The sequence below is a fragment of the Dasypus novemcinctus genome, chromosome 18 (genome assembly GCF_030445035.2).
Source record: "Dasypus novemcinctus isolate mDasNov1 chromosome 18, mDasNov1.1.hap2, whole genome shotgun sequence".
NCBI classification, from domain to species: Eukaryota; Metazoa; Chordata; class Mammalia; order Cingulata; family Dasypodidae; genus Dasypus; species Dasypus novemcinctus.
In genome coordinates, this window is record NC_080690.1 from 72,925,322 (window position 1) to 73,069,500 (window position 144,179).

At 43.9% G+C, this 144,179-nt stretch overlaps 2 protein-coding genes and 2 pseudogenes across 2 annotated transcripts in view; all 4 read right to left on the reverse strand.

Annotated features, from left to right (window-relative positions):
* LOC101444102 (sialic acid-binding Ig-like lectin 13) overlaps positions 1-1,836 on the reverse strand; it is a 5,958-nt gene extending 4,122 nt beyond the window's left edge. Inside the window, exons 1-3 of the mRNA XM_058280722.1 lie at positions 1,416-1,836; positions 925-1,203; positions 678-725 (exon numbers count right to left, since the gene is read on the reverse strand). Coding sequence (XP_058136705.1) covers positions 678-725; positions 925-1,203; positions 1,416-1,827 — 739 coding nt within the window. The 5' untranslated portion in view covers positions 1,828-1,836. The remainder of the gene's footprint in view (positions 1-677; positions 726-924; positions 1,204-1,415) is intronic.
* A 21,725-nt stretch (positions 1,837-23,561) lies between these two features.
* On the reverse strand, positions 23,562-81,223 carry LOC101410936 (sialic acid-binding Ig-like lectin 6; annotated as a pseudogene).
* A 25,601-nt stretch (positions 81,224-106,824) lies between these two features.
* On the reverse strand, positions 106,825-121,024 carry LOC101431864 (sialic acid-binding Ig-like lectin 14). The gene is given in 9 exon segments (XM_012520999.2): positions 106,825-106,964; positions 107,071-107,328; positions 108,939-108,986; positions 109,153-109,431; positions 109,617-109,691; positions 109,694-109,996; positions 110,065-110,125; positions 119,591-119,794; positions 120,908-121,024. Coding segments are annotated over 9 exon segments (1,485 nt in total).
* Positions 121,025-121,236: 212 nt separating this feature from the next.
* LOC101431438 (sialic acid-binding Ig-like lectin 8) lies at positions 121,237-125,002 on the reverse strand (annotated as a pseudogene).
* Positions 125,003-144,179: the final 19,177 nt, after the last annotated feature.

Consider the following 144,179-nt stretch of genomic DNA (forward strand, 5'->3'; position numbering starts at 1 on the left):
TCCTGCTCAGGGACCTTGCGCCCAGACCAGCAGGGGGAAGCCTCTGCTCCTGCTGCGCTGAGGCCCAGGCAGCCCCGCGGCGCCCCCTGCTGGTGGACACGTGCGCAGCTCGCTGGGCCCAGCTTGGCCGCCGCCCTCACTGCAAGGACCTGACCCCTCCTCAGGCGGGACCCCACAGACCCGCGCGGGCAGGCCACGGGGACTCGGGGCGGCCTCTGTGCCGGCGGGAACGTGCTGCCTCGGCCCGAGCGGAGCTGGAGCCCGTGCGTGGCGGGGCCGAGCAGGCGCCCCCCGGCGGGTCCTCAGGGGACCCGGGGACCTCGGGGCTCCTGGGGGCGGGGCTGGAGCGAGACTCCGCGGAGCATCTGAGCTGTGACCCTGGGAGCATCCAGGTCTCCAAAAGCTCCTGAGTAAACGCTGTGGGGGAGGGTCACAGAGGAGGACGAGGGGTCCCGAGGCGGGTGATGAGGGGCCGCGGGAGCCAGCGCTGCCCTGTCCTCCTGGAGCCGAGGGAGGATCCACGGGGAGGCTCGAGGGGCAGGTTCCCAGCGCCGTGGGCTCTGCGGGTGGAGGGGCCCTGGGCTCCCCGACGAGGGGCCTGAGGTGAGGGCAGGCTGAGGAGGGGCCTGAGCCGGCAGAGCCCCACCCCGAGCCCCCAGAGGCGAGGCCTGTCCTACCTGTGCCGTTTTCCGGGACGACGGCCACGGTCAGGTTCTGGGGGGCGTCTGGGCAGAGCCGGGCAGACCCGCGTCAGTGGGAGGGCTGGGAGAGAGCGCCCCACCCCAGGGCCAGCGAGGGGAGCAGGGCGGGGGCAGGCGACCCCTCACCCTCCAGCCCAGATCCCAAGACCAGTGTCCAGTGTCCAGGCCCTGACCCTCCTCCCCCTCTGCCCACAGTGACCCGGCGTCCTGGCCCAGCACTCACAGGAGACGTTGATCCGGACAGTCCTCTCCACGGTCACCCCAGCTCCAGGGAAGGCCACCTGGCAGGTGAGGTTGGCGCCGTGGTCCTGGGGCCGAGGGGTGATGGTGAGCACGGAGGTGAGGAGGGTGCTGGGGCCCAGGGTGGTGAGGGCGACCCCAGTCCATGAGAAGGTGGGGGGCGTCCCCCGCTCACAGGCCCAGGGCGCAGAGCAGGTCAGGGTGCTGGGGAGGCCGGCCTCGAGGGTCCCTGGGATCTGGACGTCGGGCGTGTGGGTCAGGGCTGGTGAGTAGAGGGGGAGACGCAGGACCAGGAGGAGGGGGTGCCGAGGTGAGCCCCAGAGGAGTCTCAGGCTTGCTCCAGCTGCTCCCCTGAGCCCAGCCTCGCTTTCCCCCCAGCCCCTCCCCAGGACGAGGAGCAGGGGTCCAGGTCAGCCCTGCCCCGGGGCCACTCAGGATCTAGCCCCTGTGTCCTCTCCTGGACCCACTCCTTACCTGTCACACGCACCGACAGCTGGTTCTCTCTGTAACCATATTTCACGTTAGGTCCTCTCTCCACCCTAAAGAAGTACATCCCCGTGTCCCCCCTCCGTGCGTCTCTGATGTCCAGGGAGCAGTTGTAAGTCCTGGGGTCCCCAAGGAGAAGGAATCGGCCCTGGGTCTCCCCCTGAACTCCTCGATTTGGGTTGTTCGTGGCCACTGGTGCATCCTCGTGTACTTTCGCCCTGTCCCGGAACCAGTAGCCATGAGCTGGGTTGGAGTTGGTCCAGCTGTCCCGAGGGTAGGAGACTCTGCAGGGCACGAAGACGCACAGGCCCTCCTGCACCTCCACCATCCTCTGCAGTTGCAGCATGAAGCCCTGGCCCCCCGCCCTCCCCCAGAGCAGCAGCAGCAGCAGCAGCTGCATGATGGGCTGGGTCTGGGAAAGTCCGTGTCTCAGGGCTCTTGTCTTAGGGACTGAGAGCTGCACGATTTAGAGGAAGCCCCGACAGGAAGATGGGGTCAGCGAGAAGAGTTACTGTCAGAGGAGGAAGCTTGGGCCTGACGCCATCGCCAGCACCCACATCCACCCCTGGGGCCCAGATGCACACCCCTGCCTGCCCCCCGGGCTCTCCCCCTGCTCGCACCCTTCTGCTCTGGGACATTTACTGCAGAGTGAAAATGGGTCCCCCTGGGCAGATCCCCTGAGTCACAGGTTCTAGATGGTGAGGTCAGTCCTGCTGGGGAGAGGATGAGGGGTGGGAGGGGCCTGGTGGGGGTGAGGCGGCCCCCCTCCCTCCTTTACCTGCAGGACAAGAGCTGCCCCCTGCTCCATGTGGACAGCTCCATCACCCTCGCCAAGCGTGTCCAACCAGATGTTCCGATGCTGAGCTTGGTGGGTGAATTACTCCATCCCAACTCCATCCCTCAGTCCCATGGGCTGAGATGGACTCAGGACTAAATTTCTCTGAGTCCAGCACAGTTTGGGGACTGCGGTCAGCAGAAGACCAAGTGCAGAGGTCAGTCGTCTGGAGGGCATCAGGTGCCGTTTCTAGGCCTCTGGTTCTGGGGAAAGGCAGAGAGTGGGTTCCTGGATTCCAGAGGCACAGCTCTCCCTTCCCCACCCACAGACACAGAGTGCTCACGACCACATGGCAAGGCTGAGGGGTGGACAAATATGGGATGAAATGGCTAAATGACCTTGGGTCCAGGTCAGGCTTGGGCTTCAGGGAGGAAGGGGAAGCCAAGCTGGAACTAGAAGGATGAGGGGAGATGGAGCTATCAGCACATGATGGGAGGGCATCTCAGGTGGAGGGAATAGAGGTGGAAAGACAGTGAGGCAGCCAGGCAGGGGAGGAGAACTGCACCTGCTACTGGAGGGTGGCCAGGGAGGCATCAGCACTGGCCAGCTGTGGGGCTGGGCTTTGTCCTGGGTCAATGGGAGAGGCAGGATCCGCTCTGGGTGTCCGGAAGATTGGAGTATGTACCTAGAAGTGAGAATTGCTGGATCATATGGGATTTTTATACCCAACTTTCTGAGGAACTCACACATTGCTTTCCACAGTGTCTATCCCACTTTACATTCCCACAACAACTCTCTAGAATCAATTTCTTAGCATCCTCTCAAGTTCTCGCTATTTCCCATTTTTTAAATAATAGCATCGAGGGGATGTGAAATGTTTTCTCACTGTGGTTTTGATTTGCGTATCCCAAATGGTGAATGACATTGAGCATCTTTTCATAAGCTTATTTGCCACTTGTATGTCTATTTGGAAAGATGTCCTGGAGCATCTCGTGAATTGAAGGTGCTGTACCATACACTGGGGATGTTTGCTTCCCAGGGTCCTCAGGCTAAAGAAAAAATAGATGGGAAAACAAGTGGACTCTCCAACAGGCTACCAGTGGGAGTGGACAGGGAAGTCTATGGAAGTTCAGACCCACAGATCAACAGAGAGGTCCTTAGATTCTAGCCATTCCCTCTTCCCTCCCCTACAGAAAGACACAAGGAGCTCCAGAGAGGATAGTGACCTGCAGAAAGTCATTGCACACCCACACATCATTGTGGGATGTCTCTTGTCCTGATTTCATGTATCTTCCTTAGAAGAGTTCATGTCAGATTTCCTGCAATGTCCTGGTCAGGTTGTGGTATGAGGTTCATACTTGGCTTCACGAAATGGGTGTGTGTGTCCTCATCCACTGAGAATTCTTGAAAGGCGTGGTGTTGTTTCTTCCTTAGATGGGTCATAGACCTACATGCAATTGCGCCCTGAATTATGAAATACTCTCCTGTGGTTGAATGTGATGAAGAACCTCCAGAGCAAGTGCCTTGAGGACCAGCGGCTACTGCTGCTCGCTGCTGTGGTGACATCATTGACCACCAAGCCCAGGTGCTGGACGCTTTGCTTCTTGAAGCACTGGGAACCTGACGAGAAGCCAGCTCCCAGTCAGGGCTTATCTCTCAGGTCAAGTCATTGTGAAAAACAACAAACTTTCTCTTGTGGCCCCCAAACTATCCCATCCCATTTGGCAGTCTTGTGAAAAGTCAGAGCGAGGATTTAATTGTGTTGGTTGAAGAATTTCAATATAACTTGAAACCTTGATTTTCCTAGGTCCTTTCTATGATATTGAGGACAGTGATTGGAAAAAATCAAGAAGCTGAAACTTGGAAATGAAATGTATGGGTGGTTTTGAATGAAGCTTTGAATTTTGAACACACTACCTCCCTTCCCCACCCCCAAGTATTTTTTTAACTTTATTTTTTACATTTAATAATTAAAAATATAAACAATTGAAATATAAGACAAAACACAGTTGAATAACACATATTTCTCAATTAAATGTACTGGATACATATAAAAATTTTTTTGAATCATACAGTATGGTACACAATATATTTGGGTAATAGTTATGCAATCATACAATATTGTCCTTTTTATGTCTGGCTTGCTTCACTTAACATAATGTCCTTCAGGTTTATACTGTCATGCTTTATGACTTCATTTCTTCTTACAGCTGAATAATATTTCTTTATGTGAATATACCACAGTTTATTTATCCATTCATCATTAGATGGACACCTGGTTTGTTTCCAACTTTTGCAATTGTGAATGACGCCTCTCTAAACATCAGTGTACAGATGTCTGCTCGTGTCACTTCTCTCAGTTCTTCCAGGTATATACCCAGTAGTGATATTAGCAAGGTCACATGGCAAGTTCTTTAGGAACTGCCAAACAGTCCTCCACAGTGGCTGTACCATTCTGCATTCCCACAAACAGTGAATAAGCGTTCCTATGTCTCCACATCCTCTCCTACACATTTAATTCTCTGTCTTTTTAATAGTGGCCATTCTGATAGGTGTGAAATGATATCTCATTGTAGTTTTGATTTGCACTTCCCTAATCATTATTGATGTTGAGCATTATTTCATTTGTATTCTTTTGCCATTTCTATTTCTTCTTTGGCACTCCCAAGTATTTTTGAGCCCCTCTTGTCAGAGAAGCTAGCCTGCTTTCCAAAGTCTAAAGAGATAAGCCTTTCTTGCTTAAGGATCCTTTAATAATTCCACTTTGGACTATTGCCTAAGAGCAGGGTGTTTAGATCCCTCAAAGAAACCATCCCAATCACCCCTTATTCCCTCTAAACCAAGAAGCAAATGTCAGCCTCTTCTAACAGTGTGAATACAATATATGACCCCTGCAGTGATCTTAAACTGTAGAAGACTTGTAAGATTCTCTGATTGATATGGGCAGAAATCTGGAGAATATATTCCAAAATGAATTCTAAGGATGTGAAACCAAGGAAGATAAAATATCACACTGAACTGAGCCAAATTAATTAATTTGGGTTCTTACTGAATGATGATGAACATAATTGAGTTCATGAAGCTGTCAAATGAATCGGCATTCACTTGGGTGTTTGACTAGACAATGTTATACCCATGCATGCAGTGAACATGAACTCAATAATGACGTTGATGCCAGAACTTTCCTGGTATAACACACAGGAAGTCAATTGAAAGGTTTTGGGAGATAAAAATGTTGGAGTGGATCTATCGTGTGTAACCTGCACATCCACTCCCCCTGCTCCTTTCCCTGGAGTAATACATTAGTAAGGAGAGCACTAGTGTCCCTGTAAGCTCCATGGGGGCTGTCTTGTTTAGACTGGGGAAGACAGAGGGAATAGTGCAATTGACATGGAGCTCTGATTTCAGCAAGGACCATGGGATGCTAGAGTGGTAAAGGCAGAGTGGCAACACTGAAGCCTTAGAGACAAGCTGGACACATTGACTGTAAAGAGGTTTAGGGGTGAAGTGGCAATCACCCTATCCTACATAGAGGCCCATGTTTGCCAGGCATCTTTGTTGTTGTTTTTTTCTAATTTGTATTTATAAAACACTGCACCTAACAATTGTAAGGTACACATTTTTTTCAAGTACACGTGGAACATTCACCAAGACAGAACATATCCTGGGTCATGAAACGAATGATAACAAATTAAAAAGAGCTGAAACCATACAGAGTATGTTTTCTGACCATAATGGCATCAACCTGGGAACCCATCACCAAAGGACAACAGAAATACCTACAAACACTTGGAAATCAAACAAGACATTTTAAACAATTCATAAGTGAAAAGGGAAGTCTTAATGGCCTAAAAACATACATGGAACTAAATGAAAATGAAAATAGACCATATCAAAATTTAGGGAGTAAGCACATATTCTTTTGTAATAAAACACTGCTAATGGAAGAAAAATCATCCAAGTGCAAAATCTATTACAATGGCATTTTGAAAATGTCAAATTATTATTATTTTTCTAATATCAGTCACAGTCTGCTAGATTAACTCGATCGGGTCTTGTCTATGGGAACTTTTCCTGGAATCTGGCTTACCTTTTTCTTTGTGTTACTTACAATAGACAGGCTTATATCCTCTGGTGTATGGCATTATTTTTACTGCTGTTTTTTAAAAAAATTTATTTATTTTTTTAATTCATTTTTAAAATATTACATTAAAAAAATATGAGGTCCCCATGTATCCCCTACCCCCCTTACCTCACTACTCCCCCAAAGCAACATTCTCCTCCATCATCATGACACATTCATTGCATTTGGTGAATACATCTCTGAGCATCGCTGCACCTCATGGTCAATGGTCCACATCATAGCCCACACTCTCCCACGTTCCATCCAGTGGGCCATGGGAGGACCTACAATGTCTGGTAATTGTCCCTGCAGCACCACCCAGGACAACTCCAAGTCCCAAAATGCCTCCACATCTCATCTCTTCCTCACAGCCCCCATACCCAGCAGCCACCATGGCCACTACCTCCACACCAGTGCCACATTTTCTTCAATTACTAATCACAATAGTTCATGAATAGAATATCAGTAAGTCCACTCTAATCCATTTTCTATTCCTTCATCATGTGGACCTTGGATTGGTTGTGTCCATTCCATATCTATGTTAAGAGGGGGCTTAGATTCCACATGGATGCCGGATGCAATCCTCCTGCTTTCAGTTGTAGGCACTCTTGGCTCCATGGTGTGGTGGTTGACATTCTTCAACTCCATGTTAGCTGAGTGGGGTAAGTCCAATAAACCAGAGTGTCGGAGCTGCTATGAACATTGGTGTGCATATATCGGTTTGTGTCCTTGTTTTCCGTTCTGCTGGGTATATACCCAGCAGTGGTATTGCTGGGTCATATGGCAAATCTATGGTTAGTTTTTTTGCGAAACCGCCAAACTGTCCTCCAGAATGGTTGGATCCTTCTGCATTCCCACTGGCAGTGGATGAGTGTTTCCATTTCTCCACATCCTCTCCAGCATTTGTATTCTGTTTTTTTCATAGCTGCCAATCTAATGGGAGTAAGAGGGTATCTCATTGTAGTTTTGATTTGCATTTCCCTGATAGCTAGAGATTTGGAGCATTTTTTTCATGTGCTTTTTAGCCATTTGTATTTCTTCTTTGGAGAAGTGTCTATTTAAATCTTTTCCCCATATTTTAAATGGGTTGTTTATCTTTTTATTTTCAAGATATAGGAGTTCTTTGTATATGCAAGTTATAAGTCTCTTATACAATATATGGTTACCAAATATTTTCTCCCATTGTGTAGACTCCCTTTTTACTTTCTTGACAAACTCCTTTGAGGTGCAGAAGGCTTTAATTTTGAGGAAGTCCCATTTAACTATTTGTTCTTTTGCTGCTCGTGCTTTTGGTGTGAAGTTCATGAAGCCATTTCCTATTACAAGGTCTTGTAGATGTTTCCCTACACTGCTTTCCAAAGTCTTTATGGTCTTGGCTCTTATATTTAGGTCTTTGATCCATCTTGAGTTGATCTTTGTATAAGGTGTGAGATGGTAATCCTCTTTCATTCTTTTACATGTGGATATCCAGTTCTCCAGGCACCATTTGTTGAATAGGCCATTCTCTCCCAGTTGAGAGGGTTTGGTTGCTTAATCGAATATTATATGGCTATATACATGAGGATCTATATCAGAACTCTCAATTCGGTTCCATTGGTCAGTGTGTCTCTCCTTATGCCAATACCATGCTGTTTTCACTACTGTAGCTTTGTAGTATGTTTTGAAGTTAGGTAGTGTGATTTCTCCAATTTCATTTTTCTTTTTCAATATGTCTTTGGCTATTCAGGGTCTCTTTCCCTTCCAAATAAATTTCATAGTTAGTTTTTCTCATTCCTTAAACAATGCTGTGTTGATTTTTATTGGGATTGCATTGAATGTGTAGATCACTTTTGGTAGGATAGACATCTTGATAATATTTAGTCTTCCTATCCATGAACAGGGAATATTCTTTCATTTATTTAGGTCTTCTTTGATTTCCTTGAACAGTCTTGTGTAGTTTTCTGTGTATAGGTTCTTTACTTCTTTAGTTAAATTTATTCCTAAGTATTTAATTTTTAAATTTAGTATTGTAAATGGCATTTGTTTCTTGATTTCCTCCTGAGCTTGCTCATTATTAGTGTACAGAAATGCTACTGATTTTTGCGCATTGATCTCATAACCTATGACTTTACTAAACTCATTTATGAGTTCTAGAATCTTTGTTGTAGACCTCTCAGAGTTTTCTATGTATATGAGCATGTCATCTGCAAATAATGAAATTTTGACTTCTTCCTTTCCAATCTGAGTGCCTTTTATATCTGGTTCTTGCCTCAGTGCTCAAGCAAGTACTTCTAAGACAATGTTAAATAGAAGGGGAGAGAGTGGGCATCCTTGTCTTGTTCCTGATCATAGAGTGAAGGATTTCAGGATTTCACCATTGTAAATGATGTTGGCTGTGGGTTTTTCATATATACTCTTTGTCATGTTCAAAAAATTTACCTGTATTCCAATCTTTTGGAGTGTTTTTATCAAGAAAGGGTGCTGTATTTTGTCAAATGCTTTTTCTGCATCTATAGATATAATCATGTGATTTTTTTTTCTTCAATCTGTTTATATGGTGTATTACATTGATTGATTTTCTTATGTTGAACCATCCTTGCATACCTGGGATGAATCCCACTTGGTCGTGGTTTGTTTAATTTGTTTAATGTGTTTAATTTGTTTAATGTGTTGTTGAATACGATTAGCAAGTAGTTTGTTAAGTATTTTTGCGTCTAGGTTCATTAGAGAAATTGGTCTGTAATTTTCCTTTCTTGTGGTGTCTTTGTTTGGCTTTGGTACTAGGGTAATGTTGGCACCATAGAATGAGTTAGGCAATGTTCCTTCTGTTTCGATTTTTTGGAATACTTTCAGCAGGACTGGTGTGAGTTCTTTCCGGAATGTTTTGTAGAATTCACCTGTGAAGCCGTCTGGCCCTGGGCTCTTCTTAGTTGGGAGGTTTTTAATGACTGATTCTATCTCTTTACTTGTGATTGGTTTGTTGAGATCATCGATTTCTTCTTTGTCAATATTGGCTGCTTATGTGTTTCTAGGAATTTGTCCATTTCCTCTGAATTGTCATTTTTTTTGGAATATAGTTTTTCAAAGTATCCTCTTATCATAGTCTTTATTTCTGCGGGATCAGTGGTGCTATCTCCTTTCTCATTTCTTATTTTGTGTATTTGCATCTTCTGTCTTTTTTTCTTTGTTAGTCTTGCTAAGGGTTTGTCAATTTTATTGATCTTCTCAAAAAACCAGTTCTTGGTTTTGTTTATCTTTTTAAGTGCTTTCTTATTTTCTATTTCATTTAGTTCTGCTCTTATCTTTGTTCTTTCTTTCTTTTTTCTTCCTGTGGGGTTACTTTGTTGTTTTTTTTACTAATTCCTCCAAATGTGCAGTTAGTTCTTCAATTTTTGCTCTTTCTTTTTTTTTTGATGTATGAATTTATGGCTATAAATTTCCCTCTTGGTACTGCTTTTGCTGCATCCCATAATGTTTGGTATGTTGTGTTATCATTATCATTTGTTTCAAGGTAGTTATTGATTTCTTTTGAGATTTCCTCTTTGACCCACTGTTTTTCTAAGAGTGTGCTGTTTAATTTCCATATCTTGGTGTGAAATCTGGGCCTTTGGCCCTTGCAGATTTCCAGCTTCACTCCACTGGGGTCAGAGATATTATTTTGTATGATTTCGATCTTTCTGAATTCGTTAAGCCTTTCTTTGTGGCCTAGCATATGGTCTATCTTGGAGAATGATCCATGTGCACTTGAGAAGAATGTATATCCTGCTGTATTTGGGTGTAATGATCTGTATATGTCTATTAGATCCATCTCCTCTAATATACTGTTCAAATATTTTGTTTCTTTAGTGATTCTCTTTTGAGATGTACTGTCTAAAGTTGATAGTGGTGTATTAAAATCTCCCACTATAATTGTAGAGGCATCTATTCCTTCCCTTAGTTTTTACAATGTTTGCCTCATGTATTTGGAGGCACCCTTGTTAGGGGCATAAATATTTATGTTTGTTCATTCTTCTTGAGAGATTATCCCTTTCACTAATATGTAGTATCCTTCTTTATCTCTCACAATTGTTTCGCATTTAAAGTCTATTTTGCCTAATATTAATATAGCTACTCCTGCCTTTTTTTGGGTATTGTTTGCGTGTAAGATTGTTTTCCAACCATTCACTTTCAGCCTTCATGAATCTCTAGGTCTAAGATGTGTTTCTTGTAGACAGCATATAGATGAATCATATTGGACTTGTGTTTGTCACATTTTTTTTTCTTCTCTTTTTGTCTTTTTTGTTGTTCTTACACTCTCCTGCAACTCTGCCTCTCCTGTTTTTTCCTTTCTTCCTGCAGAACTCCCTTTAGTATTTCTTGAAGGGGAGGTTTCTTGTTGGCATACTCTGTCAATTTCTGTTTATCCATGAATATTTTGAACTCTCCATCATTTTTGAATGCTAGTTTAGCTGGGTAGAGTATTCTTTGCTGGACATTTTTTTCTTTTAGTACCTTGACTATATCATACCACTGCCTTTTTGCCTCCATGGTTTCAGATGAGAAATCAGCAATTAATCTTATGTAGCTTCCTTTGTATGTGATGGTTTTCTTTTCTCTTGCTGCTTTTAGAATTTTCCCTTTATCTTGAGCATTGATAATTTGACAAGTATATGTCTTGGGGTGGGCCTGTTGGGGTTTATGATGTTTGGGGTGTGTTTTGCTTCCTGGATATGTACATCTGTCTCTCTCAGTGTATATGGGAAGTTTTCAGCCATTATTTCCTGCAACACCCCTTCTGATCCCTTTCCCTTCTCTTCTCCTTCTGGGATGCCTGTAATATGTGTTTTTGTTCATTTTGCATTGTCATTCAGGTCCCTAAGTCCTAGCTGGATTTTTTCCTACCTTTGTATCGATCAATTCTACTATCTGTTTGATTTCCAATGTACTGTCTTCCACGTTGCTAATTCTCTCCTCTGCCTCTTCTAATCTGCTGTTATTTGCTGAGAGTGTATTTTTGATTTCTTGAGCTGTGGTGTTCATCACCATCATATCTGTTATCTTTTTGAGTATGTCTGCCATTTCCTCTCCACGTGTTTTCTTCATATTGTTAAACTCTTCCTTTACTTCATTATGTTGGTCTCTAATATATGTTTTGAGATCTTTAATTACTTGTCTGAAGTTCTGCTCCCCTTCCTGGTTTTTAGTTTGTTCATTGATTTCAGCCATGTTTTCCTGTTTACTGGTTTGGTTTGTAGTTTTTTGTTACTGTCTGGTCATCATTTTATCTTGACGGGTTTAATCAGTTCCTTAGCTTCTTTGTCTAGTCTTGGGGATTAATTAGCTGTTGTTCTTGTGCAAGTGTTATGTCTTCTCTTTATCACTTTGTTCTTCTTATTCTAATTTCTTGTTGCTTGCTGAGTTCACGTTGAAGGAATATATTAGGGCCAGGGAAAGGCAACTGTGTAAAAAAGGAAAATGTGTATAGTAGTACTGGTAATAAATGTTAACAGAGCAACAATATGAGATCTGGGAGAATGGATATTAGATTCATGTAAGTTGTGTAGGGTTATAGCAGTAAGCAGAGTATCTATAATGAGATAGTCAACTGAATATGGGGAGGAATATAGTACGAATTAAAAAGCCAGTGTTTTCATGAGAGAGGGAAAGAGCAAAGAAAGACAATAGTATCAAGAGTGGATAAAAGACAGAACACAAAACAAAGGTATTAGAAATTAAAAGTTAGACACTTTGGGGACCAAAGAAAGGGAGGTAGAATGTAGGAGAGACAGTAGATGATGGAGGATATCAAGATGTGGGGGAAAGGGGATAGAGTAGGTGGCTACAATCAATTCACACAGAAACGAGGAAATGGAGGATGAGGAAACCCAGCAAATGTAAGGCGTTCCCTGAAGCACCTTTTGTATAATTAAGATAAAATAAGATAAGAAGAATAAGAGAGAAAAGAAAAAAAGAGAAGATAAAAAAGGGGGGTGGGCAAAGAAAAGGGAGGGAAAGAAGCAAGAAAAAGAAAAGAAGAAAGAGAGAAAAAAAACCACCCTAAGTAAATGGAAAACGACCTTGGGGGATACAATGGGAGAAAAGACTAGGAGATAATACCATATTAGCAACCAAGACAATTAAAAGAAAAAAGAGAGAAAAAGGAAAGAAAAGAAAAAAAAAGAGAATAAAAACCCCACAAACGCCGAGGCTAGGACAATTGAGGACCTCAGATGGCCCTCAGGGCATGATGGATTCAGGGATGGGAAGTGTGTGATATTGTAGACTCAAGAGGTGTGAGTCTTGGGTGTGGGCCACCAGGGTTTAGGGGACACAGACCTGGGAACCACAAATTCAGTTAGTAGGGAGCCTGGGAGCACTGCAGTGCAACAAAGTCTTCAGGGATCCACGCAGCTGGGTGCCAGCCCTATGGCGGGGGGGGGGGGTCACATCCATAAAATCTGACCTCTGTGTCAGAAACCCAAAATTCCCCCTCTCACAAGAGACTCTTCTGTCACTATCTCACCAAGTCGACTACAGGACACCTCCCGCCCTGCAAGCCCCTGAAACAGCCTGCTGGGGTCGCCTCTATATTACAATCAATTGAAGGAGTGCCGCAGATCAGTCGCCAGGCCTAGGGGGCGGGACTCTAGCCAGAAGCTCTGATCTCCATGTCATAAACCCAAAATTCCACATCTCACAAAAATCTCCTCCTTCTCTGCGTCACCAAATTGGTTTCCAAACACCTCCTGCCCTGCAAGCCCCCGAATAGCCCACTCAGGGCTTAGGAATTCCCCAGCAGCAGCAGAGTCACCAGGAATCACCGCTGCCGTGCCGCTCGCCCCAGGGGGGAGCATCCTGCATGCAGTCCCGATCTCTGTGAAAGAGATCCTTAATTTTACCTTTTACATGAATCTTTTCTGCCACCGTCCCACCAAATCGATGTCCAGGTACCTCCTGCCCTGCAAAACCCTGAAACAGCCTGGTCCAGAAAAATTTCCAATGCTGCTCAGCCGCTTCTTTGCAGGAGAGACTATAAAGTGCACTCACTCAGACACCATCTTGCCCCACCCTCCATCCACATTTGGTTCTTAAATAATGCTGTGAGGGGGACAGTATTACTACATTCATCTTACAAATAGGAAAATGAGACTAAGAAAGGTTATGTATATTGTGTGAAGATGCACATCTATATAAAAGACCCTGGAGCCAGGACCCAGAGCCAGTTCTTCCTGACTTTGGAGCCTCCCTCTTACTAATGCCCAGGTGGAGTGCTGGGTCTGGATGCAGAGCAATGGAGTGGGTGGACACTGTCCCTCATGTCCTGCAGCTTATGACATTTCCCAAACAAATAGAAAATGCATCCTCTGAAAGTTCTAAATTCATGGAAGAAGATACTTTGAAATATAAAGGAGGGACAGGAGTGGCACAGCTGGTTCCTGGACAGGTGCTAGAAGACAGAGCAGAGCAAGGCCTCAGGAGATAAAGCAGCTAGACAAGCTTCTCCTCATGGCACCCCCACCTCATGGCACCTCATGGCACCCCCAGCTATAAAACATGGACTAGAAAGCCTCAAATCAGAGCTCAGAGCAATAACAAAGAGTTCCCAGATAGGAGGAAAGAGCAGATAGAAGACAGGGAGAAGGCTGGACATGTGAAGCCAATGCAAGATGAAAATAAATCAACGGTACAAATCTGCTGCAGCCAAACACAGATAAGAAGGAAAAGTACCAGTAATAATCATGAGCAAAGTGTTTGTCTATGGATGAACCTCACCAATCAAGCTAGAGATTTTATTCGACTGTGAGATCCATCAGTTAGGTTATTCACTTTTTCATTCCAGGAATATTTATTGAGTGCCTACTATGAGTTATGAGATTGGCATTCTTCTAAGCTCTGGAATACAATAGAAATTGAAACTACAGCAACAAGGAACTGTCCTTGTGACTTACTTCCTAGAGGGGGGAAGAATACTAATTAGGAATAACAACTTCTGTGCTCATGCATGCCAGGCACTGTTTTAAACACCCCGAGGTATGCCCATGATTAACATCCCATGATACAGGTCACAGCGAGTTCCTCCTTAGGCCAAGGTCTCAAAGCTTTTCAGAAGGGAAATGCAGGAGTGGAAAGCAACCATCTCCCTCCTGAGTAAATGCTTTACCATGATACTATACAGACTACAAGAGGTGTTCACAAAACACAACATGGGTGCTGAAAATCTGAAAGTAAAATAATGGAAAAATACATCATGATTGCTGACAAGGTAGGGTTTAGCTTACTCAAAGGCCACATTCCACTAGATCAATGAAGGGGAAGCCATATAAGGAATTATGGGACGAGGAAAATAAAATAAATAAATAAAAATATGTGAGAAATCTCTGGGGAATTGGAAGAGTGTTTTAAAGTGGTGTGTGTAGGTATTGAAAGGTGCAGTGGGGTCTGCAGCCTGGGACAGATGAGAAATGACTAAAGATAAAGAATGATATTTGGAAAGTGAGAGAAGAATATGAAATTATGATCTTTATATGAATGATATGATGCACAAAAAATAGTAATTCGTGAAATACAGAACATTATAGCTGGGGGAAATGGCAGAACGTAAAACTGAAAAAGAAATTGAAGAGCTGGAAGATCAACTTGAGGATCTCTATGTGAAATAAGCAGGGAAAGAAGCTTTAGGAAAATTTGAAAGTAGAAGGATGGGGAAAAGATACCTCAGGCTATTCTTACCCAAGAGCAAGTTGATGGAGCCACCGCAACACCCCACCAAATACACTTTAAGACAAATGGAAGCATTAGGGAGGGAGGGGATGAATACAGTGAAATTAGGAGAGCTGGGGGAAGAAATTGATAACGATGTCAACATGATAGAAGATTTCAGCCTTTATCTTTCAATTATACTTAGGTTAACTTGGCAAAAAGCAGCAAAGATGTGGAAGTTTTAAACTCTGCATTTCTGAGTTATGCAGGGGTAAGTGAAAAACATTCCTCTTAAGCTTCATGAAACAGTTACAAAAATTGATCATGTATTAGGCCAAAGAATGTCAAATAACAGGTATCGTATAATTTACTTCCTCTAGGAAATATTCAGTTCAGTTAACATTAATGACAAAAAGACAAAAAGACACCTCCGCTTGGAAATTTAAAGAAGTATGCCAAATAACTGATAAACTGAAGAAGAAGTAATACTATGAATTTTTAAATGTTAGAACAAAGTGATGATTAAAATGTACATTATACTTTGTGGACAGAGCTAACATTGTACTTTGAGGAAATATTATTGAAAAATTGTTGGCATGGCCAATCTGTGAAAGTATTAGGTTGCTGCAAAAGTAATAGCGATTTTGCATTCTTGAAATTTTCCATTTGATACTGGCATACATTCTTAAGTACCTGTGGTTATGTTATACATCATATTAGTGTGAACTTCTCGTGTTACGTTATTTTGCTAATGACTTAATACTTGCTGTAATTTTACATTTATTTCATACTATGGAAATGTTGTTAGACAAAGTGCAAATTTGAGTGATTGTCTTCCTTGAGTTCCAAATGGGTTGTAAAGCAGCGGAGACAATCCAAACATCAACTACGCATTTGGCCAGGAACTAATAATGAATGTATGGTGCAGTGGTGGTTCAAGAAGTTTTGCAAAAGGAAATGAAAGCCTTGAAGATGAGGAGCATATTGACCAGCCATCAGAAGTTGACAACAACCAAATGGGAGCAATCATCAAAGCTGATCCTCTTAAACTACATGAGAAGTTGCCAAAGAACTGGACGTTGACCATTCTATGGTCAATGAGCATTTGAAGCAAATTGAAAAGGTGAAAAAGCTCCATAAGAGGGTGTCCCATGAGTTGACTAAAAATTTAAAGAAAACATCATTGTGAAGTGTCAGCTTCTCTTATTCTATGCAAAAACGGACCATTTCTCGATCAGATTGTGATATGCAATGAAAAGTGGATGTTATATAACAACTGGTGATGAACTGCTCAGTGGCTGGACAAAAAAGAAGCTCCAAAGAACTTCTCAGACCAAACTTGCACCAAAGTAACTCATGGTGACTGGTGATCTGCAGCTGGTCTAATCCACTACAGGTTTCTGAAACTGGTGAAACCAGTGCATCTGATAATTATGCTCAGCAAAATGATGAGATGCACTGAAAACTGCAATACCTGCTGATGCCAATTCCCAACAGAGAGGGCCCAATTTTTCTCCATGACAACGCCTGACTGCACATCACACAACCAATGCTTCAAAAGTTGAATGAGGTGGACTATTAAGTTTTGCCTCATCCACATATTTATCTGATCTTTCACCAACCAGCCACCACTTCTTCAATCATCTCAACAATTTTTACAGGTGAAACAGCTCCACAACCAGCAGAAAGCAGAAAATGATTTCCAAGAGTTTGTCAAAACCCAAAGTATGAGATTTTGTGCTACAGGAATAAGCAAACTTATTATTTTTTTTGGCAAAAATGTGTTGATTGTAATGGTTCCTATTTTGCTTAATAGAGATGTGTTTGTGCCTCATTATAATGAGTAGAAAATCACGGTCTGAAATCATAATTCATTTCCCCTAACCTAATAAGAGGTATTATCCTGTAAAGGTGGAGGGAAAAACGTCCTTTTACACTCAGCTCTAGAATGATTAAGACCTAAATGACCTGCATGTCAAAAGCAAACATTTTAAGCTTTCTGTAGAAAATCTAGGTTTATATATTTCTGCTCTTGGAACAGGAAATATTTTCTTTGTTAAGGCAAAAAACCACTGTTTAAAAAAGTTTAATTAATGTGACTATATCAGCCCTTCCCCCAATTCCTTGGCCATCTGACCCATCCTCTCAACCCTAGCCTCCTCAAGCCTGCAAAGCCCCAACCAAAGCTATACCCCCATGTTGAACATGGGAGATTGTCAGGTATGTATTGAAACTATAATGTTGAGAAAACTCTTTAGAAAATATTATAAGAAAGGATTACCTGTTTAAGGTGCTAAAGGAGGGGCATATGTAACAGAGGAAGGCTTCTAGGGAGTGTGTATGTGCTCATCTTGTCATAATGTGTTATATCATTGGGTGGAGACCCATACAATGAGTGGGAAGGTATACCCACATCCAGGGGAGGCCTCATGATCTCAGACAGAGGAAACTGTGTCTCTCAAGAGAAGTGGTGGCTACCAATGGGGAAGGGCAGTCTAGTATGTTGACCCAAAGCATTGTTGTAAGTATCTGTGAATTTGGTCCTTCAAGTAGTGAAGAATGATTGTCACTGTGGGCCATGGGGGGGGGGAGAGGGATTAAAATAGATGGAAGTGGGGTAACTGGGGGGCACTGGAAGTATTCCACAAGATCCTGCAATGATGGATATAGGACATGTTAAATTACACCAAAAATGTATAAAAGTCTATAGGCTAAAATGTAAATCACAATGTAAAACATAAGGTAACTAGAAATTTAGAAAATTGTACAGTCTAAAATATAAACCATAATGTAAACCAAAATGGAAACATGTTTGATAGCTGTATTTCAATATCTGTACATCAGATGCAAGAAAATATCACATGAACATGTAAAAAGAACATTGCTGGGGAAGGGGGAAAGGCTTTGATGTTGGATATATGGGAGTGTCCCATATTTTATATGCGACTTTATTGTGATCTAAAAGTTTTTTGAAGACAAAATTAAAAATTAGGAAAAAAAAAGGATGTAGAAACTGAGGAAGAAATGAAAGAAATTGCCTTGCCACTGTAGGGCAACACCTAGTACAGTGGTGAAAGGCAAAAAGTCACCAACAATGTTTTAGGATATTTTTCATTTTGTAATACCCCAATTTATTTTTATTTTATTTTAGTTTTTCTAAATTAGTATGTATTCTATTTCTAGTCTTTAAACCTATGACTATTTCATTTTCCTATTAATTGTATTTGGCAATATATTAGGCTTCATTTTGAAGACGTTTTGGACGACAGAGGGGTTCAACTATGGGAGGGGAAGAACGCTGCTGTGGGGAATTATTTACGGGGTACACATGGTTGGGAGGGAGTTCTCCAGGGCATGTACATAGGGTACATAAAAATGTTCAGGTATATGTTGGGTATTTTCATAGTAGTTACAGGTACATATGACAACTGAGGGAATGCTGAATTCCTAGCCAGGGGAGCTCTGTCACATTCCCCAGTGGAACAATACCAATCCCCCATGAACACAGGCAAAGACCAGTGAAGAAGGAAACTTCAATGATGAGCCCTTTATACTGGTGACTATGCTTATCAGCCTGTGTGCCTGAAATTTGAACTAGGCCTAGAGCTGCAGGGTGCCTAAGAGTTACCTCCTGAGAGCCTCCATGTTGCTCAAATGTGGCCACTCTCAAAGCCAAACTCAGCATGTAAATGCATTACCTTTCCCCCAGCGTGGGACATGACTCCTAGTATGAGCCTCCCAGGTGCCAAAGGACTACTACCAATCACTAAGTGGTGATGCAACTAGACAGAGACCTTGAATAAAGGGGGAATTTGGAAAGATGGATGAGTTTATATGATTAAGAGTCTTCAAGAAAGAGTCAGGAGTTCATCAGGTGGGTTGCACTTATGCATGCCTCAGCAGGATCCTAGAGACAGACAAAGTAGATACAATGCTGGGTACTGGTGCTCCTAAGGGCTATGGAGACACAAAGGTTCTATGATCACAGAAGTTGGCTCTGGAGTTCAGTGTCACGTCAGTGGGCCCTACCTGGGAATTTTTGTTCCTGAGTATGATGGCGTTGGACTCAGATGTGAACTTTCTACACATCCTCTTCTATCACATTACTGAACCTGTGGTTGGTGCTGAGGTTGTTGTATGCCCAGAAGACTTCAATCTCTAGAAAGGCCATATACCAGCTGGGCCCAGAGTCTCAGCAGAGTTGCAGCTCCTACTCTCAAGTTTGCTGGACTTGCACAGGTCTGCTAACAGGGAGGTGAAGGTGGTCAACCACCACACCATGGAACCGAGAGTGTCTACAACTCCAAGCAGGAGAATCGCATCCATCAACCATGTGAGATCTAAGCCCCCTCTCGATATAGAGGTTGAGAGGACATCACCAACCCAAGGTGCACAGGATGGAGGAATGAAATATACATTAGAGTGAACTTACTGGTATTCTACTATAGAACTATTGTGACTAGTAATGGAAGGAAATGTAGCATTAGTCTGGAGAAAGTGGCCAAGGTAGTTGCTGAGGGCAGGGAGAAGGAAGTATACATGAGATGTGGGATCATTTTTGGGACTTGGAGTTGTCCTAAACGATATTGCAGGGACAGATGCTGGACACTATATATCCTGCCATAACCCACTGAATGTAAACTACAATGTAAACTATAATCCATGTGGTGCAGAAGTGCTGCAAAATGTATTCAGCAAATGCACTGATGATGAAAGAGGTTGTTGATGAGAGGGGAGTAGGAGGGTGGGGCATATGGGAAACTCATATAGTTTAATGTAATGTTTTTTTTTGTGATTTCTGAATCTTTAAAGAAAAGATAATTAAAAAAATATATACTTATGCTAAATATGATTTTGTCATCCCACATTCCTATAAACTATTGTGAAAGAGTGAAGTTTCTTAACCAATACCAATAAAGACATTAACCTTAAAAAGAAATATGACTATATCAAAATTAAACACTTCTGCTCAGCAAAAGTCTACTTAAGAAATGTGAAATGACCAACCAATCCAGTGTCCACATAGAAGAGGTGGCATTGGATTGGGAAAAGTGGACATAATGGACAAAGGGTATGGGGAAAGGCAGGAAGAGATGAGAGGTGGAGGCGTCTTCGGGACATGGAGCTGCCCTGGATGGTGCTTCAGAGGTAATCACCGGACATTGTAAATCCTCACAGGGCCTACATGATGGAATAGAGGAGAGTATGGGCCATGATGTGAACCAATGTATATGAGGTGCAGAGGTGCCCAAAGATGTACTTACCAAATCCAATGGATGTGTCATGATGATGGGAACGAGTGTTGTTGGGGGGGCGGAGAGGGGGGGTGGGGGGGTGGGGTTGAATGGGACCTCACATATATATTTTTAATGTAATATTATTACAAAGTCAATAAAAAAAAAAATTAAAAAAAAAAAAAAAGAAATGTGAAATGACAAGTTACACATCAAAAGAGATTATTTACAGTATATATAACTAACATAATTTGGTATTGAACATATATAATGACCTCCTACTCACCAGATAGGAAAGGACAAACTACCAATAAAAAAACTGGGCAATGAAGGGGACACGATTCATAGAAGACGGATGCATACAGTCAAAAACTGCATCAATGCATGCAGGGCAATTGGTAATCAAAAAAAGTAAATCAAAGCTGCAATGAGATACTGTGCTATCCTGATTCTAATGGTAAAAATTGAAAAGTGTTGAAAAGCCAAGTGCTGGAGAGGATGTGAATCATCGGAATCTCTGAGATAAGACTGGCAGGCAGGTACATTGGTAAGCCATATTGAAAATCCACTGGGCTTTACCTTCTGTGGTAGTTTGAACTGTGCACCCCAATTTAGACATGCTCTTAATCATACTGCACAGTCCTATGGGATGAATCCATTGCAAATGGACCCTTTGAAGGTCTTTTTAGTTAAGATGCGGACTATCTGGATGAGGTTGGGTCTTTTTCCAGCTGCCTGGGGTCCTTTAGAGGCAGAAGAAATTCAGACACAGTCAGAAAAAGCCAGGGGAAAAGCTGAAGCTGGAAATCAATGGAACCCAAGAAGGAAAGAGAGGATGTCGCCATGTACCATGAGGCAGGGACACAAGGTGAGGGCAAGCCAGCCTCAGAACGCCACAGACTTTTTGAAGAAAACATCGTCTTGTTGATGCCTCAGTTTTCTACTTCCCCTAGACTCAAAACCATGAGCCAGTAAATTCCTGTCATTTAAGCTGACCCATTCTGTGGTGTTTGTCAGCCTGGAAAACCAAGACACCTGTAAAGAGCTCACACACCGTGACTTGTAATTTAGTCTTAGGTATACGCCCAAGAGAAACCTCTGCATATGAACACAATGGGGGGTAAATAAGAATGCTCAGGATAGCTCACCTGGAGTCAATCTAAATGCACATCAACATGAAATACAAAGCAAGTGCGTTGTAATAAAAAACTGATATATTATTAAATGGCAGTAGAAATTAATGAACTACCACTACATTTAACAATAGGGATAAATCTCCAGGTGAGTTTCAGTAGAAACAAAAGACTCCTAAGAGTGTTTTGGCATAACACCCTTGTTAGAAAGTCACTGAATTGGCTAATGCAATCAATATATTGTTTAGGTAGAATGATATGAGTTACAGCACAAAAAACCAAGGAGTGATGAACAAAATTCAAATATGGAAGTTATTTGGGATGGACATAGAGAGATGAGAAATAAGCACAGCATTCATGGAAGTTATTGTTAGCATTCATAGTTTTATACTCTATTTTAATTAAACAAATGGAGAAATGAAAGAGAAGAGGGCCAAGAGGAGAGCAATCACTGGTGCATATTTAATGGACCTGAGGTGAATTAAATGGCCACACACTCTGAGGAGAGGACAGGAACAGGGGTGTTGAGTGAGGTGAGCGATTCTCTGTATCAACCTGGCATTGCTCTTGCAAGTCTTTAGTATGAGATCCAGGCCTGGATCTGCAGCTCTGACCTGGTGAACCCACAGGGGGGGAACACACACTGGCCTTATAGGGACACAGAGCGGGGAGTGACAACCTTCCCTTGGAGGAGTCACAGGGAATGGATAGCATTTACTCAGGATCTTAAAGGATGGGCATGGTTTTTGAGAGTGGATCTGGGTACTGAGTGGCAAATCCAGAAGAGAGTTACACAGAGCAGAGCCAGGTTTGTTGGGGACGAATGAGAACAAGGAGCCCCGACCAGATCCTGAAGACTTGGAGGGGAAGAATGCTTTGGAGAGGAGCAGGACTGTCACCCAGGACCTGACACACCTGCCAAAGATTTGGACTCAGCTCCAAGTGATTGGTTCAAGCAGAGCTGTCCATGTCACAGAGAAATGAGACAGTAACTATGTCTGAATGATGGAGCAAGAAAGTGAGGTGGGTCAGGCATCCAGGAGAGGGTCCAGGGGGGTCGGGCAGGACCAGGGAAGGAACCCAGTCTCAGAACTACTGTAAGTCCTCCAAATGTGGGACTCGTGGGTGCAGGATATGGAGTGCTGGGTGCAATCAGGGAAACCAATGGCCCATGGGAGTGACCATAATGAAGGTGAGGCATTCCCAACATTTACCAAGGAGCCAGAATCCCCATCTGGGTTTCCACCCTTCGTGCCTCCTGCCATCCGAGCTTCTCTCCTCCTGCAGGTCATCAGGCTGAGGCGACAAGGTTGACCAGTTGGCCTGAGTGTGGTTGGGTGAGTCCAGGCTCCAGGCCTCCCCCTACCCTCAGACCCCAAGCCTGACCCAGCTGGGGTTGATTGTGCCACTGTTGTAGAATTGGAGAGAGGTTCAATTATTTGCATATAGAAAGGCCAGGACTCAGGAATGATTTTGAGAAGAAAAAATGGTTTATTGATGGCCGGCCGGACTCGGGAGCTTTCTGTTCCAAACCGGAGCCCTGAACAAGATTTTTGAGTCCCTTTTATACAGAGAGGAAAGGCCAAATGGTCCTTTTGTTTCAGTTCTCAATAGGCTTGAATTAGCATATATCTTCCACATCGTAGGTAAGATTTTAGCATGGACTTCATAAATTATAGATAAGCTTTTAGCACATTTCTCCTGAATATTTAAAGTTTATAGAGTTTGCATTGATAAACTGTTTCCTGGGACTGGAGTCATTGCCATGGTAACCAAGGGCAGGACTCTCATCATCCCACACCCACAAGTCAGGACAGACAGCTTAGATTAAGGTTATCTCCGAAGAGACAAAGAGCCCCCCACCCATAGCCCACATCACCACTGCTGATCCTCCTTCCCTGCTTCTTTCCCAGGCTCTACAGGTTCCTCCAGCTCAGGGGCTCGGATATTCTGGAACCCGTGCCCCTCCCTGCCCCACGCCCTCCCTCCACCCTGGAGACCACCCTCCCCTCAACAGAAGGCAAAAGCAGAGAGAAAGCAGGGCCATCGCACCAGCACCCCAGACAGCATCCAGAGTGCCTGCTGTCCTGGGCTCTCATTCCCCTAGGGGTGGTGGGCATTCCAGTAAGGCCGAGTCCAAGTACACTGTCTCCTCCACCAGCCGCCCATTTCCCTCCTGCTTTGTGGGCCCAACCCCCTTCCGGGATTAGCTCACTTGGCTCCCATTTCCCTGTAGCCCTCGGCCTGACCAGCTCCAGCCCCAATCATGGGGCTGAAGATCTTATGCCTCAGCTGCTCTGGTTTGGGCCTGGGCCCCATCTCTGGGCTCCATCTCTCCAGGGTCCAAGCATCACTCCCAGCAGACTCCTGACCCACCTGGAACAGGACAGTGACTCTTTGAGCTTCATGGACATTTAGTCCTCAGAGAAGAGCCTGGGAACCTAGTGGAACCCTTCAACTCTTCTGGGCTGCAACACACTACATCCCTGAGGCTCAGGGGCTGTTGGCCCAGGGCCTGCTTGGGTGAACTCTAAAAACCATTTCCCCCCAGTGCAGGGAGGGGGCTGCTGAGCTGGGGCAGAGCAGCTGCAGTGCAAAACCCTCGGGCTTCTGGGAGCAGGAGGGTCTGTAGGAAGGTAAGAGAGGACTCAGCAAGGAGACTGTTGCTTCTCTAATGCCATGGAGTCCTGACGTCAGAGCTCCCCACTCACAGAGCACAAAGAGGGTGAGCAAGAACTACAAGGAGCTCAGCACGTGCTGAGCTAGGCAGGTGAGCTCTCCTTCTTCACCTCTCCCTACTCGAGGCAGCTCCAGGACCCCAAGTTGGAGATGGGGGAGGCGTGCAGGGCTAGGGTCCCCCGTAACCAATTTAGCTGTGCAGGGGGGTTGCTGTGAGCATCACAGAGCAGCTGGAGAGCCTGGCTCTCACGGACGGGAAGTAGCGAGGCATTTCTTGGGACCATGAGGGCTTTGGGAGAGAGAAGCAGAAACAAAAGGAGAGCGAGGTAGGGTGGGTGGTGGGAGGCTGAGCTCCTGCCCTCCTCCTGGCCAGGCTCTGGGCTGTGCCAGCCTGTGAGGGGGCCGCTGGGGTCCTGGGCCTTCAGGAGAGGTGCAGGCAGTTTACCTGGCTGAGGTGTGGTGAGTAAATGCAGGTAGAGGCCAAGGGGAAACCTAAGGGAGTTGGAGTGAGGGTGGAGCTTTGCTAAGTGGAGGGTAGTGAGGGCAGCACAGTACTGTGAGTGCACGGACAGCACTGAGTCACACACTTGAAGGGGCTCAGATGGGACCTTCAGGTTGTACAGATGTGACCATAATTTAAAATGAAACACTGCAGACCTGCACAAGAGTGAACCTAATTTAAACCTAGAGTTTAGTTAATAATATTACTGTACTAACATTGGTTCATCAGTTGTAACAAATGTTCCACACTAATGCGACATGATGTAAATAGGGAAAACCAGGGGAGAAGTAAAACGGGCATTTAGTATTTTCTGGGTAATTTTCCTGTAAACCTATATGTACTCTAAAAAATAGTCTATTACAGAAATAAAAACATCAAAAAGCAGGAGGAGGTAAAACATCAGAGAGAAGCACAAGGAGCTTCCTTTGGAGTTGGCAGAAGGACTCTGTGGTGAGTGAAGACTGACTGTGGGGGAAGAGGTTGTGGGCAACCCTGGTGGCCAAAGGAGCATCCCGGTCTTGATCAGTCCCTTCCCGCAACCAGTAGCCGAGAACTGGGTCAGAGTCAGCCCAGCCAACTGTGGATAAGAGCATTGGCAGGGCATGACGACACACAGGCCCTCCTGCACCACCACTGACCTCCACACTTGTAGCTGGAATCTTGAATCCTGAGCCAGGGACCCTGTGGAAACCAGGTCAGCTGCAGCTCCAGCCCAGCACCCCCTGCCTCTCTCCCCAGGGGCACTCACCTGCCCACAGCAGAGGCAGCAGCAGCAGCATCTCTGAAGGGGGACCTGGGGCTGCCTCTGTCTGAGATGAGCAGAGGAAGGCAAGTGAAAGGGGAGGGATGGCAGGGGACACCCCGGAAGTTGGTGAGGAGCACAAGACCACAGCATTCACAGAAGAGGAACTTCAGCTCACAGGCGACCAGAGCTTGGGCCCCTCTGCTTAGAGGGGATGGAAATCCCAAGACCAGAGACCCCAGAGACCTGCCCAAGGGGGATGGCAGGAAGGACATAGTCCTGCATCCACCTGCCAATCTCTGAGGCTTCCCAGTCTCCGAGGCTCCCCAGTCTCCAGTATCTGTGCACAGGGGCCTCCAGGACGTCCGAGATGTGGGAAGGGGGTGGGTGCTGCACGTGTCCTCCCGGTCGAGGGGCTCTTCTGTGCATCATTTTCCACCAGGGAGTTCGTCCACTCCTGTTCTGGCCCAGAGAGCCCCAGCCCATCTAGAGCCGTGGGGCAGACAGTCCTGCCAGGGGTGGGATTCTACAGGGTGTTGTGAGGGTCTGGGCCAAAACAAAATGAAAGAATTCTACGAAGGGAGGCCTCTGTTCTCACCACTTTTATACTTTGCTTCAGATGGACTTCAGAATGAAGCGTGACCTCGGTACAGTCAAAGGTTGATTTGATTACAGCTCAGTGTTGCTCCAACCTGGCCAAGGCTTTGTTGGAAGCAGCCCCGGAGGGGCGGGGGGCACAGCTTGGTGCTGCAGCTCCTGTGTCACTCTGGCCTGGGGGAGACGAGGCGCCCACAGGGCTTTGGTGCTGCACTAGATAAAGGTTCACTGTGTCCCTGGCTTGGGGGTGGAGCCTCAAGTTGCGATGCTGTGATTGGTTAATCGTTGGGTCTGAGTAAGAGCATTGTTTAGGGTTTGGAGGATAGATGATCATTTTATGTTAATGAGGTATACTACCTGGGAGGCATTGACTGGCTGATTATTAACTGGGGTAAGGGATCCTATTGTTTGAAATTCTCTTATGTTATTGTTGGCTTCCTCCCTCTGCCAAGGGGTCACACTTTGCTTACCAGCCTGCTCCTTCATTCCCCTTTTTCTTTTATGGGAGATGGGGTGCAGTTTGAGTCTAGCTACCTCTTGGAGTATGGCCGTATGGTTAAAAGGGGGGGGGGCGGTTGGAACCAAGGGTCAAGAAAGAGGCTGGCAGCCTGACCCCATTTCCCCTGGGCCGGCTGGTGAATAAATTGGAAGGGCCTGCAGTCCAGGGGAGATGAGTGGTGAGAGCACTGAGCATGGGTGGGGCAGGAAGAGCAGGAGCAAGATGACCATCAGAGAGTTACAAGTGGGCAAGGACAGGCAAGAGCCATCTCCGGAGGGAAGAATTTGGTTTGTCCTCCCACTTCCACGTTTCAGTATCTTTTTTCGCTTCTTGGATTATGATCTGGATTTTTCCTGACCTGTTAACCTAAAAACAGCATTCATTTCCATGAATGCACAGAGAACAGAAACAGGAGAAAATAACAGATTTTGGGTCCCAGGGAGAGAAGAAAGGGTGGGAAAGATATAAAGCAAACTGGTTTACAGACTACAATCTCCATCACAGATTACAGATGCCCAGGTTCACTTGCTTGCTAATCCAGGCAGGGGAAAAAGACAAGAACAGGGGCCATTTGGGTTTTACACTTGCTTTGTAAGCAACTAATTATTCTGTCCTAGAAGAATGGCAGGGGAGGGGTCCCAGTTATTTGCTGTTCTGATTGGTTATCCCACTCATCAATCCCCTGGGAGCACCCAATGGTAAGGCACCTGAAGAATATACAGGGCTTCCCCTTTATTCAGAGGAAATTCTGCTCCAAATGGGGATCTCCTGAGGTCCTTCCAGCACCATCTTGTGGGGTATCCATGGCCACGTGTTCACTGGAGGCAGTTTTTCTGCCAGATCGCAGATTCATTTCTTTCTTACCTACCTAGCCTGCCTTGACTGCCCCCTCAAAGAGTTTACACTCTTATTCTTATTCTTAAATGGGTGCTGAAGTGAGATGGTCATTCTACTGTAGCTACTTCCTGCTGATTAGAGGCAGTAAGCCCTACCTGACAAGGTGTAAAACCTTTTGCTATTCCACTGCAGTTGAGGGAAGATGAATCTGGAACCATAGGTGAAGCTGGATGAAGTCCCTGTATGGCTAACAAAATGTTAGTTCTCAAAGAAATAAACAATGAGAATTTGTAGGATACATGGTCCCATTGAAAGGATACTGGAGCACACAAGTAGAAAAGGCCAGGGGCTTTTCTGATGCTGCACCTTGCTGAAGTCAGTGGGCTTTATTTGCAGAGTTTGAGTGCTGTTTAGGATTATTTCAGAGTGGTTTCCATAAGGAGAAACTACAGGAATTGAAAGTCGACAAGGTTTCTTAAGGGCTTTCTGGTTTGCCCTCCCCATAGCAACAGGCCCCTGGGCTAGAGTTAGAGGAAACAGCTTGCTTTGATAAAGACACTATAGCTCCATTTCTTGACCTAGTTCAGTCCATCAGTGGCTGGTATGCGTGCATCCTGTCAGGTGCTTCTGGGGAGCTTGCACTAACTTGGACAGCTGGATACACTGGAGATAAGCACACAGAGTGCAATTCCTTTAACTTTGCAAGCTGTGGGAGTAATCACAGCTCAGAGGAAAGGGCCTTCAATTTTGGATCTAATTGAAAGTGAGATTGTTTGATTTTTGTTTTGTGTGTCTGTGAGTGTGTGTGTGTGTTTTGCCAGGTTTTGATCAGAACCTGGTTTCCAGGCCCTGGTGAGGAAAGGTTACCCATAAACAGTCTTGAAGGGGCTAAGCTGAAGTGGGTCCTGGCCACCTTGTTTGCTGTTTCCTTCCTGGTCAGAAATGCTTAGCCCTGGCAGAGGGCATACAGGTCTGCCAGTCGTCCCCAGGATATGCGTGGGACAGGTTCTGGAATAAGGGCTAGGAGGGAGACCTGGGTTAAGCATGCTCATTAACTAATTTTAAAACGAAGTTTACCAGGACTTTTAACATATTCAATATCCCTCTGCATATGATCTAGGAAAGATTTCACCATAATCATCAGGCATATATCTAGAATAGGAATGATAGGGGTACATAACTTAATACTAATCAATGCACTAACTAATGCCTAAGTTTCTTTTTAAGCTGAAGTTAATAGATCTGGCTACAGGTTTGCAATACCATACATGTAATCTCTCCATGGGATCAGGCCGTGATGCCAATTGCACTTAAACTCTACTGACATCACTCTGGTAATCACTGCTCCACATGATATATCCTTCACACAGCCAGCACGCTGCAGCACCGTTGACCCTAGAGAGAAGCTGGGAAACTGGGCTCCTATATTCCCCTGGCCTGGTGCATAGTACCCTTCAGCACTTGAAACAGAGCAAGTCTGGAGGCAATATGCACTGTACGTCTGGCCATTTTCAGCCACTGCTGGCTGCTGCAAGAGCCAGAAACTGTAATGTAGTCTCCTTCAACTTCTGGAGCACAACCAGAGATGTAGTAGACACCTTTATTGATTTAGGGGTCAGTGATGAACCTAGCCAATATATCAGATTGAGAGGCAAATGCAGATAATTAAGGCCTGTACAAGAGAGTTTGACAGTGCCACAGTCTATCATTTTGAACATTTGTACATTTTCTAAACACTTCCAATGCAATGTGGAACATATCAAATAAAGTTAACTTCTGAGTACTTTCTTTTGTCTTCATTACCTTTACCAGGGGCAGAGATGGAAGTGCCCAGAGGGGTTTGGGGCTGTACTAGATATAGCTTCACTGTGCTCCAGCCCTGGGGGTGGAGCCTGAAGTTGCAATGCTCTGAATAGTTAATCATTGGATCTGTGTGAGAACATTAGTTAGGGTTTGTAGGCTAGACTAGCGGGTGTGTTAACAAGGTATACTAACTGGGAGGCATTGCTTGGCTGATTATTAATTAGGGTATTGGATCCTATTGGTTGAAAATCTCTTATCCTATTGGTTGGCTCTTCCTCCTTCTGCCTAGGGGTCACACTTTCCTTACCAACCTGCTCCTTCAGCATCCTTCCATCCATCTATCCAACCATCCATCCATCCATCTATGCATCCCTCCATCCATCCATCCATCATTTCATCCATGTGAACATTTGTCTTTTGGTGGCTGGGGCCAAAAAGTGTTATGACCTACCTGGTCCATGACCTTGAGATTTTCTCTCTCCATCTACATCATGTCCTCAGCAAATGCACAGGACTGTCAGGCTTAAAGGCTGTATAATAGTACATTGTGGGTTTTAAAAAATGTGATGTTGGAATTTTTTCCCTGGCATCCAGGATGTTGATTTGCAAAGCTTCAAGGACATCTTCAGAATAAGAACCTTGCAGCATCTTTTCATGTAAAACAAAGGAGCATACAGTGGAAAATATGAATAAGATATGCATCAGTAGAGAAGGAATTTCTTCACCATAAGCTCTCTGCAGTTGAATGAGTGTGGGCTTGCATGATTTTCCTGACATCCTCATCATATAAGTCAGCACTGATATTTATGCAAAATACATGCTTATCAGAGGTAAATGAGATTCAAAAGACATCATATTCCCAGAAAACATGAATATATGGTAAAAATTAAAATTTTAGGCTCAGTTCACATGGTTTTCCCTCTTGATCTATATAGCACGTATTTAAGTCCTTGAGACTTATGACATAAGAATATACTCATTTATGTATTTGTACAATCTTTACCCCAAGTATCTAGGTATATTTTCATTCAACCTTATTAATGTAGGCAGATGTATGAGGAAATTAAATGCCTGGTCAGTAAAATATTACCTTGTTCTAGGTTTAAAAAGTAAGAATGTGTTTGGTGATATGTAATAGAAAAAGCAATACATTTAATTTAACTACAAAAAGATTGTACCATGTACATGAACAAGGCAAATATTATGAAGAGAGCTGTCATTGTGTTTTTTAATGAACTTTATGAGATAGAATTTAAATAAATCAAAATACTTGAAGTGAACATGTCTAAGAATATGGACAAATGTGTACAAGCCTGTTATACTTCCACAATCAAGATAGAAAATATTTTCACCAAGTGTTACCTCTTAATTCTATTCCCCTTTACATCTAATCACCACTCCTAACTGCTGCCCCATTTGCTGTGACCTACTTGCTACTGGGACTGCTTTTGCCTATTTGGGAATTTGCTATGCATGTACTCTTTGTGGTTGTCCTCTCTTACTCAACATAGTATTCTTGAAATCAATCCAAATTGTTTTATATACATGTGATTCAGATTGTTTAATTACTAAATAGTATTCCATCATATGGGTATAACACAATCTCCTTCCTCCCTCCCTCCCTCCCTCCCTCTCTCTCTCTCTCCCCCCTTTACCCCCCAACCCCGGTTGACTGTTTTCTGTGTCAATTTGCTGTGTCTTCTTTGTCCGCTTCTGTTGTCTGCGGCATGGAAATCTGTGTTTCTTTTTGCTGCGTCATCTTGTGTCATTTCTCCGTGTGGGTGGCACCATTCTTAGGCAGGTTGCACTTTCTTTCACGCTGAGCAGCTCTCTTTAAGGGGTGCACACCTTGCACGTGGGGCTCCCCTCCGCTGGAGACACCCCTGCGTGGCACGGAACTCCTTGAGCGCATCAGCACTGCACATGGGCCAGCTCCACACGGGTCAAGGAGGCCCGGGGTTTGAACTGCGGACCTCCCATATGGTATATGGAGACCCTAACCACTTGGCCAAGTCCGCTGCCTGCAACAATCTTTTATATGTAGATCTGTTGTTTGGCATTGACATTTTCAGTATTCAGCTCTGAAAAATTTTCACAAAGCTGCCATGGTATTGAGGTACATATACTTTAATGGACACATTTCCATAGATATGAGTGCATACCAATAAGTGGAATTGCTGGATAAAAGGAAAACTTCATGTTCATCTTTAAAGGAAATTGCTAATGTCTTGTCAAAAGGGCTTGTTGTCTTTACCAACCCCATCAGCTGAGTTCCACTTGCTCCACTCCCTCATCGAAAATTCAAAATTGTCAATCTCTTAAATTTCAGCAATACCACCAGAAGTAGAGTGGAATGACATTGTGTGTTTTCATTTTTACATTTATTTATATTTTTAGTGTTAACATCATATGTATTTCTCCATCCCTGTAATTTTACCCTATAAATCTGTATATTTAAAGTGAGTTCCTTGTAGAAAAGAGATATTTGGGTCTTGTTTTTTATCCAACATGACAATATCTGTCTTTTAATCCATGTATTTAGTCCATTCAAATTTAAAGTGATTATTGATACAGTTGGATTAATATTTACCATACTGTATCTGTTTTTATCTATTGCATTTACATTTTATTTTAACCCCTCTTCTCCCATGTTCTTTGATTGTTTTTTAAAAATTTATTTATTGAAATATATCACTGATACATAAACATACATAAGCAATAAGTGTATAATAATAGTTGTGAACTTACAAAACAAACATATATAACATCATGCAGGACTATCATAACTCACCTTACCACCAATAACTTGCATTGCTGTTAAACCTTTTTAACTAATGATTAAAGAGCATTGTCAAAATATTACTACTGACCAAAGTTTTTTTCCTCCAACCAACTCTATTATTATCTTTGTATCATTTATATATGCACATACATAAACAGTTAAGTGTATAGTAAAATTGTGAACTTACAAAAAAACATGCATGACTTAATACAGTGGTCCCATACGCCAATCCTCCTCCAACACCTTCATTGTCAGGAGATGTTTGTTACCAATTATGAAAGAATATTGCCAAATCTTAGGACTAATCATAGTCTTTATCTTATATGTGGTGTGTTTTTCCCCCAACCCGCTCTATTATTATTTTTAAAATATATTGTATATGACAGAGGTTGTAAACTTATGAAACAGTCATGCACATGTGCAGAGCTCCCAAACAACACCACTCCATCAACACGCCACACTGGGGTGGAACATTTGCTACATATAAGATAATATCATCTGAATGTCACCATGTCCATAGTGTACATTTGGCTCACCTTCTCCATACTGCCTCTTTATCAACACAGTAAATCTTTTGCATAGATGCAAGAATATTATATTATTACTACTAACCACAGTCCATAGGTCACTCCAGCTGTATGTTTTGCATGTTTCTCCATATTCCCAGCACCCTGCATTAATGATGTCCATTTGCTCAAACTCACAAAGGACACTCTTGCATCTGTGCCATCAACCAAAATTCTCATCCAACTCTTGGTTTACTGTACTATTTGGTTCCTAGATTATTCTCTAGCATTCTATCAATTGGCATTTACATACGGGAATAACATTTTCAGTCACATCCCCATTTATAAACTAGCTGTTACTCACTCTGTGTTACCATGCACTCTATACATTTCCACACTTTTACAGTAAAGCTAATTAAAACTTCTACATACCTTAAACATCAGTAGTCCATCTCAGTTCTCCTTTATCTCCCATAAGAAACCATGACCTACCACCAGGTCTTGAAGATATTTTCCTACAATTTCTTCTAGAAGTTTTATGGTTCTTGCTTTTATTTTTAGGTTTTTGATCCATTTTGAGTTAATTTTTGGAAAAGGTGTGAGAGGGGGTACTCTTTCCTTCTTTTGGCTGTGGACATTCAATTCTTTCAGCACCATTTTTTAATGGATTTTTCTGCCTCAACTGTGTGGGTTTGATAGGCTAGTCAAAAATCACATGACCAGGGTGGCGGACTTGGTCCAGTGGTTAGGGAATCCGCTTACCACATGGAGGTCCAGGTTCAAACCCCCGGCCTCCTTGACCCGTGTGCAGCTGGCCCATGCGCAGTGCTGATGTGCTCAAGGAGTGCCCTGCCTTGCAGGGGTGTCCCTTGCAAGGAGTGCACTCCGTAAGGAGAGCCACTCAGCGTGAAAGAAAGTGCAACCTGCCCAGGAATGGTGTCTCACACACGGAGAACTGAAACAACAAGATGATGCAACAAAAAGAAACACAGATTCCCCTGCCTCTGACAACAACAGAAGTGGACAAAGAAGAAGATGGAGCAAATACACAGAGAACAGACAATTGGGGTGGAGGGGTAGGGGAGATAAATAAATAAATAAATAAATCTTAAAAAAAAATCACTGGACCATAGATGTGAGAGTCTGTTTCTGAACCACCAATGTGGTTCCATTGTTCTATATGTCTCTCTTTATGCCAGTGCCATGCTGTTTTCAGCACTATAGCTAGGTAATATGATTTAAAGTCTGGAGATGATGGTTTGCTTTTCCTTTTTAGGAAGTTTCAGGCTCTCCAGGACCCCTTACTCTTCCAAATAAATTTGATGATAGTGTTTTCAATTTTTTTTTAATGCTGGTGGAATTTTTATTGGGATTACACTGAACCTGTGTATCAATTTGGGTAGAATTGATATCTTTTTTTTTTTGTCACTGGCCAATATTTTTTTCTCTCCTCATTTATTTATTTTTTAAATGTTACAATTAAAAAATATGAGATCCCCATATACTCCCCATCCCCACCTCACCCCACTCCTCCCACATCAACAACCACTTTCATCATCATGGAACATTTCATTGCATTTGGTGAATACATTTGAAGCACTGCTACACCACATGGATAATGGTTTACATTGTAGTTTGTACTCTCCCCCAGTCCACCCAGTGGGCTATGGCAGGACATGCAATGTCCAGCATCTTTACCTGCAGTACCACCCAGGACAACTCCAAGTCCTGAAAATGGCCCCCCCCCCTCCATTTTATCTCTTCTTCCACTTCCCTACCCTCAGCAACTACTGTGGCCACTTTCTCCACATCAATGCTACAATTTCTTCCCTTGCTAATCATAATATTTCCCCAGCAGAACACCAGTAAGTCCACTCTAATCCATACTCTATTCCTCCATCCTGTTGACCCTGGGATGGTTATGTCCAGTCCCCCTCTACATCAAGAGGGGGCTTATATTCCACATGGATGATGGATGCAATTCTCCTGCTTGCAGTTGTAGGCACTCTTGGCTCCCTGGTGTGGTTGTTGACCTTCTTCACCTCCCTGTTAGCTGGCCGGGATAAGTTCAATAAACCAGAGTGTAGGAATTGCAAATCTGCTTAGGCTCAGGGCCTGGCTGTCACATGGACAGTCCAGAGATTCAGGTCTCCTGAGTATACACCAACCCCAGCACTAACCTCAGGTCCGATAAAAGTAACAAAAGAGGCATGTGTAGAAAGGTCACATCTGAGTCCAACTCCATCACACTCAGCAACACAAACTCCAAAGTAGGGCAAACTGACATGGCACTGAACCTCAGTGCCACCTGCCATGACCATAGAACCTGTGGGGCTCTATGGCCCTCAGGAGGACCAGTACCTGGGCTTGTATCTACTTTGACTGTCTCTGGGACTCTGCTGAGGCATGCATAAGCGTGACCCCTCTGATGACCTCCTGAATCTTTTTTTGAGACTCATAGTCATATAAACTCATTTGTCCTTTCTATTTCCCCCTTTTATCCAAGGTCAAAAAGCAGTTTTTAACACCTGATATAGCTTGTAGGCTGAAATATACTGCTGGTCTGAGTTGATTCTTTTATTTAAGGTCTTTTTCTAGTTACAAGAATTGTTATCTTGATAATATTTACTCTGACAATCCATGAGCATGGAATGTTCTTCCAGTTACTTAGGACTTTTTTGATTTCTTTAACACTGAGTTGCAGTTTTCTGAATACAAGTGCTTTACCTCATTGGTTAAGTTGATTCTTGACTATTTGAGTTCTGTCTGTCATATTTTATTTTCACCACTCTTTTGACACTTTTAGTGACTTTTGTTGATATAATATTCATTTTTAGATTCTCTTCCCGGGCTTCCTCTCCTGTCTTTTCTTTTCAGGCTCTAGCACACCCTTTAGTATTTCCTGAAAGTCTGGTCTCTTGCTTAGAAATTCTCTCAGTTTCTGTTTACACATGAATATGCTAATCTCACCCTCATTTTTTGAAAGATAGTCTTGCTGGATATAAGATTTTTGGCTGGAATTTTTTCTCTTGTAGTATCTTAAAATATCAGACCACTGTCTTCTTGCCTCCACGAATCTGGTGAGCAATCACCACTTAGTCTTATTGGATCTCCCTTTTATATATATATATATATTTTTTTTCTTTCTCTGTTGTCCTCAGAATTCTCTCTCTGTGGTTGACATTTGACATTCTGATGAGTATGTGTCTTGGAGTTGGTCTATTCAGATTTTTTAGGATGGGTCTACGTTGTGCTTCTTGGACATGGATATCTATGTCCTTCTGTACGGCTGGGAAATCTTCTACCATTATTTCTTTAAATATTCCTTCTGCCCCTTTTCCCTTCTCTTCTCTTCTGGGATACCCATTACACATATATTTGCATGCCTTTTCCTGTCATTTAGTTTCCTTGTACAATTTTTTCCCATTCTTTTCTTTATCTGTTCTTTTGTATGTTCACTTTCAGAGCCCATTTCTTCAAGCTCACCAATCCTTTCTTAGTCCTCCTCAAATCTGCTATTATATGATTCAAAAGTTTTTCAAAAATTTCATTTCTTACACTGTTCATTCCCATAAGATGTGTTACATTTCTATGTATGCTTTTGAATTCTTCTTTGTGCTCATCCATTCTCTTCTTAATTCTCCCTAATCTCTTTAGCCATCTCATTGAATTTATTAAGGGGATTTGTTTGAACATCTCTGATTAGTTGTCTCAACTCCTTTATGTCATCTGGAGGCTTATCTTGTTCCTTTAACTGGGCCATAGCTTCCTGTTCCTTTGTGTGGATTGTAATTTTCTGTTGGAATTTTGGCATCTGGCTTACTAGAGTATTTATTCTAGGTGCAGTTTTTCTCTTTGGTTTAGGGCTTCCTGCACTTTCCCCCTCACTGGTTGTGAAGTAGAGCCAAGCATGTAGTTGGTGCTGTAAGTTGTGGATGCTCAAGCTGCCCTCATTGCACCAGGGACTGATGAAGCTTCTCCCAACTTTGTCCTTTGCCAGCTGTGTGCAATAATCCAGGTCATGCAGGCCTAGACTGTAGTTGCCCAGAGAGACTGATGAAGCTTCATGCCACTTTCTCTCCTGCCTGGGGAATGGATGGAGCTGCAAGTGTGGGCACAGTCTATGTAGTATGGGTCCAAGATGACTGCAGTTGCCCTGGTAGACTTCTGATTTTCAGTCTGTGCCAACCAAAGTTACCTGCAGTTACCTGGATAGGCTGGTGCAGGGTTCACCAGCCTCCTCCATGCCACATAGAAGGCTGAAGCCTAGGCTAGGCTGTGGACTAGCTTCCCCTCAGGCTGGGGGCAGAATCAAAATGGCAGCCACTGGCCTCTTTCCCACTTAGGCTGATTCACACCCCAGCTGTTCCCAGGGTTATATCTGAGCTAGTTGTGCCTACCAATCCATGACCAAAATGGGCAGCCAACCATCTCCTCCTTCCCTGTTTTTGGAAATGTAGATTCCAATTCCAGTCATAGAATAGCTCCTGGGGTGGCTCCTGCCACCAGAATAGGATAATCACCTACCTCTGGGGCATGGCTGGTAATTTCCCAGAGAAGGTGCCTCAGGTCCCAGCAGCCTTCTCCCTGCTGGAGGTGGCAATGGGGCCTAGGCTCCAGCTACCATCTGACCTGGATGGATAGAAGTCAGTCACCATCAGCACTGATTTTCAGTCCACCCCACTTCTCCTTGTGTCAGGTGAAGAGTTAAGATGGTGGCTCCAGGCCTCTTTCTGACTTGGGCAGGCTAAAACTTTAGCCATTCTCTGCATTACCCTTTAGCCCGAGAATTTACTCATCCTTAACTGAAATTGGTAGTGAACCATTTTTTCCTCCCGTTTTCAGGAAGTGGAACTTTCAAGTCCAGCCACCGAATAGCTCCTGAGGTGGCTTGTGCCTTCAGCAGATAGTGGGCACTGGCCTCTGGGGCATGGAGCTCTCTACTTATGAGTCTTCTCTGCAGATGGGCAGTTTCCTCCTTCCATTCCTTCAAGGATGTAGCAGGATGCTCTTCTGCCTCCTTGAGCCCCCAAACAGGTGCTTCAGCTAGCTCCAGAGAGCTCTGCATGTTTAATAACTGCTCAGTAGCAGGAGCTGGCTCTAGGAGCTCCTTATTCCATGGTCATCTTGTTGGTTCTCTCTTTCTACATTTATTTTTAAGTTTACCTACAGTAAAGATGCTTTTTGTTGTGTACAATTCTGGGAGTTTCGACAAGTGCATAAACTTGTACAGCTATAACCACCATCAAGATACTGAAGACTTCTGTCACTGAAAAGATTCCTTCCTGCTTTTTTCTGGAAATCAAAGCCTCTCCCTTATGAATTCCCAAAACACATTGATCTAATGTCCATCCCTATTGTTTTCCCTTTCACAAAATATTATAAAAAGAAAATTAGATAAAAATGCCACCTTTAAAGTTCAACTTCATCCACTTAGCACAATGCACTTGACATGCATCTACATAATTGGTTAATTCCTATTTTGAATTTAGCCCAGTAAGGCCCATTTCAGATTTCTGACCTCCAGAACTCTAAAAATGATAATTTGCATTAATTAAACCACAAAAGTTATTGTAATTTGTAACAGCTACAATAGAAATTGAATACAGGTGATAACTAATTTCATTGACTTCTCCAGATAATCCAAGTATAGATAATTATTATTTTCTTCATTTCATCGGGTTAGAAAATTAAGAATGAGAGAAGTCAGGCCATTTTTCCATGTAGTAATGATGGATTCAGGATCCAAACAGGGACTAAGAAATTGTGACATATGACCAAAGGCCTCCTAAGAAATCAAAAAGGGACTAAAAATTATGATATCTGAAAAAGGACCTCCTAATTATGATATCTTTGTGCACCTGGTGTCAGTGCACAAAGCAAACACAAATCCAGACTTTATCCAATTCACTTTCTGGTATAGAGTCAGACATCACACGAAAGAGTAAACCTGTGACTTTAAATTATTATGTGATGGACAGAAACCGAGTGCAAGGGAGAGAATATCAGGGTCCCCATCAGTCCCACCTCTGCCCTCTAGGAGGTGCAAGTTTACGGGGAACTGGGCACTGAGCCACAGCACAGAGACCCAACAGAATTAAGGGGAGAGCGAAGGTTTCACAGTTCATCACACCCCTTCAGAGCAAAACACATCCAAATGTGGTTTGCACTTCCTCTCCTCCAGTTCTCTGGTGTGGGGCATTATTGATGGGGGGGGCACATCGTTGGGAGGGAGTTCTCCAGGGCATGTGCACAGGGTACATAAAAATGTTTGGATATTTTCATAGTGGTTACAGTTAAACATGACACCTGAGGGAGTGCTGAGTTCCTAGCCTGGGGGGCTCTATCACATTCCCCAGTGGAACAGCCACAATCTTCTCTCTTTTGAACTTCCACCTCCTTTCCCATTAATGGTTTTCCTTTCAAACTACTGCTGTCTAAGGGGCAAAAGATTTTGACTTTTGGAGTAATGAGAATATTTAAAATTCATGGAGGTGATGACAGTACAACTCTGATGAAAATGAGAACCAACAAGTGCACACTTAGAATGGATTTTACACAGCATGGGACTGTATGAAACAGGGAATCCAGTATAAAAGGAAAATATGAGGATGTTTTCTCCCGAATGATAGCAAATATATAATACTAATAATAGTAATATTATTTGGGTGGTATGGGTGAAAAATACACCAAATTTAAGATATGAGCTATAGTTAGAAATATTTTGATGATGCTCTTTCATGTTTTAGAACAAGTGTTTCACAACAATGCTAGGTGTTGATGTTGGGGAGACATATGGATCCATATGGATGTTTGCCTTGTAAATTCACAAATTTTAATATATACTCTTTGTTTATGTATGTGCATGTATGAATGATAGGTTTCAGTAAAAACAAAAACGTGCTTCCAGGTTTAACTGTCCCTTTCTCAGGCCTCACCCAATAGACATCACATCCACAACATGGACTCACAGCTTGCTCTCCTGGAAGTGTCCTTTTCACTTGCCTCTGGGAGAACACACTGCTTCACCCTGTGCTCCTCACTGCTCCTACCTTGCCAACTTTTCCTCATTGGGCTGTCCTGGGGCTTGTCTCCGTGCCTTCTGCCCCCAGTCACCCCTATTTCACCTCCAGTCACCCCTATTTCACCTCGTCCACTGTCATCACTCTACTTCAGCTCCTCACTGTAACAACTCCAGTCTGGATGCCTCTTCTGCTTTTGAGACATTTAGACTCAACGTCTGCCTTGCATCCAGCCTGGAGATCAAGCAGCCCCTCCAATCAGTGCTTCTCCTCAAAGCCCTTTGATGTCCTCTGTGTTAGACAGCTCCATCCACCCACTCCTCTGGGAAACATGCTGCCCTCAACCTTGCCTTTGTCTTTCCCTCACTCCCCTTCACTGGAAAATCCTTTAGCTTGACTTTCAAAACCTATCTAACCTGCATCCTCACTGCCAGCACCACCTCCCTGTACAGTACTGTGGTCTCCTGCCTGGCATGGACAGCAATATTCTTCTCATTGTCCTTTTTCCTACTGTTTGGAATTTTTAAAAGAGAGAAGCCATGGTATCCTGTTCAAATAAGAATCCAGTCATCTCTCCCCTCTCCCCAAAAGTTTCCAGCATCTTGCACTGGAAGGCCATTCTCTGTCTCCACCATCAGGCAGCTGCTCCAAACTCCTTTGGCCTCCCTTTGCTCTCAGACATTGGCCTCCTTGTTGTTTCCACAACACACAGGACCCGCTTCTGTCTCAGCAACTGCACTCACTGTCCCCTCCATTCCCTCTTCCCAGGATGCTTCCTCTGAGGTCAACTCAGAGCCTACTTCTTCCCAGATTGATTCAAACACCACCTTCACATATGACAGGGTGGAGAAAACCATCCCCAATGTGTCTTCTGCTGCTTTCCCTGAAGTATTTTCCTCCAAACATGTATCAACAGCCAGCTCTAATTTTATTTATTGTTAATTTATCTTCATTCTTCTCCTTCCTATCTCTGGAATGTAGACTCATATATTAGTGCATTTGACAAGGAGTACAACTGAAATTGACCATGTCCATAGTGCAATTGGAGCTCTGATTTCAACAGGGACAATGGGATGCTAGAGTGGTGGAAGCAGAGTGGCAGTGCTGAAGCCCTAGAGACTAGGTGGGTACATTGACTGTAAAGAGGTGCAGAGGTGAATTGGCAATCACCCTATCCTACAAAAGAGGCCCTTTTTTGGTAGACGTATTTGTATTTTAAGGGCAAGGGATACTCTACTTGATTTGCTGCTCTAAACCATTTATCACGTATCCCTTAAGGCTTCCAGTTTGAGGTGGTTACGGAGCAAGGGAAGGTTCTACAGCAAGCTCAGGCTTTCAAGCTAGACAGTTTACAGCTTCAGGGATAGAATTCAGAAGATCAAATTGTACTTGAAGTATGTATGACATTAGGAATGCTGTGTGCATTCTCTGGAGAGTCCCATAGAGCAGGTTCTGGCATTTTTCTTGCAAAGATATGCTCTGTTTTTCAGAACATGGTGGGTCTTTTGAGAAAGAGCTTCTGACATATTACTGGGCCCTGGTAGAGACTGAATAACTGATTATAGGATATTAAATGAATATATGATAGGGACCGCCCATTAGGAATGAGTTGCCAGCATCGGGAATGTGGAGCAGCAGCCCATCACCAGTTGAAATGTCCATGACTTGGCTTCAGTGGTCCACAAAGCATCAATAAGGCACAGGAGCAGGTGGCGCAGACCCCTTCAATACCTACTCCTAGGCAGTGTCTTGTATTTTGTGAAATAACCCCCATCCCTCAGCGGAAGTTCTTTATAATCATTGTCAGAGGATCAGAGTGTTCCCTATTGTGGCTTATACTTTGTTTTGCAATATCCTGGATAGTCACAGTTTAGCAAAGCCAATCCCCATAAACCCTACAGTGCTGAAGGGCATTCTCCCTGCAGCAGAATTTCATGAATGTATCTGGTTGTTCATTTCATCTGGACTGAGAGAATGGTGAAAAGTACAGATCCACACTGAATCATGACTAAATTTGGGGGAATATTTTTTTCTAGGAAGTTTTCTATTTCCTATACAGTTTTGGCTTCATGGAAATAAAGCTTTTCATAGTGTTCATTACTTTCTGTATAATTTCTGCAGTATTCAGAGATGTCCTCTCCTTTATAATCCTGGATGCTAGTTATTTTTGCCTCCTATCTTTATTCAATTTTTTAAAGATTTATTTTATTCATTTCTCCCCACTGCCTCATGGTTTGCATTTGCGGTCTATGCTATTGTGTGCACGTCTTCTTTTCAGGAGGCACTGGAGAGCAAACACGGGACCTCCAATATGGGAGGGAGGCCCCTAATCACCTGAGCCACCTCCTCCTGTCTTTACGTATGGATGACTCTCAACTGCGATTTCTCAGTTCTATTTATTCACATCAAAGAACCAAGAGTTCATGATATTGATCCTCATTACTGAATATTTCCTAAGATATATGCTTTTTAAAAAAACTATACTTTTTTATTTTTTTAAAAGATACTTGGATTCCATAAATGTTACATTAAAAATTTGAAAAAAAAATCTAGGGGATTCCCACATGCCCCACTCCCAACCATTCTCACACTTTCCCACATCAACAACATCCCTCATCAGTGTGGAACATTTGTTACAATTGATGAACACATCTTGGAGCATTGCCGCTAAGTATGGATTATAGTCTATATTGTAGTTTATACTCTCTCCCATACAATATTGTAACTTACGAGAAGAAGTATAATAGCCTGTATCTGTCATTGAAATGTCATTCAGGACAACTTCCAATTCCCCAAAATGTCCCCATATTTCATTAGTTTTTCACTCTTCCTCCCATCAGAACCTCCAGTTGTCACTGGTTAACCACAACTGAGCCCAACACTGTCACACTGGTGAGCTTAAGTTTCCAAGTGGGGCCCACTGGCTGGGCATCAATCTCCTGTCATCTGTCCTGCCCATAGTATCTGGATGTCTCCAATATTTGAGGCAATAATTACTTTGGCAGTCAATGAGATACTGCTGAGATGTGCATAAGCATAACCAGTGGAATGACCTACTGACTCACTTTGAAGTTTCTTAGCAGTATAAACTCATTTATCTTTACCCTTTCTGCCTTTCAGCAAATGCATTTTTCCAGTTGCATTGCTAGTTCATGCTTGGCAGTAATCCCCTGGTCCCAGGGGGACTCATCCCCAGGAGTCATGTCCCATGCTGGGGGAAGCATGATGCATTTTCATGCTGAGTTTTGCTTAGAGAGCGTTCACATTTGAGCAACAAGTAGGCTCTCAGGATGTAATTCTTTTTTTTTTTTTTTTTTTAATTTTTAATTTTTTAATTTTTTATTGACTTTGTAATAATATTACATTAAAAATATATATGTGAGGTCCCATTCAACCCCACCCCCCCACCCCCCCTCTCCCCCCCCCCAACAACACTCGTTCCCATCATCATGACACATCCATTGGATTTGGTAAGTACATCTTTGGGCACCTCTGCACCTCATATACATTGGTTCACATCATGGCCCATACTCTCCTCTATTCCATCATGTAGGCCCTGTGAGGATTTACAATGTCCGGTGATTACCTCTGAAGCACCATCCAGGGCAGCTCCATGTCCCGAAGGGGATTTGAATCTCTGGACTGACAATGTGATAGCCAGATCCTGAGCCTCAACAGACTCCAGCACCTACAATCTGATTTATTGGACTTATCACACTCAGCTAAGATGGAGGTGAAGAAGGACAACCACCACACCATGGAGCCTAGAGTGATTACAACTGAAAATGGGAGGATTGCATCCAGCATCCAGGTGGAATCTGAGCCTCCTCTTGACATAAAGGTGCAATGGACACAACCAATCCAGTGTCCACATAGAAGAGGTGGCATTGGATTGGGAAAAGGATGTAATTCTTAATCACCCTATAATACTAGACTAAGTTTCAATTTAAAAAGGAAAGGTTCATAAGCATACTCATCAAAAGCAAGGGCCCATCAGTGGTCCTTCCTCCTTCAATAGTCATGGTCCCTGTACTCAGGGGATTCTTGCTGTCCTGTTGAAGAATGTGGCAGAGCTCTGCAAGATGGGAATTCAATATTCTTTTGGTTATTGTGTGAACCTACACCTACCATGGCAATGCCCTTGAACACTTGAACACATTTATATGTCTTATAGGTATGCCCCAGGTGAACCTCCTCCCATGCATCCCCTGTTGCTGTTGCCCTGGTAGACTTCCGATTTTCAGTCTGTGCCAGCCAAAGGTACCTGCAGTTACCTGGATAGGCTGCTGCAGGACCGGCCAGGCTCCTCCCTGCTAGACGTGGGGTTGGGGCCTAGGCTAGAGCTGCCAACTGGTCTGGATGGAAAGAAGCCGGTCCACCACCAGCCCTGTGATTTTCAGTCCACCCCAGTTCCCCTCATGCCAGGTGTAGAGCTAAGATGGCAGCTACTGCCCCTTTCTGACTTGGACAGCCTCAAACTTTAGCTGTTCTTAGGGTTATACTGTAGCTTGCTGAATTTACTCATCACCAGCTGAAGACGGTGCCCAACCGTCTCTTCCTTCCCCATTTTGGGGAAGTGGAGCTTCTAATTCCAGCCATGGAGCAGCTTCCAAGGCAGCTTGTGCCTCCCTTGGAGGATGGGCACTGGCTTCTGTGGCATGGCACACTGTACTGATGAGTCTTCTCTGCAGATGGGTAGTCTTCTCCTTCCAGTTCTTCGAGGATGTGTCACGGTGCTCTTCTGGCCTCCTGGAACCCCAAACAGGTGCTTCAGCTAGCTCTGGTGTCTACCAACTGCCATGTAGCAGGAGATGACTCCAGGAGCACCTTACCCTGCTGCCATTTTGCTACTTGTCCCTCTTCTTTGACTTTTATGCTTCCTCTCTGTGGGTGCCATGCTCAATTGTCCATTCCTTTCTTTTTTTTTTTAGGAGGTACTGGAGATTGAACCTGGGGCCTTGTACGTGGGAGGCAGGTGGTCAACCACTGAGCTACATCCTCTCCCAAAATGATTAATTTTTATACTCTGGTGTTTTTTTTTCTCCTTTTTTTTTTTTTTTTTTTTTTTTGAGGCACTGGGGATTGAACCTGGGACCCTGTACTGGGAGGCAGGTGCTCAGCCACTGAGCTACATTGGCCCGCTCTTCCTTCCTGAAATACTTCACAGTTTGCCTTGGGGGTGGCCTGTAGCTGCCACATTGCACAACTCAGCAGGCCCATGCACATATTCTCCTAGAAGGCAGGCAACATGAGGGAAGTCCACCCTTCTTGGCATTCTCACTACTTTTCTTGACACATTCTCCACCCTTAGTGGTTTCTCTTTCTATCCCTGTCTCCTAAATGTTGGTAAGGCTCAGGAGCACTCTCCCTGGATGTCTGCCTTCACTTATGGCTTTAAAAACACAAGATACTGATATATTCAGCCATATTGTCACCACAACAATCATGATCTAGTACTTTTCCATCACTCCAAAAATTTCATCAGTGCCTTCAGAAAGCACTCATCTGCTTTCTCACTGTGGTTTGCCTTTTTCCAGGCAGAAATGGAATCCTCCACTATGGAACCTTTTGAATCTGGCTTCTGACATCTAGTGTAATGCTTTTGAGATTGATTCTTGTCTGTATCAGTAGCTCCTTTCTTTGTACTGAGTAGTAGTCCAGTGTATGTAGACATCACAATTTGTTTATTCACTAACCAGCTGGTGAAAATTTGGCTTGTTTTCCATTTTTTGACTATTATAAAGCTGATATACGCATTCAAACTCAACAACAAAAACAAAACACATGCTACCAATGTCAACTCCTTGATTCTTTATTGATTGTACTGTCCCTGTGTATGCCGTTAACACTGGGGAGTCTGGGGAAGGGTACCTGGGACCTCCCTCTATATTTCTTTGCAACCTCTGTGAATCCATAACTATTTCAAAATAAAATTTAAGAAACAAGCAAAAATTATCACAGAAAAAAAACTGCTATGAAAAAACAGGTTGATGACTCATAAAATTATATTTCAACCCTGACAATTTCCCCTCATCTAGTCAGTAATATATGATGAGCATCTCAAATTTAGCTCCTGGCACAATTCTATTTCCCAGCCCAAACCTTCTCCTTCTCCAATAGTCTCAATCTCTGTATTATGTGGCACCAACATCTACCCACATCCTAGCAAGGTTCTGAGCTCTTCCTGTCCTTATCCCCATATCCAGCCTATCCACAGATCTATCAATTCAACTTTTTAAATATGTAAATAATCTGTGGTTAAAGGGGAAATTTTAGGTTGTATATATGTTAGTAGACTAAAAAAATTTTTTTAAATGTTTAAATTGCACAACCGACAAGGAACCCTAATGTAAACTATGGATTATAATTGGTGGTATCATTATAATATTGTCAGAAAAGTACCACAGGAATGCAAAGTGTTCATAATAGGGAAACCTCTGTGTGAGGTGGGATATATGGGAACACTGTACTTTCTGTATGATTTTTCCGTAAACGTACAACTTCTCTAAAATAAAAAAAAATTGGGAAGCAGATTTCACTCAAGCAATTAAGCCCCTGCCTACCACATGGGAGGTTCCAGTTCAGGTCCTGGTGCCTCCTAAAGAAGACCAGCAAGACAGTGAGCTGACATGATGGGCTGATGAGGCAAGCTGACAGAACGAGAGACACAAGGAGGAAAACACAATGAGAGACAGAACAAAGCAGGGAGTGGAGGGGGCTCAAGTGGTTAGACACTTCCCTTCCATGTGGCAGGTCCCAGGTTTGGTTCCCGGTGCCTCCAAAAAGGAAGACGAGTGCACCACAAACAGACACAGTGAGTTCAAACAACAAAAGGGTGGGGAGAAATACAATAAATCTTAAAAAACCTTTAAGCCTCTCCACTTATTCCTATTCTCACTGCCATTCCTAGTCCAGAATGTCTTAGCTGTAGCACTAGTGACAGTTTGAGCCAGATAATTCTTTACTGGAGAAGAGGACTGTGCACCGAGGGTGTTCAGCCAGGTCACGAGGCACCCTTCCAGACGTGACAACCAACAGTGTCTCCAGACATTGCCAGATGCCCCTGGATGCCAAAGCTCCCTCGACCGGGAATCACTGCCCTGGCCCCTGCTGCCAGCAGCACTCACCTGCGTGGCAGCAGTGGCTCCTTGATCATGTTCCCTGCTTCACCTTTTGCTTCCCTCACTGGGATTCCTCTCCACACAGCAGCCAGAACCATTGCAAACATATATATAAATCAGGCTAAGTCCTCTCACTTAAACATTTCGATGGCCTCTCATTTCATTGAGAAGAAAGTCCAACACCCTTACAGAGGAGCAACCGTTCCATGACGCTGCCCCCACTTACTGCTCCCACTCCAGGCTCTCGGCTCTGCCTCTGGATGCATCCGCCTTCCCCCGCCTCAGGACAGGGCGCTCGCGCTTCTCTCTTCCAGGAATGAGATTCCCGCCACGGGCTCCTCTTCCCTGTTTTCCTCTCAATGGCCACCTCTTCTGAAATGCCTCTCCTGTTCACACCAACGACAGTGTCCTCGTTCCCCACCCTGACACGTCTTTGTGGATTCTCCGACCCCCGCAGAGCGTTCTACCTTCTACCTTGAGGTGCCTGCTCTTCTAGGCTGCCCCAACCGCCCTTGGTGAGACAAGAGTCTAGAGCAGGAGTCCTTAACTTTTGTGTCCCATGGGCGCCTTTACCAGTCAGGTGAAAACCACAGCCCCCTTCTCAGAATGTAGCGGCAGAGTTTTATGACATTCAACACTGGAGGTCAGAGAAAATAAGACAATAAGCTGATTTTTTTTTTCAATTCAAGTTCTCGGGCCCCCTGAAATCTTTCCACCGACCCTTGGTTAAGAACTCTTGGTTTAGAGGCTACTCAAGACCATGGGAAACTTTTTTTTGCATCATACTCACATCTGGCCCTTCTGCGTGAGAATGTTCAGATTTTCCTCGCGCTTATTCCTTCAAGCACCGACTCTCCAAGCCTCCCGCCTCCTTCGTTCGTTCGACAGGCCTTGAGCGCCAGCTCTCCTGTCCCGGAGTTTCACGCTGAAGAACTCAGAAGGGGCAGGCGAGGTGCCCTGGGAGCAAAGGGAGAGAGAAGCAAAGTGGGAGCATGTGGAGGACGCGAGATGGCGGATGGGATGGGGAGGCCGTCGAGGGGAGAGGCAGGTGGGCAGGTGGGCAGCCCGGCACTCTTCCCTGGGAGGGGTGCAGGGCACGGGCCTGGGGCTTGGAATCAGTGGGGAGGATGGGGGCGGATGCATTGAAAAGCCTCAGTGGTGAGTGAAGAATGCAGCTGCAGCTGAGGCCTTGAAGGGGCTTAGGAGTCTTTGCTGAGGGAGGGGATGTCTTGGCCATCCCCGGCCAGCATCCCTGTGCGCTTTGGCCCAGGACGCCTTACCTGGCCGCGGTCCCGCCCACCGCTCCCCACGCAGCTGGCGGGATGCGGCCGCTACAGGGCGCCCCGCCCCACCGGCTCAGGGGACCCCAAGGAGTGCGAGGGCTGGGGCGCCCAGAACTGGTCCCCACAGGGAATTTATCTCAACCTCAGGACACATTTGCAAGCGCTGCTCTTCCGCCAAGGCTGTGCTCATTTCCATGGCACCTACACATTACGGCTGTGCTCTTTTCGCTGCACCTCTGTGCAACTCAGTCTCCACCAGGGCGAAACTGACCAGGTCACTGCTGCCCGTGATCCGTGCTCCCCCCAACTTAAAACTCTTCAATATCTTCCCAGCTCTACGGCGTCCTTACCTAACGACTTCCACCCAGGCACAGCTAAACATGTGATGCCCACATTAGGAGATGGCTTCCTGGAGGTTGTCCAGGTGTGTCCTTTTTTTTTTTTTTTGCCACACTGGGGTCATGTAATACTGCAGAAGCCTGCGCCCTCTGCCTGTCACGTCAATACGACGAATATCAAAGCAAGGTGAGTGAAATACTAGGATAGAATGGGAGTCACTCTAACTTAGAGCACAGGGACAGTTTTGCAAGTGCAGTATTTTATTGTCAGATTTAATGGCCCTGTTTTGACACCCAATATGAAGTTTAAGTTTTCCAAAATAAAATTACAACTTTTTGTGTCAAAATACAAAGCTGTCTGTGCTCTGACCTCTGTTGAAAACTCTAGCCTCCGCTCTTCTTACTTAGTTGGTACTGTGGCCAGGGAATTGAGCCTGGGTCCTTGTATGTGGAGGCCAGTGCTCAACCACTGAGCCACATCAGCTCCCCTCACTTGGTTTTATCGTTTGTTTTACTTGGTTGGTTTTTGTTTGTTTTTTTTCTTTTCAAGTGGACACCAGGAACGGAACCATGTGGGAAGCAGGCATTCAACTGCTTGAGCCACAGCTTCTCCCCACTTCATTACTTTTAAGTTTTCCTTTAAAAAAGAGAAAAGCAGTGCCTGGTGCCCAGAAGCTGGCCTGGTGCTGTCAGCTAGGATTTGCTATTCTAGTGAACATGGACAATTCCACAGGATGTCAACATCAGACAAGGCATTCTGTGACAGGGATGGAGCAAGAAAATAGACAGACCACTCCATAACCGTGTATGAACTCAGAAAGAACATGCGCATTGCTCAAGACAAAAGTGAGCAAATATCCCCGCGCTGCTTATTTACCAGTTGTAACTTCAGCCTTGGTCTAATATTCCCTTCTCTTTTAATTTAAAATTTTTTTCCCTTTATTTTCATAGTCCCTTCTTTTACTCAAGATTTATTAAGATACCTGTGATAGAATTACCCTGGTTTCCTTACGTAACCAACCCAGAGCAAGCCTTACTTTCTTAAAACCCTCCCCTAAAATTACATTCCACAAGTCTAAAGGCTACAAGTTCTTTCTAGCACCCTCTTCCTGATACAGTCTATGGTTCCCATAGCTGAACTGACTGCATTCCTGGTGGATATTTACACCTTTATTAACATGGCCAGTGCTGACATTTGCTTCCATCGAGGCATTCCATGATTTGGATTTACTTACCTTTGATTTGGGGCAGTGATAAGAGGTGAGTTTTCAATACCCAGCTTACTGCTGACAGAGGAAGTCACCCCATTCTTGTTTCTGAAGAACCAGCTCCCAGTATGCTCCCTCAGTTTCCTCAAATTCCACAGAGGCAGAGAAACAGAGAGACAGAGAGAACAGAGAAGAGAAGGATGCATGATTTGGTCTTTTCCGCCTCACTTTCTGCTAGAATTTTCCCCAAGGCCCGGATTTTCTGATTGGAAGCTGGAGAAGCAATCCTCTAACTCTTCCGAGTATGTTAGTTGGAAGCAAATTAATCCCACCTTACCTTGTGTAATGAAAAGTGGAGAGGTTTGGACAAGCTCTATATAAGTCACATGAGCCAAGCTCATGTGGATGATCAATTCAAAAGAAGGATGGTAGTAGCTGCAAGGAGGAGTAGACTTTGGTAGTTAGGGAAGGGTCTCTATGTCTACATTGGGTCTATTTTCCCTGTCAAGTAGGAATCGAGGTCTCTGCTGGGAGTAAGAGGGTGGAAAAATATTAGAGGATGGTTCCTGGGCTTCTGGGGGACACCTGTGGGAGCTCAGAGACGTAACCTCATCAAGGTGGCAATATACCCTGTAAGTGAGCCACTAATCAAGATGTGGAACGTTGCTATCATGCCAGGAAAACACTGCCATGCCTTCCATGTCGATCTCTGCCTTCACTGCCAACCTAAAAGACAACCAGTGTTCTGATTTATGTCACCATGGATTAGTTTTGCCTTTTCCAGAATTCCATGTAAATGGAATCATACAATAGGCACTTGCTTTCTGCCCGCCCACCCCATTCCCATTATCTTTTAAAAAAATTGTGGCAAAATTCACATAACAGTAAATTCACCATTTTAACCATTTTAAAGTGCACAGCTCAGTGGCAATTAGGGTATTCACAATGTTGTGCAGCAGTTACCACAATCCAGTTCCAGAGCTCACGGATCACCCCAGACAGAAGCCCGTGCCTTTTAAGCAGTGATCCCCACTCCCCTCTCCTGCCAGCCCCTGGGAATTACTAACGCTTTTTGTCTCTATAAATTGGACTATCCTGTGTATTTCGTATAAATGGAATACATGGCTTTTTGTGTCTGGCTTCTTTACTTAGCATAATATTTTCAAGGTTCATCCATATTGTAGCATGTACCAGTATTTCATTGATTTTTATGGCTGAATAATATTCCATTGTAGAATTCCATTGTAGATGGAATTGAAAATTCCATTGTAGAGATATACCACCTTCTATTTAGCCATTTATCACTTGATGAATATTTGGGTTGTTTCCATCTTTTGGCTATTGTGAATAGTGCTGCTATGAACATTTGTGTGCAAATGTTTGTTTGAACACCTGTTTTCAGTTCTTTTGGGTGTGTACCTAGAAGTGGAATTAGCGGGTCATAAGGAAGTTCTGTGTTTAACACTGCGGAACTGCTGTTGTTTTCCACAGAGTCTGTACCATTTTATATTCCCACCAGCAGGGCATAGAGTTCTGATTTCTCCGCACCCTTGTCAATGCTTGCTAATTTCCTTTATTTTTGTATTATACCCACCCTAGTGGGTGTGAAGTGGTATCTCATCGAAGTTTTGATTTGCATTTTCCTAATGACTAATAATGTTGAACATCTTTTAGCATGCTTATGCCAATTGTATATCTTTTTTGAAGTCTATTCAAGACCTTTGACAATGTTTTAATTGTTTGTCTTTTTGTTGTTTTGCTGTAAGAGTTCTTTATATATTCTGTATACTAGACCCTGATTGGCTATATGATTTGCAAATGTTTTTCCCATCTTGGATTGTCTTTTCACTTTCTTGATAGTGCTCTTTGATGCGTAGTTTTTTTTTTTAAATGAAATCCAATTTATTTTTTCTTTTGTTTCTTGTGATTTTGGTGTCATATCTAAGAAAATATTGTCAAATATAAGATATTCCTTTATTTTCTTTGAAGAAGTTTATAATTTTAGTGTTTATGTTTATGGCTTTGAGCCATTTTGAGGTAATTTTTGTATGTTCTTTGAGATAGTGGTCCAGCCTTACTCTTAGGCATATGGATATCCAGTTATTCTAGCACTGTTTGCTGAAGAAACTGTTCTTTTCCCATTGAATGGTATAGAAGTTGGATATTATTTATGAATTCCAAAAAAGATATTTGATAATGATTGTAAACTGGTCTGTTCCTTTGGATGTGGTATCCTTCGACTGTATTAAATCCAAAGGTTTGACATACTTGATTAAATCAAGATTAGGGCCTTGATTCAACCATGGCATTGAGTTCCCACCACATCTGTGGCTATGTAAATGGACAATCACTCAAGAAGAAAATACACAGGAGAACACAGAAGATATGGAAGAGGAGAGAACTTAGTTTTTTTTTTTAACATTTATTTTATTTATTTCTCTCCCCTCCACCCCTCCACTCCCCGTGTGTTCTTCTTTGTCTGCTTCTGTTGTTGTCAGCGGCACGGGAATCTGTGTTTCTTTTTTGTTGCGTCATCTTGTTGTGTCAGCTCTCCATGTGTGTGGCACCATTCCTGGGCAGGCTGAACTTTCTTTTGCACTGGGCAGCTCTCCTTATGGGGAGCACTCCTTGTGCGAGGGGCTCCCCTACACAGGCACACCCCTATGTGGCACGGCACTCCTTGTGCGCATCAGCACTGCATGTGGGCCAGCTCCACATGCGTCAGGGAGGCCTGGGGTTAGAACCGCAGACCTCCCATGTGGTAGATGGATGCCCTAACCACTGGGCCAAGTCCGCTTCCCGAGAGAACTTAGTTTTGATGCTGGAGCACAGGGGAGAGCTGAGCCATTCTCCTGACAGTTTATATCTGACCTTGTGAAGAGACCACAGCAGCTCAGCCTGAAAAGAAACCACCCTATTCCAGCCTGCAGCTGAGATGGGAAGAAGCTGGGCCCATGGAGCCTTAAGAGGAAAGAGGGAGACTGAAACCTTGCACACATCACCCGCCATCTGGCTTCAACACGTGGCAAATGACTTTGGTGAGGAAGTAACCTTGAATTGGATTCTTTATAGCATTGTACCTGTAAGAATTTTTTTTTTGAAGTATATCATTCATACATGAACACATATAATAAGTGTATAGTAAAGATTGAGAGCTTACAAAAATACACATACAGGGAAGTGGACTTGGCCCAATGGATAGGGTGTCTGTGTACCACATGGGAGGTCCGCGGTTCAAACCCCGGGCCTCCTTGACCTACGTGGAGCTGGCCAATGTGCAGTGCTGATGCATGCAAGTAGTGCTGTGCCATGCAGGGGTGTCCCCCTCATAGGGGAGGCCCATGTGCAAGGAGTGTGCCCCATAAGGAGAGCTGCCCAGTGGGAAAGAAAGTGCAGCCTGCCCAAGAATGGTACCACACACACGGAGAGCTGACACAGCAAGATGATGCAACAGAAAGAAAACACAGATTCACAGTGCCCCTGATAAGGATAGAAGCAGTCCCAGAAGAACACAGAGTGAATGAACAGAGAGAGCAGACACTGGGGAGGAGGTGGGAATGGGAGAGAAATAGATAAAAAATAAATCTTAAAAAAAAAAGCCAAATAAACATGTATAACATCACACAGGTGTCTCATACATCACCCCTTTACCAACTCTTTGCATTGGTGTGAACCATTTGTTACAAACTATGCAAGAGCATCATCGAAATATTACTACCAACTATATTCCTTATCTTACATTTGGGGTATTTCCCCCCCAACCCATTCTATTTTTTAAAAATGTATTTTTGTTACAGATATTGTGAACTTGCAAAACAATCATACAGATGTGTAGATTTCCCTTACAATTCCACACCCTGGTGAAACATTTATTACAGATTATGAGGTAACATCATCAGACTATCACCACCAATCATGGTCCATAGCATACATTTGGCACACTTTTTCCATACACCTCCATTATCAACACAGTACAGCTTGGCATTAATGCAAGAATAGTATAGTATTGCTGTTAACCACAGTCTATAGGTCACACCAGTTGTAGTTTTCCCATGTTTCTCCATATTCCCATCACCATGCAAAAGTGATGTACATCTGCTCTAGCTCACAGAAGGACTCTCTTGCATTTGTACCCTTAACCACAATTCTCAACCACCTCTGGGTTCACTGTGTTATTCAGTCCCTAGATTATTCTTTAACTTTCTTTCTGTTGATATTTACTTCCCCAGACTAACTTTCAGTCACAATCCCATTTATAAACCAGTTGTTACTCACTATAATGTGTTAGTATCAACTCTATCCATCTCCACACTTTTACAGACAAGCTAATTAAAACTTCTACGTACATTAAGTATCCATAGTTCCTGTCAACCTTCCTCTTACCTCCTTATAAACTATACTCTAGGTTTTAATTCCATGTGTTTATTATTTGTATTTAGTTCATATTAATGAGACCATGCAATATTTGTCCTTTACTGTCTGGCTTACTTCGCTTCTTATAATGTCTTCAAGATTCATCCATGTTATCACATATGTCTATGTCCCAATTTCATTTCTTCTTATTGCAGCATAGTATTCCATCTTATGTATATAGCACATTTTGTCAATTCATTCATTGGTGGGTGGACACTTGAGTTGTTTCCATCTTTTGGCATCTGTGAACAATGCCGCTATGAATATTGGTGTGTAGATGTCTGTTTGTGTCAAAGCTTTTAGTTCTTCTGGATATATTCCTAGTAGAGGAATTGCTGTATCATATGGCAGTTCTATATTTAGCTTTCTGAGGAACCACCAAACTGTCTTCCACAGGCTGCACGATTTTACACTCCCACCAACAGTGAAGGAGTGTTCCTATTTCTCCACATCCTCTCCAGCACTTATTGTTGTGTTTTTTAAAATAATGACCATTCTATGTGGTGTTAGATGATATCTCATTGCTGTATTAATTTGCGTTTCCCTAATAGCTAATGATATGGAACAATTTTTCAAGTGCATTTTCACCATTTGCATTTCTTCTTTGGAGAAATGTCTATTTAAATCTTTTGCCCACTTTTTAATTGGATTACTTGCTCTTTCATTGTTGAGTTGATTGATCTCTTTATACAGAATGAAAATCAAACCCTTATCAGATAAAAGGTTTCCAAATATTTTCTCCCATTGACTGGGCTGCCTTTTCACCTTCTTGATAATGTCCTTTGAGTCACAGAAATGTTTAAGTTTGAGGAGGTCCCATCTATCCATATTTTCTTTTGTTGCTCGCGCTTTTGGTGTAAGGTTTAAGAATCCACCTCCTGCCACCAGGTTTTTTTTTTTTTTAATTTTTTTTTATTGACTTTGTAATAATATTACATTAAAAATATATATATGAGGTCCCATTCAACCGCACCCCCCCACCCCATCTCTCCCCCCCCAGCAACACTCGTTCCCATCATCATGACACATCCTTTGCATTTGGTAAGTACATCTTTGGGCACCTCTGCACCTCATGGTCAATGGTCCACATCATGGCCCATACTCTCCCCCATTCCATCCAGTGGGCCCTGGGAGGATTTACAATGTCTGGTGATTGCCCCTGAAGCACCATCCAGGGCAGCTCCATGTCCCAAAGATGCCTCCACCTCTCATCTCTTCCTGTATTTCCCCATACCCATCAGCCACCATGTCCACTTTTCCCAATCCAATGCCACCTCTTCTATGTGGACATTGGATTGGTTGTGTCCATTGCACCTCTATGTCAAGAGGAGGCTCAGATTCCACATGGATGCTGGATGCAATCCTCCCACTTTCAGTTGTAATCACTCTAGGCTCTATGGTGTGGTGGTTGTCCTTCTTCAACTCCATCTTAGCTGAGTGTGGTAAGTCCAATAAATCAGATTGTAGGTGCTGGAGTCTGTTGAGGCTCAGGATCTGGCTATCACATTGTCAGTCCAGAGATTCAAATCCTCTAAATATATCTTAAACCCCAACACTAACTGCACCTCCAGCACATTAGCATGAAAATCTTATGAAGAGAGATCCCGTCTGAGTCCAGATTCATCACACATAAACACCATTTCCAAAGAGGGGCCATCTGACCTGGTAGTTAACCCCATGACCATAACTCCCATGGGTCTCTTTAGCCCTCAAAGGAACCAATATCTGGGGGTTGTATCTGCTTTATCTGTCTCTCAGACTCTGCTCAGTTGTGCATAAGGGCAATCCTTCTGCCAGCCTCCAGACTCTTTTAGAGACTCATAGCCATATAAACTCATTTTTCCTTTCCATTTCCCTCTTACTTTAGGTCAAACAGCATTTTAAAGTCATGGTATTTTATGTAGACATGGATATTCTGCTGATCCGCATTGAACCTTCCGTATAAGGTCATTTTCCAGTTGCATCATCAGTTGGTAGTTGATAGTGGTCCCTCGGTGCCAGGGAGGCTCATCCCTGGGTGTCATGTCCCACGCTGGGGGGAAGGCATTGCATTTACATGCTGAGTTTGGCTTCGAGACTGGCCACATTTGAGTAACATGAAGGCTGACAAGAGGAAATTCCCAGGCACAATGCTGCTCTAGACCTTGTTCTTATTTTAGGCTTATCAGCTCACAAGCATAGTCATTAGCATCAGGGGCTCACTGTTGAACCCTCACTCCCTCCCGGTCCCCGCCGCTGCACCTGGGAGACTGTCGCTGCTCCCCTAGGGACCACAACAGAGCACCACTGGCCAGGAACCCAGTACCCCCCCTGCTGTGGTTTTTAATTGTTGCCACTATGAGTATATCCAAACATTACCATGCACCCTGGACATATGTTCTGTACAGCTCCCTGTCAGCCATATATCACCTGTCAATGGTATCCCATACCAGTATCCCTCCATTGCCATTGTTGAAACACTCTGTGATCCAGAACTCCCTGAAATTTGAAGCCCAATATAATGTCAGGGTCCCTTACTAGGGAATGGCATATAGCGATGGGTTTAAAGGTTAGATAAAGAATACGTGTTGACTTGGAAAAAATTCTACATCCTATCTTTTTCTTTTTCTTTTTTTTTTTCCCCCTAATTATTGAGCTTCTCTTCACAGGAGCCCTAGACCACAGCAATACATATATATAATATACAGCACTCCCATACATCCACCACAAAACCTTTTCCCTTCCACAGCGATACCCTTACACCCTATTCACATCATATTTACTTAACGTGATGTACAGCGTCTAAGACAATAGCTTTCTAACAAGGTGACATCTGTGCTTACATTGTGGTGCATACTTTAGGATACACAGTTTTTTACATTCTTAGTTATCCTATGTTTTACATTATGGTTTACATTATCAGTCTGTCATCTCCTATATGTTATGGTGTAATATTACATGTTTTATATCCATCCTTGTGTACTCTCACGAAACTCCTCTCTTACCCCCATTTACCTTGGTTCCACACATTTAACGTCCATTTTCCCTTCCACCTTGGTGCCCACAGTGACAGCCAACCTCCATTTCCCAAGGAGCCACTTCCAGAGATAGATGGAATAGTGTTCAGGGCCTAACTTGCTCAACTGCCCCAATGCCCTGGGAGCCACCCTTTCTCTCGAGGGATACAGTTCCCTCTATTTGATGGCATTAGTCCTCCCCAGGATGTGGGCCCACCCCCACTCTCACTACTTGGGTTTCTACCCCATGGTGTCACCCACTCTGGCAGAGTGAGCATTTAGACATTGCCCAGGAGCCCGTCCTGCATCAGACCCTCCCCTCCGAGCGTTCTAAACAGGTAACCCTCTTTATTATATTTTGATATGATTTTCTTGGCATTTTACTCTCCACCAACACCTGACCCTCTCCTGTGTTCGTATGCTACCCCTCCCTCCCCCCACTTTTGGGCAATGTTACCCATCCGCCCATGCCACCAGGTTTTGAAAACGTTTCCCTACATTTTCTTCTAGGAGCTTTATTGTACTTCCTTTGATATTTAGGTCTTTGATCCATTTTGAGTTAATTTTTGCATAAGGTGTGAGGTAGAGATCCTCTTTCTTTCTTTTGGCTATGGATATCCAGTTCTCTCAACACCATTTGTTGAATAAATGGTTCTTCCCCAACTGGAGGGCTTGACAGACTTGTCAAAAATCACATAGCCATAGAAGTGGGGGTCTGTTTCTGAACCATCAGTTCGGTTCCATTGGTCTTTATGTCTATCTCTATGTCAATACCATGCTGTTTTTACCACTGTAGCTAGGTAATATGATTTAAAGTCTGGAAGTGAGAATCCTCTAAACTTCACTTTTTCCTTTTTAAGATGTTTCTGGCTATTTGGGACCTCTTACCCTTTCAGGTAAATTTATAATTGGTTTTCCATTTGCTTAAAAAAAGCTGGTGGAATTTTTATTGGGATTGCATTGAATCTGTACATCATTTTGGGTAGAATTGACATCTTAATGATATTTAGTCTTCCAATCCATGACTATGGAATGTTCTTCCAATTATTTAGATCCTTTTTGATTTCTTTTAGCAGTGCATTATAGTGTTCTGAATACAAGTGCTTCACATCCTTGGTTAAGTTTATTCCTAAATATTTTATTCTTTTAGTTGCTATTGTAAATAGAATTTTTCCCCTGACTTACTCCTCAGATTGTGCATTATTAGTGTATAGAAACACCACTGATTTTCGCATATTGATCTTGTATCCTGACACTCTACTGAAACCATTTATTAGCTCTAGCAGCTTTGTTGTGGATTTTTCAGGATTTGCTAGTTACACAATCATAACTCCTGCGAATAGTGAAAGTTTTAATTCTTCCTTTCCAAGTTGGGTGCCTTTTATTTATTTTTCTTGCCTGATTGTTCTAGCTAGACCCTCTAGTACTATATTGAACATCAGTGGTGACAGTGGGCATCCTTGTCCGTGATCTCAATGGGAGAGCTTTTAGTTTTTCACCATTGAGTACAATGTTAGCTGTGGGTTTTTCATATATGGCTTTTATCATGTTGAGAAAATTTCCTTCAATTTCTATTTTTTGTAGTAATTTATCTAGAAAGGATGCTGTATTTTGTCAAATGCTTGTTCTGTGTCAATTGACAAGATCGTGTGACTCTCCTTCTTTGATTTATTAATGTGGTGTATTATGCTGATTGATTTTCTTATGTTGAACCTGCCTTGCATGCCTGCTATAAAGCCTACTTGATCATGATGTGTTGTTGGATTTTATTAGCAAGTATTTTATTGAAGATTTTTGCATTTTTGTATTCATTAGAGAAATGGGTCTGTAATTTTCTTTTTTCTTTTTTTGTAATATCTTTATCTAGCTTTGGCATTAGGGTGATATTGTCTTCATAAAATGTGTTTGGTAGCATTCCTTCTTGTTGAATTTTTTGAAAGAGCTTGAGTAAGATTGGTATTAAATTTTCTTTTAAGGTGACGGACTTGGCCCAGTGTTTAGGGTGTCCATCTACCACATGGGAGGTCTGCACTTCAAACCCCTGGGCCTCCTTGACCCATGTGGAGCTGGCCCATACACAGTGCTGATGCGTGCAAATAGTGCCGAGCCACGCAAGTGTGTCCTCTGCATGGGGGAGCCCCAATGTGCAAGGAGTGTGCCCCATAAGGAGAGCTGCTCAGTGCAAAAGAAATTGCAGCCTGCCCAGGAGTGGTGCCGGAGACACGGAGAGCTGACACAACAAGATGACGTGAACAAAAGAGACACAGATTCCTGTGCTGCTGACAACAACAGAAGCAGACAAAGAAGATGCGGCAAATAGACACACAGAACAGTCAACCAGCGTGGGGGGCTGGGTGGTGGGGGGGAAGAGGAGGGAAATAAATAAATGAATAAATCTTTAAAAAATCTTCTTTTAATGCTTGGTGGAACTTACCTGTGAAACTGTCTGGTCCTAGGCTTTTCATTTAGGGAAGCTGTTTGATGACTGTTTCAATCTCTTTACTTGTGATTGTCTTGTTGAGGTCCTCTGTTTCTTCTAGTGTCACTGTAGATCATTTGTACATTCCTAGGAATTTTTCCATTTCATCTACATTGCCCAATTTTTCAGCATAAATTTGTTCATAGAATCCTCTTATGATCTCGCTTATTTCTGTGGGGTCAGTAGTAGGGTTCCCTTTCTCATTTTTTATTGCATTTATTTGCATCTTCTCTCTTTTTTCTTAGTCAATTTAGTTAAGGGTTGGTTGATTTTGTTAATCTTCTCAAAGAACCAACTTTTGGTTTTGTTTATTTTGTTGTTTTTCTTTTTTTTGTTCTCAATTTCATTTATTTCTGCTCTGATCTTTATTATTTTGTTCTTTCTACTTGCTTTAGGATTAGCTTGCTGTTCTTTTTCTAGTTCCTCCAGCTGTGTCATTAGGTCATTGATTTTAGCTCTTTCTTTTTTAATGTAAGCATGGAGAGCTATAAATTTTCCTCTCCACAAAATGCCTTCACAGCATCCCATAGGTTCTGATATGTTGTATCTTCATTGTCATTTGTCTCGAGATATTTATTGATTTCTCTTGAAATTTCTTCTTTGACCCTCTGATTATTTAAGAGTGTGTTGTTGAATCTCCACATATATGTGAATTTTCCTTTTATTTGCTGCTTGTTGATTTCCAGCTATACTCCATTATGATCAGAGAAAGTACTTTGTATACTTTCAATTTTGTTGCATTAATTGAGATCTGCTTTGTGTCCCACCATATAGTCTATCCTGGAGAGAGATCCATGATCACTTGAAAAGAATGTATATCCTGCTGTTTTGGCATGCAATGTTCTGTAGATATCTATTAGATTTAGTCCATTTATCATATAATTCAAACTCTCTGTTTCTTTACCGATCTTCTGCCCAGATGTTCTATCCAATGCTGAGAATGGTCTATTGAAATCTCCAACTATTATTGTAGAGATGTCTATTTCTCCTTTCAATTTTGCCAGTGTTTGCCTCATGTATCTTGGGGCATCCTGGTTAGGTCCATATGTGAGATGCTGTGGCCTTGGTTAAGGCACAGTAATTATCTGGATAAAGGACATGAAGAATGATGATCTGGAAAATAAAAGCGGGTGTACTTGAGATGAAGAGGAACTCAGCATTCTCCTAGTTCCTGTTCCATGTTCAAGAGCAGAAAGGAGGGGAGTGGGAATGACAATCATTGCCAGAGCCAGATAAGGAGACTTTATTAAGTAGGTCAGCAAAATATATAAGAGAACAGTTTAATAAAGAAAAATTTCCACATTTATTTTGAGATGATTGTCTCCTGAACTCCATTGTGTTGTGTCTTTCTTTTCACTTCCATGTTCATATAGGTTCCCCTACAACATGCATATGTATTTATGATTGTTATTTCTTACTGGTGAATCATCCCTTTTATTAATATGTGATGTCCTTCCTTGTCTCTAATAACAGTTTTGCTTTTAAATTCTGGATCATCTGATATAAGTACAGCTATCCCAGCTTTTTTTTTTTTGGTTACTGCATGCATGGAATATCTTTTTCCAACTTTTCTTTCAATTTATTGGTATCCTTGGGTCTAAGGTGACTCTCTTGCAAACAACATATAGATGGCTTATATTTTCTTATCCATTCTGCCAGTCTGTGTCTTTCGATGAAGGAGTTTAACCATTAACATTCAATGCTATTACTGTAAAGGCAGTTCTTATTTCATCCATTTTGATCTTTGCATTTTGTCTGTCATTTTATATTTGACACTTTTAGTTACTGTTACTGATACAGTTTTCATTTCTAGACTCTCTTCCAGGCTTCTCCTGTCTTTTATTTTCAGGTTGTAACACTCCCTTTAGTATTTCTTGCAAAGCTGGTCTTTTAGTTATAACCTCTCTCAGTTTCTGTTTATCTGTAAATATTCTAATCTCACCCTCATTTTTAAAAGATAGTCTTGCTGGGTATAAAATCCTTGGCTGGCAGTTTTTCTCCTGCAGTATCTTAAATATATCATGCCACTGCCTTCTTGCCTCCATGGTTTGTGATGAGAAATCCGCACATAATCTTATTGGGTATCTCTTATATGTTATGCATTGCTTTTTTCTTGCTGCTCTCAGAATTCTCTCTTTGTCTTTGGCATTTGACATTCTGATTAGTATGTGTCTTGGAGTTGGTCTATTTGGATTTATTCGGATGGAATATGTTGTGCTTCTCGGGCATGGATATCTATGTCCTTCAATAGTGTTGGCAAATTTTCCACCATTATTTCTTCAAATATTGTTTCTCCCCCTTTTCCCTTCTCTTCTCCTTCTGGGACACCCATGACATATATGTTTGCATGTCTTTTGCTGTCATTTAGTTCCCTGAGTCCATTTTCAATTTTTTCCATTCTCTTCTTCACCTGTTCTTTTGTTTGTTCCCTTTCAGAGGCCATGTCTTTGACCTTGCTGATCCTTTCTTCTGCTTCCTCAAATCTGCTGTTATATGCCTCCAGTGTATTTTAAATTTCATTTATTGCACCTTTCATTCCCATAAGATCTGCTCTTTTTTCTATGTATGCTTCCAAATTCTTCTTTGTGCTCATCCAATGTCTTTATAATATCCTTAATCTCTTTAGCCACCTCATTGAATTTATTAAGGCGATTTGTTTGAACATCTAAGGTTCATTGTCTCAACTCCTTTATGTCATTTGCAGGATTATCTTGTTCTTTAATTGGGCCATCTCTTCCTGTTTCTTGGTATGGATTGTAATTTTTTGTTGGTGTTTCCACATCTGCATGCAGTTTTTCCCTTTAGTTTAGGGATTTCTTATCTTTTCTCCCTTACTGGTTGTGTAGTAGGAGCCAAGGATGTAGCTGGTGCTGTAAGCTATGGAGGCTGAAGCTGCCCATGTTGCCCCAGGAATTGATGAAATTTCTCCCACCTTTCTCCTCTGTCAGGGGTAGGGACAGAGCTGTAGCCATGTATAATAATCCCAGTTGGGCACAAGACTGTCTGTTGTCACCCAGAGACACTGATGAAGCCTCACAATCCTTCCTCCCCTACCTTAGGCAGGGATGGAGCTATAGTTTTGGTCAGCTATCTATGCTGTGTGGGTCCAAAATGACCACAGTTGTTCAGGTAGACTGATCTATCACCAGACCCTCTCCCTACAGGGATTGGGAGTGGACCCTCTGGAGTGCCCAACAATCTAATCTCTGTGGGCCAAATATGCCTGCAGCTTCCCTGAAAGGTTTAGGGAGTACTGTCCCTTCTGCTCTTTAGGGGGTGGGAGCAGAACCACAATTGCTCAGTCCTTTAGGCTGAAAGTACCCACCATTGCCCAGAGAGGCTGAGAAAGCACCAGCTCCCTCCTACCCTATTGGGTGTTAGGGGTGGTTCTATGGGTGCTCAACAGTTCAGTCCCTTTAGACCGTGAATATTTGCTGTTGCCTGGAGAGGTTTAGGAAACACCAGCCCCCTTCTATCCTCTTAAAGTATGGCGTTGGATCCACAGGCACATGACAATTCAGTCACTTTTGGCTGAAAGTACCCGCCATTGTCCAGAGAGGCTGTGGAGACACAAAACCCCTCCTATCCTATTGGGGGTGGGGGTGGATTCATAGGCATCCAGTAGTGCAGTTCATGCAGGCTGATGGTCTGCTATTTCCCAAAAAGGCTGTGGAAAGACTAGCCCTCTTCTTTCCTGTTGAAAGGTGAGGGTGTATCCACAAGTACCCAATAGACCAGGCTGTGTGGGCAAAAAGCACCTGCAGTTACCCAAAGAGGGTGGACAAACATGGTCTGCCTCTTGTCCTATTGGGGATGGCAGTGGAGCCACAGGTGCCCAACAGGCAGATTTGTGTTACCCAAAGCTGTTTCCCTGAGAGGTTGAGGCAACACCCACCCCTTCCAATCCTGTGGGGGAACAGAAGTGAAGGTGGGCTCAAAGGCACTCAACAAATCTGTGTGGGCTGAAACCTCCTGCCATTGCCCAGAAGGCCAAGGATACCCAGCTCCTCTCCTATTCTTTTGGGGTCTGTGGATGCACCCCAGTGGTCTGGCTATTCAGCCTCTGCCAGTGGAGAGCAGTTCCGGTTCCCTGGAGAGCCTGGTGCAGGTCCCGCCAGCTACATCTCTGCTGGAGGTGGGCCTGGAGCCTAGGCTAGGGCTGCAGTCTGATCTTGGTGGAAAACAGCCCATCCCTAACTTCACTGGATTTCAGTCAGCCAGGCTAACCCTCATGCTGGGGGCAGAGTCAAGATGACAGCTACTGGAATCTTTCCCACTTGGACAGGCTCAGACCCTAGCTGGTTCTAGGATTGTGCGGCGGCTTGCTCGGTCGGTAGAGGTGGGGTCTGGCTGCGGACGAGGGGTCGGTCCAGCTCTGGACGAGGGGTCGGTCCCGCTTGGGACGAGGGGTCGGTCCCACTTGGGACGAGGGGTCGGTCCGGCAGCAGACGAGGGATCGGTCTCACAAGGGGTTGCGCGGTTCGGCTGACGGGGTCGCCCGGCGAAGCCGGCGACGAAGGGGTCGCCCGGAGAAGCAGGCGACGAAGGGGTCGCCCGGAGAAGCAGGCGACGAACTGGGGACAAGGGAGGCCAGGCCCTTGTCGGGGGCTCTCAGGACTGGAGGGCGCACGGCAGAAGAACTACCGCGGAGACAAGGTAAACACGCAAGTCCACTTTACTGAGGGAGAGGCAACAGTTTTATAGGGGCTGGGGAAGGCTGATTGGTCGAAGCCACGCCCTGTTCTGATTGGTTGCCGGCGAAAGGTCAGTGGGCGGTACTGGCGGGGGAGGGGTGGTGGTTAGGGATTGGCTGTCGCTGTTGCTGGGGGAAGGGGCAAGGTTTCAGGATTGGTGGCTGCTGTTGCTGGGGTGGAGGGCAGACTTGAGTTTCCCGCCCACGCCTGGCTGTTGCTGCTGTCGGGGGAAGGGAAAAGGGCGGGCTGGATTTTTCCGCCCACGCCTGGCTGTTGCTGCTGTCAGGGGAAGGGAAAAGGGCGGGCTGGATTTTTCCGCCCACACCTGGCTGTTGCTGCTGTCGGGGGAGGGGAAAAGGGCAGACTGGAATTTTCTGCCCTGCGCCTGCGCAGGGAGAAGGAAGAAGAAGGGTGCCGCCCCACAAGGCATCGGGTGGCGCCATCTGGGAGGAGGGGTGGCCGCGGAAGCATGGCTGCCGAGAAGGGGAGACCCGAGGGCACTCTGCGCCCATGCCGAGCTTCCTTCAGGGGTGGCGGTGGGCCCGACCAACCACCCTATTATGGGGGCAGCGGAATTAGGCCTACCGCGGCCGCTCCCCTGCCAGGCCAGCAAACCACGCTTCAGCCCGAGGGGTGACCGCATTTCCCCCTTCTTTTCAAATAAGGGCCAGGATGGCAGCAGCAACAAGTAGCCGAGGCCCAAGAGGCAGTAAGCAATGAGGGAAGCGGGGCTGAAGAGGGAGGTGAGTATGATGGGGATACAAATGTACAATTTGGGGGGCAGTATCTTGCCGTTGCAAGCAAGGGTGGCCAATGTCCAATTCTTGTTGATCTCGGTGGCTATAAGGTCCATCTGCTTGTTAAAAGTCCAGGATGACAGCGCGTTACAGGTAGTTGATCTCTTCTTGGCGGCGAAGAGCGGTAGAGGCAGACTGTGTGATGGTCTGGAGGATCGCAGCGGTGAGGACAAGTTGCGTCAGGGCACCAGCGATGGTGGTGGCGGCAGCGTCGGGAGTGGTGGAGACGTAGGCGAGGACAATAAGAAGGCCAAAGTCTTCACGGGCGCGAGAGAGGCCGATGTTAATGGGGCGGGCCAACATGGGGCGGCCCAATCTGCAACGCAGTAGGGGTTTAAGCGAAAAAAGGAGGGGGGCGGGGGACGAGAAAGGACGCTTTGGATGGCTGAGAAGAGGAGTGAGGTCGAGACAGGAGGAAGCTCCGCAAGCTGCGGGCCGGGGAAAGCGGGTTGCGGGCCGTTTAGCGGGGCTGGTGAGAGGGGTTAGCTTGGCCAGAGGTGGCGAGGGAGAGCATAAGGAGAAGGAGAGAGACTATGTTAATTGGCTCGGCAGCATGGCGAGGGTTGCGGCGTCTGCACTGACGGTAGAGTGCGAGCAGTGAACGGACTTCAGGGTTGGATGGTTGCCTCTCGGGGTGGAGGGTGAGCTGGCTCAGTTGGTGCTGGATCACTCGCATCTGGCGCCGTGCCCTGCGGGACATCCGCTGCTGAGGTGGCGGGTTTGACGTATCTCCCGGGGACCCAGATTGGCTGAGCGGCATCCTTGAGAGCGCGGCGATGGGAGCCGAGGTGCGCGGTGAGACGAGGGGTCGGAGCCGGTGGGGCTCCGATGGTGGTCGCGGGCCAAGAGAAGGCCCCGACGAGGGGAGGGCGGAACGACGAGCAGTGGAGCAAGGCAAAGGGGAGCAAGCGTGAAGGGGAGGAGGCAGAGGTGAAGGCAGGGGTGGAGGTGCTCAGGCACGTGCTCCTGAGAGTTTTATTGGCGCCTCTTAATCATAGCGGGTCGGTATAAGCCCCCGACATGGAAGGAGAAAGCCATCCAGCGATTCTCCCAGACCGCCGTGGATCATATGAGGTCGCCAAGGTTCAGGAGCAGCAATGCAGAGCGAAAAGATAGGGGTGAGAAGAGAGGAGAGCGTAGGGCTATGGTAGGGTTACTTCAGACATGCAAGCGCGTGCTCCCGAGAAATCCAAGGCTCCTCTTAATCATAGCGGGTCGGTATAAGCCCCCGACATGGAAGGAGAAAGCCATCCAGCGATTCTCCCAGACCGCCGTGGATCGTATGAGGTAGCCAAGGCTCAGGTAGCAGCAATGTTGCACGAGAGAAGTCCCAAGGTGAGAAGAGAGGAGGGCGTAGGGCTGTGGTAGGATTACTTCAGACGTGCAAGCGCGCGCTCCCGAGAAATCCAAGGCTCCTCTTAATCATAGCGGGTCGGTATAAGCCCCCGACATGGAAGGAGAAAGCCATCCAGCGATTCTCCCAGACCGCCGTGGACCGTATGAGGTAGCCAAGGCTCAGGTAGCAGCAATGTTGCACGAGAGAAGTCCCAAGGTGAGAAGAGAGGAGGGCGTAGGGCTGTGGTAGGATTACTTCAGACGTGCAAGCGCGTGCTCCCGAGAAATCCAAGGCTCCTCTTAATCATAGCGGGTCGGTATAAGCCCCCGACATGGAAGGAGAAAGCCATCCAGCGATTCTCCCAGACCGCCGTGGATCGTATGAGGTAGCCAAGGCTTAGGTAGCAGCAATGTTGCACGAGAGAAGTCCCAAGGTGAGAAGAGAGGAGGGCGTAGGGCTGTGGTAGGATTACTTCAGACGTGCAAGCGCGCGCTCCCGAGAAATCCAAGGCTCCTCTTAATCATAGCGGGTCGGTATAAGCCCCCGACATGGAAGGAGAAAGCCATCCAGCGATTCTCCCAGACCGCCGTGGACCGTATGAGGTAGCCAAGGCTCAGGTAGCAGCAATGTTGCACGAGAGAAGTCCCAAGGTGAGAAGAGAGTGGGGGGCGCCAGGTTATGGAGTGAGGCTGTGGTGGAGTTGCCTTGCCCCACGTTGTGCTGTGGTGGGGTTGCTTTGCCCCACGTTGGGCGCCAACTGCGGCGGCTTGCTCGGTCGGTAGAGGTGGGGTCTGGCTGCGGACGAGGGGTCGGTCCAGCTCTGGACGAGGGGTCGGTCCCGCTTGGGACGAGGGGTCGGTCCCACTTGGGACGAGGGGTCGGTCCGGCAGCAGACGAGGGATCGGTCTCACAAGGGGTTGCGCGGTTCGGCTGACGGGGTCGCCCGGCGAAGCCGGCGACGAAGGGGTCGCCCGGCGAAGCCGGCGACGAAGGGGTCGCCCGGAGAAGCAGGCGACGAAGGGGTCGCCCGGAGAAGCAGGCGACGAACTGGGGACAAGGGAGGCCAGGCCCTTGTCGGGGGCTCTCAGGACTGGAGGGCGCACGGCAGAAGAACTACCGCGGAGACAAGGTAAACACGCAAGTCCACTTTACTGAGGGAGAGGCAACAGTTTTATAGGGGCTGGGGAAGGCTGATTGGTCGAAGCCACGCCCTGTTCTGATTGGTTGCCAGCGAAAGGTCAGTGGGCGGTACTGGGTGGGGGAGGGGTGGTGGTTAGGGATTGGCTGTCGCTGTTGCTGGGGGAAGGGGCAAGGTTTCAGGATTGGTGGCTGCTGTTGCTGGGGTGGAGGGCAGACTTGAGTTTCCCGCCCACGCCTGGCTGTTGCTGCTGTCGGGGGAAGGGAAAAGGGCGGGCTGGATTTTTCCGCCCACGCCTGGCTGTTGCTGCTGTCGGGGGAAGGGAAAAGGGCGGGCTGGATTTTTCTGCCCTGCGCCTGCGCAGGGAGAAGGAAGAAGAAGGGTGCCGCCCCACAAGGCATCGGGTGGCGCCATCTGGGAGGAGGGGTGGCCGCGGAAGCATGGCTGCCGAGAAGGGGAGACCCGAGGGCACTCTGCGCCCATGCCGAGCTTCCTTCAGGGGTGGCGGTGGGCCCGACCAACCACCCTATTATGGGGGCAGCGGAATTAGGCCTACCGCGGCCGCTCCCCTGCCAGGCCAGCAAACCACGCTTCAGCCCGAGGGGTGACCGCAGATTGTACTTTAGCTAGCCAAGTCCACTAATCAGTATCTGAGGTCAGTGGACATCTGTCTCTTCCTCCATCATTTATGGGAAATGGAGCTTCTAACTCCAGCCATGGAATACCTCCTGAAGTGGCTTGCATCCCTAGAGTAGGATGGGCACCAGCCTCTGTGGCATGACTTGCACCTTCCCAGAGAGGTGGTGCAAGTCCCCCCAGCTTCCTTCCTGCCGGAGTTGGGACTGGGGTTTAGGCTAGACCTGCAATCTAACCTGGGTGGAAAGAAGCCGGTCCTTACAAACACTACAATTTTCAGTCAGCACCGCTTCCCCTTGGGCCTGGGGTGGAGTCAGAATGGCGGCCACCAACTTCCCTCTGACCTGGACAAGCTCAAAGTTTAGTTGTTCCGAGGATTCTACTTCAGCCTGCCAAATCCACTAATCAGTAGGTGAAGTTGGTGCCACACCCTGTTTCCCTCCCATTTTTATTGGGGGAAATGGAACTTCCAACTCCAACCTCGGAATAGCTCCCGAGGCGGCTTGCATACCACAGGCACTGACCTCTGTGGCGTGGAGTGCTGTGCTCATGATTCCTCTGTGCAGATGGGGAATCTCCTCCTTCCACACTGTCAAGGAAATTGCAGGATACTCCTCTGTTCCCCTGGGTCCTCCAAAAGATGCTTTAGGTAGCTCTAGGTGACCACCAACTGCCTTGTTTCACGAGCTGACTCCAAGAGCTCCTTACTCTGACGCCATCTTGACTCTTACCTGTTCCTGTAAGCTTTTACCGGAAATAAATATCTTTTATAAAAACCAACAGATTTCTGTTACTTTGCATCAGCACCTCTTTTGATGACTAATACAAATTGTGTTGGCACAATTTTTGGAAATCAATTGACCATAGACATAAGGGCTTATTTCTTAAAACTCAATTCATTCCGTTGTTCTAAATGCCTATTAACTGTAGCTTGTAGTAAGTTTGGAAATCAAGAAGTGTGAATCCTCCAACTTTGTGTCTCTTTTTCAAGACTGTTTTGGCTATTTGGGATCTCTTGCAATTCCATGTAAATTTCAAGATCAGCTTTTCAATTTCTGCACAAAAAGCCTTTGGTTTTTGAGAAGGACTGCATTGAATCTGTAGATCTCTTGGGGGTAGTATTGACATCTTAAGAATATTAAGTCTTCCAATCCATGAATGCATGATGACTTCCCATTTATTTAGGTCTTCTTTAACTGCTTTCAGAAATATTTTATAGTTTTCTGTACACAAGTCCTACATATCCTTGATTAACTTTATTCCTAAATATTTTATTCTTTTGAGGCTATTGTCAATATAAGTATTACTTGAATTTAATTTTTGGTTTGTTAATTGTGAATGGATATAATACAACAGATTTTTCTGTGATCATGTATCCTGGAACTTTTCTAAATCCATTTAGAAGTTCCAATTACATTTTCATTGATTGCTTGGGATTTTCTCTATATAAAACCATGCCATCTGCAAAAAGAGATACTTCTCCTTCTCCTTTCTAATGTGAAATTTTAAAATTTTATTTTCTTGCATAATTTCTCTGGCTAGATCTTCCAGTACAATGTTCAATAGCACTGACAAAGTGGGTATCCTTGTTTGGTTCTTGATCTCAGGAAGAAAGCTTTCAGCATTTTGTCACTGAGTGTGCTTTTTTTCATAAATGCCCTCTTCATGTTGAGATAGTTCCCTTCTATTCCTAGATTGTTGGATGTTTTTATCACGAAAGGATATTGGATTTTGTCAAATGCTTTTTCTGTGTCAACTGAGTTGACCTTGCAATTTCCCTCTCAATTAATATTTGATTAAATGATTGATTCTCATATATTGAACCATCCTCGTATTCCTGGGTAAAATCCTCTTGGTCATGGTATACAACCCTTTTAGTATATTGTTAGGTTCAAATTGCTAGTATTTTATTGTGTATTGTTACACTTATATTCATAAGGATTATTGGTCTAGGACTTCTTCTTATGATGCCTTTCTTTGGTTTTGGTACCAGATTAATGGTGGCCTAGGTTCGGTAGTGTTCCCTTCACTTATATATTTTTTGTAACAGATTGAAAAGGATTGCTTTTAATTCTTTAAATATTTGGTAGTGGAGGGAGCAGATGTGGCTCAAGTGATTGAGTGCCTGCCTCCCACATGGGAGGTCCAAGGTTTGGTTTCTGGTACCTCCTTAAAAAAAAAGCATACACAAAAAACAAACAATAAGCTAAACAAATGAAAAAACCAATTCAGGGAAGCTGTGGTGGCTTAGTGGTTGAGTGCCTCCTTCCCACCTACAAGGTCCCAGGTTTAATCCCTGGCTTCAGGTTCCTCAAAAATATATATATATATTTGGTAGAATTCACCAGTGAGGCCATCTGATCCTGGGTTTTTTGTTGTTGTTGTTGGGAGTTTTTTGATTACTTATTGTGGTAGTTCAAGATTATTTTATGAATCCCCAAAAAAGAAATAATAAGTTTGTAAACTAATTTATTCCTTTGTGTCTGATACTCATTTTTACTTTAAGGTTTGTTTGCTTGTCTATTTATTTGCTTATTTATTTATTCCCTACTCCCATTGTTTTGCACTTGCTGTCAATGATGGTTAGGCTATTTTTTCAACTCTGCCAGGTAATTGTACACAGTTGTTTGGTCAAGCAAGCACTGGGCTAACTGTATGCAAGGGAATTGATGGACTTTAGTCACCATTGACTTTACTGCAGTGGTAAATCATAGATAGCTGGTTATAATTACATCAAGTAGGGAGATTGCCATCAACAGTGAGTGACGCTCAGCTAACATGGAGTTGAAGAAGGTCAACCACCACACCAGGGAGCCAAGATTGCCTACAACTGAAAGCAGGAGGATTGCATCCAGCATCCATGTGGAATCTAAGCCCCCTCTTCATGTAGAAGTGGAGTGGACACAACCATTCCAAGGTCCACAGGATGGAGGAATGGAGTATGGATCAGAGTGTACTTAACTGATAATCTATTCATGAACTATTGTGATTAGTAATCAAAGAAAATGTGGCATTGGTGTGGAGAAAGTGGCCATGGTGGCTGCTGGGGGTGGGGAATGAGAGGAAGAAATGAGATGTGGAGGCATTTTTGGGACTTGGAGTTGTCCTAGGTAATGCTGCAGGGACAGTTGCCAGACGTTGTATGTCCTCCCATGGCCCACTGGGTGGAACGTGGGAGAGTGTGGACTATGATGTGAACCATTGACCATAAGGTGCAGCGGTGCTCAGAGATGTATCCACCAAATGCAATGAATGTCTCATGGTGATGGACAAGATTGTTGTTATGGGGGAAGAAGTGGGATAAGGGGGTTGGGAGTAAATGGGAACCTCATATTTTTTGAACATAATATTAAAAAAATAAAGACAAAAAAAAAAAAAAAAAAACAAAACACCACAGTGAGTGACGCTTAACCCAATCAGTTGAATCCCTTATAAGGGGAAGTTATTCTAGCATTGTGAGAGAATTTCCCAGCGCTTCTTTGGACAGCCAGCATCTCTCAAAACTCATCAAGAATCTTCACTGGACTTTCTTTGGAACTCCTGGTTGCAGCCTGCCTGCAGCCTACCTGCAGAACCTGGACTTGTGCATCCCCACAGCAGTGTGAGAGACTCTGATAAATCTCTTACTATCAATGGATATCCCTTCTTGATTCTGTTTCCCTAGAGAACCCTGACTAATACAGCTTGGTACCAGGAGTGGTTATTGAGGAAGAAAGTCTTAAACATGGAATGTCTGAGATGGTTCTGGGAGTTGAGCAATTGTCTTTCTACTCTATTTGGACTCAAGGGTACTGATGACTCCCTTTCCAATAACAAAGAGGTTGCTAAAAGTCCATGGTGCGAGATTTGCAAAATAACATCACTGGGTTCCCTTATTTCCACACTTGTAAGAAGCAAGGATCTGGGTGAGAGAGTTTTCAACACCTTAACAGAGTTTTTGTAGTCAAATGGTATAATGATGTTGGATGGCTCCTCCTAGATACTCTGCATACAGTTACCAAAGAAAAAGATGAGTTAAAGGCTTCAATTTTGAAACTTAAACACTGAATGGATGACATTCAGTGTTTCAGATTGTGCTCCGAAAGAAAACCTTGTTTCTTGTAGCCACAGGCTTGAAATATCAGAGAACCAAACTCAGACTCTCATTGTTTGAGTAGCAGAATTGCAAAGGAAACTAAAATCTCAACCCCATAGAGTTTCTGCAGTTAAAGTGAAGGCATCCATTGGAAAAGAGTGGAAGCTAGAGAATTGGGATGGAGTCATATGTAATGATGATGATATTGATGGAGATATTGGAACCCTGAATTCTGCTGAGACTTTCATCCAGTCTCCAGCCTGCCTCAGGGAGTCTGAAACATCTTCCAGCCTTGAGGCAGGGACCAGCCAAACTGTAGCCTGCCCTACCCAGCCTCCAGCCTGCCCCAGGGAGTCTGGACTTCCTCCCATTCCTGAGGCACTTGCCAGTCAAAGTCCAGCATGCACTGCCAAGCCTCTAGTCTGTCCTGAGAAAACTTCCTTCAAACACCCGCCTGAAGAGATTAATCCAGTCTCACCAGAAGAAAATGCAAGGGTCAGTAGCTTGCAAGGCAATTCTAATCCTTCTCCTTCCCCATCCCCACCACTCTCTTCTCTTCCAGACCTATTACTAGACCAAAATAATAACAAGCGGCCATAGGTGAAATACAACGTGTGACCCATGAGGAAGTAAGGTATACTCAGAAAGAACTGCATGAGTTTTCCAACTTATATAAACAGAAATCAGGGGAATATATGTGGGAATGGAAACTAAGGGTATGGGATAATGGTGGAAGGAATATAAAGTTGAATCGGGCTGAATTTTTTGATATAGGCCTACTAAGCAGAAATTCTGGATTCAACGTTGTAGCTTGAATGGTTAGAAAGGGCTCTACAGTTTGTTTGGATGACTGATTGAAACATGGGCCAAAAGATGGCCTAGCATGTCTGAGGTTTAGATGCTGGCTTTGCCCTGGTACTTGGAAGAAGAGGAAATTCAAAGGCTTAGGGAGATTGAAATGCCAGAATGGCTTTACCATTTGAGAGCTGCCCACCCACCCCAGGAATGTTCAGAGGACACACCTTTAACCAGGACTGTGAGGAATAAATTTGTAAGACTAACTCCATCTTTCCTAAAGAGCTCTGTGGTTGCTCTTCTCTTTAGTCAAATATTACTGTAGGGAGCGCTGGGATGGAATTAGAATCCTTAAACTTTTTGGGGATGATTGGATGTCGGTTTGGTAAAATTCAAGTATGAGCAGTTAAAGTCAAGTATCAGCCACAGTAAATGTGGGCGTGGCTACCACAATGAAAGTAAGATTCAAAAAAGTACTCAAACTAGTCGGAGTCCTGGGAGAGTTATGACGTTGGCTAATACATTATGGGATTCCTGGCAGTGAAATAGATGGGCAGTCCACTAAATTTCTTCAGGATCTGTATAAACAGAAGTTTTCTGGGGTGAGTGAAAGAAAACCTAACTCAAATTACAGATGCAGAGAGTCACAGACCTTAATGAATTCCCAGGCTTGAGACAATTTACAGACTCAGAGCCTCTTGAATGAGGAGGAGGCCAGGTCTCCTTGCAGATGAATCTTGTTAAAGTGACCCAAATTCATACTCTTAATCTTCCTCCTACCTTTCCCCAAGGAGATCTGTGGTCTTTTACCAGAATAACTGTGCATTGGGGAAAAGGAAATGATCAGATATTTTGGGGATTATTAGACACTAGCTCAGAAGTGACATTAATTCCAAGAGATTCAAAACATCACTATGGTCTACCACTCAGAGTAGGGGCTTATGGAGGTCAGATGATTAATGGAGTTTTTTCTCAGGTCCATCTATCAGTGGGTCTAGTTGGTCCCTGGACCCATTCTGTGGTTATTTCCCCAGTTCCAGAATGCATCATTGGAATAGACATACTGAGTAACTGTCAAAATCCCCACTTTGGATCCCTGACTTGTGGAGTGAGCACTATTATGGTTGGAAAGACCAAGTGAAAGCCATTAGAATTGCCCCTACCTAGCAAAATAGTAAACCAAAAGCAATCTTGGAATACTGGAGGGATTGCAGAAATTAGTGCCACCATCAGAGATTTGAAGGATACAGGGGTGGTGATTCCCACCACATCCCCATTCAATTCTCCTATTTGGCCTGTACAGAAAACAGAAGGATCCTGGAGGATGACAGTAGATTATCATATACTTAACCATGTGGTGACTCCAATTGCAGCTGCTCTGCCAAATGTGGTATCATTGCTTGTGCAAATCAGTGCATCCCCTGGTACCTGGTATGCAGCTATTGATTTGGCAAATGGTTTTTTCTTTATTGCTATTAGTGAGGACTACCAGAAACAGTTTGTTTTCAGCTGGGCAGGCCTGTAGTATACTTTCACTGTCTTGCCTCAGGAGTATATCAACTCTCCAACCTTATGTCATAATATCATCCACAGGGATCTTGATCATTTCTACCTTCCACAAGACATCACACTGGTCCAGGATATTGATGATACCATGTTGATAGGATCTAGTGAGCAAGAAGTAGCAAAGACTCTAGATTTATTAGTAAGTCATTTATGTGAGAGACGATGGGAGATAAATCCAACTAAAATACAAGGTCCTTCCATCTTATTGAAATTTCTAGGCATTCAGTGGTGTGGGGTATATTGAGATATCCCTTCTAACATGAAGGATCAGCTATTGCATCTTGCTCCTCCTATGAACAAAAAAGAGGCACAATGCTTAGTTGGTCTGTTTGAATTTTGGAGACAACACAGTCCTCACCTGGGTGTGCTACTCAGGCCCATTTACCGGGTGACCAGAAAAGCTGCTACATTCAATTGGGGACTAGAACAAGAAGAGGCTCTGTGTCTCATCCAGGCTGCTGTGCAAGCTGCACTGCCACTTGAGCTGTATGATCGATCCAGCAGATCCAATGTTGCTGGAAGTTTCCATGGCAAATAGAGATGCTGTCTGGAGCCTTTGGCAGGCCCCTATAGGAGAATCACAAAGTAGACCTTTAGAATTTTGGAGCAAAGCCCTGCCATCCTCTGCAGATAACTATTCCCCTTTTGAGAAAGATCTTTTGGCCTGCTACTGGGCGTTAATAGAGACTAAATGCTTAACCATGGACCATCAAGTTACCATGAGATCTGAGTTGCCTATCATGAGCTGGGTATTGTCTGACCCATCAAAGCATAAAGTTGGACATGCAAAGCAGCACTCCATAGTAAATTGGATGTGGTATATATGAGATAGGTTTTGAGCAGGTCCTGAAGGCACAAGTACGTTACATGAAGAAGTAGCCCAAATGCCCATGGCCACCACCCATACCATGTTACCTTCTCTTTCCCAGCCAACAGCTTTGGACTCTTGGGGAGTCCCTTACAATCACCTGACTGAGGAAGAGAAAACTCAGGCCTGGTTTACAGATGGTTCTGCATGATATGCAGGCACCACCCAAAAGTGGACAGCTGCAGCACTGCAGCCCTTTCTGGGACATACCTGAAAGTCAGTGGTAAGGTCAAATCTTCCCAGTGGGCAGAAGTTTGAGCAGTGACCTCATATTTCATTTTGCTTGGAAGAAGCACTGGCCAGAGGTGCATTTGTACACTGATTCATGGGCTGTTGCCAGTGGTTTGGCTGGATGGTTAGGGACTTGGAAAAAACATAAGTGGGAAATTTCTGACAAAGAGGTCTGCCAAAGTGGTATGTTCCTTGATGTTTCTGAATGGGCAAAAAAGATGAAAATTTTTGTGTCCTACAGGAATGTTCACCAGAGGGTAACTTCAGCAGAGGAAGATTTTAATAATCAAGTGATTAGATGACCTGCTCTGTGAGTAATGCTCAACCTTTTCCCCAGTCACTCTTATCATTGCCCAGTGGACTCATGAACAAAGTGGCCATGGAGGTGGGGATGGAGGTTATGCATGGGCTTGGCAACACAGACTTCCCCTTACCAAGGATGACTTGGCTACAGCCACTGCTGAGTGCCCAGTCTGCCAGCAGCAGAGACCCACACTCAGCCTCCCATATGGCACCATTCCTTGAGGTGACCAGCCTGCTACCTGTTGGCCAATTGACTACATTGGACCTCTTCCACAATGGAAGGGGCAGCAATTTGTTTTAACTGGAATAGACACATACTCTGGATATGCGTTTGCATTTCCTGTATGCAATGCTTCTTCTAAACTACCATCTGTGGACTTACCGGGTATCTTTATTTGCCACCATGGCATTCCACACCGCATTGCTTCTGATCAAGGAGTGCATTTCACAGCAAATGATGTGCAGGAATGGGCACATGCTCATGGAATTCACTGGTCTTACCATGTTTCCCATCACCTTGAAGCAGCTGGATTGATAGAACTGTGAAATGGCCTTTTGAAGACTCAATTACAGCACCAACTAGGTGGCAATACTTGCAGGGCTGGGGCAATGTTCTCCAGGAGGCTGTGTATGCTTTAAGTCAGTGTTCACTCAATGGTCCTATTTCTCCCATAACCAGAATGCATGGGTCCAGGAATCAAGGGGTGGAAATGGGAGTAGCACCACTCACTATTACCCCTAGTGACCCACTAAGAAAAGTTTTGTTTGCTGTCCCTGCAACCTCAAACTAAAACCTACAGGTTTTAGTCCCAAAAGGAGGAGTGCTGTCACCAGGGAACACAACGTTTCCACTGAACTGGAAATTAAAACTGCCACCTGGCCACTTTGGACTCCTCTTACCTCTGAATCAACAGTAAAAGAAGGGAATTACTGTCCTGGCTGGGGTGACTGATCCTGACTATCAAGGGGAAAAAGGACTGCATTTGCATAATGGGGGTAAAGAAGCGTTTGCCTGGAATACAGGAGATCCTCAAGGGCATTTCTTAGTACCGCCATGTCCTATGATTAAAGTCAATGGAAAACTGCAACAACCCAATCCAAGCAGGACTAATACTGGCCCAGAATCTTCAGGAATGAAATTTTGGGTCACCCCACCAGGCAAAGAACTATGGCCAGCTGAAGTGCTTGCTGAGGGTAATGGAAACATTGAATGGGTAGTAGAAGAAGAAATTGATAAATATGAATTTTGACCATGTGACCAGTTAAAGAAAAGAGGCCTATAAAGGGTCATGAATCTTCCTTGTTTCATTATGATGATAGTAAATGTGCACAAAAAGAATTTCTTTGTCTTCTTCCCCAAATTTCCCCTTATTATATAACAAGTTGTGTCCATTTCATGTTATAATATTTGAGGATGTCAAATTTGAGAGTGAACATTACTCAAGAACCTGCACCCTATTCTGTATGGGATTAATGATTTTCCGGTTGTGTGCAGGAGAGTTGAACATTGTTAGGTGGAAATATATATGTATGCATGTCTGGTTTTGCTTTTTTTTCTTAAAGACTAAGTATAGTTTCAGGTAATGTGGATGGTTGGTGAGTTGACAAGTGGTGGACTGTGCTGGTTAGGTATTCTGTCAACTCGGCCAGGTAATTGTGCCCAGTTATTTGGCCAAGCAAGCACTTGTCTAACTGTAATGCAAGGGCATTGATTGACTTTAGTCACCATTGACTTTACTGCAGTGGTAAATCATAGATAGCCAATTATAATTACATCAGTCAGGGAGATTGCCATCAACAGTGAGTGATGCCTAACACAATCAGTTGAATCCCTTAAAAGGGGAAGTGGTTCTAGTTTTGAGAGAGAATTCCCAGCTCTTCTTTGGACTGCCAGTATCTCCCAAAACTTGTCAATAATCTTCAATGAACTTTCATTGGAGCTCGTGGTTGCAACCTGCCTGCAGACCTGCAGAACCTGGACTTGTGCATCCCCATGGCTGTGTGAGAGATTCTGATAAATCTCCTACTGTTGACAGATATCTCTTGTTGATTCTGTTTCCCTAGAGAACCCTGACTAATACACTATCTGCTTTCTGTGTCCATTCACTGTGTGCTCTTCTGTGTCTGCTTGTCTTCTCTTTAGGTGGCACTGGGACCCGATCCTGGGACCTTCTGGAGTGGGAGAGTGGTGCTCAATCTCTTGTGCTACCTCAGCTCCCTGGTCTGATACATCTCTTATTTTCTCCCTATGTGTCTCTTTTGTTGCATCATATTGCTGTGTCAGGTCTCTGCTCAGGCCAACACTCCAGCACTCCATGTGAATCAGCACTCCACATGGCCAGTTCTCCGCTTGGGCCAACACGCCTTATGGGCCAGGTTGCCTTCACCAGGAGGCTCCCGGAATCAAACCCTGGACCTCTCATATAGTATACAGGAGCCCAGTTACTTGAGCCACATCCACTTCACCTGATACTCTTTGATGTATTAAATTTCATTGAAAGGCCTTTGATTAAATTACCTGCTAAGATTGCTGTAGTGCTTTTTATTGGACTCTATCATTGAGGTGTGACTCAGATTGAGTCTCTGCCCTCTTGCTGGGTCTGATATAAATGGAAACACAAAGAAAGACTCACTGGACAAACACAGGAAGAGAGAGCTTCATCATTTTTGATCCTGCCATGTGACAGAAAGGAGAAGGGCCAAACAGCTCAGGCCCATGGAGAGGTGAGCCATGTCCCTGATAGCTTATACCTGAATTTGGAAAGAAAGCTGAGCAGCTGAGCCTGAAAGAGGATGCCTGACGGGTAAGGAGAAACCTGGGCAGAGATGGCCTGCCATCTTGCTTCACCACGTAGCAACACACCAGGATCAACAGTAACTGATTTTGGTGAGAAAACATCTCTAATGGTGCCTCAATTTAGACTTTTCATGACCTTGGAATTGTAAGCTTTTACCCCAAATAAGTCCCCTTTATAAAAGCCACCAAAAAAAAAAAAAAAAAAAAGAAGAAGAAGAAGAAGAAGAAGAAAAAATAAAAAAAGAAAAAAACCCAACCAAAATTTTAAAAAAAGCAAACAGAGGGAAGCAGATGTGGCTCAACCAGCTAGGTACCCACCTACCATGTTGGAGATTCTAGGCCCGGTCCCAGTGCTTCCTAAAAGAAGACAGACTCTGCCCCAGCTGTAAGGAGCAGATGCAACAAGCCAGCAGATGCTGCAGCCCTTGGGGACCAGATGTGGCTCAGGCCATTGGGCACTTGCCTCTCACGTGGGAGTTCCCAGGTTAGGTTCCCACTGACTCCTGGAGAAGGTGAGCAAACAATGAGCAGACAGAGGACAGAACCACCTGGGGGAGGGGGACGATGGCAGGAATAAAGTAAATAAATCTTTAAAAATAAAAAGTGAACAGATTTCTGGTACTTTACATTAGCAGCCCTTTGGCAAATGAAACACTGATTCAATCTTTTTACTTCCTACATAAATCATTAAGATTTTCTATTTCTTTTTTTTTAAATTAAAAAAAAATTTAAATTTCTCTCCCCCCCTTCCTCTCCTTCCCCCATTGTCTGCTTTCTGTGTCCATTCACTATATGTTCTTCTGTGTCTGCTTGTATTCTTGTCAGCAGCACTGGGGATCTGTGTTTCTTTTTGTTGTGTCATCTTGCTGCATCAGCTCTCTGTGTGTAAGGTACCACTCCTGGGCAGGCTGTGCTTTTACTTTTTGCATGGGGTGGCTCTCCTTGCAGGGCGCACTCCTTGTGCGAGGGGCTCCCCTATGCTGGGGACACCCCTGTGTGGCACAGCACTCCTTTTGCACATCAGCACTGCATGAGGGCCACTAGAGGTGGAGTGCCAACCAGGAGTTAACAGTGGTCCTGCAATAACCCTGCCCGTGGAGGGGAGCAGCACTGAGAGGAGAGAGGGGGAAGAGTCATAGGGCTTCGTTATGTTAAACCTTAAAAACGTTCCTGTAGGGAAGCGGACTTGGCCCAGTGGATAGGGCATCTGCCTACCGCATGTGAGGTCCGCGGTTCAATCCCGGGCAACCTTGACCCGTGTGGAGCTGGCCGATGTGCAGTGTTGATGCACGCAAGGAGTGCCCTGCCATGCAGGTGTGTCCCCCGCGTAAGGGAGTCCCACAGGCAAGGAGTGCACCCCGTAAAGAGAGCCGCCCAGTGCGAAAGAAAGTGCAGCCTGCCCAGGAATGGTGCCACACACACGGAGAGGTGACACAACATGATGATGCAACAAAAAGAAACACAGTTTGCCCATGCCTCTGATAAGCATAGAAGTGGTCACAGAAGAACACACAGCAAATGGACACAGAGACCAGACAACTGGGGGTGGGGGGAGAAGGGGAGAGAAATAAATAAATATATAAATCCTTAAAAAAAAGTTCCTGTAGGTGAGCTCTGAGCGGAGGCTCCACTCCCTTCCCAGCCGCCAAGAAGCAAGTTCCTCCCTCACCTGTGCTGCTTCCCCAGAAGAGGCTGATGGTCATGTTCTGTGGAGCATCTGGAATGGAAAGAAGCAACGGGTGATAATGAGCAAGATGGTGGGGTCTGAGCGTTCTTTTCACCTTGACCCAGCCGTGGAAGGACACCCCCCATATCCCCAGGCCTTGCCCCCTATCCCAGCACGCCCCTGCCTCAGGGACCCGGTGTCCCGGCCCAGCACTCACAGGTGATGTTGAGGTAGATGGTCCTCTCCACAGTCACTGCAGCTCCAGGGAAGGCCACCTGGCAGGTGAGGCTGGTACCGTGGTCCTAGGGCCGTGGAGTGAGTGTGAGCACAGAGGAGAGGTGGGCTCTGGGGTCCAGGTGGTGAGGGCAGCCCTAGTCCAGGAGAAGGTGGGGGGTGTCCCCCGCTCACAGGCCCAGGGCACGGTGCAGGTTATGTTCCTGGGGTGGCCAGATTCTAGGGTCCCCTGGATGTGGATGTCGGGTGTATTTGTCAGGGCTTGAGAGGAGAGAGAGAGGCCTGGGCCCTGGAGTGGGGATCCTGAGTGTGCCCCTGGGCACAGCCTCTGCCTCGGACATGCCGTCTGCTCCCAGCCAGCCCCTCTGTCCTGTCCCCCTGGGCCTCTCCCAGGACGAGGTGCAGGGGCCCCAGGATCCACTCCCATGTCCTCTTCTTGGCCTGTTCCTTACCTGTCACATGCACAGAGAGCTTATATGATACGTAAGTCAGTTTCAAATCTCCCCTCTGCACCCTAAAGGCGTACGTCCCGGTGTCTCCCCTCCGTGTGTCTTTGATGGCCAGGGAGTAGTTGTCAGTCCTGGGGTCCCCGAGGAGGTTGAATCAGCCCTGGGTCTCCTCCTGCTGTTTTCTATTTGGATTGTTTGTGGCCACTGGAGGACCACGGATATAATCGGTTCACTCCCTTAACCAGTAGCCGAGAGCTGGGTCAGAGTCAGTGTGGTGAAATGAAGGGTAGAAGAATTTGCAGGGCATGACGACACACAGGCCCTCCTGCACCTCCACTGACCTCTACACTTGCAGCCAGAATCTCGAATCCTGAGTCAGGGACCTGTGGAAACCAGGTCAGTGCAGCTCCAGACCAGCACCCCCTGCCCCCCCTCCCCAGGGGCACTCACCTGCCCACAGCAGAGACACCAGCAGCAGCATCTCTGAGGAGGGGGACCCGGGGCTGCCTCTGACTGAGATGAGCAGCGGAAGGCAAGTGAATGGGGAGGGATGGCGGGGGTCACCCTGGAAGCTGGTGAGAAGCATGAGACCACGGAGTTCACAAAAGAGGAACTTTAGCTTAAAGGCACTAGGAGCTTGACCCTCTTTGCTCAGAGAGCATGGAAATCTCAAGGCCAGGGACCCCAGAAACCTGCCCAAGGGGGATAGCAGGAAGGACAGAGCCCTGCGTCCTGCCTCCCAGACTCCAGTGCTGCCCAGTCTCCAGTTCTTGTGCCCAGGGACCTCCAGGACATCCAAGATGCACTGCATGTGTTCTCCCAGTCAAGGGGCTCTTCTGTGCACTGTTTTCCACCAGGGAGCTCATCCACTCCTGGTCTGTGCCAAGAGGGTCACAGCCTCATCTAGAGCCATGGGGTGGAGAGATTGGCCAGCGGTGAAATTCTTTATGGTCTTGTGAGTGTCTGGGGCGTAGTAAATGAAAGGCAACCTAAGTAAAGTAGAGAGGTATCCATCCACCCACCCATCCATCCATCCATTCATCCATCCATCCATCCATCCATCCATCCATCCATCCATCCATCCATCCATCCATCCATGTGAACATTTATGCATTCTGATGGCTGGAGACAAGAAGAGTTATGACCTGCCTGGTCCATAACCTTGAGATTTTCCTTCTCCAGCTACATCACATCCTCACCAATTGTGGGCTTTTAAAAAATGTGAGATTGGAATTTTTTCCCTGGTAGCCAGGATGCTGATTTGCAAAGCTTTAAAGACATCTCCAGAATAAGAAACTTGCAACATCTTTTCATGTAAAACAAAAGGAGAACACAGTGGAGAATAAGAAGCTGTGAATCAGTGGAGAAGGAACTTCTTCACCATAAGGGCTGTCTGCAGTTCAGTGCAGTGAGGGCTTGCATGGTTTCCTTATGCCCACATCATATAGGCCAGCATTGATGTTTATCAAAACACCTGTTTTTCAGAGCTAAATGAGATTCAAAAATATATTCTCAGAAAACCTGAATATATGGATAAAATTAAAATTTTAGTCTCAGATTACATGGTTTTCCTGCTTGCTCTATGTAGCATGTATATGGTAAGTCCCTGAGACTTATGACATAAGAGTATACACATTTTATATATTTGTACAATCTTTACACAAAGTATTGATCTATCTATATATATTCATTCAATCTTATTAATGTAGACAGAATTTTGCATACTCACATGATGTATGAGGAAATTAAGTGCCTGTTCAGTAAAATGTTACCTTGTTCTAGGTTTAAAAAGCAAGTGTGTGTTTGGTGGCATGTAATAGAAAACCCATTATATTTGATTTTAACAACAAAAAATGTTTTACCATGTTCTTGGACTAGACAAATATTATGAAGTGAGCTGTCATTGTGTTTTTTAATGAACTTTATTAGATATAATTTACATAAAATAAATAACTTGAAGTGAACATATCTAAGAATTTGGACAAATGTGTGCAACCATGTAGTAACCTCCCCAATCAAGATATAAAATATTTCCAATACGCTCAAGTGTTATCTCTTAATGTCATACCTCATTACATCTAATCATTCCTACCTGCTGCCCCATCCCCAGTGACCTACTTGCTACTTGGACTGCTTTTGCCTACTGGGGAATTTCCTATACATGTACTCTTGCATGTCAGTCTTCTCTCACTCTGCATAATATTCTTGAAATGAATCCAAGTTGTTTTATATACATGTGGTTCATAATGTTTAATTACTAAGCAGTATTCCACCATATAGGTATACCACAATCTTTTATCTAGTCATCTGTTGGTGGGCATTTAAAATTTCCAGTGTTTATTTCTTATGAAGAAAGCTGCCATGGTATTTAGGCACAAGTCTTCCACGGACATATTTCCATACTGATAAGTGGTTTGCTGGATCAAAAAGTAACTCCATGTTTGTCTTTAATTGCTAAACTATTGTCCAAAGGGCTTTTTGTCTTTACCAGCCCCATCAGCTGAGTTTCACTTTCTCTCCCCATTTGTCAATTAGATATTGTTAGTCTCTTAAATTTTAACAGTCCCACCGGGAGTAGAGTGGAATGTCATTGTGTGTTTTCTCTTCTTACATTTATTTTTAATTTTACATACCGTAAAGATGCTTTTCATAGTGTACAGTTCTGCGAATTTTGACATGTACATAGATTTGTACAACTGCAACCATCATCAAGATACTGAAGACCTCCATTATCCAAACCATTCCCTCCTGCTTCTTCCTGGGATTCAAAGCCTCCTCCCTCCGAATCCCTGGAAAACACTGATCCAATGCCCATCCCTGTTGCTTTGCCTTTCACAGAATGTCATAAAAAGAAAATCAGATACAGTGAAGCCTTTAAAATTCTGCTTAATTCACTTAGCATAACGCATTCCACATGCATCCACATAATTAGGTAAATGAATAGTTTGACTTTCATCAGCAAGACCCATTTCAGAATTCTGACCTCCAAACTCTAAAATAATAATGGGTATTCTACTTTTTTCTATTTTTGTTTTTATTTTATTTTTCGTTATGTTATTTTCAACCACAAAATTTAAGGTAATTTGTTACAGCTGCAACAGAAAATGAATACAGGTTGTAACTAATCTCACTGATTCCTCCAGATAATCCAACTCTAAAAACACTATTATTTTCTTCAAAATTAAAACTGAGAGAAGTCAGGCCTTTTTTCCACGCAGTAATGATGGATTCAGGATCCAAAAAAGGACAAAAATTATATCTGACCGAGGGCCTCCTCAGGAGCAGGCCCTGGGGCAGGTGCACAAAGCAAACTCAAGCCCAGACCTTGTCCAACTCACTTTCGGGTATAGAAGGCAGACAGCACACAAACAAGCAAGCATGGGATGGTAAATTATTATGTGATGGACAGAAACCGAGTGCAAAGGAGAGAATATCACGGTCTCCGTCAGACCCAGCTCTGCACAAAAAACAAACAACAAGCTAAACAAATGAAAAAAACAATTCAGGGAAGCTGTTCTGGCTTAGTGGTTTTGCACTTGCTGTCAATGATAGGCTATTTTTTCAATGCTGCCAGGTAATTGTGCACAGTTGTTTGGTCAAGCAAGCACTGGGCTAACTGTATGCAAGGGAATTGATGGACTTTAGTCACCATTGACTTTACTGCAGTGGTAAATCATAGATAGCTGGTTATAATTACATCAAGTAGGGAGATTGCCATCAACAGTGAGTGATGCTCAGCTAACATGGAGTTGAAGAAGGTCAACCACCACACCAGGGAGCCAAGAGTGCCTACAACTGAAAGCAGGAGGATTGCATCCATCATCCATGTGGACTCTAAGCCCCCTCTTCATGTAGAGGTGGAGTGGACACAACCATTTCAAGGTCCAAAGGATGGAGGAATGGAGTATGGATCAGAGTGAACTTAACTGATAATCTATTCATGAACTATTGTGATTAGTAATCAAAGAAAATGTGGCATTGGTGTGGAGAAAGTGGCCATGGTGGCTGCTGGGGGTAGGGAATGAGAGGAAGAAATGAGATGTGGAGGCATTTTTGGGACTTGGAGTTGTCCTGTGTAATGCTTCAGGGACAGTTGCCAGACATTGTATGTCCTCCCATAGCCCACTGGGTGGAACGTGGGAGAGTGTGTGCTATGATGTGGACCATTGACCATAAGGTGCAGCGGTGCTCAGAGTTGTATCCACTAAATGCAATGAATGTCTCATGATGATGGAGGAGATTGTTGTTGTGGGAGACGTAGTGGGGTTAGGGGGGGTGGTGGTATATGGGGACCTCATATTTTTTTAATGTAATATTAAAAAAATATAAAAAGACAAAACAAAACAAAACAAAACAAAAAACAAAACACAGTGAGTGACGCTTAACCCAATCAGTTGAATCCCTTATAAGGGGAAGTTATTCCAGCATTGAGAGAGAATTTCCCAGCTCTTCTTTGGACAGCCAGCATCTCTCAAAACTCAAGAATCTTCACTGGACTTTCTTTGGAACTCCTGGTTGCAGCCTGCCTGCAGCCTACCTGCAGAACCTGGAATTGTGCATCCCCACAGCAGTGTGAGAGACTCTGATATATCTCTTACTATCAGTGGATATCCCTTCTTGATTCTGTTTCCTAGAGAACCCTGACTAATATTGCTTGGTACCAGGAGTAGTTATTGAGGAAGAAAATCTTAAACATGGAATGTCTGAGATGGTTCTGGGAGTTGAGTAATTGTCTTTCTACTCTATTTGGACTCAAGGGTACTGATGACTCCCTTTCCAATAACAAAGTGGCTGCTAACAGTCCATGATGTGATTTTGCAAAATAACATCACTGGGTTCCCCTATTTCCACACTTGTAAGAAGCAAGGATCTGGGGGAGAGAGCTTTCAACACCTTAACAGAGTTTTTGGAGTCAGATGGTATAATGATGTTGGATGGCTCCTCCTAGATACTCTGAATACGGTTACCAAAGAAAGAGATGAGTTAAAGGCTTCAATTTTGAAACTTAAACACTGAATGGATGACATGAAAGTTTCAGATTGTGCTCTGAAAGTAAACCTTGTTTCTTGTAGCCACAGGCTCAAAATATCTGAGAACCAAACTCAGACTCTCATTGTTTGAGTAGCAGAATTGCAAAGGAAACTAAAATCTCAACCCCGTAGAGTTTCAGCAGTTAAAATGAAGGCATCCATTGGAAAAGAATGGAATCTAGAGAATTGGGATGGAGCCATATGTAATGATGATGATATTGATGGAGATATTGGGACCCTGAATTCTGCTGAGACTTTTCCAAATAAGCCTGCCATGGCTTGCCCTGTCCAAGCCACACCTTGTCAACCTTTTATCATCCAGCCTCCAGCCTGCCTCAGGGAGTCTGAAACATCTTCCAGCCTTGAGGCAGGGACCAGCCAAACTGTAGCCTGCCCTACCCAGCCTCCAGCCTACCCCAGGGAGTCTGGACTTCCTCCCATTCCTGAGGCACTTGCCAGCCAAAGTCCAGCATGCACTGCCAAGCCTCTAGTCTGTCCTGAGAAAACTGCCTTCAAACACCTGCCTGAAGAGATTAATCCAGTCTCACCAGAAGAAAATGCAAGGGAATGCACTGAGGTCAGTAGCTTGCAAGGCAATTCTAATCCTTCTCCTTCCCCACCCCCACCACTCTCTTCTCTTCCAGACCTATTACTAGACCAAAATAACAAGAAGTGCCCATACATGAAACACAAAGTATGACCCATGAGGAAGTAAGTTATACTCACAAAGAACTGCATGAGTTTTCCAACTTATATAGACAGAAATCAGGGGAATATATGTGGGAATGGATACTAAGCGTATGGGATAATGGTGGAAGGAATTTAAAGTTGAATTGGGCTGAATTTTTTCATATGGGCCTACTAAGGAGAAATTCTGGATTCAACACTGTAGCATGAGGGGTTAGAAAGGGCTTTACAGTTTGTTTGGATGGCTGATTGAAACATGGGCCAAAGATGGCCTAGCATGTCTGAGGTTGAGATGCTGGATTTGCCCTGGTACTCAGAAGAAGAGGGAATTCAAAGGCTTAGGGAGATTGGAATGCCAGAATGGATTTACCATTTGAGAGCTGCCCACACACCCCAGGAATGTTCAGAGGACACACCTTTAACCAGTACTGTGAGGAATAAATTTGTAAGAGTAACTCCATCTTTCCTGAAGAGCTTTGTGGTTGCTTTTCTCTTTAGTCAAATAATACTGTAGGGAGGGCTGATATAGAATTAGAATCCTTAAACTTTATGGGGATGATTGGATGTCGGTTTGGTAAAAATCAAGTATGAGCAGTTAAAGTCAAGTATCAGCCAAAGTAAAGGTGGGCGTGGCTACCACAATGAAAGTAAGATTCAAAAAAGTACTCAAGGGGGGCGGGGCAAGATGGTGGATGAGTGAGGATACCTGATAATCTCTCCTGCAATGAAGTGGCTGGGCAGTGTTGGAAATTCTTCGGGACCAGGCTGTTTTGGGATTTTGCAGGGCAGGAGGTGTCTGGACATGAATTTGGTGGGAAGGTAACAGAGAAAATTCGTGTATAAGATAAAATTGAGGCTCTATTACACAGAGGTGGGAGCTGTGCGCAGGTCGCTCCCTCCTGGGGTGGGCGGAACTGCAACATCGGCGCAGCGGTGGCGATTCCTGGAGGCTCTGTGGTACTGCGGAATTCATAAGCCCTGAGCAGGCTATTGGGGGGCTAACAGGGCAGGAGGCCTTCGCAGACTGATTTGGGGAGACAAACAGGAGTTTTATTGAGAGGCAGGGAATTTTTGACTGTGGACACAAATAATAGCGCTTTTGCCTAGAGCCCCGTCCCCCAAGGCTAGCTGCCATCCTGCAGCAGCCTTAAATTGTTCACAATAAAGAGACATCACCAGGAGACTGTTTCAGGGACTGGCAGGGTGGGAGACATCTGGAAGCCAATTAGGGGAATATTTTGTGAAGCGTGGGAATTTCGGTTTTAGACTTTGTTATCTGCGTTTCCGGCTGGAGCCCCACGCCCGGGCCTGGCTACTGATCTGCATCATTAAATTGGCTGCACGGTAGAGGCACCCCCAGGTGGCTGTTCCAGGGGCTTACAGGGTGGGAGGTGTCTGAAGTCTAATTGGTGATACAACCAGAGAAGAGACCCGAGTGAGTGAGTGAATTGTGGGGTTCAGACACATGGGTCAGCGTTTGCAGATATAACCTCTCCCATTGGGCTGGCATCCAGCTGCGGGGATCCCTGAAGGCTGTGTTGCACTGTGGTGCTCCCAGGCTCCCTGTTAACCAGATTTGAGGTTGCCAGGTCTGCATCCCCTAAACCCTGGTGGCCCACACCCCAGAGACTCACACCTCTTGAGTCTTCAATATCACAGACTTTCCATCCCTGAATCCATTATGCCCTGAGGTCCACCTGAGGTCCTTGAATGTCCTAGCCCTCAACGTTTGCATTTTTTTTGTTTAGTTTTGTTTTTTATTTTTATTTTATCTTTTTATTTTTTATTGAGCTAATTTCTAACATTGCATTATCTTCTAGTCTTTTCTCCCAGCGTATCCCCCAAAGTCTTTTTTTTTGGTTATTTAGGGGGGTTTTTTGTTTTTGCTGTTGCAGTAGTTCTATATCATTTTTTCTTTTCCTTACTTGTTCCCCTCCCTTTACCCACCCCCTTTTTCTTTCTTTCTTCTCTTTTTTTTCTTTTTTTCTCTTTTGTCCCTCATTTTCTTCTCATTTTATTTTATCTTAATTACACAATAGGTGGTGCAGGGAACACCTCACATTTGCTAGGTTTCCTCATCCTCCACTGCCTCATTTCTCTGTGAATTGATTTTGGCTACCTACACTATCCGCTTTCCCCTACATCTTGATATCCCCCATCATCTACTGTCTCTCCTATATTCCACCTCCCTTTCTTTGATCCCCAAAGTGTCTAACTCTTAATTTCTAATATCTTTGTTTTCTTTTCTGTCTTTTATCCACTCTTGAAACTATTGCCTTTCGTTTCTCTTTCCCTCTCTCACGAAAACACTAGCATTTTAATTCATACCATATTCCTCCCATATTCAGTTGACTACCTCATTATAGGTACTCTACCTACTGCTATAACTCTACACAACTTACATGAATCTAATATCCATCCTCCCAGATCTCATATTGTTGCTCTGTTAACATTTATCACCAATACTACTTTACACAATTGCCTTTCCCTGGCCCTAATACTTTCCTTTAAAGTGAACTCCACCAGCAATAAGAAATTAGAATAAGAAGAACAAAGTGACAAAGAGAAGATATAACACTTACACAAAAACAACAGCTAATTAATCCCCAAGACTAGACAAAGAAGCTAAGGAACTGATTAAACCCATCAAGATAAAATGATGACCAGACAGCAACAAAAATCTACAAACCAAACCAGTAATCAGGAAAACATGGCTGAATCCAATGAACAAACTAAAAACCAGGAAGGGGAGCAGAACTTCACACAAGTAATTAAAGATCTCAGAACATTTATCACCGACAAATTTAATGAAGTAAAGGAAGAGGTTAACAACATGGAGACAACACTTGGAGGGGAAATTGCAGACATACGCAAAACGATAACAGATATGATGGGAATGAACACCACAGTTCAAGAAATCAAAAATACACTCGCAGCAAATATCAGCAGACTAGAAGAGGCAGAGCAGAGAATTAGTGATGTGGAAGACAGTACATCAGAAATCAAAAAGATAGTAGAATTGATCGATTAAAAAGATAGAAAAAATCCAGCTAGGACTTAGGGACATGAATGACAATGCAAAACGCTCAAACATATGTATTATAGGCATTCCAGAAGGAGAAGAGAATGGAAAGGTGTCAGAAGGAGTGTTGCAGGAAATAATGGCTGAAAACTTCCCAAATCTACTGAAAGAGACAGATGTACATATCCAAGAAGCACAGTGCACCCCAATCATCGTAAACCCCAACAGGCCCACCCCAAGACATATACTTGTCAAATTATCCAATGCTCAAGACAAAGAGAAAATTCTGAAAGCAGCAAGAGAAAAGAAAACCATCACATTCAAGGGAAGCTCCATAAGATTAAGTGCTGATTTCTCATCTGAAACCATGGAGGCAAGAAGGCAGTGGTATGATATACTCAAGGTACTAAAAGAAAAAAACTTCCAACCAAGAATACTCTATCCAGTTAAACTAGCATTCAAAAATGATGGAGAGTTCAAAATATTCATAGATAAACAGCAACTGAAAGAGTATGCCAACAAGAAACTTCCCCTTCAAGAAATTCTAAAGGGAGTTCTGCAGGAAGAAAGGAAGAAACAGAACAGGCAGAGTTGGAGGAGAGTGTAAGAGCAACAAAAAAGAGAAAAAGAGAAGGGAAAAAACCAAACAAACAAAATATGACGAACACAAGTCCAATCAAAATATGGCTAACATAAATAATTCCTTGAAAGTCATAACACTAAATGTCAATGGATTAAACTCACCTATCAAAAGATTCAGACTGGGACACTGGATAAGGAAATATGAACCATCTATATGGTGTCTACAAGGGACACATCTTAGACCCAGAGACTCATGGAGGCTGAAAGTGAATGGTTGGGAAATAATCTTACAAGCAAACAATAACCAAAAAAAGGCAGGAGTAGCTATATTAACATCAGACAAACTATACTTTAAATGCAAAACAATTGTGTGAGACAAAGAAGAATACTACATTTTAGTGAAAGGGACAATCTCTCAAGAAGAACGAACGATCATAAATATTTATGCTCCTAACAAGGGCACCTCTAATATGTGAAGCAAACGCTGGAAAAACTAAGTGAAAGAATAGATGAATCTACAATTATAGTGGGGGATTTTAATACACCGCTATCAACTCTGGACAGAAGATGTCAAAGGAGAATCACTAAAGAAACAAAATATTTGAACAGTATGTTAGAGGAGATGGGTCTAATAGACATATACAGATCATAACACCCAAACACAGCAGGTTATACATTTTTCTCAAGTCCACATGGATCATTCTCCAAGATAGACCATATGCTAAGCCACAAAGAAAGGCTTAATGAATTCAGAAAGATCAAAATTATACAAAATAAGATCTGTGACCACAGTGGAGTGAAGCTGGAAATCTATAAGTGCCAGAGGCCCAGATTTCACACCAAGATATGGAAATTAAACAGCACACTCTTAGAAAAACAGTGGGTCAAAGAGGAAATCTCAAAAGAAATCAAAGATTATCTTGAAACAAATGATAATGATAACACAACATACCTAAATTTATGGGATGCAGCAAAAGCAGTACTGAGAGGAAATTTATAGCCATAAATTCATACATTAAAAAAGAAGAAAGAGCAAAAATTGAAGAACTAACTGCACATTTGGAGGAATTAGAAAACAACAACAACAAGGTAATCCAACAGGAAGGAGAAGGAAGGAAATAACAAAGATAAGAGCAGAACTAAATGAAATAGAAAATAAGAAAGCACTTGAAAAGATAAACAAGAACAAGAGCTGTTTTTTTGAGATGATCAATAAAATTGACAAAACTTTAGCGAGACTAACAAAGAAAAACAGAGAGAAGATTCAAATACACAAAATAAGAAATGAGAAGGGTGATATCACCACTGACCCCACAGAAATAAAGACTATCATAAGAGGATACTTTGAAAAACTATATTCCAACAAAAATGACAATTCAGAGGAAATGGACAAATTCCTAGAAACACATAAGCAGCCTATATTGATGAAAGAAGAAACTGATGATCCCAACAAACCAATCACAAGTGAAGAGATAGAATCAGTCATTAAAAACCTCCATATTAAGAAGAGCCAAGGGCCAGACGGCTTCACAGGTGAATTCTACAAAACACTCCAGAAAGAAGTAGCACCTATCCTGCTGAAACTCTTCCAAAGAATTGAAACAGAAGGAACATTGCTTAACTCTTTCTATGATGCCAACATTACCCTAGTACCAAAGCCAAACAAAGACACCACAAGAAAGGAAAATTACAGACCAATTTCTCTAATGAACCTAGATGCAAAAATACTTAACAAAATACTTGCTAAGCATATTCAACAACACATTAAATGAATTATACACCACGACCAAGTGGGATTCATTTTAGGTGTGCAAGGATGGTTCAACATAAGAAAATCAATCAGTGTAATACACCATAAAAACAGATTGAAGGAAAAAAATCACATGATTATATCTATAGATGCAGAAAAAGCATTTGACAAAATACAGCATCCTTTCTTGATAAAAACACTCCAAAGGATCGGAATACAAGGAAATTTTTAGAACATGATAAAGAGTATACATGAAAATCCTACAGCCAACATTGTTTACAATGGAGAAATCCTAAAATCCTTCCCTCTAAAGTCAGGAACAAGACAAGGATGCCCACTGTCTCCCCTTCTATTTAACATTGTCTTAGAAGTACTTGCTTGAGCACTGAGGCAAGAACCAGATATAAAAGGCATTCAAATCAGAAAGGAAGAAGTCAAAATTTCATTATTTGCAGATGACATGATCCTATACATAGAAAACACTGAGTGGTCTACAACAAAGCTTCTAGAACTCATAAATGAGTTTAGTAAAGTCTCATGTTTTAAGATCAATGTGCAAAAATCAGTAGCATTTGTGTACACCAATAATGAGCAAGATCAGGAGGAAATCAAGAAACAAATACCATTCACAATAGTAAATTAAAAAATCAAGTATTTAGGAATAAATTTAATTAAAGATGTAAAAAACTTATACACTGAGAACTATAAAAGTCTGTTCAAGGAAATAAAAAAAGACCTAAATAAATGGAAGAATATTCCTTGTTCATGGATAGGAAGACTAAATATCATTAAGATGTCTATCCTACCAAAACTGATCTACACATTCAATGCAATCCCAATAAAAATCAACACAGCCTTCTTTAAGGAACTAGAAAAACTAACTATGAAATTTATTTGGAAGGGAAAGATGCCCTGAATAGCATATTGAAAAGAAAGACGAAATTGGAGGAATCACACTACCTGACTTCAAAACATACTACAAAGCTACAGTAGTGAAAACAGCATGGTATTGGCATAAGGAGAGACACACAGACCAATGGAATTGAATTGAAAGTTCCAATATAGAACCTCATATATATAGCCATATAATATTCGATAAAGCTACCAAACCCTCTCAACTGGGAGAGAATGGCCTATTCAACAAATGGTGCCTGGAGAACTGGATAGCCACATGTAGAAGAATGAAAGAGGATTGCCATTTAACACCTTATACAAAGATCAACTCAAGATGGATCAAAGACCTAAATATAAGAGCCAAGACCATAAAGACCTTGGAAAGCAGTGTAGGGAAACATCTACAAGACCTTGTAATAGGAAATGGCTTCATGAACATCACACCAAAAGCACGAGCAGCAAAAGAACAAATAGATAAATGGGACTTCCTCAAAATTAAAGCCTTCTGTGCCTCAAAGGAGTTTGTCAAGAAAGTAAAAAGGGAACCTACACAATGGGAGGAAATATTTGGCAACCATATATTTGATAAGAGACTTATAACTTGCATATATAAAGAACTCCTATATCTTGAAAATAAAAATATAAACAACCCATTTAAAAAATTGGAAAAAGATTTAAACAGACACTTCTCCAAAGAAGAAATAAGAATGGCTAAAAAACACATGAAAAAAATTTCCAAATCTCTAGCTATCAGGGAAATGCAAATCACAACTACAATGAGATACCATCTTACTCCCATAAGTTTGGCAGCTATGAAAAAAAACAGAAGAATACAAATGCTGGAGAGGATGTGAAGAAATGGGAAAACTCATCCACTGCTGGTGGGAATGCAGAAGGATCCAACCATTCTGGAGGACAGTTTGGCAGTTTTTGAAATAAACTAACCATAGATTTGCCATATGATCCAGCAATACTACTGCTGGGTATATACCCAGCAGAACTGAAAACAAGGACACAAACCGATATATGTACACCAATGTTCACAGCAGCATTGTTCACTATTGCCAAAAGTTGGAATCAACCCAAATGCCCATCAACAGATGAGTGGATCAATAAAATGTGGTATATACATACAATGGAATACTACTCGGCTTTAAGAACAAATATACTACAACCACACCTGATAAAATGGATGAATCTTGAGAACCTTATGTTGAGTGAAGCAACCCAGGCAATGAAGGACAAATACTACATGACCTCAATGATATGAAATAAGCAAGTTGCCTCAGAGAGCTAGAGACTGGAAGATAGGCTTACAGGAAATCGGGGGGGTAGAGGAAGGATGTAAGCTGACATCTACATGGGTGAAATCTGTCATAAGCTGGCGGTAAGTGTGTGCACAAAGAAGAGATAAAATGGGGGCATAGGGCTACCTTGGGGTGTGACTTTGCGGGTTTGAGGGGGGCTAGGGATGGGCAAATGGGTAATATTGCCCAAAAAACTGGGGGGAGGGAGGGTCAACATAGGAGATTCTCACGTGTTGGTTTAAAGTAAAATGCTGAGAAAACCATATCAAAATATAATTAGGAAAGTTACTTGTTTAAGATAGTCAAAGGGAATAATCTAATGCAGGACAGACTCCTAGGGAATATCTGAATGCTCATTTTGCCAGAGTGGGTTATACCATTGGGTAGAGACCCACATAATGAGAGTGAAGGTAGACCCACATCCAGGGGAGGACTAATGCCATCAAATAGGGGAACTGTATCTCTCAAGAGAAAGGGGGCTCCCATGGCATTAGGGCAGTTGAGCAAGTCAAGCCCTCAATACAGTTGCAAGTATCTCTGAACATGGCTCCTCAAGAAATGAAGATTGACTGTCACTGTGGGCCCCAAGGGGAGGGGGAAATAGATATTGAATAGATGTAACCAAAGGAAATGTGAGGGCAAAAGAAGTGTTTCACAAGAGTACACAAGGATGGATATAAAACATGTAATAGTACACCAAAAATATGTAGGGGATGACAGACTAATTAATGTAAACCATAATGTAAAACATAGGATAACTAAAAAATTTAGAAAACTGCCTAGCCTAAAGTATAAACCACAATGTAAACACAAATGTCACCTTGTTTGAAAGCTATTGTCTCAATATATGTACATCAGTTTCAGTAAATATGATATGAATAAGTTAAAAGATTATCGCTGTGGAAGGGAAAAGGTTTTATAATGGATATGTGGTAGTACTATATATTGTAAATATGAATTACTGTGATCTAAGGCTCTTGTGAAGAGAAGCTCAATAATTAGGAAAAAAGAAAAGAAAAAGATAGGATGTAGAATTTTTCCAAATCAATACATATTCTATATCTAACCTTTAAACTCATCGCCATATTCCATTTTACTAGTAAGGGACCCTGACATTATATTGGGCTTCACTTTTCAGGAAGTTTTGGATCACAGAGTGGTTCAACAATGGCAGTGGAGGAATACTGGTATGGGATGTTATTGACAGGCAATATATGGTTGACAGGGAGTTATACAGGCCATATGTACAGGGTGCATGGAAATATTTGGATATACTCATAGTGGAAACAATTAAAAACAACAGCTGAGGGCTACTGGGTTACTGGCTGGGGGGGGGGGACTCTGTTGTGGTCCCTAGGGGAGCAGCAGTAGTCCCCCAGGTGCAACAGTAAGGACCAGGAAGGAATGAGGGTCCAACAGTGAGCCCCTGATACTAATGACTATGTTTTTGAGCCTATACACCTGAAATAAGAGCAAGGCCTAGAGCAGCACTGTGCCTAAGAGTTCCCTCCTGACAGCCTCCGTGTTACTCAAATGTGGCCAGTCTCGAAGCCAAACTCAGCATGTAAGTGCAATGCCTTCCCCCCAGTGTGGGACATGACACCAGGGGATGAGCCTCCCTGGCACCAAGCGATCACTACCAAGTACCAGCTGATGACGTAACTAGAAAATGACGTTAAATTAAATTTCAATGTGGACCAGCAGAATATCCCTGTCTACATATAATAACAGGAGTTAAAAATGATATTTGACCTAAAGTAAGGGGGAAATGGAAAAGACAAATGAGGTCATATGGCTATGAGTCTCTGAAAAAGAGTATGGAGGTTGCTAGAAGGATTGCCCTTATGCACACCTGAGCAGAGTCTCAGAGACCAATAAAGTAGAAACAACCCCAGATATTGGTCCTTTTGAGGGCTAAAGAGACCCACAGGTTCTATGGTCATGGCAGATGGGGTTCACTGCCATGCCAGTTGGCCCTTCTTTGGAGCTGGTGTTTCTGTGTGATGGAGCTGGACTGAGATGGGATCTCTTTTCACAAGCCTTTCATGCTACCTTACTGGAATTGTAGTTGGTGCTGGGGCTTAAGATATATCTAGGGGATTTGACTCTCTGGACTGACAATATGATAGCCAGGCCCTGACCTCAATAGAGTTCAGCTCCTACTCTCTGATTTATTGGACTTACCCCACTCAGCTAACATGGAGTTGAAGAATGTCAACCACCACACCATGGAGCCTAGAGTGCCTACAACTGAAAGCAGGAGGATTGCATCCAGTATCCATGTGGAATCTAAACCCCCTCTTTACATAGATGTGGAATGGACACAACCAAGCCAAGGTCCACAGGAAGGAGGAATACAGTAAGGATCAGAGTGGACTTAATGATATCCTATTCATGAACTATTGTGGTTAATAATCGAGAAAATGTGGCATTGGTGTGGAAAAAGTGGCCATGGTGGCTGCTGCGTGTGGGGAACGGGAGGAAGAGATGAGATGTGGAGGCATTTTCGGGACTTGGAGTTGTCCTGGGTGGTGCTCCAGGGACAATTGCCAGATGTTGTATGTCCTCCCATGGCCCACTGGATGGAACGTGGAAAAGTGTGGGCTATGGTGTGGAACACGGGACATGGGGTGCAGCGATGCCTGGAGATGTACTCACCAGACGCAATGGATGTGTCATGCTGATGGGAGAGCGTGTTACTGTAGGGGGAGTGGTGGGGTGGGGGTGGTGGGGGTGAATGGGGACCTCATATTTTTTTAATGTAATATCTTTTAAAAATGAATAAATTGACTAGAATTTGGAAAAAAATTCAAAAGAGAAAAAAACAAAACAAAACAAAAAACAAAAAAAGTACTCAAAATACTCTGAGTCCTGGGAGAGTTATGACGTTGGCTAATACATTATGGGATACCTGGCAGTGAAATAGATGGGCAGTCCACTAAATTTCTTCAGGATCTGTACAAACAGAAGTGTTCTGGGGTGAGTGAAAGAAACCCTAACTCAAATTACAGATGCAGAGAGTCACAGACCTTAATGAATTCCCAGACTTGAGACAGTTTATAGACCCGGAGCCCCTTAAATGAGGAGGAGGCCAGGTCTCCTTGGGAAAGAATCCTGTTAAACTGCTCAAAGTTTATACTTTTAATCTTCCTCCCACCTTTCCCCAAGGAGATCTATGGCCTTTTACCAGAATAACTGTGCATTGGGGAAAAGGAAATGATCAGATATTTGGGGGATTATTAGACACTGGCTCAGAAGTGACAGTAATTCCAAGAGACCCAAAACATCACTGTGGTCTACCACTCAGAGTAGGGGCTTATGGAGGTCAGGTGATTAATGGAGTTTTAGCTCAGGTCCATCTAACAGTGGGTCTAGTTGGTCCCTGGGCCCATTCTGCGGTTATTTCCCGAGTTCCAGAATGCATCATTGGAATAGACATACTCAGTAACTGTTAAAATCCCCACTTTGGATCCCTGACTTGTGGAGTGAGCACTATTATGGTTGGAAAGACCAAGTGAAAGCCATTAGAATTGCCCCTACCTAGCAAAATAGTAAGCCCAAACAATCCTGTATTCCTGGAGGGATTGCAGAAATTAGTGCCACCATCAGAGATTTGGAGGATGCAGGGGTGGTGCTTCCCACCACATCCCCATTCAATTCTCCTATTTGGCCTGTACAGAAAATAGAAGGATCCTGGAGGATGACAGTAGATTATCATATACTTAACCAGGTGGTGACTCCAATTGCAGCTGCTCTGCCAGATGTGGTATCATTGCTTATGCAAATCAGTGCATCCCCTGGTACCTGGTATGCAGCTATTGATTTGGCAAATGGTTTTTTCCCTATTGCTATTAGTGAGGACCACCAGAAACAGTTTGTTTTCAGCTGGGCAGGCCTGTAGTATACTTTCACTGTATTGCCTCAGGGGTATATAACTCTCCAGCCCTATGTCATAATATCATCCACCGGGATCTTGATCATTTCTACCTTCCACAAGACATCACACTGGTACATTATATTGATGATACCATGTTGATAGGATCTAGTGAGCAAGAAGTAGCAAAGACTCTAGATTTATTAGTAGGTCATCTGCATGAGAGAGGATGGGAGATAAATCCAACTAAATACAAGGTCCTTCCACCTTATTGAAATTTCTGGGCATTCAATGGTGTGGGGTATATTGAGATATCCCTTCTAACATGAAGGATCAACTATTGCATCTGGTTCCTCCTATGAACAAAAAGAGGCACAATGCTTAGTGGGTCTGTTTGAATTTTGGAGACAACACAGTCCTCACCTGGGTGTGCTACTCAGGCCCATTTACTGGGTGACCAGAAAAGCTGCTACATTCAAATGGGGACTGAAACAAGAAGAGGCTTTGTGTCTTGTCCAGGCTGCTGTGGAAGCTACACTGCCACTTGAGCTGTGTGATCCAGCAGATCCAATGGTGCTGGAAGTTTCCATGGCAAATAGAGGTACTGTCTGGAGCCTTTGGCAGGCCCGTATAGAAGAATCACAAAGTAGACCTTTAGGATTTTGGAGCAAAGCCCTGCCATCCTCTGCAGATAACTACTCCCCTTTTGAGAAAGATCTTTGGCCTGCTACTGGGCGTTAATAGAGACTAAATGCTTAACCATGGACCATCAAGTTACCATGAGATCTGAGTTGCCTATCATAAGCTGGGTATTGTCTGACCCATCAAAGCATAAAGTTGGACATGCAAAGCAGCACTCCATAGTAAATTGGATGTGGTATATATGAGATAGGACTTGAGCAGGTCCTGAAGGCATGAGTACGTTACATGAAGAAGTAGCCCAAATGCCCATGGCCATCACCCTACCATGTTACCTTCTCTTTCCCAGGTCACAGCTTTGGACTCTTGGGGAGTCCCTTGCAATCACCTGACTGAGGAAGAGAAAACTCAGGCCTGGTTTACAGATGGTTCTGCATGATACGCAGGCACCACCCAAAAGTGGACAGCTGCAGCACTGCAGCCCTTTCTGGGACATACCTGAAAATCAGTGGTAAGGTCAAATCTTCCCAGTGGGCAGAACTTTGCTTGGAAGAAACACTGGCCAGAGATGCATTTGTACACTGATTCATGGGCTGTTGCCAGTGGTTTGGCTGGATGGTTAGGGACTTGGAAAGAACATGAGTGGAAAATTTCTGACAAAGAGGTCTGCCAAAGTGGTATGTTTATTTGACTTTTCTGAGTGGGCAAAAAAGATGAAAATTTTTGTGTCCCACATGAATGTTCACCAGAGGGTAATTTCAGCAGAGGAAGATTTTAATAATCAAGTGGATAGGATGACCCACTCTGTGAGTAGTGCTCAACCTTTTCCCCAGTCACTCCTATCATTGCCCAGTGGACTCATGAACAAAGTGGCCATGGAGGTGGGGATGGAGGTTATGCATGGCTTGGCAACACACACTTCCCCTTAGTAAGGATGACTTGGCTAAGCCACTGCTGAGTGCCCAGTCTGCCAGCAGCAGAGACCCACACTCAGCCCCCCATATGGCACCATTCCTTGAGGTGACCAGCCTGCTACCTGTTGGCCGATTAACTACACTGGATCCCTTCCACAATGGAAGGGGCAGCATTTTGTTTTAACTGGAATAGACACATACTCTGGATATGCGTTTTCATTTCCTGTATGCAATACTTCTTCTAAACTACCATCTATGGACTTACCGGGTGTCTTTATTTACCACCATGGCTTTCCACACAGCATTGCTTCTGATCAAGAAGTGCATTTCACAGCAAATGATGTGCAGAAATGGGCACATGCCCATGGAATTCACTGGTCTTACCATGTTTCCCATCACCTTGAAGCAGCTGGATTGATAGAACAGTGGAATGGCCTTTTGAAGACTCAATTATAGCACCAACTAGTGGCAATACCTTGCATGGCTGAGGCAATGTTCTCCAGGAGGCTGTGTATGCTTTAAGTCAGCGTCCACTCAATGGTCCTGTTTCTCCCATAACCAGAATACATGGGTCCAGGAATCAAGGGGTGAAAATGGGAGTGGCACCACTCACTATTACCCCTAGTGACCCACTAAGAAAAGTTTTGTTTCCTGTCCCTGCAACCTCAAACTAAAACCTACAGGAGTGCTGTCACCAGGGAACACAACAATGATTCCACTGAACTGGAAGTTAAAACTGTCACCTGGCCACTTTGGGCTCCTTTTACCTCTGAATCAACAGTCAAAGAAGGGAATTACTGTCCTGGCTGGGGTGATTGATCCTGACTATCAAGGGGAAAAAGGACTGCATCTGCATAATGGGGGTAAAGAAGATTTTGCCTGGAATACAGGAAATCCTCAAGGGCATTTTCTAGTACCGCCATGTCCTATGATTAAAGTCAATGGAAAATTGCAACAACCTAGTCCAAGCAGGGCTAACACTGGCCCAGAGTCTTCAGGAGTGAAATTTTGGGTCACCCCACCAGGCAAAGATCTATGGCTAGCTAAAGTGCTTGTTGAGGGTAATGGAAACATGGAATGGGTAGTAGAAGAAGAAATTGATAAATATGAACTTTGACCATGTGGCCAGTTAAAGAAAAGAGACCTATAAGGGTCATGAATCTTCCTTGTTTCATTATGATGATAGTATATGTGCACAAAATGAATTTCTTTGTCTTCTTCCCCAAATTTCCCCTTATTATATAACAAGTTGTATCCATTTCATGTTATAATATTTGAGGATGTCAAGTTTGAGAGTGAACATTACTCAAGAACTTGCACCCTATTCTGTATGGGATTAATGATTTTCCAGTTGTGTGTAGGAGAGTTGAACATTGTTAGGTGGAAATATATATGTATGCATGTCTGGTTTTGTTTTTTTTTCTTAAAGACTAAGTATAGTTTCAGGTAATGTGGATGGTTGGTGAGTTGACAAGTGGTGGACTGTGCTGGTTAGGTATTGTGTCAATTTGGCCAGGTAATTGTGCCCAGTTGTTTGGCCAAGCAAGCACTTGTCTAACTGTAATGCAAGGGTACTGATTGACTTTAGTCACCATTGACTTTACTGCAGTGGTAAATCATAGATAACCAGTTATAATTACATCAGTCAGGGAGATTGCCATCAACAGCAAGTGACTCCTAGCACAATCAGTTGAATCCCTTAAAAGGGGAAGTGATTCTAGTTTTGAGAGAGAATTCCCAGCTCTTCTTTGGACTGCCAGCATCTCCCAGAACTCGTCAAGAATCTTCAATGAACTTTCATTGGAGCTTGTGGTTGCAACCTGCCTGCAGAATCTGGACTTGTGCATCCCCATGGCTGTGTGAGAGATTCTGATAAATCTCTTACTGTTGACAGATATCTCCTGTTGATTCTGTTTCCCTAGAGAACCTGTCACTAATACACTATCTACTCTCTGTGTCCATTCACTGTGTGCTCTTTTGTGTCTGCTTGTCTTCTCTTTAGGTGGCACTGGGACCCGATCCTGGGACCTTCTGGAGTGGGAGAGAGGTGCTCAATCTCTTGTGCCACCTCAGCTCCCTGGTCTGATATATCTCTTTTTTTCTCCCTATGTGTCTCTTTTTGTTGCATCATATTGATGTGTCAGGTCTCTGCTTGGGCCAACACGCCAGCACTCCATGTGAATCAGCACTCCACGTTGCTAGTTCTCTGATTGGGCCAACATGCCTTATGGGCCAGGTTGCCTTCACCAGGAGGCTCCCGGAATCAAACCCTGGACCTCCCATATGGTATATAGGAGCCCAGTTACTTGAGCCACATCCACTTCACCTGATACTCTTTGATGTATTAAATTAGATTACCTGCTAAGATTGCTGTAGTGCTTTTTATTGGACTGTGTCAGTGAGGTATGACTCAGGTTGAGTCTCTGCCCCCTTGCTGGGTCTGATATAAATGGAAACACAAAGAAAGACTCACTGGACAAACACAGTAAGAGAGAGCTTCATCATTTTTGATCATGCCATGTGACAGAAAGGAGAAGGGAAAAACATCTCAGGCCCAGGGAGAGGTGAGCCATGTCCCTGATAGCTTATAGCTGAATTTGGAAAGAAAGCTGAGCATCTGAGCCTGAAAGAGGATGCCTGAAGGGTAAGGAGAAACCTGGGCAGAGACTGCCTGCCATCTTGCTTCACCACATGGCAACACATCAGGATCAATGGTAACTGACTTTGGTGAGAAAACATCTCTAATGGTGCCTCAATTTAGACTTTTCATGAACTTGGAATTGTAAGCTTTTACCCCAAATAAATCCCCTTTATAAAAGCCATGAAAAAAAAAAAAGAAGAATAAAAAGGAAAAAAAGAAATAACCCAACAACAACAACAACAAAAAAGCCAACAGAGGGAAGCAGGTGTGGCTCAACCAGCTGGGTACCCACCTACCATGTTGCAGATCCTAGGACCAGTCCCAGTGCTTCCTAAAAGAAGACAGACTCTGCCCCAGCTGCAAGGAGCAGATGCAACAAGCCAGCAAATGCCACAGCCCTTGGGGACCAGATGTGGCTCAGGTCATTGGGCACTCACCTCTCACATGGGAGATCCCAGGTTAGGTTCTCAGTGCCTCCTGGAGAAGGTGAGCAAAGAATGAGCAGATAGAGGACAGAACCACCTGGGGGAGGGGGACGATGGCAGGAATAAAGTAAATAAATCTTTAAAAAAAAGTGTACAGATTTCTGGTATTTTACATCAGCAGCCCTTTGGCAAATGAAAACACTGATTCAATCTTTTTACTTCCTATATAAATCATTAAGATTTTCTATTTCTTCTTTTTTTTTAATTAAAAAAATTTTTTAAAATTTCTCTCCCCTTCCTCTCCTTCCCCTGTTGTCTGCTGTCTGTGTCCATTCACTATGTGTTCTTCTGTGTCCACTTGTATTCTTGTCAGCAGCACTAGGAATCTGTGTCTCTTTTTGTTGTGTCATTTTGCTGCATCAGCTCTCTGTGTATATGGCGCCCCTCCTGGGCAGGCTGTGCTTTTACTTTTTGCATGGGCTGGCTCTCCTTGCAGGGCGCACTCCTTGTGTGAGGGGCTCCCCTATGCTGGGGACACCCCTGTGTGGAACAACACTCTTTTTGCACATCAGCACTGCATGAGGGCCAGCTCACCACACAGGTCAGTTGGCCCTGGGTTTGAATCCTGGACCTCCCATGTGGTAGGTGGGCACTCTATTAGTTGAGCCACACCCACTTCCCTATTTCTTTTTGAAGTTTGGTTAAGTTGTGTGTTTCTGGGAAATTGGATATTTCATCTAGATTATCCAGTTTGTCAGTGTAAAATTGTTCATGATATTCTCTTATAATCCTTTTTATTTTGTAAAATTGGTGGAAATGTTTCTGCTCTCATTTGAGTCATCTCTTTTTTCTCAGTTTAGCTAAAGATTTCTTAATTTTGTTGATCTTTTAAAAATTTTAAACCAACTTTTTAAAAAGTTTTGAAAACCAACTTTTGGTTTCCTTGATTCTCTCTCTCTCTCTCAAACACACACATATACATAAATTTTTTTATTTTTCAAGTGAAAGAGGCAGCTTAGGAGACCCAGAAAAGACAATCCAGGGCTGAGAGCAGAAAGCCTGGATCAGAAGACCAGAGAGCTCTGTAACCAGGCTGCAACAATCAGGGAAAGTTGGGGAGGCAGCCTGGGGAGTAATCCCTGGCCCTGGCCTTGGGAATGGGGCTGAAGGGGTCTTGGGACTGACTTCCAGGTGTAAGACTTGCAGGAGGAGCTGAATTTCTAATTGAGAATAAAATGCAATAAACTACTTAAATGTAATAAACTACTGGCATATGGTCCATCATGGTTGAACCTCACATACTTACTGCTAAGCAAAAGCTGTCAGACCCAATAGACTTTATATTATATAATTCCATATATAAGAGATGTGCAAAAAATCTATAGAGACTTAAAGCAGATCATGATTTCTTAGGGTTGGTGATGACACTGAATGTTGACTGCAAATGGGCTTAAATGATTTTCTTTTTGGCAGGGAAGAGTTAATCAAAATCCTAAATTGTTTTATGGTAATGGTTGCCAAATATCATTGAACTGTATACTTACAATGAATGACTAGTACATTATATAAATTATACCTTGACAAAAAGTTTTGGAAAGTCTGATAGGGGTTTCGCTTTTTTGGCATGAGAGAATAAGAGGATGCAGAATTATCCTTTTTCTTTAAACAACTACAGTACTGGACAAAATATAGAAAACCTCTATTTTCATTCATGGGACACAGGCAGGGAAGAAATATGATCCCTGAGAGAAGTAAAACAAATGAAGTGAACCTTATAATCACACAGAGTAGGAAGGGAAATCACTACAAAAAGGTCTGCAATCTTGTTGAGTTGAGGGACTGGACAATGGAGGTTGAAGGGGCTGAGGTGACTAGAATATGAGTCAGAGTTTTAGAGAGGAAGGGGCAATGCAAAGAAAGTTCAAGATCTTCATAAAAATCCCCTTGAGTCTTCTGCAAAATACCAATCTGGACATGCAAGCATGCAACCCCACAAGGGCACACACACATTTCTAAAGAAAGCTGTGAGATGGAAAATTCCCAGAGGTCACAAAGGGCTGAGAATTGTGCATATTCCTTCCATCCATAGTGAAGATGCCACCTTGAATATATGGAGATTCATTAAAAACTCCAAAATGGCCAAGGCATTCAAACAGATCTAAATTAGCTCTAGAACAAAGACAATACATACATACTATGAGAAGTGGCTAAAACTTAAAAAGACTGATGGTCTTTAAAGTAATACAAAACAAAGCAGTGAACTCCATAAAACTAACAATGTCCAGCATGCAGTGAAAAAATTACTAAACAAATAAAGGAAGGAGGAACATATGACACGTAAGAGAAAAATCATTTAATTTAATCAGGTCCAGAAATGACAGAGGAGATAGAATAAGCAGGAAAAGACATTTAAAGAGTTATTGCAAATATGTCCCATAGACTCAAGGATGTAGAGGAAAACATAAACATAGTAAGAGAAAACATGTAAAATAATTAAAAACCACGAAATGTAACTTGTAGAAAAAATACAATATCTGAAATGAAAATTTCACCGAATGGGATTAGCAGTAGATAAATTTTAGGAAAATGACCATAGACTATTCAAACTGAAGAATACAGAGAAAAAAGCTGGAAAAAAGGTGAACAGATGTTCAGGTTCCTGTGAAATAATGTCTGACTATCTGATATATATGAACTGGAGTCCCAGGTGAAAAGAGGAAGAACAGAAATAGTGTATTTAAATAAATATGACTTCTATTTTACAAATTTAACTAGAACTATAAATCCACATATCCAAGATACTCAACAAACTCCAGATAGGAAAAACACATATGCACAAACACACATTTATACACACATTTCATACCAAGGCACATAATAATCAAAGTGTTGAAACCAAGTGATCAAAAGGAAAAATTAAACTAGCAAGAGAGAAAACACAAACTAGTAAGAAAGAGGGAGGGAGGGAGGAAAGACGAACGGAAGGAAGGAAGGAAGGAAGGAAGGAAGGAAGGAAGGAAGGATAATAATAGCAGAATTCTTATGAGAAATGATATAGCCCAAAAAATTTGTAAGTACTGGAAGGGGGGAAATATTAACCTAGAATTCCATATCCAGTGGAAATCTATCTCTGACACAAACACAAGTGAAGACTTTTCCAGTCCAATCACAGATAAAAGAATTCAACACCAGGACACTTGCACTAAACAAATAAATAAGATCTTCAGACAAAAGGAAAATGATACCACAGAGAAACTTGGCTGTATGTAAAGGAATGAAGAGCAATTGAAAGGATTTATATGTGGATAAATGTAAAAGACGTTTATCATTTTAAAGTGTCTTTAGAAATAATTGTTTAGGATAATAATATATTGAGAAGTGGATGTGACTCAAGCAATTGGTCTCCTGTCTACCATATAGAAGGTCTAGGGTTCGATGCCCAGGGCCTCCTGGTGAAGGCAAGCTGGCCTGTGTGGTTAGCTGACCTGCGCAGAGTGCTGACCTGTGCAGAGTACTTCCCCACACAGGAGTGCTGACCCATTGGAGAGCTGGCGCCACAAGATGGCACAACAAAAAGAGACACATAGGAGAGACAATAAGAGACACAACAGATCAGGGAGCTGAGGTGGAGCAAGAGAATAAATGCCTCTCTCCCACTCTGGAAGGTCTCAGGATTGGTTCCTGCAGCAACCTAATAAGAATACAAGAAGACACAGAAGGACACACAGTGAATGGACAAAGAGAGCAGACAATGGGGGGTGGGGTGGGGGGAGAAATATTAAGTAAATAAATCTTTAAAAAGATATATATTTATATTATGGGGTTCATAACAATATATCGTAGGATTGAACTATGGGCTTATCAAATCTATGTTAAAGTAAACACACAAAAGCAGAATATTACAGGGAGTATAACTTAAAATAATAATAAATATCTATTTCTTTACATCCCAACCATTCATTTAGTACCATAGGAAAGAGTTCTGGAGACTGGAAAGTTGAAAGGTGAAGAGAATTAATTGCTAGGTAGAGGGCAGGGCCAAGCCATTGAGTACCTCCTTGCTCCAAAGGACTGAGCAGGTGTAAGAGAGGGTTCAGAGACAGAGGCTTGATGGACCCTCATCCATTTTTCAGGGCTCTGGAGGGTACAGCTAGACTTCACAATCCTGTCATCTTGAGAAATTCTGAACCTGTGAGGGAAATATAGTTCTGGAATTAGAGACTGATCCTATTCAGGGTTTGGGCTGGAGAGGACATGGTACATGAAGCTACCAGAATTTGAGAGGCTTAAAATCTAGGACACCTTGGGCAGGGTTTCTCACTTGGTATAGTAGATCCAGGTGAAGCCATAGGTGAAAAGGAAGCCAATCCCCATGAGGGCTCCCCTGACCAGGGTGAGGATTAGAGGCCAGGAGCCCTCCTGTCCCTCTGAGTCTTGTGGGCAGGAACTATCATTACCTGGGGGAGGGCAAGTTAGAGGGAGGAGTGAGTTTTCTAAGTCCACACCTCACTCAGCCCTACTCACAGCCCCAAGTGAGAATGCAGGTATCCTGCCTATACTCACCCAGTACAACGAGGCTCAGGGTCATATGGTGGGAGCCCAGCAGGTGCTGAACATAGCAGGTGAATTCTCTTTTATCCTCCAATGCTAAATGGGGCAGCTCCAGGACCCTTGGATCCAAGGGCTGGGAGGGGCTCAAAGTAGAGCTTCCCCAGGACCAGCTCAGCTTGGGAGGAGGTTTGCTGTCAGCATCACAGACCAGGTGTAGGGTCTGGTCCTTTGAGATGCGCAGTGAGGTGGCATTGCTCAGGACCTCTGAGACTATGGAGACAGGGAGAGCCAAGGGGCAGGGCTGAGAGGCCCTCTCTCCCTCTGCCCTGCCACAGACACAGGAGTGGAAGGCAGTATGTCTGAAGCAGGCAATGAAAGCAAGGGCAAGAATGGGTGCAGATCCACGGGAACATTCAACTCAAAGATCATGGGACAGGACAAGCTTCTTGGAGGAAGGGAGCCTGAGAGGTGGGTGGAAATAGGAGACAGAGTTAGCCTTATCGAGATGTGGGAATGGGCATCCCAGGAGGATAGACCTTAATATGCAAAAACATGGAGTGATGCTGACACCATGTAATTCTGACCACTTGGAGGGAAAGACATGGAGGTGAGAAGAAAGTCCTTTTGGACTTTCTCCTGAGGGCCATGGTGAGCCATGGGAGGGCTCTGGAAAGGGGAAGAACAGGGTCAGATCTGGGTTTTAGAAAGATCCTTCCGGGACCCAAGCTGTGGCAGCCTGGAGGGGCTGAACTGGTGGACTGTGGGCTGGGGAGGATGCTGATGTGATGGTCTGGATGAGGGAGGCTGGGCAGCCTGAGCTGGGCCTGGGGCATGGGGATGGAGGAAGGAAGTGGTTTAGACACCTTCAGGAAGCCAAGCTCACAAAGCTTGCTGACTCATGGGGAGTGTGGGGGTGAGGCACAGAGATGTCTGAAGTGACTTCCAGGATGTTGACTCGAGTGACTCCAGTGGGAGCAGACCACCCAAGTGGGAGCTGAGTGCCCTCAGGACCATCTGGCCTGGACAGAAGTTTGTGAAGGTCTTCAGTGCAGCATTGGATTGGAGTCACTGGGGTGGATAAGCTTAAACGTAGGGTCCTGCAGGGAGGGAAGGGAGGCCCAGTTCAGAGCTGTGGGAACTCCTGCGAGATGTAAGATGGTGCAGACAGAAAGGAAGCAGGGGAAGTGGGAAAGGAGGTGCCATGGAAAAGTGAGGGGAGAGAGGAGGCCAGGAGAGAGGAAACCACTAGAGGTGGAGTGCCAGCCAGGAGTTAACAACAGTCCTACAATAACCCTGCCCAGGGAGGGGAGCAGCAGTGAGAGGAGAGAGGGGGAAAAGTTATAGGGCTTCGTTATGTTGAACCTAAAAACGTTCCTGTAGGGAAACGGACTTGGCCCAATGGATAGGGCTTCCACCTACCACATGGGAGGCCTGCGGTTCAAACCCTGGGCCTCCTTGACCTGTGTGGAGCTGGCCCATGCGCAGTGCTGATGTGCGCAAGGAGTGCCCTGCCACGCAGGGGTGTCCCTCGCATAGGGGAGTCCCACGCACAAAGAGTGTGCCCTGTAAGGAGAGCCGCCCAGCGTGAAGGAAAATGCAGCCTGCCCAAGAATGGTGCCACACACATGGAGAGCTGACACAACAAGATGATGCAACAAAAAGAAACACAGATCGCACGTGCCTCTGATAAGGATAGAAGTGGTCACAGAAGAACACACAGCGAATGGACACAGAGAGCAGACAACTGGGGGGGGGGGGGCGGGCGGGGAAGAAGGGGAGAGAAATAAATAAATAAATCCTTTAAAAAATTTCCTGTAGGTGAGCTCTGAGCGGAGGTTCCACTCCCTTCCCAGCCCCCAGGAAGCAAGTTCCTCCCTCACCTGTACTGTTTCCCCAGAAGAGGCTGATGGTCATGTTCTGTGGTGCATCTGGAATGGAAAGAAGCAACAGGTGATAATGAGCAAGATGGTGGGGTCTGATCGTTCTTTCCACCTTGACCCAGCCGTGGAAGGACACTCCCCATATCCCCAGGCCTTGACCCCTATCCCAGCACGCCCCTGCCTCAGGGACCCAGCGTCCTGGCCCAGCACTCACAGGTGATGTAGAGCTGGATGGTCCTCTCCACGGTCACCCCAGCTCCAGGGAAGGCCATCTGGCAGGTGAGGCAGGTGCCGTGGTCCTGGGGCCGTGGGGTGAGTGTGAGCACAGAGGAGAGGCTGGTGCTGGGGCCCAGGGTGGTGAGGGTGGCCTTAGTCCAGGAGAAGGTGGGGAGCATCCCCCGCTCACAGGCCCAGAGCACAGAGCAGGTTATGTTCCTGGAGTGTCCAGATTCTAGGGTCCCCTGGATGTGGATGTCAGGTGTCTTTGTCAGGGCTGGAGAGGAGAGAGAGGGGCCTGGGCCCTGGAGTAGGGACCCTGAGTGTGCCCCTGAGAACAACTTCTGACACGCCATCTGTTCCCAGTCAGCCCCTCTGTCCTGTCCCCCTGGGCCTCTCCTAGGACAAGGGGCAGGGGTCCCAGGATCCACCCCCATGTCCTTTTCTTGGTATGTTCCTTACCTGTCACATGTACAGAGAGCTTATATGATACATAAGTCAATTTCAAATCTCCCCTCTCCACCCTAAAGATGTACATCCCCGTGACCCCTTCCATGTGTCTTTGATGTCCAGGGAGCAGTCATCAGTCCTGGGGTCCCCGAGGAGGCAGAATCGGCCCTGGGTCTCCTCCTGCTCTTTTCTTGTTGGATTATTTGTGACCACTGGAGCACCACGGATGTAATCAGATCCTTCCCTGAACCAGTAGCCAAGAGCTGGATCAGAGTCAGTCCGATAAAACCAAGGGTAGAAGAATTTGCAGGGCATGACGACACACAGGCCCTGGTGCACCTCCACCGACCTCTGCACTTGCAGCCGGAATCTCGAATCCTGAGCCAGGGACCCTGTGGGAAACCAGGTCAGCCACAGCTCTAGCCCAGCACCCCCTGCCCCTCTCCCCAGGGGCACTCACCTGCCCACAGCAGAGGCAGCAGCATCATCTCTGAGGAGGGGGGACCTGGGGCTGCCTCTGTCTGAGATGAGCAGAGGGATGGAGAGAGGGGACACCCCGGATGCTGGTGAGGAGCACAAGACCAAGGCATTCTCAACAGACTCCAGCACCTACAATCTGATTTATTGGACTTACCACACTCAGCTAAGATGGAGTTGAAGAAGGACAATCACCACACCATGGAGCCTAGAGTGATTACAACTGAAAATGGGAGGATGGCAGCCAGCATCCATGTGGAATCTGAGCCTCCTCTTGACATAGAGGTGCAATGGACACAACCAATCCAATGTCCACATAGAAGAGGTGGCATTGGATTGGGAAAAGTGGACATGGTGGACGATGGGTATGGGGAAGGGCAGGAAGAGATGAGAGGTGGGGGCGTATTTGGGACGTGGAGCTGCCCTGGATGGCGCCTCGGGGGTAATCACCGGACATCGTGGATCCTCACAGGGCCCACTGGATGGAATGGAGGAGAGTATGGGCCATGATGTGGACCATTGTATATGAGGTGCAGAGGTACCCAAAGATGTACTTACCAAATCCAATGGATGTGTCATGATGATGGGAACGAGTGTTGTTGGGGGGGGAGAGGGGGGGTGGGGGGGTGGGGTTGAATGGGACCTCACATATATATTTTTAATGTAATATTATTACAAAGTCAATAAAAAAAAAATTAAAAAAAAAAAGACCAAGGCATTCACAGAAGAGGAACTTCACTTCAAAGGCACTCAGAGCTTGACCCCCTCTGCTCAGAGGGCACAGAAATCCCAAGGCCAGAGACCCCAGAATCTTGCCCAAGGGGGACAGCAGGAAGGACAGAGCCCTGTGTACTTCTTCCCAGTCTTTAGTGCTGCCCAGTCTCCAGTTCTTCTGCCCAGGGACCTCCAGGACATCCAAGATGTGCTGCATGTGTTCTCCCTGTCAAGGGGCTCTTCTGTGCACCCTTTTCCACCAGGGAGCTCATCCACTCCTGGTCTGCGCCAAGAGAGTCACAGCCTCATCTAGAGCCATGGGGTGGACAGATTGGCTAGCGGTGAAATTCTTTAGGGTCTTGTGAGTGTCTGGGGCATAGTAAATGAAAAGTAGAGAGGTATCCATCTGTCCGTCCATTGATCCTTCGATACATCAATCCATCGATCCATCCATCCATCCACCCATGCATCTGTGCACCGATCCACCCCATGCATCTGTGCATCCATCCATCCATGCATCAATTTGTCCATCCATCCATCTGTCCAGGCATCCATCCATCAATACTTCCCTGCCTCCCTGCCTCCATCCATCCATCCATCCATCCATCCATCCATCCATCCATCCATCCATCAGTCCATCCATACATCCATCCACTCATATGAACATTTATTTGTTCTGAGGGTTGGAGAAAAGAAGAGTTATGACCTGCCTGGTCCATAACCTTGAGATTTTCCCTCTCCAGCTACATCACATCCTCACCAATTTTGGGTTTTAAAAAATGTGAGCTTGGAATTTTTCCCCTGGTAGCCAGGATGCTGATTTGCAAAGCTCTAAAGACATCTCCAGAATAAGAAACTTGCAACATCTTTTCATGTAAAACAAAAGGAGAACACAGTGGAGAATAAGAAGCTGTGAATCAGTGGAGAAGGAACTTCTTCACCATAAGGGCTGTCTGCAGTTCAGTGCAGTGAGGGCTTGCATGGTTTTCCTTATGCCCACATCATATTGGCCAGCATTGATGTTTATCAAAACACCTGTTTTTCAGAGCTAAATGAGATTCAAAAATATATTCTCAGAAAACCTGAATATATGGATAAAATTAAAATTTTAGTCTCAGATTACATGGTTTTCCTGCTTGCTCTATGTAGCATATATGTGGTAAGTCCTTGAGACTTATGACATAAGAATATACACATTTTATATATTTGTACAATCTTTACACAAAGTATCTATATATATATTCATTCAATCTTATTAATGTAGACAGAATTTTGCATACTCATATGTGTATGAGGAAATTAAATGCCTGGTTAGTAAAATATTACCTTGTTCTAGGTTTAAAAAGCAAGTGTGTGTTTGGTGGCATGTAATAGAAAACCCAATATATTTGATTTTAACAACAAAAAATGTTTTACCATGTTCTTGGACTAGACAAATATTATGAAGTGAGCTGTCATTGTGTTTTTTAATGACCTTTATTGGATATAATTTACATAAAATAAAAAACTTGAAGTGAACATGTCTAAGAATTTGGACAAATGTGCGCAACCCTGTAGTAACTACCACAAATCAAGTTATAAAATATTTCCAATACGCTCAAGTGTTATCTCTTAATGTCATACCCAATTACATCTAATCATTCCTAAATCCTGCCCCATCCACAGTGACCTACTTGGTACTTGGACTGCTTTTGCCTATTGGGGATTTTCCCATACATGTACTCCTGCGTGTCAGTCTTCTCCCACTCAGCATAATATTCTTGAAATGAATCCAAGTTGTTTTATATACATGTGGTTCATAATGTTTAATTACTAAGTAATATTCCACCATATAGGTATACCACAGTCTTTTATCTATTTATCTGTTGATGGGCATTTAAAATATTGCATGTTTGTTTCTTTTTTTTGTCTTTATTTTTTTAATGTTACATTAAAAAAATATGAGGTCCCCATATACTCCCCACCCCCTCACCCCACTCCTCCCCCCATAACAACAACCTCCTCCATCATCATGAGACATTCATTGCACTTGGTGAATACATCTCTGAGCACTGCTGCACCTCATGGTCAATGGTCCACATGATAGCTCACACTCTCCCACAGTCCACCCAATGGCCATGGGAGGACATACAATGTCTGGTAACTGTCCCGACAGCACCACCCAGGACAACTCCAACCCCCAAAAGTGCCCCCACATCACATCTCTTCCTCCCACTCCCTACCCCCCAGCAGCCAGCCACCATGGCCATTTTCTCCACACCAATGCCACATTTTCTTTGATTACTAATCACAATAGTTCATGAATAGAATATCAGTAAGTCCACTCTAATCCTTACTGTATTCCTCCTTCCTGTGGACCTTGACTTGGTTGTGTCCATTCCACATCTATGTCAAGAGGGGGCTTAGATTCCACATGGCTGCTAGATGCAATTCTCCTGCTTTCGGGTGTAGGCACTCTTGGCTCCATGGTGTGGTGGTTGACCTTCTTCACCTCCATGTTAACTGAGTGGGGTAAGTCCAATAAACCAGAGTATAGGAGTTGCAAGTCTGTTGAGGCTCAGGGCCTAGCTTTCACATGGTCATGTCCCCAGGATATACACTAAACACCAGCACCAACTACAGAGACATTAAAAGTAACAGGAGAGGCTTGTGGACAAAGATTATATCTGAGTCCATCTCCATCACACAGAAACACAAACTTGAAAGTAGGACCAACTGACATGGCACTGAACTCCATCTGCCATGACCGTAGAATGTGTGGGTCTCTGTAGCCCTCAGAAGAACCAATATTCCGAGTTGTATCTACTTTATCTGTCTCTGGGACTCTGCTCAGGTGTGCATAAGGGCACCCCCTCTGATAACCTCCCGGCTCTTTTTGGAGACTCATAGCGATATAAACTCTTTTGTCCTTCTCCTTTCCCCCTTTGATTCAGGTCAAAAAGCATTTTTAACTCCTGGTATTATATGTAGATTGAGATATTCTGCTGGTCCGAGTTGACCCTTTTATTGAAGGTCATTTTCTAGTTACATCATCAGCTGGTACTTGGTAGTAAACCTTAGGTGCCAGGGAGGCTCATCCCCGGGAGTCATGTCCCATGCTGGGGGAAAGGCAACATATTTACATGCTGAGTTTGGCTTTGAAACTGGCCACATTTGAGCAACAAAGAGGCTCTCAGGAGGTAATTCCCCGGCATCCATCTCTAGGCCATGTTCTTATTTCAGGTGCACAGGCTCACAAGCATTGCCATTAGTATCAAGCACTCATTGTTGAACCTTCCTTCTTTTTTGGTCTTTGCTATTGCCCTTGGGGGATTGTTGCTGTTCCTTTAGGGACTGTGATAGAGCTCCCCTGGCTAGGAACTCAGCACTCTCACAGTTGTTGTTTTTCATTGTAACCACTACGAAAATATCCAAACATTTTTATGTACCCTGGATATATGCCCTGGAGAAATCCCTGCCAACTATGTGTCCCCTGTCAATAACAACCCACACCACTATTCCTCCCCTGCCATTGTTGAATCTCTCTGTGATCCAAAACTTCTTCAAAAATGAAGCCCAATATATTGCCAGGTTCCATTAATAGTAAAATGGAATATAGTGATGAGTATAAAGGTTAGATATAAAATACACATCAATTTAGAAAAATTAAGGTAAAAATAAATTGGGGTATTAAAAAATTAAAAACTGCAAAAGCTTTGTTTTTGATGTTTTGCCTTCCATCACTGCAATAAGTGTTGCCCTGTATTCAAATTGGCAAGGCAACTTCTTCCATCTTTTCCTCAGAGTCTATAGCCTTTCCTTTTCTTTCTCCTAATTATTAGGCTTATCTTCACAAAAGTTCTAAATCACAGTAATTCATATATACAATATACAATACTCCCACATATCCAACATAAAACCCTTTTCCCTTCCACAGGAATAATCTTTTTACATATTCATACTGTATTTACTGAAACTGATGTACAGATATTGAGACAACAGCTTTCAAACAAGGTAACATTTGGGTTTACATTGTGGTTTATATTTTAGACTATACAATTTTCTAAATTTTTATTTATCTTATGTTTTACATTATGATTTACAATTTAGCCTATCAGGCCCTATATATTTTTGGTGTAATTTAACCTGTCTTATATCCATCCTTTTGTAATCTTGTGGAACACTTCTATTGCCCACACAGTTACATTGATTCCATCTATTCAATACCTCTCTCTCCCTCTCCTTAGGGCCCACAGTGACAGTGAATCTTCATTGCTTGAAGGACCATGTTTAGAGATATTTGCAACAGCGTTGAGCACTTGATATGCTCAACTGCCCTAATACATTGGGAGTCACCATTTCTCTCAAGAGATACAATTCCCTCTATTTGAGAACATCAGTCCTCCCCAGGATGTGGGTATAACTTCATTCTCATTATATGGGTCTCTATCCAATGATATAACCCACTATGGCAAAATGAGCACTCACTCACTCCCTAGGAGCCTGTCCTGCATCAGATTATCCCCTTTAAGCATCTTAAACAGGTAACCTTCCTTATTATATTTTTGAAAAAGTTTTCTCGGCATTATACTCTCAACCAAATACCTTACAATCTCCTATGTTCATATATTGCCCCACACTCTCCCCAGTTTCTTGGGCAATATTACCCATCCTCCCATCCCTAGCCCCCCTCAAGCCCACAAAGCCCCACCCAAAGGTAACCCTATGCCTCCATTTTACCCCTTCCTTGTACAAATACTTACCTCCAGCTTATCATAGATTTCACCCATGTAGGTGTCAGCTTACATCCTTCCTCTAACCCCCAAATTCCTTCAAGTCTATCATTCAGTCTCTAGCTCTCTGAGGTAGCTTGGTTTACTTATTTCATATCTTTGAGGTCATGTAGTATTTGTCCTTCAATGCCTGGTTCACTCAACATAAGGTTCTCAAGAATCATCCAGGTTATCACATGTGTTTGTAGTGTATTCATTCTTAAAGCTGAGTAGTATTCCATTGTATGTATATACCACATGTCATTTATCCATTCATCTGTTGATGGGCATTTGGGTTGATTCCAACTTTTGGCAATAGTGAACAATGCTGCTATGAACATTGGTGTGCATATATTGGTTTGTGTCCTTGTTTTCAGTTCTACTAGGTATATACCTAGCAGTGGAATTGCTGGGTCATATGGTAAATCTATAGCTAGTTTTTTGAGAAACCGCCAAAATGTCCTCTAGAATGGCTGGATCCTTCTGCATTCCCACCAGCAGTGGATGAGTGTCTCCTTTCCTCCACATCCTCTCCAGTACTTGTAGTCTTCTGTTTTCTTCATAGATCCCAATGTTATGGGGGTAAGATGTTATCTCATTGCAGTTTTGATTTGCATTTCCCTAACAGCTAGAGATTTGTAGCATTTTTTCATGTGCTTTTTAGCCATTTGCGTTTCTTCTTTGGAGAAGTGTCTGTTTAAATCTTTTTCCCATTTTTAAAATGGGTTGTTTGTCTTTTTATTTTCAAGATATAGGAGTTCTTTATAAATGCAGGATATAAGTCTCCTATCAGATATATGGTTACCAAATATTTTCTCCCATTGTGTAGGCTCTCTTTTCACTTTCTTCACAAACTCCTTTGAGGTGCAGAAGGCTTCAATTTTGAGGAAGTTCCATTTATCTATTTGTTCTTTTGCTGCTCTTGCTTTTGGTATGAAGTTCATGAAATGATTTCCTGTTACAAGGTCCTGTAGATGCTTCCCTACACTGCTTTCCAAAGTCTTTATGGTCTTGGGTCTTATATTTAGGTCTTTGATCCATCTTGAGTTGATTTTTGTATAAGGTGTGAGTTGGTAATCCTCTTTCATTCTTTTACATACGGATATCCAGTTCACCAGGCACCAGCATTTATTTCTTATGAAGAAAGCTACCATGGTATTTAGGCACAAATCTTCTATGCACATATTTCCATACCAATAAGTGGAATTGCTGGATCAAAAAGTAACTTCATGTTTGTCTTTACTGCGAAACTCTTGCCCAAGGGCTTTTTGCCTTTACTAGCCCCATCAGCTGAGTTTCACTTTCTCTACCCATTTGTCAATTAGATATTTTCTGTCTCTTAAATTTTACCAATCCCACTGGGAGTAGACTGGAATGCCATTGTGTGTTTTCTCTTCTTGCATTTATGTTTGTGTTTATATACAGTAAGGATGCTTTTCGTAGTGTACAATTCTGTGAGTTTTGACACGTACATAGATTTGTACAACTGCAACCACCATCAAGATACTGAAGACCTCCATTATCCAAAACATTCCCTCCTGCTTCTTCCTGGGATTCAAAGCCTCCCCCATCTGAATCCCTGGAAAACACTGATCTAATGCCCATCCCTGTTGTTTTGCCTTTCACAGAATGTCATAAAAAGAAAATCAGATACAATGAAACCTTTAAAGTTCAGCTTAATTCACTTAGCATAATGCATTCCACATGCATCCACATAATTAGGTAAATGAATAGTTTGCTTTCATCCAATAAGACCCATTTCAGACTTCTGACCTCCAAACTCTAAAATAATAATTGGTATTCTATTTTTTCTATTTTTGTTTTTATTTTATTCTTTGTTTTATTATTTTCAACCACAAAATTTAAGGTAATTTATTACAGCTGCAACAGAAAATGAATACAGGTTGTAACTAATCTCACTGATTCCTCCAGATAATTCAACTCTAAAAACTCTATTATTTTCTTCATTTCATAGGGCAGAAAATTAAGACTGAGAGAAGTCAGACTATTTTTCCGTGCAGTAATGATGGATTCAGGATCCAAAAAAGGACTAAAAATTATATCTGATCAAGGGCCTCCTCAGGAGCTGGCCCTGGGGCAGGTGCACAAAGCAAACACAAGCCCAGACCTTGTCCAACTCACTTTCGGGTATAGAAGGCAGACAGCACACAAACAAGCAAGCATGGGATGGTAAATTATTATGTGATGGACAGAAACTGAATGCAAGGGAGAGAATATCACGGTCCCCGTCAGATCCAGCTCTGCCCTCCAGGTGGCCCCAGTGTGTGGGGAACTGGGCACTGAACCAAAGCACAGGGACCCAACAGGATTCAGGGAGCCTTAAGCTTTCACAGTTCATCCAATATCAACCCTTTTCCTAAGTTCCCCTTCAGAGCAAAAGACATCAAAGTGTGGTTTGCACTTACTCTTCCCACTTCCTCTCCTCCAATTCTCTTCTGAACCTCCTCCAATCACATCTTCACCCCCTTTCCCATTAATTGTTTTCCATTCAAACCACTAGTGTCTAAGGGGGTATGGGATTTTTCCTTTCAGAGTAATGAGAACGTTCTAAAATTGACTGCAGTGATGACAGCACAACTCTGTGATGAAAATAAGAGCCACTGAGTGCACACTTTGAATGGACTATACACAGCATGGGATTCTATAACACAGGAAATCCAGTGGTGGAAAGTGGGCTGTGGTTAACAGATCAAATATGAGGATGTTTTCTCTTGAAAAATAACAAATATTTAATACTAAGGATAATAATATTATTTAAGTGTGTTGGGGGAAAATACACCAAATGAAGGATATGGGCTATAGTAAGGGGAATTTTTTTGATGATGTTCTTTCATGGTTTGGAACAAATGTTTCAAAACAATGGAAGGTATTGATGGAAGGGAGAGGTATGGGAGCCTTGTATGATGAAAAGTATGTTTGTTTTGAAAATTCACAAATTTTACTTATATACTTATTGTTTAAATATGTTCATATATGAATGATAGACTTCATTTAAAAAATAATGCTGCTGTCAAGATCCCCAATGACAAACATGTTTCTAGGTTTAACCATCCCCTTCTCAGCCCTCACCCAATAGACAGCATATCCACAACATGGACTTACAACCCACTCTCCTCCTGGAAACGTCCTCTTCTCTTGCCTCCAGGAGGGCACACTCCTACTTCATCCTGAACTCCTCTCCGCTCCTGCCTCGTCACCTCTTCCTCACTGGGCTGCACTGGGGCTTGTCCCCATGCCTTCTGCACCTAAGTCAGCCCTATTTCACCTTGTCCACTGTCATCACTCTACTGCAGCTCTGCATCCTAACACCTCCAGCCTGGATGCCTCTCCTGCTCTCCAGACATTTAGACTCAATGTCCACCTGCCATCCTGCATGGAGATCAAGTAGCCCTTCGAATCTGTGCTCCTCAAAACCCTGCTCTTTGATGTTCTCTGTGCAAGACAGCTTGTATTATTCAGTGTTCTCTAGGGAAACAGAATCAACAGGAGATACCTGTCAATGGCAAGGGATTTTATTAGAGTCTCTAACATGACCGTGGGAATGCACAAGCCCAGGTTCCACAGGCAGGCTGCAACCAGAGGCTGCAATGAAAGTCCAGTGAAGGTTCTTGCCGAGTTCTGGGAGATGGTGGCTGTCCAAAGACAAGCTGGGAAATTTTCTCCCAATGCTGGAATCATTTCCCCTTTTAAGGCATTCAACTGATTGGGTTAAATGTCACTCTTTGCTGATGGTAATATCCCTGATATAATTGTTATCAGCTATTTATGATTTACCAGTGCAGTAAAGTCAATGGTGACTAAAGTCCATAAATGCCCTTGTACTACAGTTAGCCCAGTGCTTGTTTGACCAAACAACTGGGCACAATTACCTGGCTGAGTTGACAGAATAGCCTAACCATCACACAGCTCCATCCATCTGCTGACTTGGAGGAAACATGCTGGCCTCATCCTTTCCCTTTTCTTTCCCTCACTCCTCTTTGATTGGGAAATCCGTTAGCTTGACCTGCAAAACTGCACTCTCACTGCCAGCACCACCTCCCTGTACAGCACAATCACCTCCTGCCTGGCATGCACAACAATATTCTCATTGTCCTTGTTCCTGCTGTTCGTCTGGCCTTTTCTTAATCGAGAAGCCATGGAATCCTGTTCAAATAAAAATCCAGTCATCTCTGCCCTCTCCCCAAAAGTTTCCAGCATCTTCCACTGACCTGCAAGGTCACTGTTGGTCTACACCATCAGACAGTCATTCCAAACTCCTTTGGCATCCCTTTGCTCTGACATTGGTCTCCTCATTGTTTCCTCAACACACAGGCCCTACTTGTGTTCAGCAACTGCACTACTGCTCCCTCCATTCCCTCTTCCCAGGATACTTCCTCTGAGGTCAACACAGAGCTTGATTCCTCCCAGGTTGACTCAAACACCACCTCCTCACACCACAGATGGAGAAAACCATCCCCAATGTGTCTTATTATGCTTTCCCTGAAGTATTTTCTCCAAACATTTATCAACAGCCAGCTCTAATTTTATTTATTGTTAATTTATCTTTATTCCTTTCCTTCTTGTCTCTAGAATGTTATCTCCTACATGACAGAGATTTTGAAGTTGTGTTCATCCATGCACCCCCATGACCTAGGACAATTCACAGGACCTACAAGTTAATGAATAAGACTGCAGAAATGGCTGGATGTAGTTACATCCACACACGTGATAGGGTAACATGCAGGATGGAGCTTGCAGCATGAGCACCACTTGGAGAGAGGGAACTACACATGCAAAGTCAGAGTCACGAGGGCTTGACTGGGAGGGGTTGGGAGATGAGTGGTCAGCCTCGAGAGCCCAGCAGAGGACACTCTGCCAGGTGTGAGCCCAGGCTGTGGCGATGGCTCCATATCTGCTGGCAGTGGAGAGGAAACATCAGTGTCCAATGGTGGACCTGCACACGTTGATTCTGGAAGCGCAGTCCTGAGGCCTGTGTTGGATGAGAGGGGGAGGCAGGGAGGGAGGTGGGTTCCATGATCTGGGAAGAGATGAGGCCACAGGAATGAAAAGGTCAGGGTGGATAGGAGAAGGACAGAAGGGGAGCTGTGAAAACAGGAAGGATGGGCAGCGGAGGGTGCACTGGATCTGGCAGGAGGGAGGGAGGCCAAGTGGAAACCACACTGGATCTGCCATGAAGATGGGGGTGGCTGTGTCACCAGTGAGATGGTGAGCTCAGAGGAGAAGAGGGCTGGTGGGGAGGATTAGCAGTATGGCCTTGGCCATGCTGGCCTCAGCAGCTCTGGGCCCATCTGTGAGGTGCCCAGGTGGGTTGCTGGGTATTGGGACGCCTACATCACTCACCTGAGACCCTAGACTGTGGCTGCGTTTTGTTCTTTCACCTGTATCCTCCAATCTGCTGCTTTCCTCCTGCAGGATGTCAATCTGAATGAAGAGACCAGGGCCTTTCAGGATGGCCATCACGTGCCATGGAAGGCTGACCACTGGGTTCCCTCATATCAGGGTGGGGGTGACTGAGGGGGAGGGGGCATGTCTACCCCAGACCTCCTTGATGAGAGCAGGTGCTTCCCCAGCCTGGACACTTGGGTTGGACTCCGAATGGGCATGTGTGGACTCTCAAAGCCAAGACATCCACTTGCCCACCCCGCCCCCTCCACCCCCTGTGGCTGTGCTCACAGGCCAGCAATGAGGCAGATGCAGAGCAGCAGGGTCTTCACAGCTGCTGTTCCGATGGCCACCCTGACCACATCCAGCATGGACCCTGGTCTCCCTGTAGACAAGTGGGATGAAAACTAGACAAGGTCTTAAACAGTAGCCCCATTTCCTTCCTCTCCCTACAGGACCCTGTGGTTTGTTCTGCAGCCCCCACCCTCTTTCCCTGCATCACTGGATGTAGGATTATGTCCACTCAGACTTCACCCTGCCCATGCCCTACCTGTCCAGCAGTGGGACAGAGAAAAGATAGACAACTTGGATTTCATCAGAATGAAAAATGTCTATTCCTCACAAGACTCTATCAAGAGAGTGAAAGAAAACTCACAGAATAGGAGAAAATATTTGTAAATCATATATTAAATGTATAGTTTCCAGCATATATAAAGAGCTTTTACAACCCAACAAGAAACCAAACATGCCCCAGGCCACAGCCCACCCCATGCTCTGACTGTCCAGCTGTTGGTCAGAGGCTCTGGGCTGCTGGCCTTGAAGCTGAGGGCTGCATGCTCACGGCCAGGGGAACTCAAGGTTATTGGGGGAAGTAGGGTTAAGTGTGCACCCTGACACTCACTCTGCAGGGAGAGGCTCACGGAGGCATGCTGGATGCCCAGCGCATTCTCAGCTCTGCTGGTGAACCCTCCTTCAACCCCAACGTGCCTGTGAGGCTGCTCCAGGACCCCAGGGTCCAAGGGCTGGGAGGGGCTCAGAGTTATGGAACCTCAGGCCCAGCTCAGCCTGGCATGGGGCTTGCTCTTGGTGACACAGATGAGACACAGTGACTGGCCCTCCTGGACAGGCAGTGACGAGCCGTTTCTTAGGAACATGGATGCTGGAGCGCGGGAGAGATGGACAGGTGGAGAGTGAGAGAGAGAGAGAAAGAGAGAGAGAGAGGAGGGAGAGGGAGGGGGAGGGAGGGGGTAGGAACACGAAGGCAGACACACAGGTGGAGACAGAAAGACGGAAGCCAGAGCAGGGAGGTGAGCTCATCAGGCCCCTTCTGCCCACACACGTGACCTGGATTCCACTCTGTGCAACCCCTCAGGCTGGTTTCGCCCCAGAATGTGGCATGGGGGTGAGCGGGCCTCCAGCTTTCAGGACCCCCGACAGAGCCCACCCGAGTCATGTGCTGCCAGGCCCCACGCCTCCCCAGTTGCTCCTGCTGATGACTCAGAATCCAGATCGTCCCTGAAGGACCTTGACCTGTCTTCACGGCTTCATCTGACCTCAGGTTCCTGATTTAAAGAGGTGCCTCTGAGAGGGGGCTCTGATCTGAGAAAATTCCAATCTGGTGGGGACGGGATTCCAGAACAGTTGCTTGGGCTGGTCAAGCCCTGGAGGTGAAATGTGAGGGCTACTGGCCGGTCTGGGAGGGCTTCCTGGAGGAGGCACCATGTGAAGTAGAGGGTGGAAGGGCAAGCAGAGCCTGCTGGTGGGGGCTAGGATGTGGGGGAGGAAGAGAACAGGAAGAGAGGCCCAGGACCCATAACTGACCACGGGAAAGTGAACCCCCCTGCAGACCTGGAGCAAGGGGGTTGGGGAGGGTTGGGGGGGGCCGGGGAAGCATGTGAGAAGAGAGGAGGCCATGGCAGGAGATGGTGAGAGCTCATTTCATAAATTCAGAGCAGGAGAAACCAGAGGCCATGAAAGAAGCTTAGCAACCGACTGCAGAAAGAAATCCCTCCCTGTAGCCATAAAAACCACGTTATCCAGGAAGGAAGCCGCCTGGGCTGCTGGGAAAAGCCCCTGCTCCTCCCACCACAGACCAATTCCTCTAACTTGGGAAGAGCTCCCGACGTGAACGATGAAAGTCAAGTCACTGAGCAGAAAACCAGGCCCAGGAGGGACAGAGTTCCCGGGTGAAGGACACGCAGGCCCTGGACGACGGGAAGGAGCTGTCTCTTCCTGCTCAGGGACCTTGCGCCCAGACCAGCAGGGGGAAGCCTCTGCTCCTGCTGCGCTGAGGCCCAGGCAGCCCCGCGGCGCCCCCTGCTGGTGGACACGTGCGCAGCTCGCTGGGCCCAGCTTGGCCGCCGCCCTCACTGCAAGGACCTGACCCCTCCTCAGGCAGGACCCCACAGACCCGCGCGGGCAGGTCACGGGGACTCGGGGCGGCCTCTGTGCCGGCGGGAACGTGCCGCCTCGGCCCGAGCGGAGCTGGAGCCCGTGCGTGGCGGGGCCGAGCAGGCGCCCCCGCGGGTCCTCAGGGGACCCGGGGACCTCGGGGCTCCTGGGGGCGGGGCTGGAGCGAGACTCCGCGGAGCACCTGAGCTGTGACCCTGGGAGCATCCAGGTCTCCAAAAGCTCCTGAGTAAACGCTGTGTGGGGAGGGGGTCACAGAGGAGGCCGAGGGGTTCCGAGGCGGGTACGAGGGGCCGCGGGAGCCAGCGCTGCCCTGTCCTCCTGGAGCCGAGGGAGGATCCACGGGGGAGGGTCGAGGGGCAGGCTCCCAGCGCCGTGGGCTCTGCGGGTGGAGGGGCCCTGGGCTCCCCGACGAGGGGTCTGAGGTGAGGGCAGGCTGAGGAGGGGCCTGAGCCTGCAGAGCCCCCACCCCGAGCCCCCAGAGGGGAGGCCTGTCCTACCTGTGCCGTTTCCCTGGACGACGGCCACGGTCAGGTTCTGGGGGCGTCTGGGCAGAGCCGGGCAGACCCGCGTCAGTGGGAGGGCTGGGAGAGAGCGCCCCCACCCCAGGGCCAGCGAGGGGAGCAGGGCGGGGGCATACGACCCCTCACCGTGGCAGCCCAGATCCCGGGACCAGCGCCCAGTGTCCAGGCCCTGATCCTCCGCCCACAGGGACCCGGCGTCCTGGCCGAGCACTCACAGGAGACGTTGAGCTGGACGGTCCTCTCCACGGTCACCCCAGCTCCAGGGAAGACCACCTGGCAGGTGAGGTTGGTGCCATGGTCCTGGGGCCGTGGGGTGAGGGTGAGCACAGAGGAGAGGCGGGTGCTGGGGCCCAGGGTGGTGAGGGCGACCCCAGTCCAGGAGAAGGTGGGGGGTATCCCCCGCTCACAGGCCCAGGGCGCAGAGCAGGTCAGGGTGCTGGGATGGCCGGCCTCGAGGGTCCCCAGGATCCGGACATCAGGTGTGTGGGTCAGGGCTGGTGAGGGGAGGGGGAAGGCACAGGACCAGGAGGGGGTGCCGGAGGTGAGCCCCAGAGGAGCCTCAGGCTTGCTCCAATTCCTCCCCTGAGCCCAGCCTTACTTTACCCCCAGCCCCTCCACAGGACGAGGAGCAGGGGTCCAGGTCAGCCCTGCCCCGGGGCCACTCAGAGTCCAGCCCCTGTGTCCTCTCCTGGACCCACTCCTTACCTGTCACATGCACCGACAGCTGGTTATTTGTGTAACTATATTTCACCTCAGGTCCTCTCTCCACCCTAAAGAAGTACATCCCCGTGTCCCCTCTCCGTGCGTCTCTGATGTCCAGGGAGCAGTTTCCAGTCCTGGGGTCCCCAAGGAGGCGGAATCGGCCCTGGGTCTCCCCCTGCACTCCTCGATTTGGGTTGTTCGTGGCCACTGGTGCATCCTCGTATACTTTCGCCCTGTCCTGGAACCAGTAGCCATGAGCTGGGTTGGAGTTTTTCTGGTTGTCCCAGGGGTAGGCAACTCTGCAGGGCACGAGGACACACAGGCCCTCCTGCACCTCCACCACCCTCTGTACTTGCAGCATGTAGCCCTGGCCCCCCACTCTCCCCCAGAGCAGTAGCAGCAGCAGCAGCAGCTGCATGTCGGGCCCAGACTGGGAAAGTCCGTGTCTCAGGGCTTGTGTCTTAGGGACTGAGAGCTGCATGATTTAGAAGAAGCCCAGACAGGAAGATGGGGTCAGAGGGGAGTGACCATCAGAGGAGGAAGCTTGGGCCCGGTGCCAACGTCAGCACCCACATCCACCCCTGGGGCCCAGATGTACAGCCCTGCCCGCCTCCCGGGCTCTCGACCTGCCATCACTCTTATGCTCTGGGATATTTATTGCAAAGTGAAAATGGGTCCCCCTGGGAAGAACCCCTGATTCAGAGGTTCTTGATGGTGAGTTCAGTCCTGCTGGGGGGAGGATGAGGGGTGGGAGGGGCCTGGTGGGGGTGAGGCGGCCCCCCTCCCTCCTTTACTCCCAGGACAAGAGCTCCACCCTGCTCATGTGGACAGCTCCATCATCCTCGCCAAGTGTGTCCAACCAGATGTTCTGATGTTGAGCTTGGTGGGTGAATTACCTCCATCCCAACACCGGGACCTCAGTCCCATGGGCTGAGACGGACTCAGGACTAAATTCTCTGAGTCCAGCACAGTTTGGGGACTGTGGTCAGCAGAAGACCAAGTGCAGAGGTCAGTCGTCTGGGGTGGGCACCAGGTGCCATTTCTAGGCCTCTGGTTCTGGGGAAAGGCAGAGAGTGGGTTCCTGGATTCCAGAGGCGCAGCTCTCCCTTCCCCACTCACAGACACTCACAGAGTGCTCATGACCACATGGCAAGGTTCAGGGGAGGGCAAGTATGGGATGAAATGGCTAAATGACCTTGGGTCCAGGTCAGGCTTAGGCTTCAGGGAGGAAGGAGAGGCTGAGCTGGAACTAGAAGGATGAGGGGAGATGGAGCTATCAGCACATGTTGGGAGGACGTCTCAGGTGGAAGGAAGCGGAAGTTCAAAGACACTGAGGCAGCCAGGCAGGGGAACAGAACTGCACCTGCTACTAGAGGGAGGCCAAGGAGGCATCAGTACAGACCAGCTGTGGGGCTGGGGCTTTGTCCTGGGTCAATGGGAGAGGCAGGATCCGCTCTGGGTGTTCGAAAGATTGGGATATGTTCCTAGAAGTGAGAATTGCTGGATCCTGTGGGATTTTTATATTCAACTTTCTGAGGAACCCTACATTGCTTTCCATGGTGTGTGCCCCACTTTACGTTCCCACAACAACTCTCTAGAGTTTCAATTTCTCAGCATCCTCTACAGCGCTTGCTCTTTCCCGTTTCTTAGATAATAGCATCTAGTGGGTGTGAAATGGTGTCTCATTATGGTTTTGATTTGCATGTCCCAAATGGTGAATGACATTGAGCATGTTTTCATAAGCTTATTTGCCATTTGTATGTCTATTTGGAAAGATGTCCTGGAGCATCTTGTGAATTGAAAGTGCTAGACCATACACTGGGGGTGTTTGGTTCCCAGGATCCCTCAGGCTAAAGAAAAAATAGATGGAAAACAAGTGGACTGTCCAACAGGCTACCAGTGGGAGTGGACAGGGAGGTCCATGGAAGTTCAGACCCACAGATCAACAGAGAGGTCTTTAGATTCTAGCCATTCCTTCTTCTCTCCCCTGCAGAAAGACACAAAGAGTTCCAGAGAGGATAGTGACCTGCAGAAAGTCATTGCACACCCTCACATCATTGTGGGATGTCGCTTGTCCTGATTTCATGTATCTGCCTTAGAAGAGTTCATGTGAGATTGGAATTATTTAAACCTTGAACATTTGACAGAATTGTTCCATGAGTTTTTTATTGAGGAATAATTTTATTTTCTGACTTATTTCCTTTGCTTACTTATTTATTTATTTTTGATAAGTATTTTTCTATGCTTGTGATGAATATTGGTCTCCAATTTTCTTTTCCTGCAATGTCCTGGTCAGGTTGTGGTATCAGGTTCATACTTGGCTTCATCAAATGTGTGTGTGTGTCCCCATCCACTGAGAATTCTTGAAAGGCATGGTGTTGTTTCTTCCTTAGATGGGTCATAGACCTACGAGCAATTGTGCCCTGATTCTTGAAATCCTCTCCTGTGGTTGATTGTGATGAAGAACCTCCAGAGCAAGTGCCTTGAGGACCAGCGGCTACTGCTGCTCGCTGCTGTGGTGACACTATTGACCACAAAGACCAGGTGCTGGACGCTTTGGTTCTTGATGCACTGGGAACCTGACGAGAAGCCAGCTCCCAGTCAGGGCTTATCTCTCAGGTCAAGTCATTGTGAAAAACAACAAACTTGCTCTTGTGGCCCCCAAATTATCCCATCCCATTTGGCAATCTTGTGAAAAGTCAGAGTGAGGATTTAATTGTGTTGCTTGAGGAATTTCAATATAATTTAAAACCTTGATTTTCCCAGGTCCTTTCTATGATATTTAGGACAGTGATTGGAAAAAATCAAGAAGCTGATACTTGGAAATGAAATGTATGGGTGGTTTTGGATGAAGCTGAGGATTTTGAATCCACTACCTCCTTTCCCCACCCCCAAGTATTTTTTTAACTTTATTTTTTACATTCATTAATTTAAAATGCCAACCATCGAAATATAAGAAGAAAACACAGTTGCAGAAAACTTATTTCTCAATTAAATCTACTGGATACATATAAAAAAATTTTTTTTAATCACAGAGTGTGTTTAACAATATATTTGGTTAGTAGTAATGCAATCATTCAGTGTTTGTTCTTTTTTGTCTGGCTTCCTTCACTCAACATAATGTTCTTCAGGTTTATGTTGTCATATGCTTTATTACTTCATTTCCTCTTACAGCTGAATAATATTTCTTTGTGTGAATACAACATAGTTTATGTATCCATTCATCATTTGATGGACAATTGGGTTATTTTCAAATTTTGACAATCGTGAATGATGCCTCTATGAATACTGGTGTACAGATGTCTTCTCGTGTCACCACTCTCAGTTCTTCCAGGTATATACCCAGTAGTGATATTAGCAGGGTCACATGGCAAGTTCTTTAGGAACTGCCAAACAGTCCTCCACAGTGGCTGTACCATTCTGCATTCCCACCAACAGTGAATAAGTGTTCCTATCTCTCCACATCCTCTCCTACACTTATAGTTCTCTATCTTTTTAATAGTGGCCATTCTGATAGGTGTGAAATGATATCTCACTGTAGTTTTGATTTGTACTTCCCTAATCATTATTGTTGTTGAGCATTTTTTCACTTGTATTTCTTTTGTCATTTGTGTTTCTTCTTTGGCACCCCCAAGTATTTCTGAACCCCTCTTGTCAGAGATGTTAGCCTGCTTTCCAAAGTCTAAAGAGATAAGCCTTTCTTGCTTAAAGATCCTGTCCATTCCATTTGGGACTGATGCCTAAGAGGAAGGTGTTTAGATCCCTCAAAGAAACCATCCCAATCACCCCTTATTCCCTCTAAACCAAGAAGCAAATGTCAGCCTCTTCTAATAGCATGAATACTTTATAGGACCCCTGAGGTGATCTTAAACTGTAAAAGAATTGTAAGAGTCTCTGATTTATATGGGCAGAAATCTGGAGAATATATGTCAACATGAATTCTAAGGATGTGAAACCAAGGAAGATAAAATATCACACTGGATTGAGCCAAATTTATTAATTTGGGTTCTTAATGAATGATGATGGACATAATTGAGTTCCTGAAGCTGTCAAATGGATCAGCATTCCCTTGGGTGTTTGACTAGACAATGTTATACCCATGGACATAGTGAACATGAACTCAATAATCATGTTGATGCCAGAGCTGTCTTGATATAACACACAGGAAGTTAATCGAAAGGTTTTGGGAGATAAAATTGTTGGAATGGATCTATCATATGTAACCTGCACATCCACTCCCCCTGCTACTTTCCCTGGAGTAATACATTTAGTAAGGAGAGCACTAGTATCCATGTAAGCTCCGTGGGGGCTGTCTTGTTTAGGCTGGGGAAGACAGAGGGAAATAGTGCGATTGACATGGAGCTCTAATTTCAACAGGGATGATGGGATGCTAGCGAGGTGAAGGCAGAGTAGAAACAGTGGAGCCGTAGAGACAAGGTGGCAACTTGCCTGTGAAGAGGTACAGGGGTGAAGTGGCAATACCCTATTCTACATAGAGGCCCATGTTTGTTATGCATCTTTTTTCCCCCCTAATTTGTATTTATAAAACGCTGCACCTAACAACTGTAAGGTATGCATTTTTTTCAAGTGCACAAGGAACATTCACCAAGATAGAACATATCCTGGGTCATGAAACAAATGATAACAAATTAAAGCGAGTTGAAACCATACAGAGTATGTTCTCTGACCATAATGGCATCAACCTGGCAATCAGTCACTGACGGACAACGGAAATATCTACAAACACTTGGAAATCAAACAAGACATTTTAAACATTTTGTGAATGAAAAGGGAAGTCTTAATGGCCTAAAAACATACATGGAACTAAATGAAAATGAAAATGAAAATAGACCATATCAAAATTTAGGGAGTAAGCACGTATTCTTTTTGTAATAAACACTGCTAATGGAAGAAAAATGATCTAAGTGCAAAATCTATTACAATGGCATATTGAAAATGTCAAATTATTATTATTATTTTTCTAAAATCATTTACAGTCTGCCTGATTAACTCAATTGGGTCTTGTCTATGGGAACTTTTCCTGGAATCTGGCTTAACTTTTGTTTGTGTTACTTATAATAGATGGGCTTTTCTCTTCTAGTGTGTGGCAATATTTTTACTGTTTTCTTTTTGACCTGGTGCTACTTATCTCTTCTGGGTCTGCTTCTGTAAACAAAGAATAGAAAAGAGGCCAGGTTGCTGTTTCCTCCATGTTCCCTTTGGTTTAATCCACAGTGTAAAATGGTCTCTTCGTTTTTTATTATTTTATTTTATTATTATTGTTATTTCAATGCTTTGTTGTTATTTCTTATTTTCAAGAATATGAAGAACACAAAATTGGATTCACCATAATGCTGGTACATAAAGTACTATCAACATTTGTCTATACAGAACTTTTTTGAGCTATTGTTTTTTAAAATTTCTTAGGATGTCTGAGCATCTAATTCTTTTTTAAAAATATTTTTCATTTTTTAAAAGATGCTTTGATTACATAAATAATACATAAAAATATAGGGGATTCCCATATGCCACACTCTCTACCTCTCCCATACTTTCCCATGTTAACACCATACTTCATTAGAGTGGTACCTTTGTTACAATCAATAAACACATTTTGGAGCATTGCCACTAAGAGCAAGGGAAGGTCCTACAGCAGGTCCAGCTTGTAGTGCAAGAAGCTTTATAATTTGGGGCTTAGAACTCAGGAGATCAAACTGTACTTGAAGTATCAGTGACACTAGGAATGCTGTGTGCGTTCTCTGGCGAGCCTCATAGGACAGGCCCTGGGATTTTTGTTGTAAAGCTATGCTTTCTTTTTTTAGAATGTGGTGGCCTTTTGAGAAAGAGCTTCTAACATATTACTGGACCCTGGTAGAGATGGATGACTGACCATGGGCTATCAAATGAATATGTGACATGGACCGCCCATTAAGTATGAGGTGCCAGATGACCCACCAAGCCAGAGTTGGGCATGTGGAGCAGCTGTCCATTATCAATTGAATTGTGTCCCTGATCTTGGCTTCAGCATGTCCATAAAGCACCAATAAAGCATGGGGGGCAGGTGGAGCAGACCCCTTCAATACCTACTCCTGGTGCAGTGCCCTATTGTTTATGAAATAACACCCATACCCTCAGGGGAATTCTTTATGATCATTGTTTGAGGAGCAGAGCATTCCCCGTTGGGTTTATGTGTGTTCTGCTATATCCTGAACAGTCGCAGATGTGTAAATCCAATCCCAGCAAACCTGGCAGTGCTGAATTTCCCCAGTGGCAGAATTTCATCAGTACACCTGGTTGTTCATTTCATCTGGACTGAGAGAATGGCCAAAATTACAGATTCACGCTGAATCGTGGCTACAAGTTTGGGAAACATTTTTTCTAAAAATTTTTCCATTTTATACACATTTTCAGCTTTATAGAAATAAAGCATTTCATAATGTTCCTTACTTTCTGTTTAATTTCTGCAGTATTTAGAGAAATCTTTATATTCCTGGATACTAGGTATTTTTGCCTCCTATCATTATTTATGGGTTAATCTCAACTGAGATTTATCTATTTTATTTATTCACATCAAAGAACCAACGGTTCATGTTATTGTTCCTCTCTATTAAATGTTTCCTAAGGTATGTGCTTTTATGATTTGGTATTTCATTCTTTCAAATTCGTTTTGGGGTTGCAGATGTGGCTCAAGCAGTTAAATGCCCACCTCCCACACGGGAGGTCCTGGGTTTGGTTCCAGCTGTCTCCTGAGAAACCAACAACAAAAAACAAAGAAAAGCAAAACAAATGAAAAAACCATATCTGGGTAGCTGATGTGGCTCTGTGGTTGAGGACTGGCTTCCCACATACAAGGTCCTAGGCTCAATCCCTGGCTCCCTATACCTCAAAAAATTTTTCCTTTTGTTTTACTTTACTGCTCTTTTTTCTAAGTTCTTGAGATAAAAGCGTAGCTTCACAAAACTTAACATTTCTTTCTCTCTCATACACATATCTGAGATTTTATATATTTCCTCTAATAATTGCTTTAGTTTTACAGTAAAAGTTTCAGAGTATTTGTATTATCATTCAGTTTAAAATGATTTCTAATTGACATTATGATTATTTAAACAATGACTTTTATAAGGGAGTTTCTACTTTTACATTAATGTGGAAATATATATGATTATATTCTGTTACTGATTTCTAACAACATTGGGATCAGAGAACATATTTTGTATGATTTCTGTCTGTTGATGTATGTTGAAATTATTTTATGGAGCAGTATATAGTAAAATACTTGATGTGCTCTATGTGTACTCAAATAGAATGTGAATTCTGGGGAGAAGTGTTCTATCTTTGGTTGTTTGGGCGATATTTTAATCACTTTTTTTTTTCACAAAACTTATTTTGCCTTAATGATTTTCTTGTCTGTTACATTGATTAGAATAAACTATGTGACAAAATTTCCCTCTTTGAATATGGATTTGTCTGGGTTTTTGTGGTCAGTTTTTGTCTTATACATTTTGAGGTTCTGTAATCATAAGCATAAGTGTTTCAATTGCTATAATTTCTTGGTGGATTTAATATTTGGTCATTTTGAAATGCTCCCACCTACTAGTATTTGTTGTAAATTATATGTATATTTTTATATTGACTTACGATGATCAGTTTTATGTGTCAGCAAACATTAATCAATCTAGGTGTTGCTGTGAAGGAATTTTGTAAATTCAATTAAAGTCTATGGTCAGTTTAATTTGAGTAAAGACAATTATCTTTGTCATCTGATAGACTTGATTCAACGATTGAAAGACTTAAGAGCTTCCCTGACAACGGAAAAAAACCTGCCTGTGGTCTGCAGTGGCAGCTCCCACTGGAGGGTCCCAGCCTGCCCTTCCTGGTGGCTTTGGATGTGCTGAGCCAGCCCCACAGCATGTTCACCATCTCCATGCAGTAAATCTCAATATCTGTGTGTATCTTAGTGGTTCTTTTCTCCCAGAGGAGCTTTGGCTGACACTGTCCTACATTAGTTTTCCTTTGGTTAGTATTTGCATGGTACATCTGTTCCTGTCTTTCTCCATTTATCCTTCTCTATCTTCATATTTTAAATAGGTCTCTTGTAAACAGCATATTGCTGCAGGATTTTCCTTTTTTTTTTCCCAGTCTGACTCTACTTACATTTTGTCTGGAGCATTCAGTCCATTTTTGCATAATGTGATTTTTTCGTTTGCTATTTGGGTCTAAATATAGCATCTTTTATTTGTTCTCTCTATATTAGATTCATTCTTTTTTTCTTAATCCCTCATATTTTGCTTCCCTGTTTTTTTTGCCTGAAATTTCAAACAACTTTAATACTTCTATTTTGGAGATGTTAAAATTGGTTTCAAATATTTTAGTAAATTTGCTTGTGTTTATAATGAAAAATAAAAAAATATAAATTTTATCTTAACATTTAATATTCTCCTAAAAATTATAAAGACTTTAAAGAAAATATACACTTTATTTACCCTCTCCTGAATTATATAGAATTGCAGTCTGGTAATTCAATGTTATATTTTATACACACCATCTACAAACTATCATAACTTTTAACAAGAAATGTTTGTGTTCTTTTGTTCACATATTTGCCGATTTCTTAAGGTTTTCATTCTTTTTTGTCTCTGAAGGGATCATGTTACTAATGGGATCTTGTGTGGGATCATGTTCCTAATGCCTGAATTATATCCTTCAGAATTTCCTTTGAAGAGCCTTGTTTATGAACGCTCACATTCCATGGCCCCCTAGAGATGGTGCCCTCGTCTGACTGCTCATCTGTCTCTGCTTGTTGTGTTTAATCATTTTCTGCTTGTCTTTTTTAGGAGGCAGCAGAAGGGACGTCCCTTGTGAGAGAAGGGTGTCCAACTTCTTGAGACATATCCACTCCCCTATTCTCACATTTTTTGGTCTTAAAATATCTTTCTTTATCCTGCATTATAAAACCTGTTTTCATTAAAAATGATTTCTAGACCAATTTCCCTCTGTACAGATATCAAAGATATCATTCCATTGCACGCAGGCATCTAGCACTGCTGAAAGACTCAGTCATCAGTTTAGCTGTGCTCTTTAAATGTTACCTGTCATTTTCCAGGCGACTATCAAGAAATTCCCTTGGTCTTTGGTTTTCACAGATTTTATTTAGTTTCACTGAAGAAAATGGAGGCAAGGTCATCCAAGATGAAGTTGCTGAATCGATGTGGAATACAGGTGATGGGTGAGAAATGAAGTTGGAGATGCTTGCATGGACTACAGTCATGAAGAGACGTGATTAGAAAAGTGAAGGCATCAACTTTATTTGGGGCAGTGGTGGAAGATTTCTGAGCAGTACATCACAGCAGGTACCTTTGTCCTCTGAGACTGGGGATGATTAGCCTCAGGAGAAACTGTCAGCAGAAGCTTCCTGTTCAAGGCAGAAGAAACTAGCTTTCACTAAGTACGTACTTTGTGCTAGAACTTTTCTTGGCAGTTTTACATGTAATTCTTCATTGATCTTTCACAAGATCACTGAAAGATAGGGCTTACTTCCCTGATATACAGAACAGTAAAGTGAGGCCCAGAGCCTCACAGAGAGAGAATGTGATTTGCTCAGTAATAAGCATAGATGGATTGGACTCAGTTCTCTTGGACACAAATTCCGTGTTTTTCAACATATACCATTGGATTCATACATCCATGGCCCAGAAAGCCACTGATTTTTAAAACCTCAAATGCTGAGAATACCATGTTCTTCCCAGGCAAGGCTGTGGTTCTCAGTGATTTCTCACGTGGGTCTGAACTCCGTGTACTCAAGGTTGTTGACTTACAGTTCCACAGGCTTTGGCTTGTGAAATTTGATACCAGCATAATGGAGCTCCTGTCCTTCTCCTGGTGTGGGCCCAGCCCCGACAGGGGCTGTGTGGTTGGAAGGGCTGCTTTTGCAGCACTGGTGCTAGTGCCTCTGAGTGGAAGGAAGAGAAGGATTCAGAGCAAGGTAATGAGAACTTGGAGAAGGCAGCCAAGGACAGAGAGGGGTTAGGACTGATGGGACTTTGATCACTTGCCCATTCGTTCACTCAAGAATATTTAATAATACTCATGTTTTTCACCTAACAGTACTCAACTGACCTGTGTACAACTGGAAATGCACTGACTTTCTCCAGAATAGGGTGCAAGTCCTTGGGTAACAGTCACTCTTTAACAACTTGATATCCTATAACTTAAATACTTCAAAAAAAAAAACTAACACAGAAGCCTATATATGGCTCAAACATTTTAGCCCCTGCTTTCTACATGGGAGATCCCCGATTTTGATACCTGCTGCCTCCTAAAAACAAAAACAAACAAGCAAACAAATGCAAAAACCAATACAGGGCAGTGGATGTGGCTCAGTGATTGAGTGCCAGCTTCCCATGTTTAATCACCATTATAAATGTATAAACTAACATAATTTATGTCATATAAGGGGAAAAGACAGGGAAGAAACAGAGATATTTGCTTTATGTACATATACAAATATATTTATAACAAAACAAGGAAGAAATATTCATAATCACGACAGCCCTAGTTTCTGTAACTAGTCACATAGTTCGTGGTTTTTACTCCCTTCTTCAACTACCCGTTCCAGGTGCCCTCTTCCCTCAGCAAACACCTCATCTGGTTGTGGTTCTCTGCTTGGTGGGGTGACTCAGACCTTCCTTCCTGAAGTTTCTGGGCCATTGTTAGTCCTTGCTGGAGGGGGGGTTGCAGTTTCAACTGACTTTAGTCCCAGGCCAGGGCAGCACTAAGAGATGCCCTCAGGGAGCTCCTGTATTCCATGCAAGCTCTTCCTACCTCATTGTGAGGCTGCAGTCCTGTTTCCCCTCCACTGCAGGATCAACCACCCCAGGCAGTACAGAAATTCCCTTCCCTGCCTGGTGATTCAGTGACATGAGAGCCAGCCTTGGTGAATGCTTATACTAATCACATTTGGTTCTTAAATAATGATGTGAGGGGGACAGTATTACCATATTTATCTTACAAATAGGAAAATGAGGCTAAGAAAGGCCGTGTATATTTCCATGAAGTCATGCATCTGTATAAAGGCCCCTGGAGCCAGGACCCAGAGCCAGTTCTTCCTGACCTTGGAGCCTCACTCTCATCAATGTCCAGGCAGAGTTCTGGGTCTGTATGCAGAGCAATAGAGAGGGTGGACACTGTCCCTGATGTCCTGCAGCTTATGTAATTTCCTAAACAAGTAGAAAATGAATCCTCTAAAAGTTCTAAATTCATGGTGATGTGGGCTATTTGAAGCCTCAGGGAGACAGACTGCTTTCTCTCATGAATTGCCACTCTTAGGAACACTGACCGTCAAGGCAGGAGACTTCTCCCCCTCCACCCCCCTTTTTGGTTTTGGAGATAATAAAACTCCAGTGGCCATTTAACCTTATTCTATCAGGCAGCAATTTATTTACTTTACACTTGAATTCATGAGAGAAAGGGTTACTAATACCAGGAGAGGAGACAGTGATGTCCCAGCTCTTCTCAATTACGAAATAACCATAGGCAAAGGCAAAGGGTGAGGTTAGGCTTGAAGTAACCATAAACAAAGGAAAGGTTAGTTTAGAATTTACACTTAAATAATAGTTTCAGGCTAAATTTACCCAGCTATAATTTCAGTTATTATCTTTCCACCATTTTATAATATAAATGCATTTATAAATGATTTTAACTCAGTTACAGTTTTTATTAATTTTTTAAAAACCTGCTAATTTTATAACACCTTTAAATACCTTTCATTCGACTTATAACATATTAAATGAACTTAACAATCATTTTAGTTTTTCTTTTAAAGTAAAAGAATAAATCTCTTGCAGTTAGTTTGAAATAAAAAGCTATTTTTCAGGATTTGATTTTTACAACATACTGTTCTTTTAAAAGAGGTAAGGCTCTTCTTCAAACACAGGAAATGATGAGGTTAAAGCACAAGAAGCTATTTTGATAAAAGATTTTCTCCATGTGAGTTATTGGCTAAGCTGGTCACTGACCCCTCAATTAAAAATATGTGCTATATCAGTCTCTGGTTCTGCTCCTGAAGTTGATGGAAACTATATTGCAGTTTCAAGCTCCTGCAGCCAATAATGACTCGATACAGCCAAGTGTACAATGGATATCGCCTCCAGACTGGCACTGTTCCATGGTGCCAGAGAGCACTATGCACCAGGCTAGTAGAATACTGGAAAATCTCTGGAATACTGGAAGGATGCTGCAACTTGCTCACTGCGTTGAAGAACATGCTAAGTGGAGCCATGATACCAGGAGACTGTAAGTAAAACTTAAACACAATTGGCATTATGGCCTGCTCTCATGGAGAGATAACATGTAAAGTATTACAAACCTGAAACTCAAAACTAATAATGGCAACTCTGAATCCTTATGCATTAAGTAATACATTAGTTAGTATTAAGTGCTGTACTTTTATCCTGTACTAAATATATGCCTAATAATTGTAATGTTATCTTTTCTATTTTGGATCAAGTGCAGAAGTATATTAGACATGTTAAATTCCTGGTAAAATCATTTTCTAAACAGTTAATAACATGTCTATAGAATAAGGTGGCAGTCTCAGCCAGTCTCAGTCAGCTTCCATATTCTGCTGTACTCTGCTGTGTAGCAAAAGTGAGGCTTGCTTGCTGATGGTGAGTCACCTATTGAACAAGTCAAAATTGCTAGAAATTGTACAATGAAAACCAAGGTGTAAAAATCTTTATTCTGTAGTTCTGATCACTCCCACAGGTGAAAACTAAGAGTATTTCCAAATTAGTGTTCTAATCCTGAGTGAAGCCAGTTGCCCAAGGAGTGCCAGTTCACCAGGAGCATCTGACAGAGCGAATGAGTGTCAATCATTGAACAGCTTGGAATGTGTCTTCAGACAAAGCTAAGTGTCTGTTGCAATTTCTCTCTAAAGATGGATAACTTAAAAAAGAATATATATGCTGTTCCCACCAGCTTTTAAGGAATGCCATCTTTATAGGCACCTAACCTTGTCTACCTCTGTAATCCAATGTGTCCTCTTTTAAAAACAGGTATTCCAAAATTTTAATTAAGTTTGTTTCTTTCAGAGTGAACATCTTATTAACCATATGAAAACTTCATCCAACTTCGTACAGAATGCCAGATCCATCTTCCTCCAGTTAGAATAAATTAAAGAGTTTTACACCTTATTAGGCAATGACTACAGCCCATGGCCAGCAGGAAGCAGTTACAGAAAAGAGATCGTCTCCCTTCAGCACCCCTTTTAAATTAAAGGTGTAAACTCTTTAAGAGTAAAATAAAAGTAATAGATGGATCTGGAACCTGACTGGAAATCCACGTGAGTGCCAGTGGCAGCAGAATAACTGCGGGAGGCCCCTGCCCAAGATTCTGCTGTCCAGAATGAAAAGTTCTAAACTTCTAAAAACGGTCCTGGATGCTGTACTAAAGACTGATAAATAATCAGTCAAGACAACAAACAGCCATCCACCTCATAGCTCCAACAATAATTATGCCAAAGTTTAGCAAGTAAACTTTGACAAAAGGGGGGAATGATGTGGGCTATGGGTGGAGGGCTCTTTGTCTCTTCAGAGATAACTAAGTTGTTTGACTTGTGGGTGTGGAACGGTGGGGGGCTGCAGTCCTGCCCTTGGGGACTGGCAGCGGCTCTAGTCCCAGATAATGTTTAACAATGCGGGGGCTATAAACTTTAAGTATTTAGGGGAAATGCAAAAACCAAATGTGCTAAAGGCTTATCTAGAATGTCTGGAGTCCATGCTAAAAGCTTACCTAAGATGTGGAAGATATATGCTAATTGAAGCCTATTGAGAACTGAAACAAAGGGACCATTTGGCCTTTCCTCTCTGTATAAAAGACGTTTGAAAATCTTGTTCAGGGCTCGGGATTCAAACTGAAAGCTCCCGAGTCCGGCCGGCCGTCAATAAACCACTTTTCCTTCTCAAAATCATTGCTGAGTCCTGGCCTCTCTATACTCAAATAATTGAACTTCTCTTAAATTCCACAACAATGGTAGAAGATATTTTTAAATATAAAGGAGGAGCAGGGGTGGCACAGCTGGTTCCTGGACAGGTGCTAGAAGACAGTGCAGAGAGCAGGCCTCAGGAGAGAAGGCAGCCAAGGAGCTTCTCCTCTGCCCACTTCATGGCACCCGCAGACTATAAAATATGGAATAGAAAGTGTCAAATGGGAGCTCAGAGCAATAACACAGAGTTCCCAAATAGGAGGAAAGAGCAGATAGACGACAGAGAGAAGGCTGGACATGTGAATAGATCAACGGTACAAATCTGCTGCAACCAAAACATGGATGAGAGGGAAAAGTGCTAGTAATAATCATGAGCAAAGTGTTTGTCTATGGATGAACCTCACCAATCAAGCTAGAGACCTTGATTTTATTAGACTGTGAGATCCATCAGTTAGGTTATTCACTTATTGATTACAGGAATATTTATTGAGTGCCTACTATGAGTTATGAGATAGGCATTACTCTAAGTTCTGAAATACTATAGAAATTGAAACAACAGCAACAAGAAACTGTCCATGTGACTTATTTTCTGGAGGGGGTAATAATACCAATTAGCAATAATGACTTCTGTGCTTATCCATGGCAGGCACTGTTTTAAACACCCCAAGGTACACCCACTATTAACATCTCATGATACAGAAAGGACATACAGGTCACAGCGAGTTCCTCCTCAGGCCAAGTTCAGAAATCCTGTCAGAAGGGAAATGCAGGAGTGGAAAGCAGTCATCTCCCTCCTGAGTACATGCTTTACCACGGTACTATACTGACTACAAGAGGTGTTCACAAAACACAACATGGGTGCTGAAAATCTGAAAGTAAAATAATGGAAAAATACATCATGATTCCTGACAAGGTGGGGCTTGGCTTACACAAAAAGGCACATTCCCCAAGATCAACAAAGGGAAGGCCATACAGGGAATTACAGGATGAGGAAAATAAATAAATAAAAATATGTGAGAAATCTCTGGGGAAATGAAAGAGTGTTTTAAACTGGTGTGTGTGTGCATTCGAAGATGCAGTGGGGTCCGCAGCCTGGGACCGATAAGAAATGGCTAAAGATAAAGAATGATATTAGAAAAGTGAGAGAAGAATAAGAAATTATGATCCTTATATGAATGATATGATACACAAAAAATAGTAATAGCTGAAGTACAGAGCATTATAGTTGAGGGAAATGGCAGAACATAAAACTGAAAAATAAATTAAAGAGCTGAAAGATCAACTTGAGGATCTCTACTTGAAATAAGCAGAGAAAGAAGCTTTAGGAAAAGTTGAAAGTAAAAGGATGGGGAAAAGGTACCTCAGACTATTCCTACCCAAAAGCAAGCTGATGGAGCCATCTCAACACCCCACTAAATGGAAGCATTAGGGAGGGAGGGGATGAATGAAGTGAAATTAGGAGAGCTGGGGGAAGAAACTGATAACTATGTCAACATGATGAAAGATTTCAGCATATGTCTTTCAATTATACTTAGGTTAACCTTGCAAAAACCAACAAAGATGTGGAAGATTTAAACTCTGCATTTCTGAGTTACGTAACGGTAAAGTAAAAACATTCCTCTCAAGCTTCATGAAACAGTTACAAAAATTGATCATGTATTAGGCCAAAGAATGTAAAATAATAGGTATCATATAATTTACTTCCCCTGAGAAATATTCAGTTCAGTTAAAATTAATGACAAAAAGACAAAAAGAAACCTGCATTTGGAAATTTAAAGACATATGCCAAATAACTGGTAAATCAAAGAAGAAATAATACTATGAATTTTTACATGTTAGAAAAATATGATGATGAAAATGTACTTTATAATTTGTGGCTAGAGCTAACAGTGTATTTTGAGGAAATATTATCCAAAAATTATTGTCATGGCCCATCTGTGAAAGTATTAGGTTGTTGCAAAAGTAACAGCAATTTTACATTCTTCATATTTGCCATTTGATATTGGCATACATTCTTAAATAAATGTCGTTATGTTATACATCATTTTTCTTAAGATTTATTTTTTATTTATTTCTCTCCCTATCCCCTCCCCTGCCCGCCCCTGTTGTCTGCTCTCTGTCCATTCGCTGTGTGTTCTTCTGTGTCTGCTTCTATTCTTATCAGCAGCACTGAGAATCTCTGTCTCTTTTTGTTGAGTTATCCTGCTGCGACAGCTCTCTCGTGTGTACGGCGCCACTCCTGGACAGACTGACCTATCTCTTCATGCTGGGCAGCTCTTCTTATGGGGCACACTCCTTGTGTGTGGGGCTCCCCTATGCAGGGGACAACCCTGCGTGGCATTTCACTCCTTGCGTGCATCAGCACTGCATGTGGACCAGCTCCACACGGGTCAAGGAGGCCCTGGGTTTGAACCATGGACCTCCCATGTGGTAGGTGGATGCTCTATCCGTTGAACCAAGTCTGCCTTCCTATACATCATTTTAATGTGCATTTCTCACGTTATGTTATTTTGCTAATGATTTAATACTTGCTGTAATTTTACATTTATTTTATACTATGGAAATGTTGTTAGACAAAAGGCAAATTTGAGCAATTTTCTTCCTTGAGTTCAAAATGGGTCATAAAGCAGCAGAGACATCTTGCAACATCAACAATGCATTTGGCCAGGAACTGATAATGACCTTATGGTGCAGTGATGGCTCAAGAAGTTTTGCAAAAGAAAATGAAAGCCTTGAAGATGAGGAGCATATTGACCAGCCACCAGAAGTTGACAACAACCAAATGGGAGCAATCATCAAAGATGATCCTCTTAAACTACATGAGAAGTTGCCAAAGAACTGAACGTTGACAACTCTATGGTCATTGAGCATTTGAAGCAAATTGGAAAGGTGAAAAAGCTCCATAAGTGGGTGTCCCATGAGTTGACTAAAAATTTAAAGAAAGCATTGTTTTGAAGTGTCAGCTTATCATATTCTATGCAACAATAGACCATTTCTTGATCAGATTGTGATATGTGATGAAAAGTGCATGTTATATGACAACTGGTGATGAGGTACTCAGTGACTGGACCAAAAAGAAGCTCCAAAGAACTTCCCAGACCAAACTTGCACCAAAGAAACTCATGGTGACCGTTTAGTGATCTGCAGCTGGTCTAATCCACTACAGGTTTCTGAATCCTGTGAAACCAGTACATCTGAGAGGGATGCTCAGCAAAATGATGAGAAGCACTGGAAACTGTAGCACCTGCTGATCCCAATACTCAACAGAGAGGGCCCAATTTTTCTCCATGACAACGCCTGACTACACATTATACAACCAATGCTTCAAATTTGAACGAATTGGACTGCTAAGTTTTGCCTCATTCACCATATTCATCTGCTGTTTCACCAACCAGCCACCACTTCTTCAATCATCTCAACAATTTTTACAGGTAAAATGCCTCTACAACCAGCAGAAAGCAGAAAATGATTTCCAAGAATTTTTTCAAATCTCAAAGCATGGGTTTTTGTGATACAGGAATAAGCAAACTTATTTTTTGTTGGCAAAAATGTGTTGATTGTAATGGTTCCTATTTTGATTAATAGAGATGTATTTGAGCCTCATTATAATGATTTGAAAATCATGGTCTGAAACCGTAATTCATTTTCCCCAACCTAATAAAAGGAATTAGGCCTGTAAAGGTGGTGGAAAATATGTCCTTCCAGACAGAAATCATGAAATCAGATTCCCTCTTCACACAATATACAAAACTCAGCTCTAGAATGATTAAGACTTAAATGACCTGCATGTCAAAAGCAAAAATTTTCAGTTTTCTGTAAAAAATTTAGGTGTATATATTTCTGCTCTTTGAACAAAAAATATTTTCTTGAGAAAGGTGCAAAAATCACTCTCTAAAAAAGTTTAATTAATATGACTAAATCAGCCCTCTCACCAATTCCTTTGGCTATCTGACCCATACCCCCGACCCTAGTCCCCTCAAGCCTGCAAAGCCCCACCAAAAGGTTATCCCCCCATGTTGAACATGGGAGATTGTCGGGTATGTATTGAAACTATAATGTTCAGAAAATTCTTTAGAAAATATTATAAGCAAGTGTTGTAGAATTTGAGAGAGGCTCAATTATTTGTGTATAGAGAGGCCAGGACTCAGGAATGATTTTGAGAAGGAAAAATGGTTTATTGACGGCCGGCCAGACTCGGGAGCTTTCTGTTTGAATCCCGAGCCCTGAACAAGATTTTCAAATGTCTTTTCTACCGCGAGGAAAGGCCAAATGGTGGCTTTGTTTCAGTTCTCAATAGGCTTCAATTAGCATATATATCTTCCACATCTTAGGTAAGCTTTTAGCATGGACTCCAGACATTCTAGATAGGCCTTTAGCATATTTGGTTTGCATTTTCCCTGAATACTTAAAGTTTATAGACCTTGCATTGTTAAACTGTTTCCTGCTCCCCAAGGGCAGGACTGCAGCCTTTCATCATCCCACACCCACAAGTCACAGATAGTTTAGATTATCTCTGAAGAGACAAAGAGCCTGCCACCCATAGCCCACATCACAAGGATTACCTGTTTAAGGTGCTAAGAGGACCAGGCATCTGGCACAGAGGCAGGTTTCTAGGGAGTGTGTGAGTGCTCATAATTTCATAGTGTGTTATATCATTGGGTGGAGACCCATACAATGAATGGAAGGTATACCCACATCCTGGTGAGGCCTGATGCTCTCAAAGAGAGGGAATTGTGTCTCCCAAGAGAAGTAGTGGCTTCCAATGGGGGAGGGCAGTCTAGTATGTCAAGCCCTTAACATAGTTGCAAGTATCTGTGAATTTAGTCTTTCAAATAGTGAAGATTGATTGTCACTATGGGCCAGAGGGGAGGTGGAAAGAGGAATAGAATAGATGTAGATGGAATAGAATAGATGTAGGGCAACTGCAGGGCACTGGAAATATTCCCCAAGGTCATGCAATGATGGATATAGGACATTTTAAGTACACCAAAAATGTATAAGGCTAAAATATAAACCATAATGTAAAACATAAGGTGACTAAAAATTTAGAAAATTGTACAGTCTAAAATATAAACCATAATGTAAACCAAAATAGAACCATGTTCGATAGCTATGTTTCAATATCTATACATTAGATTCAGAAATTATCGCATGAACATGTCAAAAGATCATTGCTGGGGAAGGGGGAAAAGGCTTTGATGTTGGATATATGGGAGTCCCCCATATTGTATATGTGACTTTACTGTGATCTAAAACTTTTTTGAAGACAAAATTAAAAATTAGAAAAAAAATGATGTAGACACTGAGGAAGAAATGAAAGAAATTGTGTTGCTACTGTACATTCAGGGCAACACCTAGTACAGTGATGAAAGGTAAAATGTCAAACAACAAAGTTTTATGATATTTTTCATTTTGTAGCACCCCAATTTAATTTTACTTTATTTTAGTTTTTCTAAATTAGTGTGTATTCTATTTCTAATCTTTAAACCTATGACTATTATTTCATTTTACTATGAATTGAATTTGGCAATGAATTAGGCTTCATTTGTGAAGAAGTTTTGAACCACAGAGGGGTTCAACTATCCAGGGGAGGAAGGGTGGTGTGGGGTGTTAT